Source organism: Eucalyptus grandis, chromosome 8, assembly GCF_016545825.1.
Source record: "Eucalyptus grandis isolate ANBG69807.140 chromosome 8, ASM1654582v1, whole genome shotgun sequence".
NCBI lineage: Eukaryota > Viridiplantae > Streptophyta > Magnoliopsida > Myrtales > Myrtaceae > Eucalyptus > Eucalyptus grandis.
In genome coordinates, this window is record NC_052619.1 from 2,861,269 (window position 1) to 3,000,804 (window position 139,536).

At 39.6% G+C, this 139,536-nt stretch overlaps 16 protein-coding genes and 1 non-coding gene across 27 annotated transcripts in view; 10 read left to right on the plus strand and 7 right to left on the minus strand.

The window, feature by feature from the left end:
* The first annotated feature begins 14,227 nt into the window (after positions 1-14,227).
* LOC120286555 (probable serine/threonine-protein kinase PBL7) lies at positions 14,228-15,382 on the plus strand. The gene is made up of 3 exons (XM_039298834.1): positions 14,228-14,737; positions 14,840-14,962; positions 15,155-15,382. The coding sequence occupies exons 1-3, from the start codon at positions 14,228-14,230 to the stop codon at positions 15,380-15,382; spliced, it is 861 nt and encodes a 286-aa protein (XP_039154768.1).
* Positions 15,383-19,360: 3,978 nt separating this feature from the next.
* On the plus strand, positions 19,361-23,825 carry LOC104456238 (disease resistance protein RUN1). The gene is made up of 4 exons (XM_010070987.3): positions 19,361-19,991; positions 20,803-21,891; positions 22,184-22,678; positions 22,760-23,825. The coding sequence occupies exons 1-2, from the start codon at positions 19,459-19,461 to the stop codon at positions 21,869-21,871; spliced, it is 1,602 nt and encodes a 533-aa protein (XP_010069289.3). The 5' UTR covers positions 19,361-19,458; the 3' UTR covers positions 21,872-21,891; positions 22,184-22,678; positions 22,760-23,825.
* On the plus strand, positions 22,217-23,668 carry LOC120286556 (serine/threonine-protein kinase-like protein CCR4). The gene is made up of 3 exons (XM_039298835.1): positions 22,217-22,678; positions 22,760-23,027; positions 23,085-23,668. The coding sequence occupies exons 1-3, from the start codon at positions 22,217-22,219 to the stop codon at positions 23,666-23,668; spliced, it is 1,314 nt and encodes a 437-aa protein (XP_039154769.1).
* Positions 23,826-25,560: 1,735 nt separating the features above from the next.
* On the plus strand, positions 25,561-28,315 carry LOC104456239 (B-box zinc finger protein 24-like). Its single transcript, XM_039300994.1, has 3 exons — positions 25,561-25,969; positions 26,954-27,256; positions 27,818-28,315. Exons 1-3 carry the CDS (start codon positions 25,787-25,789, stop codon positions 28,046-28,048), a joined length of 717 nt encoding a protein of 238 aa, XP_039156928.1. The 5' UTR covers positions 25,561-25,786; the 3' UTR covers positions 28,049-28,315.
* A 1,278-nt stretch (positions 28,316-29,593) lies between these two features.
* On the minus strand, positions 29,594-34,144 carry LOC104456240 (protein YIF1B). Its single transcript, XM_010070989.3, has 5 exons — positions 34,020-34,144; positions 32,300-32,475; positions 31,242-31,340; positions 30,998-31,149; positions 29,594-30,207 (listed from the first exon to the last, which is right to left on the minus strand). Exons 2-5 carry the CDS (start codon positions 32,471-32,473, stop codon positions 29,820-29,822), a joined length of 813 nt encoding a protein of 270 aa, XP_010069291.2. The 5' UTR covers positions 32,474-32,475; positions 34,020-34,144; the 3' UTR covers positions 29,594-29,819.
* A 5,510-nt stretch (positions 34,145-39,654) lies between these two features.
* LOC104456241 lies at positions 39,655-44,049 on the plus strand. The gene is given in 9 exon segments (XM_010070991.3): positions 39,655-39,856; positions 39,999-40,108; positions 40,671-40,820; positions 40,947-41,114; positions 41,117-41,184; positions 41,554-41,664; positions 42,750-42,797; positions 43,594-43,761; positions 43,854-44,049. Coding segments are annotated over 9 exon segments (936 nt in total). The 5' UTR covers positions 39,655-39,747; the 3' UTR covers positions 43,858-44,049.
* Positions 44,050-46,663: 2,614 nt separating this feature from the next.
* Positions 46,664-48,153, minus strand: LOC104456242 (calmodulin-like protein 3). The gene has a single exon (XM_010070992.3). The coding sequence runs from the start codon at positions 47,978-47,980 to the stop codon at positions 47,336-47,338; it is 645 nt and encodes a 214-aa protein (XP_010069294.2). The 5' UTR covers positions 47,981-48,153; the 3' UTR covers positions 46,664-47,335.
* Positions 48,154-56,229: 8,076 nt separating this feature from the next.
* TRNAT-UGU lies at positions 56,230-56,301 on the minus strand. Its single transcript has one exon. It is a non-coding gene; the product is annotated as a tRNA-Thr (tRNA).
* Positions 56,302-58,717: 2,416 nt separating this feature from the next.
* Positions 58,718-60,150, plus strand: LOC104416166 (tetrapyrrole-binding protein, chloroplastic). Its single transcript, XM_039300937.1, has one exon. The coding sequence runs from the start codon at positions 58,890-58,892 to the stop codon at positions 59,757-59,759; it is 870 nt and encodes a 289-aa protein (XP_039156871.1). The 5' UTR covers positions 58,718-58,889; the 3' UTR covers positions 59,760-60,150.
* Positions 60,151-60,825: 675 nt separating this feature from the next.
* On the minus strand, positions 60,826-67,345 carry LOC104456244. Of its 2 annotated transcripts, none has more exons than XM_010070994.3 (12): positions 67,221-67,345; positions 65,651-65,727; positions 65,354-65,429; positions 65,191-65,263; positions 65,036-65,087; positions 64,296-64,357; positions 63,458-63,521; positions 63,285-63,342; positions 63,114-63,200; positions 62,259-62,352; positions 61,780-61,884; positions 60,826-61,093 (listed from the first exon to the last, which is right to left on the minus strand). In XM_010070994.3, the coding sequence occupies exons 1-11, from the start codon at positions 67,301-67,303 to the stop codon at positions 61,792-61,794; spliced, it is 819 nt and encodes a 272-aa protein (XP_010069296.2). In that variant the 5' UTR covers positions 67,304-67,345; the 3' UTR covers positions 60,826-61,093; positions 61,780-61,791. The 2 variants fall into 2 exon arrangements, with proteins under 2 accessions (XP_010069296.2, XP_010069295.2); XM_010070993.3 differs by having other exon boundaries at positions 60,826-61,153.
* Positions 67,346-68,598: 1,253 nt separating this feature from the next.
* LOC104456245 lies at positions 68,599-70,004 on the plus strand. Its single transcript, XM_010070995.3, has one exon. The coding sequence runs from the start codon at positions 68,708-68,710 to the stop codon at positions 69,113-69,115; it is 408 nt and encodes a 135-aa protein (XP_010069297.1). The 5' UTR covers positions 68,599-68,707; the 3' UTR covers positions 69,116-70,004.
* A 142-nt stretch (positions 70,005-70,146) lies between these two features.
* On the plus strand, positions 70,147-74,495 carry LOC104416167 (two-component response regulator ARR2-like). Its single transcript, XM_039300399.1, has 6 exons — positions 70,147-72,010; positions 72,563-72,718; positions 72,812-73,183; positions 73,270-73,361; positions 73,501-74,208; positions 74,326-74,495. Exons 1-6 carry the CDS (start codon positions 71,863-71,865, stop codon positions 74,401-74,403), a joined length of 1,554 nt encoding a protein of 517 aa, XP_039156333.1. The 5' UTR covers positions 70,147-71,862; the 3' UTR covers positions 74,404-74,495.
* Positions 74,496-78,535: 4,040 nt separating this feature from the next.
* Positions 78,536-90,294, plus strand: LOC104456246 (protein SEMI-ROLLED LEAF 2). Of its 3 annotated transcripts, none has more exons than XM_010070999.3 (21): positions 78,536-78,638; positions 78,844-78,899; positions 79,111-79,271; positions 79,551-79,625; positions 79,944-80,059; positions 80,260-80,374; positions 80,727-80,855; positions 81,461-81,508; positions 81,697-81,896; positions 81,988-82,184; positions 82,279-82,574; positions 83,714-83,863; positions 83,949-84,278; positions 84,397-84,546; positions 84,930-85,005; positions 85,840-85,967; positions 86,108-86,308; positions 87,677-87,817; positions 87,897-88,025; positions 89,253-89,465; positions 89,803-90,294. In XM_010070999.3, the coding sequence occupies exons 3-21, from the start codon at positions 79,137-79,139 to the stop codon at positions 89,959-89,961; spliced, it is 2,988 nt and encodes a 995-aa protein (XP_010069301.2). In that variant the 5' UTR covers positions 78,536-78,638; positions 78,844-78,899; positions 79,111-79,136; the 3' UTR covers positions 89,962-90,294. The 3 variants fall into 3 exon arrangements, with proteins under 3 accessions (XP_010069301.2, XP_039155306.1, XP_039155307.1); XM_039299372.1 differs by having other exon boundaries at positions 78,541-78,638; positions 83,714-83,872; XM_039299373.1 differs by having other exon boundaries at positions 78,622-78,899; positions 83,714-83,872.
* Positions 90,295-91,490: 1,196 nt separating this feature from the next.
* Positions 91,491-103,495, minus strand: LOC104456247 (hypothetical protein). Of its 6 annotated transcripts, XR_001981028.2 has the most exons (12): positions 103,016-103,495; positions 102,014-102,192; positions 101,097-101,610; positions 99,115-99,289; positions 98,228-98,338; positions 97,403-97,661; positions 94,661-94,909; positions 94,259-94,328; positions 93,383-93,558; positions 93,151-93,216; positions 92,744-92,810; positions 91,888-91,963 (listed from the first exon to the last, which is right to left on the minus strand). XR_001981028.2 is itself a non-coding variant. In XM_018861745.2 (11 exons), exons 2-11 carry the CDS (start codon positions 102,149-102,151, stop codon positions 91,818-91,820), a joined length of 1,905 nt encoding a protein of 634 aa, XP_018717290.2. In that variant the 5' UTR covers positions 102,152-102,192; positions 103,016-103,494; the 3' UTR covers positions 91,491-91,817. The 6 variants fall into 6 exon arrangements, 4 of the variants coding, with proteins under 4 accessions (XP_018717290.2, XP_018717292.2, XP_018717291.2 ...); XM_018861745.2 differs by lacking the exon at positions 93,151-93,216 and having other exon boundaries at positions 91,491-91,963; positions 103,016-103,494; XM_018861747.2 differs by lacking the exons at positions 93,151-93,216; positions 103,016-103,495 and adding an exon at positions 102,440-102,506 and having other exon boundaries at positions 91,491-91,963.
* Positions 103,496-105,232: 1,737 nt separating this feature from the next.
* Positions 105,233-112,747, plus strand: LOC104456249 (endonuclease III homolog 1, chloroplastic). 3 transcript variants are annotated; one of them, XM_010071006.3, is made up of 11 exons: positions 105,233-105,430; positions 105,573-105,697; positions 106,405-106,471; positions 107,404-107,472; positions 108,178-108,296; positions 109,684-109,750; positions 110,256-110,347; positions 110,551-110,688; positions 110,768-110,872; positions 111,611-111,691; positions 112,342-112,747. In XM_010071006.3, the coding sequence occupies exons 1-11, from the start codon at positions 105,271-105,273 to the stop codon at positions 112,453-112,455; spliced, it is 1,137 nt and encodes a 378-aa protein (XP_010069308.1). In that variant the 5' UTR covers positions 105,233-105,270; the 3' UTR covers positions 112,456-112,747. The 3 variants fall into 3 exon arrangements, with proteins under 3 accessions (XP_010069308.1, XP_010069309.1, XP_039156893.1); XM_010071007.3 differs by having other exon boundaries at positions 106,408-106,471; XM_039300959.1 differs by lacking the exons at positions 105,233-105,430; positions 105,573-105,697 and adding an exon at positions 105,723-106,251.
* Positions 112,748-134,592: 21,845 nt separating this feature from the next.
* Positions 134,593-136,194, minus strand: LOC104416168 (putative UPF0481 protein At3g02645). The gene has a single exon (XM_010027600.2). It carries the CDS (start codon positions 136,192-136,194, stop codon positions 134,593-134,595), a length of 1,602 nt encoding a protein of 533 aa, XP_010025902.2.
* A 1,425-nt stretch (positions 136,195-137,619) lies between these two features.
* Positions 137,620-139,536, minus strand: part of LOC104416170 (putative UPF0481 protein At3g02645) — a 13,139-nt gene continuing 11,222 nt past the window's right edge. Inside the window, exon 2 of the mRNA XM_010027601.2 lies at positions 137,620-137,853. Coding sequence (XP_010025903.2) covers positions 137,620-137,853 — 234 coding nt within the window. The remainder of the gene's footprint in view (positions 137,854-139,536) is intronic.

Consider the following 139,536-nt stretch of genomic DNA (forward strand, 5'->3'; position numbering starts at 1 on the left):
TTGCTATTTCAACTATGTGTTTGGAGATGGCCAAAGATAATGTTACATTTTAAGGTTACTTTCCCCTTATCGAGACTATCAAATCTTAGTCACTTGACAAAATCATTTTTATTTAGAAAGAAATTAGGTTTGAATTATCAATAAACAAATATTTTATTGATCTCTACGTTATGACACATCGAACCGCAGTAAAGCGAAAAAAGAGAGTATAAAATTGAGAGACAAGGGTAGATTTCAACAAACAGTTCAAAGAGAGTTAACAAGCATAGGAAGACAAGACAAACAATGTTGCAACTGGTTCTCTCACTCTCAACTTCAATTGTCGCGCTTCCAGAAAGCAAGCACTGTCAAGGGTTTGCTGTGTCATCATGCCGAATCCCTGAGCACCCAGGATAGCTACTAGCATCGCTGTCTTCAGGAAGAGAAAGAAGACATGCTCATGGTCGTGGCGGAGAAAGCTGAATGTCTCTTGAACTCGGAGTGACGTGCTATTGCGAGAGGCATGCTGCACAGGCAAGCTCAATATGCCGAAAGGCTGAAAAAGAGAGGCTTTCCGTTTTTCTTCTGATCCAACAAATTACAAGAGAGCTAAGAAAACATCAATGGTGAGAGGACACCTCTAGCCAGAAACGATGTTGTAAGTTCACAGTGGCGTCATCTTGGAAAACAATCAATCCACAAGAATCAATGCGATCATTGTGAAATTGTTGCAAGGAATTCAATGCCAAGAAATGTATAAAGATAGAATTTTACTATCAGACGGGATTATGTAGCGAAATTATTTCAATATCCCATCAAAGTGGAATTCAAAGCCCATGCACAATATCCCTATCATCATCTAGCAGCTCGCTCAAAGAGGAATCAGGCGCTTCTTACTTGTACACAATCTGCTAGGCATAGTTTATAACCTAAGCTCTGAGGGCAAAAAGATTGCAACTATGTGGCGCTTAGAAAGCCTAAATGCAAAATTAAAACTCACATGATCAGAAACTTAAGCAAGGGATATCAAAGTTGTCACGATCTGAGCCACACGCCGCCTTCATAGACCTCATCCTCCTCAGTGCTCACAGTCCATTCTCGGCACCAATAAAGTTAACAGTAAAACTAGTTCTCGATCACCAACCTTAATTGTTAACTATGGGTATCGCAAAACTGACTCTGAAGGAGGGAAACTAGCAACCACTGGTTGTGAAAAAGCTTTAGTAAACCAAGCGCTGTATGTGTTATCCATAGGATGAGATAAGGCTATATCAGAAGGCATCTTAACTCAATAAAAAAAATCAAGGAACTCCTAAAATCCTAATTCATATACACCAGGCTGTTGCTAATGCAGAGATAAATTAGCGCACTTCATGTAAATGAAAACGACGGCATGTACCAATTGAAGGACAAGCACATTTCCCCTCCGTCTGATGATTAAGGAAAATGCAAGCTGGTCACTACGAGTGTCGAGGACATATATTGGGAGAGCAGGTAAATATGTTTTTGATATTTTCTCTGACCAATCCGATGAGGCAGCCATTCTGTACAAGACCAAAAAACAGTATTATGGGAAGAGAGACCCAGAAACAAAAGAATGAAGTATGGACTAACTAAAAATAGATGAATTTATCCACGAAAGGAGAAACTCATACATGTAACTTTGACAAAACAAATTTTCCGTGCAAAAGATCATCCATCACAAACAATGAGATATTTCAAAAGTTGCTATCGGGGAGATACTGTGAGAAGATTGACGGTTTTTTGCCATCGGCAGGGACAAGTTATGAGGATATATCATTAATCCATCCTTATGGAACTCAAAACCCATGCGCAATATATCCCAATCATCATCTGGCGGTGTGCTGAAAGAGAGAACCGCTTTTGTTGTTTCTTCTGAATTATCTAGTTAAGTACACTGTACTGACTCAAAATTATCACTGAATAGCAAAACAAAGCCCAAGCAACAACAAATTAAGGACACGATCCATAAAATTTGAGCAACAAGTGTCCAACTTCGAATAGGTTTCACCCAAAAAACTTGGGTTGTCCTTGTGATTCTATTTCATTTGACAATACATTCTCAAGCAGCATTAGCAGCATTGAATCAATATAGCTAGAGGCAACTAAGAGAATGAACTAGAAATGAGTTCAATGCCGCACAAATTTGAATGAGCACACCAAACATCCCATTTCTACAGACCAAGTACAAGCCCCTACGCAGAACTTCAAGTATTTCCTACTTCAGTACTGTCATTCACGAATTTTCCAGGGTATATTAAGTCAACAAATGGAACAAGACATCATCCCCGTGAAACCGTTCACAGCAGAAAGAAGACAGAAATACAAAAGACGGATCAATATATTCAAGAAAATGTCCATCAACCTCTTTGAAATCCTCTGAATGCAAAGAATAAGACATCAAAAGGATTGACTGCATACAAAGATGGATGATTTCGTGTTGCACGGATATGAGCTCCTCAGGCTTCAATCAAATCGCCTGGGAAGCCTTCGATATGTGCGTTTCCCCTTCAACTAGCGAGATCACAAGAATTCACCACCATCAGCATCAGAAAGACCACACAAGGCTCGTGAACTTCAACTAGCGAGGTCACAAGAAGCAGAACGAGAGAACCCATCGCAGGAATGGGAAAGAGACCACCTACATTTGATTGACACTTTGCTCATCTCTCCACTCACCCAATGCAAACAAGGTCGAAATCTGTTATTACTAAACTAAAGGCATTTTCCCTTTTATAAAAATTTTGTTCTCGAAATTTAAACCATTACAAATCTTTAAGCAAAAAGGTGGGGGTACAGTCGTCTCATCAACTCCTCAGTTTCTTCTCAGGTGGCTCCTTTTGTGCCATGGTGTTGCCAGACCACTTTGACCGACGAGATGGTCTTGGTGCGCAGAACCTGTTCTTTGCGATCCACAATCTGAACCGGGCTTTCAACGTACGACACTCTATCGTCCACATCCAATTCCTCAAAATTGAGCACGTGGGTCAGGTCAGGCTTATACCTCCTCAACATCGACACGTGAAAGACGTCATGCATTTGCGCCAACCTCGGTGGTAATGCAAGATGATACACTAGGGTCCCGATTCTTTCAAGAATCTCAAATGGACCTACGTACCTCGGACTCATCTTTCCTTTCTTGCCAAAGCGCGAAGTACCTCTCATTGGTGACACCTTCAGAAAAACATGATCACCAACTTGAAATTCTAATGGTCTTCGGCGCTTATCTGCATGACTTTTCTGGCGGCTCTGAGCAGTCTTTAATCTGTTCCTAATGACGGCAACTGCATTCACTGACTGCTGGACTAACTCTGGGCCTATGATTTTCCGTTCTCCAACTTCATCCCAACACACTGGTGTTCTGCACATTCTGCCATTCAACGCTTCAAAAGGAGTCATCTGAATGCTCTGTTGGTACCTGTTGTTGTAGGCAAACTCAACAAGTTGAAACCATTCCACCCAGCTTCCCTTGAAATCCAATACACAAGCTCGCAGCATGTCTTCAAGGGTTTGAATCGTCCTCTCAGACTGGCCATCTATCTGAGGATCATAGGCTGTACTATATTGCAGCTTCGTTCCTAAAGCACTTTGCAAGTTTTTCCAGAATGCAGCTGTAAACCTCGGGTCTCGGTCTGATGTAATCGTCACCGGCACTCCATGCAGACGAACTATTTGACGCACATACAACTTTGCGTGCCTATCTAAATCAAGGTCCTTTCGGACTGCTATGAAGTGAGCCGACTTTGTCAGTCTGTCAACCACTACCCAAATAGAATTATTACCTCTCTGACTACTCGGTAAACTCGTCACGAAGTCCATCGTGATATGTTCCCATTTCCACTTGGGAATCTCGAGGTTGTAGAAATCGTCCTGGCTTACAGTGTTGTGTCTTCACTTGCTGACATATCAGACACTTGGTGACATGCTTGGCGATGTCCGCCTTCATATCGGACCACCAATAGTGTTGACGTAGATTCTGATACATTTTTTTACTGCCAGGATGAATGCTGTAACTGCTATGATGAGCTTTTGATAAAATCTCCTCCTTAAGTGCTGCATCGTCAGGTACACACAATCGTCCTTGAAACCTCAATGTTCCATCATTAGAAATCTGAAAGTTAGCATTTCTCTTCTTGGTATCCTCTTGCATAATCTTCTGAATCTCTGGATATATCGGTTGAAGCGTCTTGATTTTGATATGCACTTCTAGCTCAATTCTAAGGGTGGCCTGTAAGATTTGAAAGGTGGCCTACCTTAAACTTGAAAACCGAATCTCGAGCTCTCTTGAGTAAATTCCACCCCTTGACCATCATCTATGCAACTGAAGACTTACGACTCAAAGCGTCCGCAAGCTTATTCGCCTTTCTAGGGTGATATAAAATGTCACAATCATAGTCCTTCAGGAGTTTCATCCAGCGACGCTGTCTCATATTTAACTCCTTCTGAGAGAATAAATACTGGAGCCTTTGATGGTCAATGAAGATCTGAAATCTTTCTCCGCACAAATAATGTCTCCAAATATTCAAAGCGAAAATAATTGCTGCGAGTTCTAAGTCATGCATCAAGTAATTCAGTTCATGAGGTCTCAACTAACGAAATGCGTATGCAACAACCCTACCATGTTGCATCAGCACGCAACCCAGTCGTCTAAACGACACATCTTTATATATATCGTATCCTCTAGGACCAGATGGTATGGTCAGCACAGTTGTAGTAGTCAGCTTCTACTTAAGCTCTTGGAAACTACACTCGCACTTGTGTCACAGACCGATCGATTAACTCTCGATTCCTAGTCGAATTCTCAAGTCTATTGCATTTAGATTTCTTAATTGCTTCCCCAGATAGTCCAGTTATCTCGTGAGTGATCAGCTTAGAGAATTGCACTATTGGCGCGTCAATGAAAGACCTGATTTATTTAATCGAAAACAAATTTTGAAAATTCAGGTTGTCACAAGCAGCGTACTCTGTTTCCACTTCTCGTTTTAATAGCCTTGAGTTTAGATTTATTTTCTCTTTGCTCGAAATAAAGAGATAAGTTCATAGTCCATCCTATATGATCAAACGAATGATGGATGCTACGCTATCGATCCTCAACAATGGTTGAGTAAGGATTGTACTGGTGAATCAGGCATAATATAATTAACTCACCAAAACCGAAGCATCTCTTACAGCTCTTGTCGCTAATGACATGTTTGGCTATCCCAAATTTTCAATAGTCCGGCCATTACTTAGGCTGCGTTTGACAATCAAGATAAAATTCGAGATAAGATATGATTTATCATATCCTATGTTTGGTGCTTACTCAGAATATGATAAAGTAAAATATAAGGGGAATATAGGCCAAATAAAATTATCACATGGGGAGGTGTAATAAAGATGGATAAGATTTCTAATATTCATAATAGGAAAGTTATTTTTCTTGAATAACAAACTTATTAAATTAACAAAATTAAATTATATTTCAATATAAATAATATTTGAATTATAATTTTAAGAAATTAAAAATTATTTTTAAATTTAATATTATTTTAATTTATATATTCAACTTTAATTCTATCTTATAATAAATATTCAATCTATAAATTATATATTTATATTTATTAGATATATTTTAGGTATTTTTGTATTTTAGGTATGTTGGTACAGTTTACTATTTGATAAAATTTTATTAAAGAATGATGAAAGGCGAAAAAAGAAATAATGAAGAAAATAATTTTAAAAAGAGGAAAATAAAAATAAAAATAAATTAAGGAATAGTGTCACGAGTTCACTATCTCTCGTTTATAAATTTTTAGGTTTATTTACAATGATATGCCATTTATATTTAAAAAATGTAGATGATATGATATGAATATATTCGACTTTAATGATGCGATTCATCAAACAGTGGATAAGATATAGAAAAATCCAAGAATTTCATATTTTATTATATCCAGTCATATTCTGATTAGAAATTCGAACGACCAAAGAGAGTTGTCCCGGACTATTTCCAAAATAGCAAAACTCTCGCTCATGTGCATGAGAGAGAATTGAAACGATTTTTTGTCAATGACTCAGTCAGGGTTCGAGATACCATCGTAAACAAAACAAATCTTTACCTAAGAAAAAGAATAATTTTCTTACATTAGCGTGTTTTTGGTGATTAACCAAATGGGTTAGCGAGAGTCATGAGATGGAGGCCGATACGATAATGACAGTGTTGAAACCTAAATTTTGATGACCCGTTTATTCATTTATCACATTAAAAAATTAGGGATTAATTTTTAACCCCTAAACAAATATATTAGAACTTAGTTGCATAGCATATAGTTTTAGGAGCATTTATCATCATTGCATTGGACTGGCGACGGATAGACTCAAGTGAATGATCTCAAACTTAATGGAGCCCACAAAAGCACAAGCACAAAATTCAATCAAGCCCATCAAGTCTGCATAGCTGAAAATTAGTGATCTAAATTGGAAAGAATTTTGAAATCAAGAGAGCATATTCTTTATAATTCTAGGCCTTAAGAGGAAGGGTGCAGCAAATATAGGCTGAATATATGATGGGTTTACGCAAAATCCAAGCTTTGGACCAATATCTTTGCTTGAAAAATTGAGCATATATGCTCTTCATATGTAACCGTGGCATTATATGTGCAAGTATGGGCAAATAAAACAAGAAAAATACAATCGTGCGGACAAAGCAAGTGAAAAGGGAGGAAAGAAGATTTTGACGTTCTTCACATATGAGATTTCTTTCCTCGAACAATTCATCCACCGCTTGGGAAAGAGTTCTTTTGCTGATATCAACGCACACAATAGAATAAAATATTCGCATGGAATCAGCCAACCGGGGAAAGATTAAGGACAAGAATATATAAGGAGGTCAGCAATATAAATAAGACCATCGCACAGCACTATAGAAGGGGGGCCACACAATTCCATACACGGCCACATTGAGAACGCATTGAGAGACACACGTGAGAGGGGAAGAGAGAGTTCCTTTGCTTTTTCATTGCAGGCCAACACTGAGCTGCCGTGCCCCGCGTTTGTTCTTGCAATTATCAATGCCCGACCATCGTCGGCAATTTTAGGGAGAACACATTGAAAGAAACGTCCCTACTGCACCGCAAGCCCTTGGTGATTCGCTGCTACCTTCTTGCACGATTGCCAAGCTTTCGGACGACCGATTGCTGCTGGACCTGCCACCGAGAGCTGCTCAGCCAAGATGACCAGCGAATCCAGCAAACCTTAAAGGAGTCCCGGCGCACTCCTGCATCTCCGATGTGTCTGTTCTAGACGATCCCATCAAGAGGCCGACACCTTTCCGAGAGCTATTCTTCAATTTCTAGCGATCCCACGATCACCTTTCAGTCCTTCCCATTGGGATTTGATTTAGTTTTGCAAGTTTGTTAAGGATCTCTCTTACGGCCAGCAAGCTCTCTATCTTCTCTGGTGAACATCAAAGCATCCATCCCACACAGTGGCATCATCAAATGGTCGAGAGTTGGTAGAAGAGAAGAAGACAAAAGTCAAGTGGTGGATTGAAGATTAAAATAAAGAAGTCCAAGAGCATTCCATCGCCAGTAGATAAGCTAAAGTTCTCGGATAGAATTCCAAAGTGCTCGGTCTAGGGGAACACGTCCGACGATTACCGAGCGACCGTGCATGCTACGGATCGTCGGTCTTTCTCACCGTGATTCCGTGACCCATCATCCATCCGAATTTGGAAATGTCACCCGCATGACATTGTGAATTAGGTAAGACTCTCGATTAATATGATTCTCATACATGACACTGCCTAATTCGCAATATTGCAATCTTTCTTTGAATGTTTGATCGATATAGCCACATCCAAGAGATCTCTTGAGTAGCCTTATAAATTGGGAAATCTTCCTAATTTCGCAACATATATATGATTGACGGCCTGATTTCATACTCGAAATACGACCCGCAATCATACGAAAAAATCACTAATCCGATCTCACGCTCGAGATACGATTCGTGATTTTATTTTAAAATTAGTCAATCCGATCTCATGCGCGAGATACAATTCATCAATTTATTTCCCAAAATTAAATGGACATGGATGATATCTTGCTTGATTAGGTGCTGTGCTTTCTTGATGCCTCTATTTGATTGCTCCCGTAAAAGAAAAACCCAAAAATATATATTTGAGTTAGATTAGGTTCATGTTAGAATATTATTTGTTTTAGGGTTATTTTGCATGTTTGGCATAGGAAATTTATTTATTTCGAATTCCTTAAATAAAAATCCCAAAAAAAAAAAAAATGCGTTCAGTTAGGATGTTAATTTTTAAAGATTTGAATTGCACATTTAATTATTTGGCATTTTTAATTTCGAATTTCATAAAAGAAAAAAAAATAGAATTAAGGCATTCTTTGCACGTCATTGCGTATTATGATAGATTGCATGCTTATTAGGAAAATAAAAATCACGTGCACGTCATATAGAATTAGGTTCATGAAATGCACGTCATTAGTGATCATTGTTAAGTTCATTTAATTAGAAATTACCATCATTAGAATTAAGTCATTAGATTAATTTGGATTGCACATTTAGTTATTGCATTTCTTTTACCCACGTCATATAGCTTAGGCTATACTACCATGTCATATCATTCCATGTTAGATTAGAAGCATTGCATTGCATATGGATTTGATTCTCATTAATTAAGTGAAAATGAAAAAAAAATTGCGTGTTAATTAGAAATCATATCTAAGATTATTGATGTGAATTCTTATTTAACATTGCAGATACTTTCGTTGTTATGAGGTAAGTTTTGCAATTTATTTATTTGCTTTCTTGAGTGCTAAATTGATGATTTGCGTACCCATATGATCACCTCACATATTATGGAGATAAATTAAAATCAATTCAAGCTGCTTGCCAAATATTTTTTTCAAAATAAAAGAGAAAGGTACCGAAATAGCATTAGAGAAATCTAGCGTAATCAAGTCCCCGAACTCACAATCTCTGGTTCATAGGAGTAAAGTAAATCTCTCATTATTTTACTTGGGTTTCTAATCAACCCACCAAAATTAATTAGTGGCGACTCCTAATTGAAAATCAATTGCATGTTAAAAACTTGAACCTAAATCGCGATATAGGTTTGGGAGAGCCCGAGTTAAGTCTAGACTTAACAATCCATTAGCCAAACCCTAATTGGTTCACCTGAAAATTTGGTCGCGACAGACAGCAAATAGGAATGATGTTCCCTCGTCGCATAACCATTTAATAACATCCGATTCTAACAATCGTCTCTGCCATAAAATGCTCCAAGGAATGCTTCACTTAAGAAGTAAATAGCAATGCTTCGTAGTTGATAGTCTAATTTTCTTTGGGAAAATTTCAATTAAGGGCCTAAAGTGGAATTGTTTTCTCAAAAAAGAACCTAAAATGGACATTGTCTCAAAGAGGAACCTAAAGTGACCAACTTAGTTTCAAATAAGAGCCTCAACTTAAAAGCCAACTAAATCTTATTTGCATCTAGGGGTATTTTTGTCTAAATACTTTTTTTCCTTCTTTTTTTAATTTATTTTCTCCTTCTCTTTCTTTTATTCATCATCATCATGCCTTCGCCTTTTTCACTCTTTAGATCACATTCTCCAAAGTCCATCTTTATCTTCCTTGCCGAATTAGCTATCAACACCCTCAACCTCATTCGTCATTGCCCTCAACAGCAATTCCAGTACCTTTGTTGACAGATGAAGGTCAATCCAAGCCCTAGATTGAGCACGAGTGGACCAAGATGTGACACTTAGCTCGATTCGATCCCCACATCTTGTGGTCATGGTTAAGCACGAAGCATGATGAGGTGTAAGCCATTAGCTTGCTGCCCTCGTTGTCGTTGATGCTTGAATTCAAATCGGTGCTCACGCAAGCTATGATCGATCTTAGCAAGGAGAAGCCAGATTGAAGTGCCTAAGCAAAATTTATTAGAGGTTTTTTGAGGATTCTCTGTGATACTCATGTGCATTGATTTGTTCGGTGAAATACGTGGTTTTGGGAATTTCTAAGCGATTTTGCACCTTTTCATCTCATTATTCTCTCTCAAATTTGTGTAGATAATATTTCGGAGTTAGAGAGACAAATTTGTTTGAACATGTGTAGACCAAAGTCATTCATTTTTTAGATTGAGTGCTGTCTAATTCGAATCGCCACCAAATGCGAGTATCTTCAATCATAGGTCAGAATGATTCAGCAGCCTTTGAAAATAATCAACATGCACGACACAATTGGACCCTCTTAAGAAGCCACATATTCCACCTCAATGCAATTTGCATCTATGAATGTTATGAATAATCCAACCCGGACCCAATAAAACATTCCAAGAAGCTATGAGTGAAAGTTATCGTGGCAATTTCATTGGCGGGGGAGCATGAAATTGTTACTTTAATTGCCATAATAAGTTTTTACAAGCAAATTGAATAAAAACAAAACTCACCGATGGATATTTCTTGATTCTCAAGTTCATTATCATTATCGGAGAAGGTGAGCGATGACGAATAACTTAAAAACCAGCTTATGCCGAAATCGATGAGTTCTTGGGTGAGGATGCAAAATTGCATAATATAGAGAATGCGCTTTGAAGTTTGCTGATGGGGAGGCTGCAGAACTGAAGTATGCAATTTGCAGTTTTGCAAAACTGCATAACTTCTCGAATATCTTTTCGTTTTCTCCTTTTCCTAAATTGTTCAAATTGTTTTGCACCTGTGCAAGCTCGTGCGTGAGGAGTCTGATGCATTTGTCAAGAAGGAGGTGAGCAAGATGAAAAAAGAAAGAAAACAAAAACAAAAAGGAAAGAAAAAAAGTCTTTAGACGAAAATACCTCTAGTTACAAATAAGATTTGACTGGCTTTCAAGTTGAAACCCTCATTCGAGACTTAATCAATCACTTCGGGCCATTATTTGATACAATGTCCACTTTACGCCATTTTTTGATAAAACGGTTCCACTTCAGGCCCTTAATTGAAATTTTCTCATTTTCTTTTGAAGGATATGTGGTTTAGTTCATGATGTGCTTTTCCAAGTTAGCCAAACCTGGACTAGGGACCCCCTATTTTGTTGTCATATATGTGGATATAATTAACCAAATGTAGTTATTTCCAATTGAAAGCACTCGTCAATTCAGCTTTCCGATCATATTTCCTTTCGTGCAATGATTGCGATTAGTTTCGTTACACGTTGAAAAATAAGTCGGTTCTCCTTTCCATCCATATTACATGCTCCAAAACCATAACAAGAAAAGGGAGACTGAGTTGATTCTCATTTGCCAATCATTTTATGCGACTGGGTTCTACCCGGACCAGAGGGCGCACGTTTTCTGTTTGTGTTGGTGGCGTAGCAAGCCAGCCCAACCGATTTGTCTGCGACCTCGGCTGCAACACTGTCCGAGCATGGGTCGACGGCGAGGGGAATCCTTGCATGGACTTCTTCATCGACCCCACGAATCGCGTTCGGTCGAACGTATTCCGAGCAAGGGATCGTCTCCGCGTCTCCATTGAGACTCGTTCCCGCGCCTCCCTTGACTTTGCGCGTCTCGCATGAGAAAGAGGGCCGATGGCTCTCTCTCCGATGGACTTCCAAGGCGACTGCATCCTCCTCCTCCTCATCTGTTTCTTCTTCCTCGTCTTGTGCCGCCATCCTTCGATGGGACTACGACGTCTTCATCAGCTTTTGAGGCTAGGACACTCGCGCAAATTGGCTGGATTCTCTTGATTGTTGTTTGTCTGGTAAAGAATTTATGGGGAGAATTACCAAAAAAATTTTAAATCTTTAAACCTATTGCAATTATGCTAATTCAGTCCTAAACTTTTTTTTGGCTAATTTAGTCATAAACCTTTTTATAATTATGTCAATTCAATCCATCCAGCCAAAGTTAGCCAGCTGGCACTGACGTGGACGCTGGCAGGGATAGCCGATCGGCGAACGCTGATGTGGCAATTTTTAATTTTTTCAATTTTTTAAATATTTTAAAATTCTTTTTTTTCTCGCTTTCTCCTTCCTCTAGCCGGCCGGCCAAAGGCGAGGGCCGGCAAGGCTCACCCCGCCGGCCGGAGGCGAGGGCCAACGAGGTCAACCTCACTAGCCACCGACGAGGGCGAGGCCCCACCGGATTTGGCAAGGTCAGCCTTGCCGCCTAGCCGGGAGGGCCTCGCCCAACCAAGGCAAGGGTCAATCTTGCCAAGGATGTCGGGCTTCTCTGGCAAGTGATAGCAACAACGGTGGAGATCGGAACAGAGAAGCAGACATTGCTGATGAGCTTGATGAGGTTCTAGGCGACAGCTCCGCTCCTACATCCGGGATCTTTCATTGGGGGGCTCGCTTTCTTGCCTTTTTGCGGCGGGCGGTCGAGACCCGAAGCGCACGAGTGAAAGAGCCGAAATGGGAGCGAAAAGATGAGAACGTGGAGATTGGTTTTCCACTTGCAGTCAAGCTCGAGTTGCAGAAATGGAGATGGAGACGAGGATGTCGGGTTTCTCTGGCGAGGAGCCTTGCCAGCCACTAGCGAGGTCAACCCTCACCTTGGTTGGGTGAGGCCTTGCTGGATCTGGCGAGGCTTGGCCTCGCCTAGCTTTGGCGAGGACCGAGCTCGCCAAATCTAGCGAGGCCTCGCCCTCTCCGGGCCGGCAAGGAGGCCTTGCCAGATTCGGCGAGCTCGCCCCCTCACCTCCGGCCTGCGGGGCGAGCCTCGCCGAGTGGTCGGTGAGGCCGACCTCGTCGGCCCTCACCTTCGGCCAGCACCGGTCAGCCAAAGGAAGGAGAAGGTGAGAAAAAAAGAATTAAAAAAATTTAAAAATTTAAAATATATTAAAAAATTGCTACATCAACGTTCGCCGGCCGGCTATCTCCCGCTAGCGTCCACATTAGCGTTGGCCGGCCAATTTTGGCCGGATGGACTGAATTGGCACAATTATAAAAGGTTTAGGACTAAATTGGCCCCAAAAAAAAAGTTTAGGACTAAATTGGCATAATTGCAATAGGTTTAGGACTTTTTTGGTAATTCTCCCAGAATTTCTGCTAGATCAAATCAGATTAGAACTGGCTAGAATTGGTAAAGATGAAGCTTGTTGCATAAATTTAGCAGAATTGTTTGAGAAATGGAGTTTCGATTGAGCCTGCGTCGAAGGAGGAAGCAGAAATATGTGTTTAGAACTGGCATTCTCACTTTCATAGTCTGCTGGATCCGATACATTACATGGATGCATTGAGAGACATTTGAGCAACTTATGCTCCTAAAATTGCTGACATTTGTTGATCCGAAGGTTAATGTGTTGAATTCTCAGTCCCTTTCTGGTTTTTTTATGACCAAGATTACTAGTCTCTTATTTGCTCAACTAGCTTCCAATCATGCATACCTTACCTTAGTGCACCGTGTACATCTCTGTGCTCAAGCACTTTAATAACTGACAACATGAAACTTATCATCACTCTTTTTATTTCATAGTCAAACTCAAGGGGTAGAGTCTAACCACTTCTTGCCGCTTGATCGATTCATCTGTTCTCCGTTCAGGAACAAGGTTTTGTTTCTGATAATCCTCCTCATCAGCTTATTATTAGCAAAGGATGTGCATACCTGTGCTAGATATGGGTAGCTAGAGTAAATAGTTTAACCTCTGGAGAACCTAATGCTGTTGTACATACATCATTTGGATATGTGGTACCCCCTAAAAGATCTCTAACAAGTAAATATCAACTTTCTTTGTTTAGCTTGGTTTAGCGGGCTGTCACATTTTTTTATTAGTGATTGCAATTCGCAGTCTTGAATCTGAACTCATCCAGAAAATTATCGAAGAAGTGTCAAGCAAACTTCATCGCTCATACTTGTATGTTGCAAAGCATCCTATTGCTCTTGACAAACATGTACAGGCTTTAAGAACATTATTGCACATAAAGGATGATGGTGTTCGCGTGGTGGGTTTCTGTGGGATTGGCGGAATAGGCAAGACAACCATCGCTAAAGCATTATACAATATGATCGCTGATCAATTTGAAGGTAGCAGCTTTCTAGCAAATGTCAGAGAAATTTCTCGGCAATATGGCCTATATAAACTGCAAGAAGCTCTTCTTCATGACATTTCGGGGCATAATACCATAAAGGTGGGCTACATTCAGACAGGAATAAATTTGTTATGATGTATCTAACTTGTTTTCATGCACATAAGGGTGTGCACCCAGACAGAGAATTTTGTCTTTTTGAGCGTGATTTACTCCTGATCGCATGTTCGCTTTGGATTTGAAGGGAACAAACTCTGTTGAAGGTATTAAATTAGACATGCTTGAACCTGAAGAGGTGTTTATAGGTACGAAAGCCATCAAGCAGATGAAAAGGCTAAGACTGATTATGGTTCGTAACATACGTGTATCCGGATGCCCCAAGTATCTTTCGAATGAGATAAGGTGGCTCAATGTGCATGGAAACAACTTGCCAACCACTGTAAAGAGCAATGGTCTTGCACAACCTAGAAATCATGATTCCAGCCCCACCAAACTTGCTAAGAATGAGAAACATCGTGGTCAGATCAGAACAATCTTGTTCAAATTTAGATGCAAAGGTGCGGCATCAAGAAATCGTAGAATTAATTGTGGAGTTGCTCTGTCAGACTTTAAATGTATCATGGCTTCCGCATATAAGCTTGCCCTGTTTTTATGCTCCAGAAGACGCGAGGGATATAGTTATAACAATGGCGGACCAGATTCTAACAGTGATGTGCTGTTGGAAGAGTATTCGGTATATTTTTGTCGTTTCAATGGCTTTATTTCTCATTACTTTATTTTACTGAATTGCTTGCGGATAGATTTTGCTTATCAAATATTCAAAAAAATTTCTAAGGCAGAGCTGGTTCATGCAACTAATAACTTCTTTGATGATAATAAGATTGGAGTAGGCAGCACCAGTTCAGTGTACTGCGGGATATTGGATGATGGGCGGGAAATGGCCACCAAGTGGATAAATGTAAAAAGAATAGGCTTCACAGAATCGATCAACGAGATCAAAAATCTCCGTCTTGTTAATCATAGGAATATTGTTAGGATGTTGGGATTTCACGCAAGACGTAGCAAGCGTGCCCTAGTCTATGAGTACATGAACAATAGCTCGTTATTCTACCACGTTCACACTAACGGAAGCTCAACTTTGATGTCCTAGAATGCACGGCTCAAGGTGGCACTGGATGTCGCTAGGGGAATCAAGTACTTGCATGAATTTGCTGGTCCTCGAATAGTACACCGAGACCTCAAGTCATCAAACATATTGCTAGATAAAAACTGGAGTGCTAAAGCTACCAATTTTGGACTTTCCAGACTTCTTCCTGAGGATGAAGAATCAGACTTTTCGAATCCTGTTGCCGGCACTTATATAGCTCCAGAATACTAGTCGAGCAATATACTAATGGCAATATAGTAATGGCTAAGAGTGATGTGTATGGCTATGGCATTGTGTTGCTTGAACTGTTATCTGGGCGCAAAGCGTTCCAAGGGGATGAAGATGGCCCGTTAAGTCATATCACGGAGGTAATGGTTCCATGCATAAGTGAGGGCAAAATTTGCCAGGCTTTGGACCCGAACATGCCAATTCTTAGTGTTTTTCTTTTTCTTTTAATTTGATTGAACTTTTTAGTTAATGTGCTTCGCCCTCTTGATTCCATTACGTGTCTTTGGAATAAATTGAAATTATTCGATGCATATGTTTGAGGTGATAATGTTATTGTTAAGGAAATTGAGGTTCGATTCCAGCAGTGCCAGAAATGCCACCTCTACTTTGAAGTCCACGGGAGGCTGTATTATGTTGTTTGTCACACGTCCGACCATGGCAAGAATCCTTGATTGATTAAGGAGACTCCACATGTTAATCACGATGTTGGTCCTCAAAATCATCAATTCAAATTGCTTATACCTTGCTGCCGTGATTGCCGCTGTGCCACGCTCTCCTCATATCGCCAGGGCCCAACCACCCTTGTCGTTGGTGCCCGGATGGCGGCAGCCACTTTCGCTCCCACTTCTCTCTCCATACAAGGGATTGAGCTCGCCTTTTCTTCTTCCCATTTTTTTTAGTATTTCGATTTTTGCCAACGCCATGGGCCAGAATAGTGCGGATGTGACGATCCAAATGGATATCCTCGTTTGCATATCGGACCAAAAGATAAAAACATTTAAAAAATCTCGAGATCACAATATCAAATGAATCGCTAAATTTCTAAAAGTCATTGATACAATTTTCCTCCGTAAAGTTCAGGAACCTCACAAATTACACAAAAAGGGTAATTCATCAAAAGTCAAAAGTATCAAAATCGCCCAAAAAAAAAGTCAATTGATTAGAAATCTAACGAAACGACTCGTGTGCGGTTCACATCCTCCCCCAACAATCTCCCACATACCCTACACTACACAACAACCTCCTTTGATGTGAAACTCCATGCGTGTATCTTCGCAAGAAAACGATGAAAGATCGAACGGAAGAAGAAATCAAAACCCAATTTGGACGTCACCGTCGCCTCCATGAATGGCAGAAATGGACGAGCCAGCCAGCCCCTCGATTTAAGATATCGAATTGACTGAGATCGATCGTGAGTGATGGTAAAATTGGGGAAAATGACACAACCCCATTAAATTATTATTACTCCTCTTTTTATATATATTTTTTTCATATTAAGGCAACATAAAATGAATAAATAAAAGGAAAAATTGGTGGCCACAATTTTCGCGCGGCTGCTAATGACTGGTGGCAACTCGTGGGTTTGGACCCTGCCGTCGCACGGTTGGATCCACCATATTTCTTGCTTTTGATTTGGAAACACCATTTTTTCCAATAAGAAATAAAATAGTCACATCATGAGATGACATTAAAAACTACAGAATTATCAATTCACATAAAATCTTGACATCACGTATGAACACAATATCGTTATAAGATACAATATCGTCATTAGATGCAACTTTTTGGCATATGTCATATCTTGCTACAATTGTAATACTTCACACATCTCATTAGCCTTGATTTAGACCTACCTCTTGACTTTCCCTAATTATTGTTATTATGAAACTTTTTTGATTGACTTATCGCTCTATTTTCTATTACAAGAACATCCAATTTAGAAACATAATTCAAGCATTTTCTTTTTTCTTGTTTCTTCCTTGAACAAGCTTTCTTGAAAGAGTTCAACTGTTTAACACAACAACCAATGTGCCTCAACTATTGGGAAGAGTACCAAGCAATAAACATGATTGCAATTCATCATTAAGGTCAATATAAAGATTTGTCAATTGATTTACAATATCTTGAAATTCATTGGAGTGTTCTGACATGCTACTCCCCTCTTTGTATTTTAAATTCATAAATCATTTAGTTAGAAGAACTTTATTTTGTGGAGTTTTCCTCTCATAAAGAGTGTCACCTTCGTTTTTTAAAACATGATAAAACTCATTATAATCAATCTATTGCCAGATAAACCCAATTGTCTTCTGATTCATTCTCTCTCATTATCATTTTCTTTATCTTCTTTAACTTTTTCACCCTCAACGAGATCAAACAAGTCTTTGCAATATAACATGTTTCCTATCTGACGTTTTTAAATAAAATAATTCAAGACATTTAACTTAACACATTGTGTCGCTAGTTTCCATCATTAATAACTAGAATCTTAACTCTAACTCTTAGGCTCCGTTCATTTCGCGGAAAATAACTTCCAGGAAAATATTTTCCATATTTTCCGGTATTCGGATGGGCGGAAAATCACGGTCAAGGAAAACATTTTCCGTTGACCGGAAAATTTACATGCAAAGCTAAGGAAAATGTTTTCCACTTCGAAAAGTGGAAAACATTTTCCACAACTTCCCTGCCTTTTTTTTTTTTTTTTTTTTTCTTTCTTTAGCTTGGACGGTGGCCGGCCCCGATGCCGGCGGCGGGCGACCGGCGACCGGCCGCGGTCGCGAGCGCCGAGCTCGCCCTCAGGCCGGCGAGGCCCGCCTAGCCCGATCGTTGGAAGCCCCTCGCCCGAGCTCGGCGAGCTCGAGCCTCACCCCGATTGGGCGAGGCGGAGCCTCACCGGCTTGGGGCGGAGCTCGGGCCTCACCAGATCCCGGTGAGCGGGCGGGGCTCAGCCTCGCCCGAGCTCGCTAGAGGTCTAGCGAGCCGCGAGCTCGCCGGATCGGTGGCGGAGCTCGGGCTCCCGATCAAGGCGAGCTCGAGCTCCGCCGCCAGATCCGGCGAGCTCGCGGCTCCCTGACCTGGGCGAGCTCGGGCGAGGCCCGAGCCCGCCCGGCTCGCCGGATCTAGCGCCGGACCTTGGTCGACCGGATCGCGACCGGATCTTGGTCGGCTCGCCTTCTTCGGGCGTGCTGCAGCGGAGGAACGAGGAACGAGGAACGAGGAGGAAGAAGGAGGAGCGGCGGCGGAGGAAGGAGGAGGAAGAAGGAGGAGGAAGGAGAAGGCAAAGAAAAGGAAAAAATAAAAGAAAAAGAAAGAAATTAGTTAACGAACGATGGAAAATGTTTTCCATTCAAAATTTAAGAATTAGCCGAACACCGGAAAATATAGCTATTTTCCTGGAAAATAACTTCGGGAAAATATTTTCCGGAGATGGTCAATTTTCCGTGAAACGAACGCAGCCTTATACTACTTTGTTGGGGAGAATTGAGCAACAATTCACTCTGAACTAAACCCAATTCAAGATCAATTTCTTTCCAAAAGCTAAATCAAACAAAAATCAAATTAACCCAATCAATAACTAGCCATATATATCCCCATGATAGCCGAAATGATAAGTAAACAAACCCAACAACAACACCAAGATTTTGATGCGGAAACCCAATGCGGGAAAGTTCACAATCCTCTTAAAAACTTCTAGTAATTATTAAGAATAGTATAATATACAAAATAGTTTTTTTCTAGTCACATACTAAAGATTTTATATAAGCATTACAAACTCATTTCCTCACTATGAAGATGAATAAATATAAATGGAGTTAGAAAATTCTAATCACAATTAAAAAAATCTGGAGGAGATTCTCCACGAACGAGACTACTCATGATCTCACGAATAATATACTCGAATTTGAGTGAATTCTATCAAATATTTGGCGCCGCATAGTTTCAGCGAAAGTTTCAGCCCCATTTCTTTTTCTTCTTGGCTTCTCTCGGTGAGCTCTCGTCTCTCGCCCCTCACTCTTTTTCTCTCTCCTTGGGCTCTCCTTCTTCTTCTTTTTACCTTTTTTTTTTTTTTTTTGAACTTTCCCTCCTATTTCTATTCCTTCGTTTTGCGTTAGCTGGGCCCCACTTGAGGGTGGACCCAGCCAACACCATGAAGCCAGCCCGACCGTGGCAGCAATGTCTGAAATTGCTTCGGCGGCGCATGGATCGTCCCCGCATCTCTGACTCGTTCCCCCGCCGCCGTTGACTTTCGCGCGCCTCGCATAAAAGAGGGCCATGGCCGCCCTTCTCTCCGACGGTCTTCCATGGCGGCTGCATCGTCATCCTCATCATCTTCTTCTTCTTCTTCCTCGTCTTGCGACGCCGTCCCTCGATGGGACTACGACGTCTTCCTCAGCTTCCGAGGCGAGGACACTCGCGCTGGCTTCGTCAGCCACCTCCACAGCGCCCTCCGCCGCGGAGGAGCCCGCGTTTTCATTGACGACGAGCTCCGGCGGGGGGAGAGGATCTCCCTTTCGCTGGAGCGGGCCATTGAGAGCTCCAGGATCGCCATCGTCGTCTTCTCCCGCAACTTTGCTGCCTCCACCTGGTGCTTGCAGGAGCTGACCAAGATTCTCGAGATGCAGGACTCGAGAGGGCAACTGGTCCGGCCGGTGTTCTACCACGTTGACCCAAGCGATGTGCGGAAGCAGACCGGGGACTTCGCGGAGATCATGGCGAGGCATGAAGAGGTTTTTGGTGGTGGTGGTGGTGGTGGCGATGGTTCGGAGAGAGTGAAGAAGTGGAGAAACGCACTTCGCCAAGCGGCTAATTTGTCCGGATGGCATCTAGACAAGGGGTAACTGTCTAATTACTCTCGGCTAATTGACTGGATTCTCTTGATTGCTGTTTGTTTTCTAGAGAATTTCCGTTAGATTATGTCAGGTTAGAATTCGCTAGAACCGGTAAAGATTAAACTCGTTGCCTAAATTTAGCAGAGTTGTCTGAGAAATGGAGTTTTAATGAGTCTGCTTAGAAGCAAGCAGGAAGCAGAACTGTGTTTGGAACTGAAATTTTTACTTTCAGAGTGTTGATGTTCTGATAAATAACGCGGATGCATTGAGAGACATCGTTTCGCCTTATGCTCCTGACATTGCTAACATTTGTGGTTTCCAAAGTTGAATGTGTTGAATTATAAGTCTCATTTTATTTTTTGGATGGCCAAGAATTATTGGTCTCTTATTTGTTCAATTAGCTTCGAATCATGTATCCCTTCCCTTAGTGTTCACCGTGTATATCTCTATGGTTAAGCACTTTAATAACCGGCAAGATTATAGTTATCATCACAAGTCAAATTCGAGTACTGGAATCTAACCAGTTCTGCAGCTTAATTGGTTTCTATCCCCTCGGATCAGGAGGAAGGTGTTACCTCTGATAATCCTCCTCATCTGCTTATTTAGTTTAGTTTAGCAGGGGATGTGCCCGCTGTACTAGATTAAGGAAGCCAGACTAAATAGTTTAATCTTTGTAGAACCCAATGGCCATCGTATGATGCATCATTTGGAAATCCGCTACTTTTCAAAGAGCTCTTACAAGTAAATATCAACTTCTTTTGTTTAGTTTTTTGGCTTAGTGGGTTGTCACATATTTTTAATGATTGCAATTGGCAGTGTTGAATCTGAACTTATCCAGAAGATTGTTGAAGAAGTGTCAAGCAAGCTACACCGCCCATACTTGAATGTTGCGCAGCATCCAGTTGCTCTTGACAAACATATACAGGCTATTAGAATGTTGTTGCATCCAGAGGACAATGGCATTCGTGTAGTGGGTATCTGCGGGATTGGCGGAATAGGCAAGACAACCATTGCTAAAGCTGTACACAATATGATTGCTGACCAATTCGAAGGTAGTAGCTTTCTGACAAATGTCAGAGAAATTTCTTGGCAGTATGGCCTAGATAAATTGCAAGAAGCTCTTCTTCGTGACATTTTGGGGGATAAAACCATAAATGTTGGCTACATTCAGACAGGTGTAGATTTGATAAGGCAAAAGCTTTGCAATAAAAGGATTTTGTTAGTTCTTGATGATGTGGATAGTACAGACCAACTAAGGGGCTTATTGGGTGAAAGAGGTTGGTTTGGTCAGGGGAGTAGAATAATTTTAACAACAAGAGATGAACAAGTAGTAGTCACTCACGGTGCAGAAATCTATAAGGTCGGTGAACTAAATTATGATGATGCTCTTCAACTTTTTAGTTGGAATGCCTTTCAGGAACCATCTCCTACAAGAGATTACCAGCTTATCTCCTTTGGCTTTGTTCACTTTGCCAAACGTCTCCCTTTGGCTCTTATTGTATTGGGATCTTTCTTGAGTGGTAAGAGTATTCAAGAATGGAATTGTGCATTAGAAAGATTGAGAGTCATTCGTGATGGTGAGATTGATGAGATTCTAAAAATTAGTTTTGATGGATTGGAAATTCATGAACAAACTATCTTTCTTGACATCGCTTGTTTCTTCAAAGGTGAAGATAAAGATACTGTAACAAAGCTGCTAGATCGCTGTAACTTTTATCCAGACAAGGGGCTCCAAATTCTCTCTCAAAAATCACTTATATATATAGACTCAAACAAGATCTGGATGCATGACTTGCTTCAAGAAATGGGTCGAGAAATTGTGCGTCAAGAATCTCCTGAGAATCCTGGCGGCGCAGCAGACTCTGGTATCATGAGGATATTCTGAGAGTCTTCCGAGAAAATTTGGTAATTTTTCAATTCAATAAGATCTGCATTTTCTTGTTCTTGAAAGCTAATATTTCAAAAAATTACTAGATGGATGACACTACAATTACTTTAGGGTGCGGCACTTTGTCATTGACTTGACAATTTAAATGCATATACATAGGTTCTTGCATGAAGACCCACGAATGTTTAGGAATCTATTTATGATGCATCTAACTTGTTTCCATGTACACAAGGTTGCGCACACAGACACAGTATTAAGTCTTACCCAGTAAGATTAACTATTGATTGCATGTTTGCTTTGGATTTCAAGGGAACAAACTCTGTTGAAGGTATTAAATTAGACATGATTGAGCCTGAAGAGGTGTTTATGGGTACAAAAGTTCTCAAACAGATGAAAAGGCTTAGATTGATTTTGGTTCGAAACATCCATATGTCTGGATGCCCCGAGAATCTTTCGAATGAGATAAGGTGGCTCGATGTGCATGGAAACAACTTGCTAGCACCTGTAGAGAGCTCTGGTCCTGCACGACCAAGCATTCATGATTCCAGTCCCACCAAACCTGCTAAGAATGAGAAACATCATGGTCGGATCAGAACGATCTTGTTTAGATCAAGAAACTACAAAATTAATTGCAGAGATGCTCTGCCAGACTTTAAATGTATTATGGCTCCCTCGCATAAGCTTGCCCAATTTTTATGCTTCAAAGGACGCAAGGGTTGTACTCATAATCATCGCCAAGCAGATTCTGACCGCGGGGACTCTGACAGCGCGAGTGCAGATTCTGAGAGTGATATGCCCTTGCAGGTATATTGTTGTCATCTTGATGGCTTTGTTTCTCATCACTTCATTATACTGGATTCCTTGCTGATACAATTTGCTTCTCAGGTGTTCAGAAAATTTTCGAAGGCTGAGCTAATTCATGCAAGTAACAATTTCTCCGATCATAATAAGATTGGAGTAGGCAGCGCCGGTTCAGTGTATTACGGGATATTGGATGGGCGGGAAGTGGCCATCAAGTGGACATATGTAACCAGAAAAGGCTTTGAATATGGTGCTTTCATCGCCGAGATCCAGACTCTCTGTCATGTCAATCACAAGAATCTTGTTCGGATGTTGGGATTTCATGCAACATGCAGTGAGCACGCCCTAGTATGTGAGTACATGAACAATTGCTTGCTATTCTAACAACTTTACACTTTCAAAAGCTCAGCTCTGATTTCGTGGACGACACGGCTCAAGGTGGCACTAGATGTCGCGAGGGGAATGGAGTACTTGCATGAATTCACACGTCCTCAAATAGTGCACGGAGATGTGAAGTCAGCAAACATATTGCTGGACAAAAGCTGGACTGCCAAAATTGCAGATTTTGGATCCTCCGTCCATCTTCCTGAAGATGAAGAATCAGACCATCGGGAAGTTGTTAGCGGCACCATGGGTTATTTGGCTCCAGAATATATCTCGACCAATAGACTAACAACTAAGGCGGATGTGTATGGCTATGGCATCGTGTTGCTTGAACTATTATCTGGGCGCAAAGCACTCCAAAGGGATGAAGATGGCCCATTATGCCATATCACGGAGGTCGTAGTTCCAAACATAATCGAGGGTAAAATTTGCCAGTCTCTGGACCCAAGATTGCCAGTTCCGGCCCATTTCGAGATGATAGCAGTATCAGACATGGCGTACCTCGCGGTGGATTGCGTTCACATGCAAGCGGAAAACCGACCCCCTATGACTTATGTAGTGGACTCCCTCAGGAGTGCTTTAGCTAAATGCTTACCGGATTGTCTCTAATCACTCTGCGGATGAAACTAACCTGAAATCTACTGCATAGCAGATATGTTTAAATTCTGAGAGCTTACATCTGCTTAATGTTGAGTATAATCATTGTAAACATTACGTTTGAGTATAATCATTCTAGCCAAGCCAAAAATGCTGCTTCTACTCTGAAGTCCGCCGGAGGTCATTCTATGTTGTTTGTCGCAAGTCTAACGTAATCGTTGATTGATTAAAGGAGGCTCCACATGTTAACAACGATGCTGGTCCTCAAAATCATCAATTCAAATTGGTTATGCCTTGGTGCCGCAATTGTGGCCCTGCCTAGCTCTCCTCATATCACGAGAACTCGACCGCCCTTTTCGATGGTGCCTAGATGGCGGTGCCCACCTTATCTCCCTCTTCTCTCTCCATACAAGGGTTTGAGCTCTCCTCTTCTTCTTCCCACTTTTTTGTAATATTTCGACTTTTGCCGACGCTCTGAACCAAAGTAACTGACAATCCAAATGAATATTCTTATTCGCATACCAGACAAAAAGATAAAATTTCTTAAAAAAAATCTCAAGATCATAATATTAAACGAATTGTGAAATTTCATAAAACCATCGATCCCATTTTCTTCCTCAGAGTTCGGGAACCTCACAAATTACAGAAAAATGGGTAATTCATCGAAAGTTGAAGGTATCAAAGATGCCCTAAAAAAAAGCCACCGAGTTGATTAGAAATCTAACAAAAGCACTAGTGTGTGGTTCACATCCTCCCCGACAATCTACACACATAACCTTCACTACACAACGACCTCCTTTGACGTGAAACTCCATGCGTATCTCTTTGCAAGAAAACGACGAAAAATCGAATGGAAGAAGAAACCAGAACCCAAGTTGGACATCACCGTCGCCCCCATTAATGCCAGAAAAGGACGAGCCAGCCAACTCTATTTAAGATATCGAATTGACTGAGATCGATCCCGGGTCTTGGTCAAATTGGGGAAAATGACACAACCCCATTAATTATTATTACTATTATTATTACTCCTCTTTTTTATATATTTTTCTTATTAAAGGCAACATAAAATGAATAAATAAAAAGGAAAAGTTGGTGGCCACAATTTTCCCACGGCTGCAAATCAATGGTGGCCACTCGTGGGGTTTGGACCCCACCGTCGCACGGTTGGATCCACCAGATTTCTTGCTTTCGATTTGGGCAGATCCAAAATATTTATAAAAATAAAAAGAATTATAAAGAAAGACATGAAGGACATCTTATCTTCACGCCCTCAACTCTCCACCAATCACCTCCGCAATTCGCGGCCCCCTACCATGAAATTATTATTTTTTATTCTCGTTTTCCAGTTCCATACAAAAATAAAATATATATATAAAAGATAAATACACCCTTCCTTCCACAATCGTACATTTTAAGCTCAACTAATAATTCGGTGGTCTCCTCACGTGTTGATGACTCTTTATGTATCTGACCGATAAATTGCACAATGCATCGATCAATCAACTCAAGGAAGAAAAGGAGTTGAAAATTATAATTCTACAATTTTGAAGGGATGTAGGTTTTTTAAAAAAGGAACAAGATGCATTTTCGAATTATCTTCCACGAGTCTTGTTGGGAGTCTTGAGATCTTCTTTTTATTTAATTAATTAGCCAAATAAAGAAGGGCAAACACATAGGTCTATACATGGAAAAAAGGAGATCTAGGTAGAAGCTTTGATTTGAGCTATTCTAAGAGATGGGTGAAATTATTGAGACATGAAAGGCATTACTGTAGATGTAAACGCATGAGAGATTAACGAAATGATAATAATGATTTTGTCATTTTGTAATAAGATCTTATCTAATATTTAATAATTACTGTTAATTAAACAACATGCACGAGCTCTAATGAACTTTCTTGTTTATAGATACACAGCCAACTCATCTCTCTCTCTCCTCTCTCTCTCTTCTCTTTCCTCCTCCTCCTTCCTTCTGCTTCGATCACTCAGCACCGTCCCGCGATTGGTTCGTCGCTCCGGTAGCGACCTCTGAGCTTCTTCCTCGGTTTCTGCTTCTGGGTCCTCCTCGGCGGCGGGAAATCTTTCGGCTTTCTGGAGTTTTTCCGGGGGAAAAAAGAAGCAAGAACCGACGATGAAGATACAGTGCGACGTGTGCGAGAGGGCGCCGGCGACGATGATCTGCTGCGCCGACGAGGCCGCGCTCTGCGCCAAGTGCGACGTCGAGGTCCACGCCGCGAACAAGCTCGCCAGCAAGCACCAGAGGCTCCTCCTCCACTCCCTCTCCAGCAAGCTCCCTGTTTGCGACATCTGCCAAGTGAGTCAAGTGGCTTCGGTTCGGTTTCTCAGTTTCTTTATCAATTTCTTTTCTTTCTCTTCTTTATGTGGTTCTTGTTGGAGCATGCATGAGATCGAGCGACGTGGCGATGACGTTCTGCCTTCTAAACTTCTTCTTCTTCTTCTTCGCTCTCAAGCTGTGAGAGAAATTGTACTGGGGAATCGAGGGGATTTGTTTGGGGGATCTCTGTCACTGGTGGTTGTTGAGGAAAGAGGGTTCATAAACATGTCGGGTACCTGAATTATGTGTAGATTCAGCTGATTTGGGTTACCGAAAGCTTAAAAAGATTTTGATCATAATCGGCTTCAGCTGAGCAGAGTAGTGCACAGGGGTTGCGTTCTGATGGTCGGTTGGGTCAGATGAGTGTTGATTTTAAAGGGTGGTCAAAGTTTGAACCTTTTTTTCAGCCACAAAACTTGTAGGAAGGACAGAAACCAGAATTTGCCTCGAATAACGTTGAGATGCGATGTGGTTCCTCTGTTTTCCAGATCCAGGGTCATACTTTGACTAGGATTGATCTGGGGGGAAATAGCCACGCAAATCGTAAGCTCGAATCCATCTTTTGCCGGAATCAACTGCTTCCTGCTCTTTGAGAGTTGATATTTGTTTGATTGTGGCAATATTTTAGGACCTCGAGGCGACTGTTGGGAGCCTCTAGCAAAACCCTGGTCCTATCCAAAGTGGTCCGACCCTTCCCCGGACCCTGGACATCACTGGACTTGGTGCACCGTGGCACAGTTATGGAAAGATCTTAGGAAGAAATTGAACAGTACAATGATATGTTGAAGTAGTTTCTAGTTTGATGTGCTTTAGAATCAATGAAACGCGAAGATACGCTAAAATGGATGACAGCAAGCATCAAACAAGTGTATGATTAATTAAAACAAGATTGTAAAGCAAGTTGGTTCTAGTTGATGAGAAATTTTAGCTCTCTCTCTCTCTCATAACTACGTTGCTATACAGGAGAAGGCAGCTTTCATCTTTTGCGTGGAAGACAGAGCTCTCTTCTGCAAGGATTGTGATGAATCAATTCATCCCGCCGGAAGCCTGTCTGCAAATCACCAGAGGTTACTGGCAACTGGAATCAGAGTCGCTCTTAGCTCTAGCTGCACCAAAGAAGCTGAGAAGACTGAACCTGAGCCACCAAGCCGGAATAAACCTCATACCTCGGTGAAATCGCCCCAACAGGAAGCTCCCAGTTTCACATCTTCGTGGGGTGTCGATGATGAACTGCTACAGTTGCCAGACTTTGAATCCTCCGACAAGGTAAGGGATTACAATGTCAATGCTGGAACTCCATGTGCTTTTCCAGCTGTATTTCCCTAAAGAACCTATAATTGCTCAAATGGGAAGCCACAACCTGCCGTATGATGATCATGAACCCCCAAAAATCTTCAAAATGCTTCTTCATAATGTTATTCTCTTGACTCTACTTCATAGACTGCAAGAGTCATAAGGACAACCACTAATTGAAATTCAACAGAAAGCATTTAACACATGACTGCTTCAAATAGGTGATTTTCTTCGAGAGATATGAGGGTAGAAATTGCATGTGCTAGAGATGTAGAACAAGTTTATGTTTCTGTAGCAAGTACAGCAAAGTTTATTCAATTACAGGACCACATCCTTCTTATGTTGGAAATCATATGCTATATCACACACGTCTCGAATGAGTCTTTGGCTTATATTGCATGTGCAATCATTGAAATCAATGTTACCATGTTGCAAGTGGGATCATTGAAATTAATGTAATCTTCGAAAATGGCAAACATTTTCCTCCCACTCCGTTCTGTATTTAAAAACTAACGATTGCCTTTATTTTTGCAGAAGGAACAACTCGAGTTTGGTGAGCTAGAATGGCTCGCCGATATGGGTCTCTTTGCTGATCAGGTTCCTCAAGAAGCCCTAGCCGCAGCTGAAGTTCCTCAGCTCCCGTTGCCACCCTCAAGCAACTGCACTTCATACCGGACCTCGAAATCCCAGATGCCTCACAAGAAACCTAGGATTGAATACGTAGATGATGACGACGAGTTTTTCACCGTTCCTGATCTTGGCTGATAAGAAAGAGACACCGGTGGATCCTCTCTGCACTGACATATGTGTATGTATATCTACATATATGCGTAGGCATCTACTTCTATGTAATGAAGGAAACCTTAGATTAAGAATCGCCTCGTGATGTGAGGATATACTGCATCCTTTCATTTTTAATTTTTTTGGTCTTTTTGCAATATTCTTTTTGTAATCTTTTGGAACTACAAAGCAAATGTCCCATTTGTTTGGCTTTTGAAAGCTGCTCGGTGTAATCTCACCCCTTAAAAGTCATCCACTAGTAGTTCGATCGATCGATCGATATAATCCTTGCCTGTCGTTTGAACTTGTGGAAGACATCGTTACCGTTGCGAGATGATGCGGTCGCTTGGCTTGAGAATGATAATTGCATTCCTTGCTCTTTAACAAGCTAAACTGAATAGAATATTAGGGAAGAAGCGACTGCACCAACCAGGAAAGACTCCCACTTGCTTATTCATTTTTTATGTTCGGCTGTCAATCAACCAAACGTTTTTAGAGAAAGCTGCCCGGTGTGCTTTACCTGCTTCATCAGCTCGGGTAAAAGAGAATGATTGGCCAGTTGTTTTTGCCGTTTGACGTGTCCTGGAGAAACGAAAGATTATTTCGTGCGTACTTCACCCTCCGAGCCACTTCTGTGAGCCTGATTTTTGGATATATCAAGGACATCCTTTTGGCTCAAATGGTCTTCCCAGAGGGATGGAAGAGAGCCGTATGAAAATTGAACAGCCCCTCCCCCTAGTTAGATCATGCTCTACCGCCGAGCTCTCTAAAGGCAACCCGAGTCCCAACTTCGGTTTTTTAAGGGCGCGTTACATAACGATTTTGTTCCCAGGAATTGATTCTGAATAAAAAAAACGCGTTTGATAATTGTCCAAAATTTTTAATTTTAGAATAGAATTGCGTTTAATACCGTGTTCAGTGATTATTCCAAATCAATTTTTTAATTTTTAAATAATTTTTTCTTTTTTCCTTTTTTTTTTTTTTTTTTTTTTTTTTCTTTTTTTCCCTTTTCTTCTATTCTTCTTCTTCGTCGGGGCTAGGCGAGATTGGCCTGGCCACCAGTGGGGCTGGGCGAGGCCCGCCTGGCCACCGATGAGGCTCAGCCTCTCCCGATCTAGCAAGGTCGAGCCTCGCCTCGCCTCGGCTCGGAGGGGCTGGGCAAGCCTCATCCAGCTGCCAGCAAGCTCGCCGGACCGGCGGACAATGGACGGCGGTAGACGGAGGCGGCGGGTGGCAGACGAGACGGCGGCGGCGGTGGGACGGCAGTTGCAAGATGACGGAAGGGAAGGAGACTTTCATTGTTTTGATTCTTTTTTTGATCCTCAAATAGAGAATCACTTTTTTTATTTTTTTATTCTCAATTCTTGTCCAAATCTGTTTCCGGGAACAAAAATTTTACCAAACGCAATTCTCGTCCCAAATTGATTCTGAGAACAAAAAATCAAAATCAGACATTGTTTAAATGATTACCAAACAGTGCCTAAGACTACATCGCTATCGCCTCTGTCTCCTCTTTCACTAACCAAGAAGTTGAAGAAATTTTCTACAGCCATTGAATCTGCAGCTTCAGTTCAATCAGGTGGTACAACTACTAAACCAATGCAAATCATACTCGCAGCAACAACAGAAACAAGAAGATTCAGTAACCAAATGAATGGAAGCAACGGCTAGATTGCAAGCCTGTATAACTTTTGGTAATCTGCTAGAGACGTTTTCTACATTGCTTCTCAGAATGTGACACTACAAGATTCATCAATCAGAAAAGCCAATTGACACTGATATTGCCAAGCCACATGAAGAGCGGAAACTGAGCAAGGGCAATAAAGATCAACAGATAGTGGTGCCTGCTTGAATCATAACTCCTCACCTCCGCAAACAGAACTCGCTTCATGGTCTTCACCAGAAAGATTCCCATGCACAAGCAGGTCCACGGCATCAGCACGAAGTACGTGTATCTCAACACAATCTTCCCAAGAATTGCCAAGCACAATCCTGTGAAAGTATAACCAGCGTATGCCACGATGTCCAGCAACGGTGCCTCACCACTACCCAATGACAGTAATGTTACTTTTAGCAGTCCTACTTGCATACACCAGCCAAGCGATCCTTTGACAAACAGCCAGTTTAAGGCTTCAGGGCTGAACCTGCAAATGAGTGATTCATGAAAAAAGTGAGGGAAAAAATCCCAAGGTTCAGCAGCAAAATGGGAGACCCTTGGAAGATATTAAATTAAGATTTAGAAAAGAATCTTGAAACTAATTCGTTCCATTATCACAGCATTCAAAATGGCCAACAGGCACAAAAGTAGAAGAGCAGGAAACACCAATTTAAATATGCTTTAGCTACCTACTTTGCCCTTTGCCTCAAGCAAAGAGCAATAAGTTTCAATTAACTCAGAATATAAACCCAGTGAGTCGAAGCCCAATAAAACAAAAGTGAAAAAAGAAATGGGAGTGTCATGAACCAAGAAGAAATTATGCCTAACATTTTCAAATATCACAAGCGAAAAATGCTGGCTCCTTTCCATCAAAAGGATAACCATTCTTGTAACAAAAAATGCCTGCACCTTCTCTGTAATCATGGCAACCTCTTTCCATGTTTTTCAAGGAACCCCTTCTGGAAAGATTGTCACTGCAAAAATTGCCTTCTGAGGTATAGATTACTTTCCATTTTCATCTGAAATATGGCTTTCCAATATAAGCCATGGTGTGGAAAAAACTTCAATGTTGAAATATATAAACTTGTCTACGAAGGTCTATTCATAGCTTAGCATAAGAAACCTCTTCATAAAAAATTTTCCTAGAATGACACTGCGGTATCAAGAGGTTGACAAAACTGGGAGCAAAAGTAGGACTAAGACCAGTAATTTGTTGAGAATAACTCTAGCAAACAAGAGATCTATTCAGTGCAAGATACAAACTCCTTATCACTTACTTCCCCTGAAGACCCAACAGCACGCCTGCAAGAACAACATAAGTACCAAATGCCATAAGCGGAATGTACAAATCTGGAGCATTAATGTCATATATCGGGGGCTTATATGACAGCCTGCCTCCCACTGGCTCAGTAATTCGTGTCCAGTGCCCCTGTGGAAATGGTACATGGTTGAAAAATTGTGAGTGGTCTGAAAATTGAGTACAGGTGCAGTAATAAAGTTTGATGCGATGTTAGGACTCACCCTATGGAGGAATGGAAACATAACCACCTTCAACTTGTTCCTCACATATTGGTCATTCACTTGAAAATAGTACTGAGGATCAGAAAAATACCTGCTAATCTGTCGTCAAGAAAGCATTGATCATACTGTTTCAGTAAAACAAGAAAAAGAAAGAAAGATACAGTGATCGACTATTAAAAACTATGTCTGCAGGTCTCCCACTCATGTAAATAAAACTCAACTGCAAAAGTGATGCATCAGTAGGGAAAAGCACAAAATGCAATATACATGGTTTAACCAATATTCAAAGCATTCAAAGAATAGTTTATCCACTTTCCAAAGAAGTTAAGTGCCAAGTGGTACATTATTGTAAATGAAGAATGCAATCAAGGAACTTCATTATCTTCATAAGAAAATTATTCCTTTTGATGTTAGTGATGGAGTCTCTTTGCATTTATGATTTAAAGCATCAAAGTACCAGTGTAACAAAGCAATTCAGTATATTGAGTGCTGCAAAATTCACATATTTAAAAACTAAAGTGCAAAGGCAATCATGTAAACCACAGACAGCTGAATGATCAGGCTCCTAAAGGAAGCCTGTTCAAGCCATGTCATAAGTTCTGAAGGGCAAACAGAGCGAGTTCAACTTCTACGGACAACATGGTCAAGAAAAAGGACTTCTGTATAGTATAGGTTACTGCCCAAGAAGCAGCGAATCCTCACACATCAAACACCTTGCAAGAAGCAACCAGGTTTGCCGCCCGCTCTCTTCTAGTTTTGTTTTACTTCTTTGTTTGCCTCTTTGTCACGTGGTGTGTAGGGAAGAGTGTAGTTTACCTCTTGCCCTTAACTATGTGCTCAATTTGGCAAATTTTCTTTTCATCAAAAGACAAATATATACAACCGCCAGGATGCTATATTGATGATGAAATTTCAAACAGCATAACCTGTCCTTCTTCATGAAGGTATTCAATAGCAATGCACAACGTAATATGAACAAGCTAACTAGCGTCATTCAGCTTGTCAGTCACAGAATCATCAAAATACAATTGAATGTATAGCTGAAGCCTCATACTTACATTACTTTGCACATACTCAGAGCTAGATCCTAAAATTTTTTCTCCATAAGCACCAAGCCCACCACGGATAAGTCCTGAACCAGCACCATAAAAAGTATTCCCAAAGGGGGTGGGCTGAGGATTTGTTGGAGGTATGGGCACCCCACCAGGCTGTGTGGCCGGATTGTTATACATTCCTGCAAATTGACATACAATCAAGAGAATTAGAAAGAAGAACAGTCAGAACAAAATGGGCAGACTAAGTAGAAGCCAAAGTGATGATAGATAGATGCAATCATGTCCTTCACCGCTCTTGTATTGCTAGCTCATCCCACTAACCTTAAAAAATTTAAAGAACTCGCACATTAACATTAACAGGTTATGTTGAAATAGACCTTCTAGACACTTCTACAAATTATCGAACTACCAAAAAAAGACAATGATGCAGTGCTTAATTATTCGTATCATATGTGATAATTGACAATCATCAGGTGATCTTTCAAGAGGACTACAACTATGGTAAATCTAAAAATCAACAGGAGTATTCTATCTCCAGCTCTCAGAAACTGATACAGCCATTAAAGAAGTCAAATCCATCCTCCGTACCTCTCTAACCCAACTCTAACCCAACCCAATGTATTTGTATAGCAGTTGAAATTGAGCAAAAGCACTCAATATAATACAACTCCATGATAATAACAATTATTTGGGCCACAGGTTTGTTGAAGCAAAATGTCTGTTAAGATGACAACTTACTTATTGGCATTCTTTAAAGTAAAATGACTAAACACCTCCCCATGATTTTCTTCATAGTTATCAAGCATATTCAACATCATCTACTAGGTCTTGAGGTCCTCTTACACACAACAGGAGAAGATATGAGAGGACCAAAATCCTTTTACAAACTTAATTTCATTCAGAACATCATCAACCTCTCACACCTTAAAAGTGACTTCTCCAATTTATTAGCCAGTTATACCCGCCAAACACAATTTCCAGCCAGCTTCACTAACACAACCTTCATCAGCAATCCTCAATAGAAGTCCTAGGAAACATCTCCACATAATCTACTTTCTTCACTTGAGCCCGCCATCTCCACATTGCTGAGGAACACCTACCACGCCACAACACGCAACCCTCAAGCCCCATAACCCAACTTCTCAACCCTCATTGGAGTAAGTCCAACAGCAAAAGCCCACTAAATCTTCCATTACCCTCCCTCCTTATCCCCCTAAAAAAAAAAAAAAAAAAAAAGGCCTCGCATAGCCAGCAACATCAACCATCATCTTTCCCCGCAGGCAAAATCTAAAGCATATTGCCGAATGCCCATCAGGGGAATCCCCAAAATCTCTTCCCCTCAATCCCATCCCACCCACAGAGCAGCCCTTCAGTCCCGAAAAAGAACCAAGCACTCTCGAGCTCGACCCGGCAGAACTCCCGCAGCCTCAACACACTCCCAACCTCCACAGTTCCTCAACCCTATCACCTAGAATCACGCCATCTCACACAGCCTCGAGCACTCGCGATGCCCCAAGCACCAAAATTTCGCCTGCCAATCGAACTCGCTCGCAGCGAACCAGAGCCTAGAAACTGCGATCGAGGAAAGGGAAGCGCAACGCAGGACGACCCGATCCATGCGCGCGGGCACGCATTGGCAGAATCCGGCACGAACGGAAACGAACTCGAAGAATCGAATCGATAGGAAAAGAATGAAGAAGGGGGAAGGAAGGAGAAATCGGACCTCGATCTCGGATTCGAGATTTGCAGAGAGAGTTCGCGCGCGGAGCAGATCCGATCTCGAAACTCTGCCAGAGTCGAGTCCTGCAGAAACGTCGGGCAGAGAAAGGGGGGCCAGTAGGTTGAAGGCGAAAACATAAAACACAAAAAAAAAAAAAAAAAAAGCACAGTGACACGTGTAAAAAGATTTTTCGCAAGGAGGGTCCTTTTTTCTTTTTCTTTTTTTCTTTTCGGTATTTCCATATTCAACGTATACGTATTAGTGTTGCGTTAATTTTTTGAAAAAATATAGTACACAAAAGAACCCATGATTGAAAATCTCTAACTGTAAGACACAAAATAGAAGCTTGAAATGGAAATGAATAGAGAGAGAGGGAGAGAATTAAAAATGAAAAGGCATGAAAAGAAAAATACTATTAATATTGTATTGAGAAAGTTCTCGTATTTCCTTGCTCTCCTCTCATACATTTATTTTCCTATCGGTAGGAAGAAATTAGATATCCAGCAATCACATTACATTTATCAAAATGTTGTAACCAACATAAATCAAATGAATTGCTTACGAATTAATATTGAAAACATGCATCTGAAGAATATAAAATCGCCATGAATTTAATCACATCCAACCATGAAATATTCCATGAAAACTAACAAGTCGGTACTATAATAAACGCAGCCCAAAACTCGATAATCAAATATAACTATAAATATCCCCCTTCTTCTTTGCCTCTTCAAGATCCTATAACACCAAATTCTATGTACTCCGTCTTCCTATGTACACCTCAGATTTTTGCGCATGACTTCGGATTCCAATTCAGTCATCGTGTTGGAGTTTACGGTGCGTTTGGTAATATTTTTATTCAAAAAATATTCCATAAAACAGAAATAGAAAAAACTATTTCTATTCCGAGAAATAATTTTTAAGCAGAAGAATGCATTTGGTAAACATGTATAATTTATGTTCCGGAATTAAAAAGAATGAAACACGTTTGGTAAAAACTTATATAATTTTTTTATTTTAAAAATTTTTAAAAAAATCTTTTTTTCTTTTTTCTTCCTTTTGGCCGGTCGCCGGCCTCGACCATGGCCGATGACCGGCCGACGAGGGCTAGTGGCCTCACCTAGCCACAGCGAGCTCGGCCTCGTAATAGGCTAACGACGCTCTAGCAAGGTCGCCTGCCCTTGATAGCCGGTCGCCGGTCATGGCCGAGGCTGGCGATCGACCAAAAAAACAAAGAAGAAGAAAAGAAAGAGAAGGAAAAAAAATAGAAGAGAGAAAAATTGTTTCTCGGAAGTATTCCCATGAACAAAATATAAGTTTTTCTTGTTTATTATTTTTATTCCCGAAAACAAAAGTGTAAACAAACGCGTTTCTTTTTTTTTTTGTTCCCTAGAACAAAAGAACATAAATTGTGTTCCGAAAAATAAAAATAAAAAGAACACAAATAAACAGGCCCTTAGTCACTCTACGGTGCTTTTTAAAGAGTTGAAATCGTTAAGAAGAAAAAAAACAAATCGCATTCCAACTGTGTCTCTGCCTATCCCTCGCGTCATCTTTCGACCAGCAAGAGTACTTGGCATGGGAAAATTTGAGGTGCCGGTAGTAGTGGACAAGATTCATGAGAGGAGTGATATCCGTAGGTTCGTAACAAGGGGCAAAAGTGAAAATGTTGAGCTTAACATAATGGGCTCTGATAACGTAATAGGTTTGTAACTATTTTATTTTTTACCATAATTATTTTTCTGTTCTTATGAATAGATTTGGGATAAAAATCAATTTGGTAATACAATTTTATTTTTATTTCTGAAATAAATTTTTAGTTCAGAAATAAATTTATAATAAAAATGAAATGCAAAAACTTTGTACCTTCCTATTTTAGGATACAAAAAAGTAATAAACTCTTCTTATTACTTGTCATCACTACTAGGCAGCCATCCACTTGTTGCCACCACACTTCAATGTCTGTTGTTGCCAGCCATCCACCAATCATCGTTCGCCACCCAAGAGGGATAAATTAGGTATCATTATCAAACACATATTTTTACTTAAAAATTCGTCTGAAGAATAAAATTAGAAAAATATATTTCTAGAACCAAAATAAATTTTTGAACAAAATGATTATCTTTCACGCTGTTATTGGCCGCAAAGATTCTGCTCAGTAAAGCTTCTGTGATAATGTCTCCATAGCTCTTTTGGCAGTCCTCCCGCTGGCGCCTTGAAAGGCAAAACACCCATCTACGGTAGCGAAAGCCCAAGAGAGAAAACGCATTCCTTATCTTTTCTTTTCCTAAAGACTATTATTTTTTTTTTTCTTCCTTTCATTAGAAGCAGGCATGGAAAGGGCAAAATCCCAATGTTCCTTCTCTCTTTTGGACAGTCTACACTCCAAGAGACTTTTTGAGCTGTGCATCGTGTCATCATCACGCATGTAGGTTCCCAATGGTGCATGGCCGGTTAATTAATTGCCTCCAGGAGAGGTGGATTGTCTTCGTCATCACCATGTGTTTTTTTTTTTGATGATTTTTGGTGTTAAGCCGAGGAACTGAGAGCAACATGAGAAAACCACCACCCCATACCATAAATTAAATAACTCCCAAGCCTGTCGCAGCGAGGGATTTGAACTCCTTACATCTCCGGCAAAATATCACGTGAAGCCACAGGGTGGTGGTTTTCGTCATGTGTTTTTATCATCACATTTTTCCCTCATTTAAAAATCGTAGAATCCTACTATGTGAATAAATAGGTCCATCCAGTCAAGAGAATAATTATAAGAACAATTATGCCACTTGAAAGTTTGTAATTGTATCTCCGAATGTTGAGACTCGTATAGTTCCAGCCACACTAAAATGTCTTGAGATCCAAACTAGGACCCGAATTAGAGACTTAAAACGCTCTTGGTTCGTCTTGCATTCATTGACTTCACTTAAAAGAGAAGTTCAAGAGTAATGGATAACATGGCAGATAAAACGGCCTAAGTGTCCTATTGCAATATCTTTGAAATCTAAAAAGAGGAGATATTGTTCTCTATTCTTTAAAGTTCGTGGCTCTCTCACAAGTACTACTTGACATTCTAAAGAAAGAAAAGTGGAAAGAAGTCTTTGGTATGTTCAACTACCATAAACCGCTTAAAAATCGTGTCATGTAATTCTTTTTTTTTTTTTAAAAATATGGCATGTCTTTACTTGAGAATTATGTCATGCAATTCTTTTCTTGGGGGATGGTTATAAAAGTGCCAGGCCTAAAATGTTTTGCTTATTTTGAGTTCTTTTCCAATTCTTATTCTAATTAACGTCACTCAATCATATGGGTCTAGCGTCGTCCTATATCGGCCGGAAAGTAGATGATTTTGTCTGATGTAATTTTGCACAGAAGCATGTAAGCAAATGATAACAAAAGGAGAACCTAGATTTTAACAATAAGACGGGCTCTTGCACCAGTTGTAGAATATATATGGTCTGCTCAATGATCGTCTCTTTTGAGATTCTTTAGTTTGCAGATATTCTGAGTTCAAATCCATTACTCATTCAAAAGGAAGAGAAGGAAACAACAAATATGAAATAAAACCATAAAACTAAAGACAATACCCATCATTTATTTAGGGGGAAGAAAAGGAAATGACAAGCATGAAATAAGACTTCAAATAGCAAAAGAGACTATTGGCGAGAACAATCTTAACTCGAACATGCTTTAAAGTATAGACTTGAGTATGTTCTAAAACTGTTTCGTCTAAATTCTAGAACGTAAAATTCGAGGGTATTCTTAGGGATAAGAAAAGAGAAAATATCTCTCCATTTAGATAAATAAGACGGGTATCGATATATTAAAATAAGGAATGCATCTAGGTTGGATGCTAAGTTACTGGTTTAAGTGTTCTTGCATATTGATTAAAAGTGAAAAAGATAAGAAAAAAGAAGGGAAAAAACATACGGGCAAAGCACTACTATATCCTTCCACGAGTAAGAATCCGCCGACCTCTGGACTCTCCCTCATTCCCTCGACCTCCACATCCATCATTTCTCTTAGAGGACTGCCCCCACGAACCATCACCTTATTAAGCCCATCAGACGGCGAATATTCTGAAGTAAAAGCTATAGGAACTTCGGTTTCTTACGGCGAATGCACCGCGACATTCATTTGGCGGACGACTCTTTGTGCTCGTCGAGATAAGCTTGCTCAGCAGCCATATAGGCTTTGCCCGCACCAGACATTGCTCTGATGGACGCACAAGAGCAAAAATAATTTAAATAAAAAAATAAAGTAAACGAAAATCAGATCAAATAAAAATAACATTGCCAATTGAAATTTGGAATCGGACCAGTAAGAGCCGTTCCCACCAGACCCGAGTGGGTCAAGGAACTGACAGGAATGCTGTGAACAACAATGAAACCAACAAGAAGCTGAATGAATTCAACAAGAAATTGGCAATTTGGAAATTTAGTTTACTTCGAACGCTAATGACGTAGCTAGAGAACATTTGAGTGCATCTAACAATTTAGTAAACTAACTTCTTTGCGACAATTATTATTGAAAATTAGTAATGTGTTGTGGCTAGGTTGTTAAAAAAATTAATACTATATAGCATTGCCATATCAATATGAATGTAAAACTATGCATCAAAAGTACATTAACTTTTAGAAATTTAGATTGATCCCTGAAATTTATGACCATATTTTCAACTCTACAAAATAGCAACATTCTCTTATTTTCTCCTACGACAGCATGTTAACTTTTCCCTCTTCAAAATCAATTCATATTAAAAGAAGGCAATTTTTCCACTTAATTTTCAGCTTTTGACACTTCTATCACTTTAAATAGACTACACTATCTCTTATTAATCTCACTCTTGATTTAAAATTATATTTATCTTTTTGTTCTTCTTCTTCTTATCAACAGCTAATTATTCTGGGCAATCAAGCAAAAATAATATTCCACGTAATAATATTTTGGGGACCATTTTCTTTTGAATTTGCATAATGATAATGAATGTTTAGAATTTTTAATGTAACTTAACTCCGTCATATTTTTTTTTAATTTTTTGATGATATCTTTTAGAAAATCATGCAATGATGGCATGAAAATTAAAAGAAAATTGGCCTATTAGATATACCGAATATAATGAAAGTTGAGTAGTCAAAATAGATGGATTATAATGTAATGACAATGTAAAGTTATAATTAAACAAAATTGTAGATGATTCTTTTTTCTCATAAATACAATAATTGGTTGGCTATTTGTCAAATAAATTTATTTTTTTAGGAAAAGTGGGACGCCAATTTCATCCCAAAAGGAAAGAAAGCGGAAGGGAAAAAATTGTTAGAATTAATTTTAAATCAAGAGTGGGCATCAGATTTGACCTCGGTACTTATCCTACGAGATTGGTATAGGTAGTTTTATCTTTTAGTAAAATTGAAACCAAGCAAAAAATAGAAAAAAGAAAAGCCGGAATAACATTTAATAAAAAATGAGACCCAGAATGGATAATAATGTGGTTAATGATTTATGATAATAAAGAAATATTATTCATGGAAATTATATACGATCCTACGTCTCGACATAAAAAAATAATTGTGTAAATATCATCCGTAAAAATTATACATGATTATACATGTTAATGGAAAATAAAAATAGAACAGTCCTAATTTTGCCCAGCAAATTTCTGCATCGTCTCTTTCCGATCGCCCCGAGCTCTGGCGCTCACTCTGCATACGAGATCGAAGCAGAGAGTGCGATCATGGAGGCCCCGGAGTTCGACGAAGCTCCAGCTCTGGCGTTGTTGGAATCCGCTCTTTCCCACGTCCAGTGGCGCCTCAAGTCCTCCTCCAAGCGTCGTCTCCAAATAGGTTCTCCTCCTTCATCTCTCTCTGTCGCCGGCCCTGTCGCATGTGTTTGATTCTTCCCGTTGATCTGGCTGTTCATAGCTTTTTCATCTCGGAGGATGGTGATTCTGATGTGGGTCGATCTCCTTTTTGGGTTTTATGGCAGATGCGATGGCCTTGTGCGCGGGGATGAGGCCGGTGGTCATGGTGGACTATGGAGGGAAGCTGCCTGAACTGCAGCAACATCTGTGCGCTCTGTTAAGATTCTGTCACCAGGTTTGACCCTCTGTGCACAATGTTTTCAGCTGCCCGAAAGTTTGCGCATTTGCCTGATAGCCTGTGGATGGGCTTGGAAACTCAGTTTCATTTTGCTTATTCGTTGAATGCGTGACGTATTAGCGTTTCATTTCCTTGTTCTGCTGTGTCAGAGGTAGGCTGAGTTTGTTGATCGTCGGTCCCCTTTACGCCTGTATTGAAAGCCAGTGAGGTCAGTCTCATTTAGAAGGGCAATTCTTGAATGTCTTCTATGAATTTTAGATGGTCCATTGGCTTGATTGCTTGCCTTACTAAACGCATCAGATGACCTTATATCAAGCTGAAATTTGAACTCAGCTTACTGTTGGTGAGTCATGGGTGTTTTTATCTTAAGTTGTTGCGTTCATTTGTCATGCCTTAATCTATCTGCGCACCGATGTCATACAAGTTTTCATGAAATGTTGCTCTTTGGCCTTGCATGTATTTCTTATTTGCGTTCCTTTTCATGATTCTATTATTTTCGGCTTCAGATTGGTGTTTCCCTGACTTGTTTTTGTTTTTGGTTTAACAATTATGGATCCAGGAATCACGCATATTTGAGCATTTAAGGGTAATGCTTATAGAGGATATGATTTATTTAGTACATAGGAGAGGACTTGCCGAACACGTGAGATCTAGCTTGAACTCAGAAGCACAACTGTTCTTCGTGGACCTTGAACAGGATCCTCCTCAGGTTGATTCCTTGCTTGTGCTTGTTTCGTTGACACTTCTTGGTATAATTTTATAGACACGTATCCATATTGGCTTTCTTTTTGTGTGGTTCCATGAGGTTAAAAGCTCTTTTCCATTTCATCCTCAGATGATAAGAGAAAGGGAAGACAATGTTGCAGCAATTCAGCTTGTTTCAGTCCAGAAGATCTTCTCTCTGCATTTTCCCATTATAGAACAGAACAATGAAAGCTTACCATGCAATAATACAAGCATAGTAAGCACTGCTACATCTTCGGTTGATGATTCTACTGCTCTGGGGATCCTGACTGTATTGATTTGAGTAGCTGTCTGAAAGATACAAAGATTAGCATCCCAACATTGAATGGGTAAGTTGTTGCATTTATGATCGCTTCTTCTTACGATGTCAATGCAAATTCTCCATCGTCATTCTACCCTTGTCCTTTCGTGTTGTTTGAAGCAATCTGTCTTACCCAGTCCAAAAACCACATGGCTGAAGCCTCTAAAAAGAGTATTCAAAGCCGGCATTTGTTTGTCCATCTCTATGTTATAATGCAGTACTGACTGCTTTAAGCAATTTGAGACTTGGCTTTCAGAGACTACTACATAGTTGTTAACATCCTTTCCTCGGGACACTAACTAGCATGTCACAGTTGCCAAACACTTGCCAGCAATTTATTTTCTCATATCCAGTTAATTGATATAGCGTTGACAAGTGATTATTGGGTTTACTGCAGATGGCTTCTTGGTTATCCAGTCGTGTATTTGTTCAGCACAGAGCACATTGAAGAGGCGATCTATAATCTTTCTACCAAGTCACTTCGTATCTTCAAAATTTTAATCTCTAGGTTCTTTCTCTGTTTCATCTTTTATGCTATTAGAAGAGAAGAGTGAGTTCAATTAGACCAATGCATGGCAGCTTCACCTGTGCAAACAAATACTTTCACATGTTTTTTAACTTTGATTTTATACTTTAATGTTTTCTTTTACCTTGATTGGGAAAAAAATGATTTGGAGAATCATATGAGCTCGTCGGATGGAAGAAGAGAAGCAGACTTTGCAAAAAAGATCTGATGCAGTAAATTCATGATTTAGCCACTTTATGTAGGCCAGTTATAGGATTTTTATTTTATTTTTTTTATTTTATTTTTAATTTTTGTCTTTACTGCTACTTGAATTTACTGGAAGCTTTTAATCTGTGGTTACTCTTAACTCCTTTTTCCTCCCTCTCTGTTTAGAAATAATAAGCGAGTCTTCCCACTGGCCTATTATTCTTTCAAAGCCCTGAGATTGTTGGTGCTTTCTCAGGGCATAGCCATACCTATGTGATCCTTGAACTAAAGTGAGTCATTATGTAAATTGGACAAATATAGCTGGAACATCCTTGATTCGAGTTAACTATGTGGCAATTGGGTAAGTTGCTGACATGTTACGCATTGAGTATTGGCATACTCTTCAACCTTGGTTTGGTGAATCTCACTGTTATCTTCATCTCATTTTGAATGATTGAAATTTAATTCTCTCCATTTCCCATTGGATCATTTCTTCTCTGTGTATCCTTCAAACCTTTGTCATCTCCCTTTACACTCTTCTTGCAAGCACTAGCTTTATTAATTGATATATCATTCATCACTTTCATCAATGTCTTTTCTCTCAATTTCTTGACGGTTTCCCCTTTCTTTTTCTATTTGGTTGAATGCTTTGGTGCATCCAAACAAGCATTCTACATTAAGAAGCCAATTCTAGATAGAGTTGAGTTCGCATTGGTGTATACTTGTTGGGATAGCATAATTGATATGAACAAACACATTTTCTTGGATTTGAATGATATTCATGAACTGGTAGTGGTGACCACAATTTGACTAGTATTAGATGCATTATTTGCAACAACAATCCAATCACTGCCTTATTGATCCCTTTCTTGATCATGCAGGAAAAAGACCCGTGGAAAAGTTACTGAACCAGAAGAAGAATTAATGAGGTATCACTTTCTTGCTGCATACTGGTCAATATGAAATTACATTGCCTTTGAAGCAAAGAAACAAATCATGAACCCTAGACTCTTATACTTTAAAGTCCTAATCCAAGGAGAGTTCTTGCTCAATGTTTCTTCCTGGGACAATGTTTTACCAAATGAAGTGTTGCTTGATGCTAGATGGATTATACACCCAGTTTCTCGTTGTGAAGGGATGCTGATAGGAAGAAGCTTAAATGCTGTAGGCTTCTCAAGCCGACAGCATATCAATGAACACGATTATAAGGAAATTAGATGATTTGGAAGCTCCAAAAACCACAAAATCAAGCATTTGGCCCAGAAGGTGTCGAACTTTCTTAGGTTGAGAAGTTTTTTTTTTTGGTAAATTTCTTAGGTTGAGAAGTTCTTCCTTTAAAATAGTGTTATGCCCTAAACTTGTGCTCTAAACTTTCCAAAGTACTAATAGTCACAATGAACACAATTATAAGAAAATGAGATGATTTGGAATCTTCAAAAACCACAAGATCAAGCATTTGACCCAAATGTGATGGTTAGGTTGACCATGATGATGTTTTAGATTGACTCATACCTCAACCGTATGCAGGTAGTTTGCTGAAATTCTGTGAGCTTAGTCCAGAAAGGCATCTTATCCCTTGATTTAGCATTAGGCATTTGGATGTTCAGGTCTTTATATTGTTAAAGTTCAGTGGACTGATGCATGAGACTTTGGAGTTGCAAACATGTGGAACATTTTGTAATCACTATCCTCTAGTTGGCTTAGAGGTTGAAATTCACGTGGCAGCTTTTCGGTGCCTTATGATCTGAGCATGGGGGGAGTCGTGAGCCGTGGGCCGAAGCATTCTTGTCCGATATGCACGAAAGGTGGGGAAGATGCAAGCCTGCTTGGGGTGCGTTGCGTATGGAGGTCACCGAATGCTATCCACAAGCCATTGTGCTGTAGTATGATTGGGTAAGTAAACATCGAGAAATTTTTGAATACCCAATGTAAAAAATTAGTGTACGATATCAAACTACTGTACCAATAGTCAATTTTCCATGCAAATGATTTATATCTTGTTCATTCGCAACAAACTGTTCTCTATGCACCAAATATGCTCGGAGCTCGAGCAATGCAGCAACCAGTGACCCACTATTCTTGCATCGCCAAATGAACACAGATGCAGTCAGGCATATGTTATAATGGGCAGATACTGTAAAACGGAAGAAGAAATCACTGACTTGAAACATGTCTGCAATTTTATATCTCTCTCTCTCCCCTCTTGGTAAGTTTCGACATTAGAATAGATCTCAAGAAGTGCGATCACGAGTTCAATCATTAGCGGAAAGCAATTTTTCTGGAGGTCCTTTCAGGGGCTACTGGCCTCGTTAGTTTACGTGGATAGTGGAGGACAGGAGGACTGTTGTGACCCAAGAAGATAAATTAGGTGCTCGCTCGGATGCTTAGGGCCTATTTGGTAAAATCTGTTTCTGTTTCTGGGAAATGAAAAAAAAAGAATAAAAGTCTGTTTGGTAAAACTTTTGTTCTTAGGAATAGATTTGAAACAGAAACAATAAGTAAAAAAAAATAGCTTTTTGTTTTCGAAAATAATTTTTAGAATCTATTTTTCTTTTCTCTTATTTTTTTGGCCGGTCTGGAATGGCCTTATTGGCCAGGGCCGACAACCTTGTCGGAGCGTCGCTAGCCCCGCCGAGATGCTTGGGCTCGCACGGCCACGGCGAGCCTTGTCGTGGCTGAGGTCGAGCCTAGATCTAGCGGGCTCCGGCGAGCTCGTTGGATGTCACCCATAGGAGGTTCGGATGTCATAGGCGTGGTGGTGATTGGCCAAAGAGAAAAAAAGAAAAAAAGAAAAAAAATAATAAAAGAATAAAAAAAAAAAAAAACTAAGAATCTTACCAAATATATTTTATCCCGGAAAATAGAAATTTTGGGAAGTTACATAAATATAAAATCATTCTTTTATAAAAATTATTTCAAGAATAGAAATAGAAAGTCATTTCTCATAAAAAAAATTATTCTTTTTTCATTTTAATCGTGCTAAAGAACCTTTAGTCTGTAAAAGGAATGAAAATAGATAAGTGCATTCAAACTTCTAAAGATTGTCACAAATATGTTTCTAAACTTATTTTATTATGTAATCAAATACTTCAATTAGTTCTATTAAATTTGAGTAATGAACAATGTCGGTGTGACTTGTTTTATTAATCTCTCTTTACTATGTTGCCATTATGTTAATAAAGAGTGCAATGATGGCCAAAGTAATGCTGCTTACTAGATTAAAATGTAAAGGCGCTTCGCCGAGGACGGCTACTATTAAAAAAGAAAAAGAAAAAGGAAAGGAAAGGAAAACATGCTCTATCAGAGGATGCATCTCCATCCCCTACTCCGCCGGCTGAGAACCTCCTTTTCATTTTATTTCACAATATTGGACATCTTTTTCCCTCAGATACATGGCAGTTACATGCTGAACATAGAGGGACATTGAAAGTTTTGCCTGCTGTAATTAAAGATATTTCATGCATAAAGAGTGGAAGAAAATTGTCTTGAACTAATCTATAAGTTCATGCAGGATGAGAAATTTAAAAGAATCTAAGAACTGTCGCTTGAATTGTACAATGGAAGGCGAAAATGCAGAAGGCACTGAGCTGCATATGAGAAACATTGAACGTGATTTTGAAAGATTTGCAGAATCACACTGAGCACCTAACAATAGAAAAGTCGATGATGTAATTCAGAGAATCAGAGAAATTGAGGAGGATCAGTCAGAGAACTCGGAGAGCAAAGGATTTTGACTCATGGAGTGCAAGATTTCCCTTGTTTGAACTTTCGGCAGTTCTCTGCTTTCCTAGCTACTATCAGAATCCGGTTCACAACTGCTATATCATGTTCAATTTGGGAGAAGATATTTCAAGGTGAACTGAGAAAGAAGGCCTTACTAGAAATCTGGAATATCTCAGTTCAAGGTGCCTACATCGGTGAGTTGTGGCCTGGCCACTTGCATAATCTCTCCGTGTGCTCATTAAAAAATGTGAGAAATGGTGGGAGTGAAATCTGTCCATGTTCTTCTTATTCCACATCGTGCCAATACATTGGAGTCCGCTGGATTTAAAAGGACTGTTATAGTATCTTTCCCAATTCCAGTTCTTTTCTTTGGCTTGTTGCAAGCATTTCACAGGAAACCAGCAGGATTTTCTTGACAAATTGACCTTCAGATGCAACTTCAGCTCTTTTCTTGGCTTGTTGCAAGCATTTCACAGTAAACCAGCAGGATTTTCTTGACAAATTGACCTTCAGATGCGACTTCAGCTCTTTTCTTGGCTTGTTGCAAGCATTTAACTGGAAACCAGCAGGATTTCTTTGACACACTAACCTTCGGATGTTTATCGTTTGCCTGTGAGACCATTGTGGTGACCGCTTCTGGGAACTTGACAAGCTGCAGTCGTTCATGCTTTCATCCTTTCATCTCTATATTAGGTTGGGATTCCCCTAAGGCAGAATGCATGGATATTTCGCCTATCAAGAAGAATTCATGTGTATTTGTAGAGCAAATTCTTTCATTTTTCAGTCGGCTGGGCACTCTTCTTGGTTAGATAGTTCTATATATGGCAATTTTGAATACCGTCTTTTTGTCCCGCCCGATTACAATGCAACTATAGAATTTATTTTGACCATATACAGATAAAGACTTTGGTTTTCCCCTTAGGTAGGGAAATTGTCACTGTCTCAGGTCGCATTGATGGTGTCATATCTAGGTATTGTATAATGGTAATGTTCATAGTAAGAGTAAATCCAAGTCAAAATACAAGAGTGAAAGGACAAGAAGTTGAAGGGGTCAAAGAGAGTAAGCAGACGATTTTGGAATGATGCAGTCAATTGTTTCTGTCGAATATTTCAGAAGTCGTTGCACATAAGCGAGCTTATGTAAAACATGAACCACATTTTCCCTTCGTTCGTCCAATCTTTTCTGTCCTTTTTTGGTGGAAGTAGTGATGCAAATTTGCTGGTCTCCTTCCATCAGATTTCTTTTCCCAAAGGAAATAAAAGAAGGAAGTTTCCATCTTGACAATCAATGACAATGGGGCTATCAAAATGCTACCAAACAAGAGAACCACAAACTACAAACGCACGAGAATCTTGATCCTTTTCTTCCATGTGCTCAACTTCGCCGCGCCCCCACCATTCGCCACTCGATTAGATCTCCGTTCACTCGGATCCGTTCGTATCAACCACATGAGAGATCTACCGTGCATTGCACCTCGAATTACTCGATCCATGTGGTTAGTGGCGGCAATGGAGACTCCGGAACGCCTTCCTCTCGCACGTGCTCGAGCTCTTCGGCGCGCGAACCATGAAAACAAATGACACAAAGGAACCCCAAATCCTTCCAATCTCTCCCTCCTTTTCTTTCCCCTCCCCTCACGCATCCACCCACCATGGAGAAAAATACTATGTACAACTTCATGAAAATTTGAAAGAAGAGAAGAGAGAAGGATAAAAAGAAGGAAAAAGAAAAACATAATGTGGGTCAACTCAAAGCGCTGAAGCCGCCACCTTTCATCATCTGCTTGAACTCCTTGAAGTCGACCATCCCATCACCATCCACATCCACCTTCATGATCATCCTCTTGCAATCCTCCAACGTCCTCCCTTGCTTCAGCCCCAGGGAGGCCAGCACCGACCTCAGCTCATCCACCGTGATGAACCCGTCCCCGTTCTGGTCGAACACGTTGAAGGCCTCCCTCATGTCCTCCTCCTCGTCGCGCTCCTCCATGATGGACCGGTACAGCGCGCCGAACTCGTCGATGTCCACGCAGCCGTCGCCGTTCACGTCGATCTTCTCGATCATCTCCGCGAGCTCCTTGTCGGGGATGTAGATCCCGAGGTTCTCGAGCGAGTCGCTGAGCTCCTTCTTGGTGATCCGCCCGTCCCCATTGCGGTCGAACATCTGGAAGACGCGCTTGAGCTCCGCGGCGTCCATCGGGGCCTTGACCAGAGAGAGGGAGCGGAGCAACGACGACGGAGCCGGCGGCGGTGGCGGCGGCGTCGGGTCGAGGCGGAGAGGGGACCAAGAAGGAGGGAGGTAGACTCTCAGCTTCTTGGGGACCAAATAGTGGAACCAAGTGTGGAGGAGGTGGTAAAGGAGGAAAATCCTTGTGATTATGGCTGGCATTGCTATGCTTTGGCTCCTTTGTTGGTGGGTTGGTTGGCGTTTGATGAATTGTGTGGTGAGCGTTTGGGGAGCGATGAGAAATTCTCGGGGAGACACAAGGCAGAACTTCTGTGAGAGGGAGTTCTTCAAATAGAAAGTTGGGGGAGGAGGTGGGAGTGTTTATAGCAAAGGGACCATATCATATATATATGATGATCATGTCATTAATGTATGGTGAGTTAGGTCAAGGGGGATTCACGCGTTTTTGGGTATCATTTTTTTTTTATTATTGTTATAATAATGATTATTATTATTATTATTATTATTTGTTGCTGACATTGTTTAATTGTTATTTTTTTTATGGGGTATCGAATTTCAAAGACGCGTTGTTATAATTGCTGTTGTTGGGTGATGGTGAGACCTTGTTGGCGGCCACCTTGTGAGTTATTATATTCTCCATTGTCAAATTTAAAAAAAAAAAAAAAGTTAATTTGCGATGAAGAGTGCCTGTTTGTTGCTTTTGTTGTACCCTTTTCTTTCTGTGTGGTGGGACGTGAGAATGGGACCGCTGATAACGGATCTGAAATCTAAGGCTCTTTTTCTTTTCCTTTTTCAAGTTACGGTAACGGGTACGCAAGGCAATTTGAGTACTCGAGTAGCTCTCATTGAGCGTGGTAGTTCCTCTCTTGGCAAGCGCAAAGTAATTGTTAAGAGTATGCCAGCTCGAGTGCTTAAAAGGAGGTCGCGTTATTATTTAGAAATGTGGCGATTCATGCTCGGATTTAGAGCCAAAGGCGAGGAACATGCTTGTGATTTGAATAACATAAGAGAGTCGAACTGAATTTGTAGGCTTTTTTATTTCAATACAAGGGAATAGAGAGTAGGAAAATGTGATAAATAACTAGTGAAAATATGCAGCTCGGCCAAACTGAAGGGCAAGATGTGCTTGTCTAAGTACATAAGCTCTTTCATGAGCTCAGTTAACTCACCTTGCTTTACTCAAGCCCATATAGGTTGCCCTCATATGGAAAAAAAAAATGATTTTCTTTATCATTACAAGAATTTTTATGGCAAATAATAAAGTTAATACTTGGATCGGTTAATAATTCGGATCTAAACAAATCTTCTGATTTTGGAGAAATACAAAATCAAAACATGTCTTAGTTCTTACCTAATGATCAATTGCATGCTTTTATGTTTATTGTCCACGCACTGTAAAAACCCTACGTTGAAAAGAGCAAGTTAGTCATTTTTCAAACTCATTTCAATATTTTACCTAAGGTTTGGATGGTTTAAGCTGCCGTTAATATTTATAATTATGGATGGCGGGGGATGTATGATTTAAAATAGGCAATTTTGAGAGAAAATATGATATTTTCATGAATGACATATAATTTCAAAAATTAAAACTCAGATATACATTCAAATGTAGAAATATGTAAACGGTCGTGGGATTAAAGAGAGAGCCGTTGTCTAATTTCTATTACGCCCTTTTTGAAGGTTTCTTCTTTTGGCTAGAGCCGTTGAGGAACATGACGCAGACGCGCTATAGTAGTTGGAGCAGGCCGGACGATAGGGACCGTCGGATTGGATCTTCCCCCAACGGCTATTGCCGCGTGACTGGTGGGTTGGCGACGCGTGGCGTGTGTTAGGGAAGACCATCGATCGTTCTTTTTTTCATTTTTTCCTTTTGGTCCGTACCGTCGATCGTTCTTTCTTGCCGGCACTTTTCTGGTTGGCCTGCCCCTCGCTATGATGGTGACTCGTTGAGCGGTGACGGTGAAGCCATTCAGGGTTGAGGTGTGCTCAGATCTTGGTGGAACGAGTTGAGACGTAGCTCTCTCCTACACCTACACGGATTGAGATTTCTCGTGGAAAATTGCCATAAAATGAGGCTTGAACTTATTGTACCGTAATCAACTCAATCATGAAATTTCTAATTCAATCAATTTAGTTTTACATCTTTTAAAATTTAATGCAGTCCATTCATTCAATTTATGACTCGAATATTGCCGACACAGTAGTTTAATCGCCCCTGATGACTGATAGAGGAAAAATATGAATAGCTGAATAAAAAAACAAAAAAAAAATTAGAATAATTTTAAAAAATTACAAAGCTAGTTCACGTAAACCATCTTCAACATAAATTTATCAGCTATACTATTTAAAATTTATTAAAAATTTAGAATTACATTGACTAAATTGAAAATTTTATGATTAAGTTGATCTCCTTATAATTGATTTAAGACTTTTTTAATAATTTTTTTGGGATTGCTCTTTAGGCTAGTAGAGGTCACACTCCTCTTCTTAGCTAAGGTGCTATTTGATAACGCTTTAGGAAACACTTGTTTCTCTTCTTTTCCTAGAAACAATTTATTCTCAAGAATAGATTTAGAATAGAAATAAGAAATAATTGTTTGTTGTTCTTGGAAATAACTCAAGAAACAAGAAATAATTTTTTTTTTTTTTTTACTTCTCTTTTCTTCCTTTTCTTTTCTTTCTTTCTTTCTCTTCCTCTCTTCTTCCCCTAGCCGGTTGCTGGCCCCAGTGACCAACCAGCCGAGGCTCAGTGACCTCGTCGGAGCCTCGCCAACCCCCAGCGAGGCTCACCTGAGCCTCATGGTGGTTTGGAGAGGCTTAACCTTGCTAGATCTGGTCGCCTTGCCCAGTCACAGCGAGGCTCCCCCAAGACCAATGACCTTGCGGGCCAGCCATGACCTAGTGACTAGGGGTGATCGGTTCGGTTTGGTCGGTTCCACCTTGGAAGGGAACCGGGCCGGGAGCACCGGTTCCCAAAATTGCCGAACCGTGGACCGGACCGTTTGGTCCCTAGGACCGGAACAGGACCGGACCATCGGTTCCATCATTCCGGCCCGGTCCAGTCCGGTCCAAAAAAATCAACTATACTTTTTGCACTAAAGAACTAAAGAGTGACCACGCTCTTGATCGATCAATTCAATTCGATTCTAAGGCAATTCAACAAAACTAATCACACGTGTTCCACGTGCAAAATATTCAAACTTCACTTGTGTGATTCACGGGATCTCTTGAAGTCTTAGTCCACGTCGAAACTATCAAGGAGATTTTTTCTATAAATAAAAGAGTAATAAAAAGGATTTTAATGGTCTCTTGGCCACATAAGAGGTTGCTACCTCAAATTGCAATTTTGGTTTGCAATAAGTTATCATGTTTATATGTTTTATTAATTCTATGTATATAAATTATATATAAAAAAGTTTGGTTCGGTCCGGTCGGTCGGTTCGGTCCAGTTCCCACCTTGAAACGGGAACGGACCGATCGGCCACCGGTTCCAAGATTAGGAACCAGGGGACCGGACCGCCGACCGTGGGAACCGCCCAAAACCGACCGGTTCGGTCGGTCCCCGGTTCCCGGTTGGCGGTTCCCGTTGCACACACCCTACTAGTGACCGGCTAGAAGAAGGAGAAAAAAAAGAAAAAAAAAGTGTAATAAAATTATTAATAAACTAAAATAAATCCTAAGTCACAAAAATATATGGGGTGGTACCAAATGCATTTCTCTTACGGGAGCAAAAATTTTGTTTTATTAGCAAATGCTTTCAAATACTCAAAAACTATTCCCGAAAATAGAAATAGAAAAAAGTATTTCTCAAAAGAAATCGTTCTCAAGAATAAAAATGTTATCATATGCATTTTAAATCATCGAAATTTGAGTCAAGTCACTCCCAATTACATACCTCTAAATTGCAGCATAAAAGTTTCAAGCCCTTGTGATCAAAACTCACATAAGATCAACATCTAGGTTTGCTCTACCGATGATTTATATGATATGACACAACAGTGACACAGTGATCACAAGCCTCACAAATCAAGTGGACCGCAGTTGTAGCATCTCCTCTAATTAGGAGCTCGTCCAATCTTGTAGCTTCAAGTCAAAATGTTGTGCGTTTGAATGTACAAATCTCTAGGCAAGCAACAACACGAGTCATACCTTGGTTTTCTAAGCCGCGTCCATGAGTCTTGGGATAGAAGCAAAACACCGATGACCAGGTAGAGCATTAGGTAGAGCATTAGGTATTTCATCCCAGAAGCCATCGCGGGCTTTAACATCTGAAGCCACAGTGTTATCTAAGTAAGAACACGTCTACTCGTGCTTGCACATGGGACTCGGTCCAATCAAAAGGGCTCAAATGAAAATTTGAGCAATTTCTAAATGTACACAGATCCCCATTTCAACAATGCATTTGCCGACACTTCTTTTTACACTACCAAGTACCAATGGATAGAATGACTAAATTATGCGATGCTTTCGGATCATACTATATACAAACTCAAGCTCACTGTTACTTCATCTCCCGCCATTTAACAAATATGCCGACCCAAGAACAGTAAACGAAACCCTAGAAATTCTTCAGTCCTCATTGAGATCCAAAACCCTTTTCATCATGTTGTCCCTTTGCTGATGCCGTCAAGCCAGGAATTAACAAAAGGGATTAGCTGAATCTGTTGACTTGGCCCGGCTGGACAGGAACCAAAAACTGACTCTGCGAGTGCTCGACTGGGTCTGGTTTTGTCTGGACACAGCTTGGTCAATGCTTTAATGCAGGTGTCCAGCATCTTGGAGCGCTGCTTAGCGCGTATCATCATGTGCAAGCACGGATCCAGACAAGACACACTCGGTCCTTTTTATAAATTTAACGTGGGGGAGATGTCGATGATTTGTGGCGCAATACCGTTTATTATATAAGGCGAATGAAGGGATCGGTGAACAGTGGTAGGGTTGACCGGAAAGAGTGATGTTCCACTCGCGAGAGACAAGGCCAGGGGGTTGAGTCCAGCCAGTGCTCATTGGGTTCTGCGACACACCTGTCTCCATCTCTGCATGAGCTGTGTTTCTCTCTCTGGGGTGTTAAACGCCTCCTCCAATTGCGCCCCCAACTAAAGCTCCAAAGAGAAACCCTAGGAGTTAGGACCACGTTTCATCGTTCTAATTTATAATCATGATAAAATTTGATAAGATATGATATGATATGAAATCAATATGATTTTACTATATCATATCCATTATTTATTAATTGTATTAATAAAATTAGATATATCACATCATATTACATGTATTTTTTGATATAAATGTCTATATGAATCACAAATTTTACAAACGAAGATAGTAAAAATCTCTAACAACACTCTTCTTTACTTTATTTTTATTTTATTTTCCTCTCTTTTTTGATTAATTTATTTTTATTTCTTTTTTTTTCCATTCCATCGTTCTCTAATAAAATCTTATTAATTTGAAAATTGTACTAATATATCTAAAATAGTAAAACACCTAAGATATGTAATAAATATATATATTTATATATTGAACTTATATTATAAGATAGAATTAAATTCGAATATATAAATGAAGATAAGATTAAATTAAAAATAAATTTTTATTTTTTGTTATTTTGAATTACTTTTATTAGAATTCAAATCTTTTTTTATAATTTTACTTTATTTATTTAAGAAATTTGTTATTTAAAAAAATTATATTATGAATATTAGAAACCACATCTATCTTTATTCTACCTCTCCTACGTGATAATTTTATCCGATTTATATACCATTTATATCCGACTTTATTTTATCTTAAGTAACCTATCTGAATTTTATTTTGACCGTAGCCTAGAGAGTTTTTCAACGTTTAGGAGGATAATCAGCTTTCCAAGTTCTGAATGGATCTTGTATTGGGACGAGGGTTTAGCTCTGAGATCTGTGGGATACTCTACTCTCTACTCCATCTATTTTATAAGAAGTGCGACATATGCCAAGTTAGGTTGTTTGTGTTATGGCAAATCACCCCGTTAAATTTTGATTTTTACAATTTGCCTCTAGGATTCTCTAAATTGGTCACGATGTGCTCCTAACATTGGCTCCAACCTAATTCTTGGAGCTCCAATCACATGACGACATGTAACAAAATGTGCAAGAATAAATCGGTCATATAAGTATATACATATAAGGATAGAAAGACGACTTGGAAATATGTTACACTTAAAATGATAGAAAGACGACTCAGAAATATGTTACACTTAAAAAGCTTGTGCACCAAAGCCTTCATGAAAGTTTGACTGGAATCAATGGTTGAGACACATTGAAAACATATTTTTGAGATCTCTCTCTCTTCTTAGAACTGCTGAACCTTCCTTAGCCAAACTAGCGAGACCTTGGCCCGAAACTCATACGAAGGAAGGACTAGCCCTTTTCCAGATGAAGATGTTGGAAGCAGAGTGGGAGCTAGTCAATTAGCAATAAGAGAGCTCTTGAGGAGCAATCTCCGAGCTAGACTTAGATATTTCCATTCCAAGTATGAGAGTAGGGTAGGACACAGATCGAAAAGGTAGATCATAAATGGCGTATTCAAGGGCCGGATTTATTGATTGAGTGGATCTCGAGAATGAAAGTAACGCAACTCTCTCTCTCTCTCTCTTTCTCTCTCACACACACACTACAATGCTCTTCTTATGCCAATAAGGCTGCGTTTGGTTCAGCATTTGTAATGGACTTTGAGTCCAATGCAAATGCTGAAAGCCCAAAGCTATTTGGGGAAAATGCAATTGTGTTTGGTAAAAAAAATTTTCAAATGGACTTTGAGTTGAACGTGCGTTTGGTAAAAAAAACTTTCATAAGGGGCTTTGATGGGTATTGTATATATAATTTTTCTTTTTTCTTTTTTTTTTTCTTTTTTTTTGAAAACTCGGCTTAAACCCTTCGCCGGAGGTGGAGGTCTGCCCGGCGAGCCGGATCAGCGCCGGCGGGCCGTCGGGCGAGTCGCCGAGGTCGGGCGACCTCTAGCAGGAGTCGCGCGACCCTCGGCGAGGTCGCGCGACCCTCGGCGAGGGAATCACGCGACCCGGTAGAGGCCGTCGAAGGTCGGGCGACCTCGGGCGACCTCGTAGACGACCGCCGCGGCGCAGAATCTGGCTCGCCGGTGGCCGTCGCCCGGCCGTCGGCGAAGGGCTACTCCTTTTTCATTTAAAAAAATAAATAAATGCGGGGGCAACGGTGGGTTTTCAAGAAAGTTTTGAGGGTAGAATAGGAAACTTCAATATTTTCATTAAAGCCTTCAACATTCCAAGGCTAAATTTTCACTTGAAAGCGCAGGAATCTTCTGCAACCCTTATTTGGGGTGAAATTTGGGCTTGGATGGGCTTTAAATGCCCATCCAAACGCACCCTAAGTGCATCCAACCCTCTTAAAGTATCTTGTTAATTCAATCAGACAACATGACAATTTTCCACATCCCACTTTATTACCAAAGGTGACACATATAAAGTTATCTCTTATGAATTCAAATTGAAGACCATTCTTCTCAATGTGCAATCTCAATTAAGCCTTAAAATAACTCAAATGACTCATTGGAAGTCGATAATCTAACTTCTTGGATCGGGTAATGATTTCTGTATGAAAACCGGAAGGATTACATTTTCCTTCATCTATAATTAGAGAATGCCCCTAATTGATAGCAAATTATAAATTACGGACACCATCCATGTACAAACTTAATTAGATGACACTGCTGGTGATGGTCATGTTTGTTCCACCAATAAGAGTGGTTGAAGGAAAGCTACGGATGAAAACTTGGTCCAGGAAAGGAAAGAAATGGGTAATTATAATGAGGCGAGCTGTAATCTAACTCAAGCAGCTGGCAAGCATATTGCAACAGTACTAGTACTATGGCTATGTTACTTGATTGATGGTCTTGCATCTGGTTGCTGGGGCCGGATTGACTGGGCTATAATTGAGATCATTTAAGCCCATTGGCTCACAAGAGATTGACCTCCCAAGCCCAATGGGCCAAAAACATGACTCATCCTTGGTAGACGGCCTTTAGTAGCTGACATCGATAGAGGTTTTTCTTCTTTTTCCTATTCCAAAACGGAATCGCTCTTCAGCTTTTCATGTTGGAGCTAAGCATTGTCTGAAAGATTATTATTCTCGTCTACTGACCGTCTCGAGGTAAGTGCGTTCGTCGTCTTCAAGACTTTCATGTGAGATATGAAATATGGCTAAGATTATCGGCTGTTTGTTCCAAAAAACCTTGAAAATATTATTACCAGAAATAAAAGAAAATTCGGTGGAAAGCATATAAATAGGATTACTTTATATGTGAGATATAAATATAATTTCAGCTTTTAATGCTTCCCAAATGCTGGAAAATATTTGATATGTGACTTTCATGGTTCATGAAATATTGAAAAAAACAAAATAAAAATAAAAATAAGTGAGCAAAGAGTAGGAAGTATCGAGTGCCCCCACGCAGGATCGAACTACGGACCTTCAGTTTACAAGACTGACGCTCTACCACTGAGCTATAGGGGCATCTCATGCTTGCTGAGAAAATATTTTATTATATAAACATTATTTAGTGTTTGTACTTATTCCTCTTCATCTACCCACCCCTCTGGTTAAAAGAAAAATAATAAAAAAAAAACGCAAACCCAAATATTAGCTCTTAGGATTTCAAGCGAAATTACTTGTTTTGACTTGAAAAGATCATATGATACTCAATTATGTGTGATTAGTTTCGGGGTGGGATGGTTCTCCGCTTAAAACTTTAATGAACTGAGTTCCCTTCTCTATTCATGAATCGGTCTATTTTATGTTTTCGGTAAAGAAAATCAAATTTTTATAATAAAATATAAGAAATTGTAACTAATTCACCGTAAAATATATGGTGGTCTAGTGGTTCCATTGTTGACTCTTCGTATTGAAAAGACCATGGTTCAATTCTAGATTGATGCAAAAGATGTTTCCTCTTTTCTTTTATTTTTTAAAATTCTTAAAAGGTTTCAAAGTCAACAAAGTAATCGGTCTGGTTGAACCGGATTCGGTGCTCACCTTTACTTTGTTATGGTCATTGACGAAAAGAACAAAGGCATCTGACTTGTTCTAAACTAAAAATCCTTGTTTATTTGGCTCACAGGAGTTAAAGATCATGCTTAACTATTCTATTGGAGTGCTAGCAAAATAATCTTTACCACGTGAAAGCAAAATAATTTGTCGCTTTGTTACATATGTTGTTTTTATTCGAAGCATTGACAATCCAATCCCTAGAAAAAAACAATAATGTGGACATAAATCTAAATCTTCAATTTTCTTGGCCAATAGGAAGACACGAGTGTGTGTGTCCGTATAGACAAAAGGACAGGGGACACGACGTGAGGGGTAAACGGTGAGCCAATCGTACCGCAAAACATAAAAAGGAAGTGGCGGCTTTTGTACCACAAATTTTCTCGAGCAAATTGCTTATCTTTTTTCTGTTTTTGGTCGGTAAATTACTTAACTTTTTTTTTGTACCAAAGGAACCTCCGTGCGCCGGCGGAATAAACCCTGGAAAAGCATAAGAGTCATCACCACCATTTTTACCTCGGGCAAGTCATGGATTCATTTCCAACAAGATAGACGACGTAAGGATTCGAACTCTAGATCTCTCCTGAAAAGGACTGAAGCTCAACCACTACGCCGTCACCACGGGTGATGTAAATTGCTTAACTTGTTAAGCCGGTTTGCTTAGAAAAATTAGAATTGGAAACTTTCATTTGGTGAGATTTATGAAATTTTTGACCTTCTCAATCTTGTATTTCACTAAATGATTAAGCATATGGAAAGCAGGAAAACTCCTTAAATATGAAGAAAGAAGAAACAACATAAAAGAAAAATACACTATCAGTTTGGATTTGCTTGTGGGCAAGCAAAATACACCGAGGGGGAATTAAGTAAGGATGAAAAAGAGTGGCAAATCATAATTACCTATCCGTGTCATTTCATGTCATGATCAAAATATTCCAATACAATGACTAATGGTTTTTAACCAAAAATTTATAAAAGGTTGCCGGTTCATGTCAATTTCAAATTGGCTACTTTGTATTATGTCGTGTTCAATTTAAATTTGGAATTTTCAATTTAATTCATACAATATTTGGAACTTTTTTTTTTTTTTGGTATTGGAAATTGCAAGCTCTAGTGTGAAACAATTTACCCTCATTTATTCCATACATCGCATTGTAATTTAATATTTCTTCTCTATTTAGTATTAAATCCAAATCAAGAGAGAAAAATAAATTTCCTTTTTCAGAAAAGGATGCTAACTTGGGTTTTAGTTTGCAAATAAAAGAGTTTATATCCAATGTCTCTTAGTGAATAAAAAAAAAAAAAAAAAAAAAAAAATTTAATGTCTAGTTTATCTACATCGTTTGCACATTGGAGATTTGATATTATTTATTTATGAATCCTTAAGCACCATATGATTTATTTTGGAACAATACTCCTCCATAGTCCATGGATTTCCTTTTCATGAATAATGCCATCGAAGTTGTTTCTTTAAATATTGCACGCGCGCAAAAATAACAAGGGAATAACTTTTATTTTGGTGAAAGTAAACACTATAGAATTCAGCAAGGTAATGATTTTTTCAGGACAAAAACTATCATAGAAACAAAACTATAAATCGACGATGATTTGCCACAATACCTTCATAATTAGATTGCAAGAGTAACTATAGACATACAAAAACCTAATGCTACTTACTCTAATTTCTGAATGACATTTTGCTTGATTTAGACATTCAATATCTATTAATGTTTTCCAGTCTCTCTTTTTTTTTTTTTGGTAGAATTTTCCAGCCATAAATTTGCATGAGGAAGACAAAAACAATTTCCCCCTCTCCAAAATAGCACTAGAAAAAGTATATTAGGGAGAGAGAGAGAGAGAGATCTAGCCTCACCCTCGTGTAGCCAATCAAAATCCTCCCTGAAATTGCTCCTGATGAGATCCTTTTTCACTTCCCACTTCCCCTCTTCTCCTCCCTCCTTATCTTTCCCCCACACCATCATCATCATTCCATACTCATCTCCCTCCCTCGTCACACCAGACCACCCCACAAACTCCTCTCTCCCTCTCTCCATCGAATGGCGACGAATTCTCTAAACCCCCTCCGCCACCATCACAGCCGCCACCACGGCGGCCGCCACCACCACCTCAGACGCCGCCACTCCCTAGACTCCCCGTCCTCTCTCTTCCTCAAACCCACCACCACCACCACCATCACCACCGCACAGTCTCTCTCCACCTCCACCACCACCACCTTTTCTCTCTCCCCCGCCACCTCCTCCTCCTCCTCCACCGCCGCCGACGCCGCCACCGCCACCACCCCCTCCCCCTCCCCCTCCTCCACCTCCCTCGACCTCCTCGAGCGCCACCTCGCCGCCAAGAACTTCCGGCAGGCCGACGAGGAGACCCGCCGCCTCCTCATCGCTCTTGCTGGCGACGCCGCCCTCAAGCGCGGCTACGTCTTCTTCTCCGAGGTCCAGTTCATCGCCGCGGCCGACCTCAAGGCCATCGACGGCCTGTGGCGTCGCCACAGCGGCGGCCGCTTCGGGTACAGCGTCCAGAAGAGGCTGTGGGACAAGTCCAAGCGGGACTTCACGAGGTTCTTCATCAGGCTCGGGTGGATGAAGAAGCTGGACACGGAGGTGGAGCAGTACAACTACAAGGCGTTCCCGACCGAGTTCATGTGGGAGCTGAAGGAGGACACTCCCGAGGGCCACTTGCCGCTCACCAATGCCCTGCGAGGGACTCGGCTGCTCAGCAACATCCTCACTCACCCGGCTTTCGCCGACGCGGAAGCCGAAGGAGGAGGAGGAGAAGAAGGAGAGGCGCAAGAACGAGGTGATCCAGCAATCAAGAAAGGCGGGTTGTTGAAGGGCTTGAAGGGCGAGAACGCCTCCTCCTCAAAGCCGCAATCCGAAAGGGTGTTCAAACCAGACTACAGCTTCTGATCTTGCTTCAGGAATTACTGTTACTGATTCATCAATCTTGATGAAATCAGCACACCCATAATCGGTACATTGTTGATTGGTCTTTCTTTATCTTTTGGTTTCTGCATATTCTGCTCTCTTTTCTTTTTCCTTTTTTGGGTTTCCATCATCGTTTAACACATAGTCATCGGCATTGCCATGTTGCAATGTGACCGATTCTGTGTGTGCCAAGTGCGGAAATGAAATGGTTTATAGAAAGAGCATGGGGACAAGTCAAATAGTAATATGTAATTTAAGTGCTTTTTTCTATGGGACAGTGGGGACAAAGGCAGGGGCCAGACATTTTGTTCATTTATATGTCTTCTTTATAAGGTCAATACTAAATATTAACACACGTAGAATTTGTTTTTTCTTTTTATCTTTCACTGGCGATACTGAGGAAACCACTTGGAGAAATCTGATTGGCTTTTATTTTTTATTTTTCTGGTCATAAAATCTGATTGGCTTTCGCATCCATGGAAACATCACATTCCCCCCGTCCCATTCCGTGATGGCGTTCATCACCAGGCCATTGAATTCACGCCTCCCTTTGTTAATTCCCATAAAGAAACGCCCGTTCTGGCGAAACAAGGGCTAATCAAGAGCAGCACATTAGAGTTATTGTTCTCCCTTTGTCATTCGTCCTCAACGACTGGGTCAATCACTCCCCCACCATATTCCTTGATTTACTTCATATGGTCATCAAAATAAGCAATTTTTAAGTAAGCAGTAGCTCCAAAAGGGAATATGCTCTCTAGAGGTCTAAATTTAGACATCAGCAAATACAGAAAATATCGTCTTGATCATACTCTCAGTTTTTATTGGGGTGATCATTATTCCCTTTTCTGGTCAAGCATATTTTTAAAATCTCCATTTGTTGTTCGATTTGCATCAGTTTTGTCGTACTGATGTCGAGGAACTGAAGGAAACCTGATGATTATTCTTTTCTTTTTTGTTTTCGTCGTGCAGAATTCGTTTTTTTTTTTGGCTCCCGTAATGAAGTGAACAAGATGTTTGCGCAATCCTTTCGTAGAGGGAGAGATTTCAATTCTACGAAGCAGGCGAATGCTATAAAATATGCATGCAAAACAAAACACAGATATCCTACGCTCATCTTTCTTCTTAACAGTGTTCCAATGTGGAGAACATCCAAAAATACTAAAATTGAAGATCTAAATTATAACTGCACGAACATGTGCTACCCCATTGAATCTCGATTCTTGACTGACTCTAAGTATTTTAACTCGAGGTGTCAGCCGGCCGAAAAATCAGTACTCTAGGCATCGGGCTCAGCCCTTCAAAAATAAGGCCTGTTGCTGCAAGGAAGATTGACACCGTGCACGGCACGGATGAAACTCCAAAATTCATCACATTTCCTGAATGAAATTCAAAATATGAGACAACGACTATCTTTGAACCAATGCACAGACAATCAATGATGGTTGAAAATCATGCCATCACACAGATTTTTTTCAAGCCACGTTCCCATAATTTATTTTGGAGAACTTGCACGAGGGATAGTCCATTTGGAACTATTGTACAAATGAAAACACATGCATGCGTTTGTCTTCATGAAGAACAGGATGCTGTCACAGCATGATTATCATTTGTGGTTGCTACAATCTTTCTGTAGTATGAGCAGACAGAGTGGGATCACCACATGCATATGCAGACAGGTCTTCAGTCACTTTTAAGGCTTGACTCTACCATTGTATAAACCACATGGGAACGAGATACAAAGACAATAAAAAATCGTTGTGTACCATTCAAAAATACATGAGAAGTGTTCAATTGTTTGCGAGCATGTTAGAAACTCAAATCCTCATTAAGACACCACAACTGCATAAAGATTGGACCACGAGAGATTTATGAACCACTTCCGACATGCAAAAGACAAGCTTAAGGTTTAATTAATCATTCATGCCCTTCCACAGGCAGCACATGCTAGAAAACTTGTACACATAAAAGTTTCATGGCAGAAGATGATGATGTCAGAACTTACCAAAAAATTGTATTAAGCACACGGGCAGAGTCTCCTAGTATGCCGATGTGAACCCTCACATGAAAGTACTGATTGTCTTTGGGTATACAAACAAGCTCCTGGATTCTGCAACTCATAGAAAATACTTCAGTATGCTTGCAATGTTTGTCAGCACAATTCTGTCTATCTAAAAGCACACATCTATGCGTACTAATTTCGTATTCAGAGCATTACCAAATCCTGTAGCAACACATGGTCCCTAGCCTAAATTCCCCTAGACGATGCCAAAGAAAATATATCCAAGTGATTACTCAGGTGTCCAATCTCTTCTTATGTATCACTAAACCACGTCCTTCCTAGCAGGACTTGGAGCATTACATATCCACCATATTGTCAAGGCTGTCCTCAACACACAGGCTAATTCAATGCATGCATGACCATATAGACATGAGTTTCTGGAAGCTAAAAGCCCATTGCACTCGCTGCATCAAAAATCATACCAGATGTCTAGGCGCATCATCAACAACTTCAGCAGGTTGATCTGGTCCAATGCTGGCCAAACAAGCTCCTTTACAGCTCAGATATTTCTGCATACTGTCGAAAGAAATTGGCAATAAGAAACCGAAAGAAAAATATAAATCATCTACTGATAAACAATCACCGCCAAGTTCTTTAGAGAAGAAAACTTGCAAATTTTCTAAAAGCCCCCCTCCTCTCTCTTCTAAAAATTCAGTCCATGCCAAGGATTTCAAAATCATCTAATGAACTAAACCAGGGTAACATATTTTTCCTGAAAAACCGCTCAGAAGGTCCATCCACGTAGTATGTCCATTTATGGAATCATATTTAGGTGAAAATAAGGTCCATTACAGATGTACGGAGTAAGGATAAAGGAAAAACTCCAGTTTCTCTTTCAAAGCCCAAAAAGAGAAGGATAAGCAGCCATTGTCTAGCATATCTTGTTAAGACTTTGAAACCCATCGCCTATCTTGTTAATATAATCAAAACATATGAAATGGTGATGAATCAATTAGAATTGAATCACGATTAAGCAGATGATAAAAGGGAAGCACATAAAACTCCAATCACCCAGAAATTAGCAACCTTTTGCCACAAACAAAGAAAAGAAATGAAGACCATAGCAAAAGAGATCAACAAAAACATAAAAGTAAAGGAACATTGAAATAAGATCCAAAAATGAATAATGTTCCTGATTTGATGAAAAGATTTAACTATTTTTACCATCCAATGCAAAAGAAGAACACCAGGAAGGGAAAAGAAATCAGTTATGAACGAAGAATCAAGCAAGCATCATTACAAATAGAAACGACAAGGGATAACTGAAGTGGACTTACATTTCACATTGGTTCAGAAGTGCAAGCTTATTTGGTACACACGACTGCCCAATTGACCTGCAAACTGAATCGCAGGACTCGCCTTGCCTAAAGGATGGAATAAGAAATCAAAAGGAATAGGCCCCTCCACATATAACTTGGATAAGTAGAAGGACTACTAACACTGCTTACCTTCCCACAATGACATTAATACCAGTCAGTCCTGCTTCTAAACTCTTGCTGCTAGCCCCTATTGCAGTTTCAATTGTAAAGCAGTGTTAATATTGTAAATAATAGCATCTATGCATGCAAAATCCTCTGATGCTTTTACAAGATAGATTTTTGCCTGGGTATTTTCAACTTACCTGAAGAATTTGCAGGCAGGGAGAAACAATGATGGAATTCGCTGAGATAAGCATTTTCATGAACCTGGAATAATGAGATCATTCAGATGTCACATTAATTATTTACAGAACTTAAATTCAGGTATTCTACAGCAATTACAAAGGAATCAGAGATATAAGCAAGTATATACTACGCAGAAAACATGAAAGAGAGGTGCAATGCACTCATCTTAATAATCTACGTATTACTTGTCCCTCAAAACTTAGTAAGCTAATATTTGCACTGAAACTCTATGTTACCTTAATCCTCTAGAATGCATAGCCACATTATCGCCACCAAGCAATCCATTAACAACGTATAATAGCTAGCATCACCCATAGTCCCACATCACAATGTTACAGATGAGAAAAGTAGACAGTGGCTAATAGGACTTTGAAAGATTTAAGGCTCGAAAAGAAGCATAAACAAACAAACACATTTACAAGCAAATATGGGGTGCTATGGAGCACATAAAACATGGATAGTGCAAACAAATCACAATACTCAGAACTACATACATGTCCAACAATGAGGGCAGGCATACTTCCAGTGGTCACATCATCAGAAAATATAATGGGCCACATGAGGTACTTCTCAATGTTTATACTGCAGTTCTTTTGTCGCAACGCACTCCTAATAAGCAGTCATAAAACTAAACATTTAACGTGAAGATCAACTTTATGACCTCATAGAGGGAAAGCAACCCAATCATAAACTTGAATATGGAAGGAAAAGACAGGTTTCTACTCCAAAATATCAAACAACAACAATATCTTTTAAAAGGAGAATCATTAACTCCCGTCAAAATGATTTGCTTACCACACTTTCGGAATTGTGACGGCATCTCCCAGTGCAGAAATCAAATACGCTACTGTAAGTACCTGTCACATGTAAAGTTGGCTTAATATCATCCACGCAAGACTTAAAGGAGGCTGTCTCATTTTAGAAGGAAAACTGCATTTCAGCACTACTTTCAAATTAGAACCGATTGCTATCCATCCAGCTGCCAAATAAAGGGAGTTAAATGCACATGTCGACCCTCATTTGAAGGTGCTCCATGATATGTGCCACAGAATTTTTTTTCATATAACTGAAATCATCCATACTTTGAGATGTTACAGATAATAAAGTGAAATATGCTAAAAGCATCTTGTGAGAAGCACATGCACTAGATGAAATCAGATGATGCAGGCAAAGCATACTTGACAAAACAAATCAATAAAAAAACCACCACCGTGTAGAACTTCAACTTTTTCTTGAAAAAGAAAAAAACCAATAAATTCGTCAAAATTGATGTGAGCTCAATATTATATACCACTATTTGTTTACCAGTTACATTCGATCAATATATACTCAAGATTGCAGATAATAAGGCCATAAAAAAAAAAAAAAAAAGAATACAAACATAAGGTGGAGCATAGTAGAAATGAATAATTTGCTAACAAGTTAAATTACTTTAAATAGTATTGTACATCTAATGAACTTTAGATACAGACTATTACAAAGATGCAGAAGAAGACTTAGCAATAAGTTCTCCATATTGATTAAGTAAAATGTACCTGCTGTAGCAGGCTTGGCTATTTTTACTTTGAGCACTTCATCCTTCTGAGTCTGCAAATCAATTAATAATGAAGCTATAGACTTCTGAACAACTCCAAGATAGAAAGTAAATCCAAAAGATAACTAAATACAAGAGAAGCATGGATGAACATACCCTACTTGGGTTCAGGCAGCATGACACACAATATTCATATGAGTTGCAACATTGTGAAAAGAGATTGCACCCACTACGTAAGCGAAAACAAGAAATTTCATTAGAATTCATGTATAAGTGTATGCAGTCAAAACCAAAAGTCTAATCAGCCTCAACAACTCACTAACAAGAGAATTTCTCTCCATTTTCTGGACAGCAGCGAGTCTGTGGATCTAGGGAAAAAGCATCACAAACATGACCTGCAATTCACATAATTTTTTCGAATGTTGAAACTATTAAAACAAAGAAAAACGTAAATTCTCACTGCATGCACAAAATTATGGCTGCTATGACATGTTGTTGGCTTCAATCAAGTATATTAAGGCAAATTAGTAGCAAAAGAGATTCAGGGCAATGAGATAACTACACGTTCATGGAAATAATACAGTGGTGAAGAAGATCAGAAATGACAAAGGCTCACCATTATCATCGGAAAGCATTAGTCTCCCTTGGACTGTGTTTCTACATATCTGCCTCTCAAGGAAGCTTGTATCTTTCCTGCAATGCAAAATTTTGCACTAAGATAGGATATCACGGATACATGTGATATTACCATGTGGTAAAATTCCCCAAAATAACATATGGAGCAGATGGCTGTCATTTAATCATCTCAAAATTTCTAATTGTTAGTACAAGCAAAGAGAAGCCAGAATTCATCAGCTGAACGTGTCATTATCCCCCAGCAGAATAAAACTCAGAGACCATTCAGGAAAGTGTTATGTATTGATAGCATCTAACAAGCACTATCATACCATAACCTTTATCCTAATGAGCGTATCTGAATGAGGAACTTCATTTTTCTATCACCCTAAAGATGTTCCCCTCTAACTTAACCTTGTGCACAAAACTTCTTTCCTGTTATAGTGTCCTCCATCATTACCATACAAATATGCACATGTCTACAAGATTTTAGCTGTTAAGAGCTCAAAACATACTGTGCCTCATCGTTCTATACTCATGTCTAGGCTGAGGAAATAACTCCTTGCACAAGATCAGACTGCAGTAAACTGATAAATAACTGAGTCCAGAAAATCCACTACCATATTAAAGACCATTGAAGACTGCTATGGGAAAGTAAAAATACTCGAAAGTAATCAGATAAATACAAGATTCCAAATGACAGTAGAAACTTATCCACTGGAATGACAAGGAAAACCGCCATAGAAGCTCAAAAGCCAGACAAACCATTAAGTTCTTTGGTGCGTGGATATATACTCATCTATCTCCGTCACTAAAAATCGGGAGCATGTTCAAATAACCAACCACCACTGGTATAAAACCTCATCAGTTAAGGGAAAGAGTACTTAAGCACAGTCTAGGCACCCGATTTAGTCACATTATCCGAATTACATAATTCACAGGAGAAAACGAGGATTGCAATAATGGGGGGTGGCTCTTGCAAATTTACACTGAGTGCTAATGCGGGGCTTATTTAGGATGAGTAATGCTAGCGATACAACTAAAGAAGCGGCCCACAAAATTGGTTTACAAAAGGGATGCTTGCGACAACCCATCAAGCAGATGATAAGCGAGCACTCAACAAGAGTCCCTCATGTGACTGTATCATTTTACAAACCAATCGGTCCACCCTCTTTGTCCCTCTACCATCAATGATGTAGGAAAACATTTTCCCATGAATACACCGTGAAGTTCCAAGACACAGTAAGTACCCTTTCTTGTTTCTGCACATTTACGTCATAAAATATGGTGATTTCAAAGAGAGATGCACAGCCGCCTCAAACTTCAGTCGAATGCAACGATTCTTCACAGGACAAAACCGAACTCTCCCCAAATCTTGAAAGCTCCCCCCCCCCCCAAAAAAAAAAAGTGAACTTTCATTTTCCTTAGACACGAGACAGGGGAGGCGATTAGCCACGCATGGAAAAATCCCCCCTTTTTTCTAGTTTTTTCCTTCGATTCTTGAATCCCCAATGACGGGAGACGCAATGCTATCGACGTGGTCGAGAAAGAAAGGGATTGAAAATTTGTACCTGATCGCCAGAATTCTCGACGAAAAGTGAAAGACGAGCAGATGCGAGATCGCCCATAACAAATTCCACCGAGATCTCCTCATCCTCGTACCCGGGAATTCAGGAAGTCATCGCCATCTCCCTCCCCTCCCTCCCTGTTCTCCCTTTGAAGTCTGTGTCGGCATCTGCAACGATCACGAGTATGGGTTTGGGCCTGGTCCTGGGCCTGTTCCTGGGCCTGGTCCTGGGCCTGGCCTGTCAAGCACAGGCTAAGCTCTCATTTTACAGCTTTTTGGTGGAGTTTTTGTTAGGTACACTGTACACACAACATTGTTTAAAAGTCAGGTAGATTTGATTTATGATAACTAAATTTCCGTGAGCTTTTACGATTAAGTTTATTGACTTTCGATTTTAATTGTCACATGCAGGAAAAAAATCATTTTCTCCTTCAAAATTGGTAAACTTAAAGTCCCTAAAATGAAAAACTTAAAAAAGAAAAGATAAAATGGAATATAGTGATGGCTGCCCAAAGGATAATAAAGTCCCTAATTTTTCTTTAATATTAGGTATAATCCCTCAATTTTCTTATTGTTCATTTTATCTTGAATTTGGAAAATTTACTTAACGTAATTCTTCTTTAAAATGTAACATCATCAATTGACGTGACAAGAACACCGCTAATATCATTATAATTTTCTTTGACTAAGAGTTAGATTTGCCATACTAACTTCCACGCGTAGCTTCCACATTATATAGCCTATAGACATCCCTTAATTATTATTTGAGCCTAGAATGAAAAGGAAAAAGAGAACGAGAGCAAAAAGGATTTATTGACTTGAGAAAATAATCAATATCATTATTTTGACTCAATAAATGCTAATATAACAGTGTGATAAAAATACATGTGATTTGACATTCCACCTTATAGATAAGAAAATTGTAAAAAAAAAAAAATTATTTTACTTTAATCAATTTTTTTATATACTTTAATCAATTTAGTCATAACATTTTAAATTGTGTCGATTGGATATTAAATATGTTCACGTTTTATCAATTAATTATATTGATTAAATTTTAGTTGAAAATTGTTACGTGAATGTTACTGTCTTACATGGACATAACTAGTAGCCTAGTACTAATATAAAATATAATTTTTAATTCTATTTTTGAATTATTTTATTTTATTTGAACTTTTTTTTGTTTTCTTTTCCCTTCTTTATGATATTCCTCTATAGAGTGTGCTCTTTTCCTGATTAAAAGTGCGGATACAACATTCAAGACAAGATGACAGAAAATACACGAATTTGAACAAAATAAAAGAGATAAATCGAAATCGGCCATCTTTTTTTCTAATTAAAACAAGCACAAAATCATCAAACATTAATTTTTGTGTTTTTCCTTTTTTCTGCTTATCTAAGAAGAACTCCAACATATATTTCGTCGAACAGCGGCAGAGCAGCGTGCGGGTCTTTCTGTCCTGTCTCTCTCTTCTCTGTTCCATCCGCGAAATGTCCGCAACCGGAAACCACCTGCTCCGCCTGGTGCTGTCGTGCCGCAAGATCACCGCCCAGGTCACCGACTCCGCCACCTCCTCCATCGTCGCCATGGCCTCCTCCTCCGAGCACGAGTTCCTCGCCCACAGCCGCGCCAAGCTCGACCGCTTCCCCCGCACCCGCCACGGCCTCTGGGACGCCCGCGTCGCCTCCCGCGTCGGCGAGAAGCTCGGCTTCCGCCTCGTCGGGATCGGCGTCGGCAGCGTCCAGATCGACCTCGACGAGGAGCTCGCCCGCCCGATCCGGCACCGCCGGATGGTGCTGCCCCTCTTCGACTCGGTGCGCCGCGCCGGGGTCAGCGTCGGCGGGGCCGAGAAATTGGGAGGGATTGGGCTCGCGACGCGCGAGTCGGGCGTCGCGTGAGTGTATAGAAAAGAGGGCTTCGGTCGAGAGCCGGCCGCCTGCTTGTTGCGGGTGAGTTGTAAGTGTAACCGGCGAACGAGTTTTGATTATGTGTTGCCGAAATTGGCCATCATTTGTAATTCCTTTTTGGCGATGGAAGAATAATGAAGACGATAGATTCTGAAAGTTCCATGTTTCATGCTTGGCATTTGAGTTTTACTTGCCGAGTTCTGTAGCACGAGTAGGTTGCAGTTAAAGCCTCAAGGTGTCTTTTTTTTCTTGGAGTGATTGGATGGTTTCAGTTCAGCAGCTAGATAAGTATAACAGCAAATTATAACTAGAAAGAAATTAGAAAGGGGTGATGCTGGGCAGGCCAGTGAACGTGACGCATGACCATTACACTGAATTTGGTGGAAGGGAAAAGGAGGAGGATAGAGAATGGCAAAGATAGTCAGCACTCTTGAACTTGCATGCAATCACACTGAAGAAGCACTGGCTCTCAAGCATTCCTGTTACAGAGGGTTGTTTAGCAGGATTTTTTTTTTTTTTTTGGATTGTTTTGATGTGCTGGAAAAATGTGGCGGCTGTCCATTTTGAAGCCACAGTTTATCCAAGGGGAACTTGGTCTGCATCTCTTTCTTCTTGAGATATGCTTGATTGAAACCGGAGTTAGTGAGGCGCGTGAGCTTGGAAGATTCGATTCTTGCTCTCTTGTTCATAAAAGTCTCCACCTCCTAATGGCCGTGTCTAGGTGTTTTAAGACTCTTCTCTGGTAGTGGATGTCCTTTAAGTTGATGCTGAGCAAATACTTTGTCAATTGTTCATAGACGAGGGGTATCTCACTTCTCGTCCACTTCATGTATGCTTTTAATAATGCTAGTGCCCCGATGATAATAATGTTCTTTGTATACATGTACAGTAGATTTTGTGTCCTGTGTCTCTATTTGCTTGGATGGTTCTCAGTGGTTTTGATACCATGAAGGGTTGGTTATAAGAATACAACAACTGGGATTTTCTCATGATTGTTTGGGTATGGCTGACTTGAAGTCAATACATTGAATTGCCGCTCTTTCTTTATCATTATTTTTGTGGGAATTTCTTCACAAGTTCTAACAAGCAACGTTTGATGGATTCATTTGCTTGAAAGCTGGATAAAGTGTTAGTCACTGAAGACTGGATTCTTTTCCTTTTGCCCAGACGTGGCGATACTATCACCTGCCTTACTTTCTGATCAGTGCCCTAGTCTTGTAGATTTTCTCCTGATCTTGCTAAGTCAAAAGAAGCCTTTCATATTTATAATCATTGGATGGGATGAATCTTTGTGATTTTCCAGATCTGGTCGTTGTTGGGGTTCCCAATACATTGACTCTACTTCAAGCCTAGGAGATTGAAGGAAAGGGGGCCTTCAATTAAGATGTTCATTTTGGTAGGTCAGCCTGTTTCTGCTTTACTTATGATTTATGTTGCTCTGGGTTAGTCGCAGTCCAGCTCGGTTGCTCAGTCTGCAAGAAAAGACGAACATACACAAACCCACAAGAGGGAAATGAAAAACAAAGATGGTGTTATAGCCATATGCCCTTCTTCGAGTCTCAAAGATTTCTTTGTTACGGTGAACGTACCAAAGAGCAGGCCCTTCAAAAGAGTTGAGAAAATCTAAACAAATAACTGACCTTGTTCGTCAGTTGTCATGGATGCGCACAGTTTCACTGATGTCAATCCTGCGAAAGATTAACGCCATCATCCAGATGAGATCGGCGCATCACTTAGTGAATCTCTGGCATGAAAAAACCAAGATCCTTTGAAAGAACTATGAAAATCTGAACAAACACTGAGCCCTTCAGCAATTCACAATGCTGCTTCACCAGGGATTCACTAGTGATAAATTCTGTATCAGGTACATTTTTCCCATCTCCCATCTCTACATTGGGTTGTCACTGGGATGCGACCAATGCTTCTTCCAATGAGGAAAAATTTGAAAAAATAACAGGCGAACTTCTCCTTTTATGACACTTTTAGGGCTATCCGTGTTGAAAATTCTTACCATGAAGCGCTTCTTGAGGGCAGTAAGATCCAACCATACTATTTCACAGGTCTCATATGTTTTTGTGTGATGACCAGAGCGAGAGGATTAGATAAACGATTGAGGCAGTTAAACATGTATATATGCATAGCAAGGATACAAGAAATGAACCTCTTACCATACGATCCTATAGATGCAGCCAAACATGTATGTATGTATGTTCAAGCAATGAAAATGAGTACATCAGCGGCTGCTCGATCACAGAAGCCGATGGAAGGCCTAATCACTCGCAATCTAAATCAGCACTGAGATCTCATCGCATTAGCTTGGAGCAGGTTTCAAACGCTTCTTCACATTCTGTCTAGCACTTTTGCCAAATGCAAACACGGTCCTCAATCAAACGGGAAAAGGAAAGTATAAAAAAGGAAATAGCAACGAGTGATTGAGAATCTCGTGAACCACAGAACTGTTGGAACAAAAAACCTATCAAACGTTCACTTATAAATTCAGGACACGCTGCCTGGTTATTTCCTGTTTCGAAACACCATTCTCTACCGCACGTGCCCAAGAAAAGAACGCCTTAATCAGGAAATAAACCGGCTTGACCTGATCCTTCCTGTGCTCCAGGCTTGCCCTGGTCTATAAATGTCGTTAGTGTCAAGTCCTGTCACCAGTGTCCTGAGTCCCTTTCACCACCGCAAAGTAGAAGAGTCACCAGAGAGAGAGAGAGAGCGACGTGTGAGAAGCGATGGAAAGGGTGACCCACAACGAGAAGAGTAATGTTTTGAGCGAGTACGGTGATCAGTTCCCAAAGGGTGTAAGGGTTCTCGTGGTTGACGACGACGTGACCTGTCTCCTCATTCTGGAGAAGATGCTTCAAGATTGTTCGTACCAAGGTAAACTTCACTGCACTGCTTCGTGTTTTCTCTTTTCTTACTTTGACTTCGCGTCCGCAATAATGTGCACGGTCATGTGGTTTTCTGTATCGAGTATTACTGGCTGTTAGGTATAATTGATTACCGTGACTGAACTGCATAGGAGAGAATTCTCACTTTCTTAGTCGAAGTAGCTGATTGCAACCAGATTTTTAAATCCAACATACGTACAGGCGAAGTCAACTTCCTATCTAACACTACAGACAATAATCTCAGATACCGAGTCTTGTTTCCCCTGATGCACTCTTCTTTTATAAATAGAAAGAGACAGAGATGACGAATGTAAGATTAGAAGATACTTTAATACGTTAATCTTAGGCAAGAACCATGATCAATCTCTGAACATCATCCAGTGTTGTTTCAGATGGGAAGTTGCAATTGGATTCCTTGTGCTTGTTCCTGAAGGTTGACGGTTTGAATGATATCGAGAGAAGTTTGATACTGGAATGCAGTCTTATGCACATAGTTTAGTCAAGTATCTGCATATATGACATGTATAATGTGTTTTTACAGTGACCAAGTGCCAGAGAGGAGAGGAGGCACTATCGATGATTCGAGAGAATAAGGGCGGGTTTGATATTGTCTTGACAGATGTTCACATGCCTGGCATGGATGGACTTCAGCTTCTTGCCGAGATTGCTAACATAGGGGTAACCTTGCCTGTAGTCAGTAAGTTCCCATATGTCAATCAATTCGAGTCAAACTCTTCAATTTATGGAATTGCTGTGATATAATCATTTTTTTTTGGTTTAAATTTGCTAGTGTTTTCAAGCGATTCCGAAAAGGACACTGTCTTGAAAGGAGTGAATAGCAGGGCTTGCGACTTTCTAGTGAAGCCGATTCAAATTAACACCCTCAAGATTCTTTGGCGACACATGCTTCGAAGCAATCGATCACCAAGCAAGAATTCTACTAAAGAATTGGAAACGCTGCACAATCCGACCACATCTTCATCTAACAATACCCGTACTCGGGCAGAGAATGAGGAAGAGAACTCTAAAAGCTCGAAAAGGAGCAGTGAAGAGGAAGCCGATCATGGCCAGAGCAAAAGCAGGGCGAAGAAACCTCGCTTGGTATGGACACCTGAGCTCAACCAGATGTTTATCACGGCCGTCAATAGTCTTGGAAAGGATGGTACGTGATATGCATGGGCCTGTTTCCTTTCTGAGTGAGATAACGGTTGACCTGACTGATGCGTTTATATATGACACGTGATGCAGATGTCAAACCCAATAAGATACTGCAAATTATGAGGAAAATGACGGGTGTTCCTCCTCATCTCACCAGGCAGAATGTCTCCAGCCATCTTCAGGTAAGACTCCCTAATTCAACCTCATTCAGAAAAGATTAATAGCAAATTGGAGAAAAACATGTCGGAGCTTTAACAACTGTATTTATTTCTTGAACTTCTGTGAGGAATGCTTGTTAAATCAAGCTTGTTAATTGTGCAGAAATACTGCATGAACTCCAAGAAGACAGGTGAAGCCTCAAAGCATCAAAGTACACATTCTTCTCTCATTAACAGCCCTGGCTTCGCCAATCTGACTCATTCCACTCCGCCATCGTTGTCATTAATCAGTTCCGGTGGTATCCAAAACTGCACCACTTCAGCTCAATATCCATCACGAGCTATGGCTATCGCCCCTGGACGGCAGTGCACATGTTGTAGCATGAGGATGCCCAAGTTGGTTGAGTTCCCAGATCATAACGCGTCCCCAATGTACCAAACAGGGCTCCAACCACAACCGCTTGTGCCGTTGCAGCAACCGAACCCACTTCTCCAGAACCACAGTTGCCAACAGCAAGCGAATGAATCAGCTCAATGCCCCTCGTATGCTCCCACGCCATCCGTGGGGTTCACCTCACCAATGAATGCCGCCGCAGGACACTATCTTTCCGCCACTACTAACCCACATCCATTGCACAGCCAGATTCCAACACATGACATTCAAAGCCTTAATTCAAGTGCTCCCCATCTTGCCTCTGAGCGGGGCCTGCCTGTCGCCCTCAGTACCATTGGAGCCAAAGCAAATAAATCCTGCGGCACCAATATCCTCGCTGCCGAAGGAGAGTTTTATTGCGGGAACGACCATAATCAAGTTGCTGAGGATTGCCAAGTATATACTGAGGAGGCTATGTTTGCAGATATTCTTGATCTGGTCAGTTGATTGGGTGGCTACAGCTCTTCTCCAGATTTGGATGATCAATTTAATTTTGATATAGCGATTGGCCATGATGACTCATTCTGATGAGTATTGTTTTCGTCTTTGATGCAGGATATCTTTGAGGATCTTGGGTTTGGGGAAGGCATTCCTTTTCTCGACAGCTACATCCAGGACAACGGTACAATGTAGGAGAAGAGAGAGTAATCTTCCTGCATTATAGGCATAGTTCTGTTAATAATAGCATAGATGAATTTGACTCTGGTTATTCTGGTTTGTATTGAAACAACAGCTATAAATGTAAATATTTCATTGAAATCATTGACATTCTCTCTCTCTATCGTGCACGCACGCATGGGCATGCCTACAGGAATGCGTTTGTGCTTGTCTTTGCGCACGCACGTTTAAATGGTGGCACAGATGTATCTATATATCTAGATTGTCGTCATACGTAACTATCGAATATATAACGTCACAATAGGAGCACCCGTCTATATCTTGCCCCTAAACTAGCATACCCAAAAGAAAACCAAAAGTTGTTTGATGGTAGATGAATCTTGAACGATGAATATTACCAATATCTTACTGTTGACGAAATTGTGGATGTCATTGGTGATTTGCAAGATAATTGGTGAACTCCGATTGTCAGTAAAAAAATTAAACTAAGCAGATAAAGTAACCTCTTGAATAAATCAATTAGGTAGAGCGTAGTTAAAAATGTTGCTAAACATGGTTTAATGACTTTTAAGTGTCTCAAAATTACGATTTTCCGATGTGGTTGTCAAAGTCACCTCAAATGTAGCTTACGCGTTTACACATGAGCGTAATGTGCAATACATATGACGTACATTCCCACCCTACGGTGACTTTCATTATAATAATTAGTGTCACTCAATTTGGACAAAAATTTTGGTGCCAAGTAGACTTGATTATGGGCTTGGCAACCCATGAACTCACCCAAGCCTAGTCTGTGCCCGATGGCCTATAGTTATAGCAACCTAGAAAATAAAAAATAAAAATATATGTAGATACAATCGAAAAAGAATAAAGAAATCACATTGCACAAGACAATCAAAACATCTGAGTAATAAACAAATCCAATGAGAACAATGTATACATTTTTCAGATTTAAGACACATCCCGGTTAGGTTCGAGCTAGACTTGCATGGATGTTTATGGGGATGGACGGGCTTGAGCCTCATTTTAGGCCCAATTCGAAGGTCCAGCTATGCCTAGGTTTGCCTATCGATCCCTCCAGTGTCGAATAACTTTTTTCCTACTAAACATTAAAAAATTTCAAGCATTTGGTATTTCAGTTCTATGAGTGCCTTGGATCGTTCTGCGGAGCGCTTGGTTGTGATGGTTTTTGAATCTTTGGTACATGGGACATAGAAGCATGAAACCTTCCCCTTGAATCTTCCTTGGACATTGATGTAAGAAAAGAACACCAGCCCAAAGGCTCGGCTCTTTACTGGCCAAGTCAGGGGCCTCAGCACCTCAGCTGTTGAGGGGCTTGTCGGCCACCTTCAGAAAGCAAGTCATCAGCCGGCGTTCAAAGAACCATCCTCTCGCGACGTCTATTCGGCCTCTGGATCTCCCATGGGTTCCGGCCTCCGGATGATCGAACTTCGTCGATCAATAGCAGCATCAGCATCAACTAACGGCCAAAACCCATCTGAGCTTCGGCTTATCGGAGAGAAGCGATCAAAACTCGTAACAAAAAAATACATCCCAATCATTCCGGCGATGTGAACACTGCCGAAGAATATTCCTGACCATATGCAATGCATCCAAAGACCAAACCATAAGGCAATTGGACTCTCTCAAGTCTTTTCTAACCTTCTGATTAAACTAATACCTACCCCTTTTTAAAATATGTTTAGGACCGTTTGGATCTTCTTGACCTATTCTTCCAACTCATCACGACAAATTCGGGCACGCCTCCAATGTAAACAGCAATGATAAAAATAATGTCTAGAATGCAACGGACCAAAAAGGCGATGAAGAATAGATAGAGGAAAGAGAGAGACGGCGATTGCTTTTAATGGATCATAAAGAGGCGGCCTAGCCTTCCATCGGTGGATGGCCAACTTTTGCGTGCGATGGTAGGGTCGCATCTAGTGTGCTCGAGTTTCTTTAATGGCAACAAAGTCCTTGTTGGTCCATCTTTTCAGCAATTAATTTCATCATTTCGAATGAAAGAGGGAATCTGCTATGATGGCCTCCTCTTGTTACTCTTAATTTATTCATTTATTTATTATATTTCTCTTGTCGAGGCAAAGGCGATTACTCATTCGAAAGGATCCAAAGAGTGGCCATGCTAAGCATCGAACGCAATCAAAGGGAATCTTAGCATAAATGCAGTTAACTCAACGACTTTAGTCTTTTATTTTTTACTTTTTTTATGATGGTCAAATTTTGTTAATGAGTAATCTAGATAATTTTAAAATCATGGGCATATACCAAGACACCGCGCCTTTGCATCTAGGTTTTGTACAATTCACTTGTTTATAAAGAAGAATAACAAACACCTTTTGGGGAATGAATGGACACGAGCCCTTTTGATTTAGTTAGTTTAATTTGCCCACTTAGATCGATAATGCATTGCTCAAGAAATAAAATGAGTCATTAAAATGCATTTTTTAGATGATGTGTTACGATTTTATTACATACAACTGTATCATAATCGAGAGAGCGTTCCCTTTCCATGCCATTCGTTTGATGCTTCTCTTTGCCTCTATGATCGTTAAGTGACATGACATGTGATATAAATTTTGCTAGGTGGCCCAAATTCGACTAATTATTTTCTAGTTTCATCATTTTTCATTTGCTAGTTAAATCTCTCATTGTCTTGAAATCTCAAAAAGCATATAACAACAAAGTATGCACAATTGTTTATCTTATGATCGAGTTCAAACTTATACAAATATAAATTATAGGGTTTTTTTTATAAATAAACTAATTATTGAAAGCACGTTCATGAAGTCCCTATATGATTGAGGTAGCTATCTAATTCTTCGACGAACACTTTCCCAAGTTTTAATTTTTTCTTTTGTAAGGACATATTCTTTGCTGGCTCGTGCAAGTTTAGAGGAAGGAATCTTCATAATAATCCAATAAGTGATCAATTATAAAATTAAATCGCTCAAAAAGGATGGAGAAGAAATATATATATAAAAGTGCATGTGAGACAAAATAAACAAAAACAAAAACAAAAAAAAAAAGACAAAAAAGTGCATCAAGCCGCAATTCTCGGGACCGTTGCAACTTTTGTCGTCTTTTCGAGGTCCCCCGCCAACAACTCAATTCTTAATTACATGGTTACTCTTAATTAATCCTATCATCACTACGAGGGACCCTAATTGACATGTTTCGGGAAACGAAATTATCTCTTTCCTTTTCATCCGAATAATAATAAAATAAAAGAAGCATTCTTTTGAATCCAAATGTTAAATAATATGAAACGGGTTTCAAACTTAAAATCCGGCTTTGATTGCGTTAAAATTAACGTGTAAGATACAATGCCATCAAGATGTGCGTGATCATCACAGCGGTCAATCTCACAAATTATGTGCAACATGTTAAATACAATAGTTGAATAATTACATGTATATGTATGTCTATTTATCTAGGGAATGGGTTCCGATATGATATTTTATATTTTATGATAATACTATGACAATTTCTACAGTCTAGTATTTGCATAATATAATTTTTTCTTTTTTTTTGGCATTGGAGGAACCGTTTTGGCCGACAACCTGCTGCGTAAACTCCCAGGTGCCATTAGCGGGAAAACCACCACCCTGGTATCACGCGTCAATCACCTAATAGCCCGCCGGCCTCCTTGCAACGTTGCAAGGGTTTCGAACTCTTGACATTCTCTTAAAGAACTGAAGCTTATCGAGCGGAGCCACCACGGCTGGTGGTTAATATAAAAAATGTTAATCAAGCATATATGCCGAAATTGGTGGGGGAAAGGAAGAAGAGAAGACTGTTCACTTGTTACCTTAAATATATTTCCACCGAAATAAAAGGGAAAAAAGGGAACTGACTCAACAATATCTTGTACGACCAAAACAAGATCTCCTGACGTCATCTTGAGCTCTCTCCCGGTCTTTTCCTCTTTCATTTCGTTTTTATTTTTCATTTTCCTCAATTCAATTTCTTAAAAAAGAAGAAGAAGAACAAGAGCAAACCGTGATTTATTTTTTCTAAAAGGAAATAAAGATATTTAACCAAAAAAGGAAATAAAAATAAAAAGAAATTTTCCGCTCATGGAGGGAATATCAAAGAGAGAGAGCAGATAGGGAGAGAGAGAGAGAGGTGGAGGAGGAGGAGGAGGAGGAGGAGGAAGAGCAGACCGCCGGAGGAGATTTTTCCGCCGCCGCCACCGCCACCGCCACCGCCACCGCCAGCTCCGTCCCGAGGTCGGTTCGCCGCGCGGTCGTCCTGTCGAGTCGAGTCGAATTCTCCGTTCCGATTGCCGGGATCCTCTTCCGGCGATCCGGCGTCCGATGATCGGCTCGATCGGTGCCGCCGCGCGATGAATTTTTTATGATAAGTCAGTCTTCGCGCCGGTTCTCCTAAGTGTTTCTTGACGAAGCTCACCGCGTTGAATCTTCGTTTCGCCAGGCAGTATCGGATCGCGATCTCCCCAATTGGATTGCGGTTTTCTCCTGTATAGCGAGGTGCGTGCGGGTGAATTGTGATTCTTGCAATTCTGGTCAATTGAATTTTTTGCTGTTAATCTGCTGTTTTCGCGCTGTTTCGTCGGAGTTATCTGTTCGAGTTTCAACCGGATTGTGAAAATGTTCGAACTTGCCGACGCTGGCTTGGATTGTGTTGGGGGTTGATGGTTGCGCGTGAATTGTTTCGGTTTTTTTCTTTTTTTTTGGCCAGGGGGTGGAGTTGGATTGGATTAGAGAATGGGGGTCGTGTCGAGGCGGGTCGTGCCCGTCTGCGGGAACCTCTGTTTCATGTGCCCGTCCATGCGTGCGAGGTCTAGGCAGCCGGTCAAACGGTACAAGAAGTTGCTCGCCAACATCTTCCCCAAAAATCAGGTGATCTTTTCCATTTGGGTTGCGGAACTAAAATTTGGATGAATATCATCAAAGATTCTGTCGCTTCATTCTGAATTCAAAACTTTGACTGCTCTGCTTCCGTTGAATTTTGGAATATAATTCCTTCGAGTGAAAGCTAAAACTTGTCTTGATGCTTATTGATTTCTTCCATTTAGGCCTTTGCAGTCTACTTAATGACTGTCCAGAAAGTAATATTTTAGTTTGGAGTCTTAGCTTTCTTCCCATGTAATTTTTTTTTTTTTTGTGTGTTTCTGGCAGGAAGCTGAACCTAATGACAGAAAAATTGGGAAGCTGTGTGAGTATGCTTTGAAGAATCCGTTAAGAATTCCTAAGGTAAGTGTACCAAGTTTCACTCCAAAAGAGTAACTATCTTTTGGTCACAAGGCCATCCATCATTTCGGTAGTTCAAGTTTACACGGGAGAAACAGGCTTCATTTTTCACTCTCGAGATTAAACAAGCCCACATGTTTAGTGTCTGAAGTGATTATATGTTCCATATTACTAATTCCAGTTCAGTTATGCTTGCATACCTGTACGTTGTGCACTTCCACTAGCATGCAATGGTGGAGTGGAGTCAAAATGTTCCTTTCCCAAGTCTTACGTAGTGACTGGAGTATTAAACATGTGCTTTCCTATAATTTTTCTGCACAGATCACCAATTACTTAGAGGAACGGTGTTACAAGGATCTTCGGAATGAGAATTATGGATCTGTTAAAGTCGTCTTGTGCATTTACAGAAAACTGCTGTCATCATGTAAGGAGCAAATGTAAGTTTCACATACTTCAGTGCTGCATTTGATTACTAAATGATTGAAGGCAGCATTTTAAATTGTGGTCATGCTGCATATGAGTGGTTCTTCTTTCAATTATGCCTTGAGAAAGTGGAGAAACTGGTCTGACAGATTATGCGCATGAGTAATTACAGGCCCATAGGCAGAATTTAACAAATTGTTATAATGTTTTGCAGGTCATTGTTTGCTGGTAGCTTACTAGGAATTGTTCGAACATTGCTGGAACAAACGCAGCAGGACGAACTGCGGATTTTGGGTTGCATGACTCTTGTTGAATTTATGAACAACCAAGTAAGCAGTTACATTGTCATGGTAGATTATAGTGGCGTCACAGTTATGACACTTTTCATTTGGAGTTGTGTGTCCTGAAGATGATCCTATTTCGTCATCAATGAATATTTTGTCTACTAGGAGTAGAAGGTATGACAAAAGGGGAAATTAATAATTGAAAATAGAGAGGGAAAAAAAATTAGAAATATGTAGAGGTCTTGGCCCCAGTTTTCCTCATCTCATGTGTCAAGTTACTTACAAGATGCTTTTGAGTCTTCTATAGATGTTTTTCCTTCTTAAGCTGTTATTCTTTTCAACTTGTCGGTATATTTAACTCCATGCTAAAGTCTTATTGGTGTCAAAATTTATATAGGTTGATGGTACGTACATGTTCAACTTAGAGGGACTTATCCCAAAGCTTTGTCAAATGGCTGAAGAAGTAGGGGACGATGAAAGAATTCTCCCTTTACGCTCTTCTGGGATGCAGGCTTTGGCATGCATGGTAATAATTCCATGCCTACCTGATTTCCTTTTCTATATGAAAATAATAAAAGCATGATGCCTGAGTATGTTATATCATGTTTGCATTTAATCCATTACAACCTTTGAAAAGCACATAGTTAGCATGTTTTTTACCTTCTCTACCATGTTTATTTTGACATTATCTAGTTTGTAGCCAGGAACTTAAGTCGTCAATAAAAAAATTAGCGAAATACAAAATGACTCCTAACCTGACAAATTTTAATAGCAATATGAAAACTTGTGAAAACTAGTAACTGCCTCTTCTCCTTGGAGAGCATGGTCTAGTCCAGCAACAGCTAGATTTCTCTTTTCCAAGTGCTGTCTCTACCATGCCAATGATTATGATTTGATATTGCTTCTAGATGTTGAGATTGTAAATCATTGTTCATCTTTTCTCTGCCGTGCATGCTGTCATCTAGATGATGAAATTTTATCTCGTTTATGTGCATGGATCTAATGACAATGTTGTTGAGCTTGTGTAGAATGTTACATCTCCTGGTTCTATCTTGTACTTGCTTTGTCGCTTTGGATTGGTTGCTTGGCTTTTAAGACTGATGTCTCAATCTTGTCTTGATCTCATCCTAGGTGTTGTTCATGGGAAAACATTCCCATATCTCTATGGACTTTGACAAGGTAAGTCATCCTTGTAAGATGCACACTAGAATACATAGTCAAACAATTCAAGCTGTATGCATGTTTGGAGGTCTGATGTTCACCTTGAATGAAAAAGGCAGACATTTTAGCAAATCTGATGACTGACTGGCTCAGTCCAAGTCAGTAATTTCAATCTCCTTAAGGGTGATGTATTTATTATGCAACAGATTATGTCAGTGATGCTGGAAAACTATGCATATCTACAAATGAACTTGGAGTATGCCAAGGAAAAGCCAGATTCTCTACCTCAGCAACAATGGCTTCAAGAAGAGCTTAAAGCAGATCGGGGCTCGTCAATTCAAGATATAAGTGACAAGGTTATTTCCTTACCAATCTGCTTGACCAATCATGACATGGACAAGACAATGTAAGGCACCCTCTTCATTCTGTTGTTGATTCTAATATAGGTTTTTGTATTATCCAGGCGATTAATGATTCTTTTGCTGCTTTACTTGTAGAGATACCTCCAAGAGCCCATCTTACTGGTCAAGGGTTTGCTTACAGAATATAGCCAGCTTGACAAAAGAGACTGCGACTGTGCGACGTGTTCTTGAGCCCCTTTTTCATATTTTTGATGCTGAAAATCTTTGGTCCATGGATAAAGGAGTTGCCTGTTCTGTATTGATGTATTTACAGGCGCTTCTGCAAGAGAAAGGTTGAGAATTTAATAATTTCTCCTCTTTAAGATGTACTTTTTTCTGAATACTGTCATAGTTGGTAAATTAGTAACATTTTCTGTTCTTCTGCAGGAGGCAATACTAATGTACTTTTATCTATTTTGGTCAAGCACTTGGATCATAAAAATGTTGCTGGGAAACCCTTACTGCAGATAAACATTGTTCGTGTGACCACGCAGCTAGCACATAATGCTAAAGGGGGGCAAGCTACAGTTACTATAATTGGGGCGATTACTGATTTAATTAAGCAACTAAAGAAGTGCTTGCAGAACTTATCCGAAGGATTGACCCCCAGAGATGGTTTAGATAAGAGGAACACCGATCTTCAGTCTGCCCTGGAGAGTTGCATCTCTGAGCTTTCTAAAAAGGCATGTACAACTATTAACTTTTGCTTCACATCTTTATGAAGGTGAAGGTGAAGTTAATTATATAGCATGGTTTTAACATAGCTGCTTAGAGCAAACAAACATAATAAAGTCATCACTGACTTTCTTTCTTAAATTTACCTCATCTTTGTAGTTCCAATTGTCATAGCTATCCTGACCTTCGTTACAGAAACAAAGATAGAACTCGTCTTGTCATATTTATCAATTGCAAAAATTATGGTTACAGTACTGGCAGTTCTTCTCACCTGTTCATGCCAAGATTTTTTTAAATCCTGGACTCCTCGTTGTCGGAATGGTTGGAGAAACACAAATACAGCTTCTACTTACACTACTAGTTATTCTAAAAGCTTCCAGCATCTACAGGTCTTGTTCATTACTTGAGTTGATAGTTTAAGATCTTAATGACAATTCTGCTAAGGCACTGTACTTAAGCTGATGGAATATTAAAAGTAACTGATGGTCTCTTTTTCATCTCTTTTTTCCTGTCAAACTATGCTTGTCATTTAACTGCAAAGTATAGAGTTTTTGCACAGTCTTGCACTGTGAGCTTAACTTTCTCTTCAATCTCCTTGTGTTTCAATTCGGTCAATGCTTGAGATGGCCACGAAAGGAGATTTCAGTCTGCTATTTTATGTTCTTAGCGAGCCATAACTTGATAATATATTTCTGATGTTACTCAGTTGCCGTTGCTATCATCTTGTTGTAGTTGCTCTGTTGAATGTGTGGACACTCAGGAAAATATATTATTATGTACGAGAACATTTGAAAAAAAGTTGGCATGGTGTCAGTTGATGATAAAAGATGGTTTGTATATGTGAAAATATGGACCTAGAGGCCAGAATGAGAATAATTGATGTCATGATGGAGATGGCATGGTCAAGGGGCAGGGGAAGGCTGGAAATACATGGGTACATTGTGGTTACTGGGATGTTACAAATGCTATAATACAAGGAGAGTGATGTCGTAAGAAATCCATGTAATCAACTATACTTAGTGGGAAAAGGCTTGGTTGTTGATGGTTTTGTTGAAGTGAAGGACTTTCAAAGTTTGGTTTCTTGTGCAAATGTCTTATTGCTATGCTTTTTCTTTCTTATCATAAAAATGAAGCTGGCTATTGGCAGGTTGGTGACATAGGACCCATTCTGGATATGATGGCTGTGGTGTTAGAGAGTCTCCCATCGACTACGCTTGTGGCCAGATCAACCATTTATGCTGTTTACCGCACTGCACGGATCATCTCTTCAATCCCCAGCGTGTCTAATGATAAGAAGGCAAGTATGGTAATCACCATATGCTGCTTCATAGTGCTTATGCAAATGCTTTCTTATGCTGACTTTGCATGTTTGAACCTTCCAGGCTTTCCCTGATTGTCTGTTTCATCAGTTGCTGGTCGCAATGGTCCACCCGGACCATGAAGCAAGAATTGGAGCACACTCTATCCTCTCTACTGTGCTTATGCCGTCACTAGTTTGCCCTCTATCAGACCAGAGGAAGCATACGCAGGCCTTAACGGCACAGAAAAGAAGTTTTGGTGATCAGGTTGAAGGGAAGGACTCAGAGTTGCCATCACCTGTCTTGAAGGAGGAAGTCAAACAGATATTGGATGGGGATGCTAAACAATCATCCTTTTCTGGAACTCTTTGCCAATCTAATAGTTTGAAGCTTGCATTAACAGATGGAAAAGCAGTATGAAACTTTCAGGCTTTTAGCTTTTCATTTACTTGCTGCATCTGCAAATAAATATTCAAAATAATTGCCTGTACTTACTAAAATATATGTTATTTTTTTTCCCAATTTTGGATAGGATGTTACTTCCCTTCGATTGAGCAGTCACCAAGTCAGCCTTTTGCTTTCATCAATCTGGGTTCAGGCAACATCTGCAGAGAACTCACCGGCAAATTTTGAAGCAATGGCACATACTTATAACATAGCTTTATTGTTTACACGTTCCAAGGTGAGCTCTGGGATGTGCTGCATCTGCTCTGTCCTTTGCATCCTTTCAACATCTTCCAAGAGCAGTGTGAAAACCCTCAACTATTTTTGGTCCTTTGATGAATTAAATTACTTGATGAAGTAGTATTTTTCTGTGGGGACATCCTTTCTTGATGCCTTGTATGATCTTTTGAAGAAATGGTGATCAAGATGTATAATATTCAAATTAGCCATGTATGCTAAGGAAAAAGCTTCTTAAAAGGCCGCATATGTGAGGGCATATATTTTTGTGTTTGGTACATGAGTAAATATGGAATATTTGTTAGGGTGTGCACATTTGGGAAGATAGATGTAAAGGCTGTTTATTGGAAGTACTGTCTAACTTTCTATTTATTGTCTTGACAGTCTTCCAGTCACATGGCTCTAGTGAGATGCTTCCAGCTGGCATTGTCCCTTAGAACCATTTCTCTTGACCAAGAAGGTTAGTGACTTTTCTATGTTTTCTTCTTTTTTCAATCTTTATGTTTTTTTTATTCTTTTGCAAAATATATGCACATATTGCTATGTGATTGAATAGAAATTTCAGAGGTCATGGGAGATGCTTGATGAGTGTAATTTATTTATTCGTACATTATAATTCCAATAAAATTAACATCTCTTCAATTAGTGCAATATGCAAAAGAAAAACCAAAGAATTTACAGGATGTCATGAACGATGTCTTAATAATAATGCATCCTTCTTCCGATCACTCTGTGATGTTGTATCTGAAATTACGGGTAGTTTACTTTTATTTCTTTGGTCATGAATTGCTGGGTGAATTTTCTAATATTCCTGGAAAAAGTAGCAGAATTTTGAGGTAGCAAGACTCATAGCAAATGGATTAAGTGTGGTGTCAGCATTCCAACGTGTGATTTAAAGAAGCGTGAAGAAAAATTTAGTGACCTGTCTAAAAGCTTAATAATTTCAACGATCAGATTCCTTAAATATTAAAGTAATTTTTTGACTATGTCATTTTCCCTAATTGCTACTAGAATTTGCATCTTTATCTTAGAAAGAATTCTTGCTATTGTAAGGCATACTCTTTATTATCAGAACGTTTTCTCAATGTCTTTGTTCTGGTTGATACAGTAATCAGGCAGGTTTGTATCAAGCTTGATAAAGTCTGTTTGAACTGCTTCTGTTTCTTCCATGAGATCCTTTATTATTGTTATTCAGATCGAGTGCATTTGGCACTGCAGTTTGTGAAATTTCGAAAACAGGAGGACGAACGTTGAGTATTAAATATTTTAATTAATGGTGGTTATTTCCTTGAAGGAGGTTTGCAACCGTCTCGAAGAAGATCTCTTTTTACCTTGGCATCCTACATGCTTATATTCTCAGCCAGGGCTGGCAATTTTCCGGACGTTATCCCTCATGTGAAAGCATCATTAACAGATAGAACAGTTAGTCCACTTACCTCTCTATCTCTTTCTCAGATACATTCACTTACATATTTAGATGAACCATGCTTAATATTGCTTTGTACCTATTATTATATAATATCATTGTCATAAGAAAAGTTGCAATTGTTTCTATTGGGCAGATTGATCCATACCTTGAGTTAATCGAAGATATCAGGCTACAGGCTGTATGTATAGAATCTAACTTGGAGAAGAAATCATATGGGTCAGAAGAAGATGAAGCTGCTGCGCTGAAGTCGCTGTCGGAGATAAGCTCAGATGATCAGCAGTTAAAAGAAATTATTCTTTCACATTTGATTACTAAATGTGGGGATTTGTCCGAGGTAATAATTGTGTCTTAGTAGTTTAGTATTGGCCCACATAACCTAATGCCTAGGGAAAAAAATTAGCATTTAAGCAAAAAGATCACGTGGGAGAGCACACCTTCAAAGAAAAAGTGAGGAAGAATGCTATGCCATTAAATGACAATGCTTAATAGAATGTCCAGGAAGCATCAAGTGGCACTCGAAAAGCAACTAAGCAATTTCAGACTGTGGATTAGCAACACATATATTCGTAATCTACTGTATATTGGTACACTACTGTAGAGAGTGCAATCAACGAGAATAATATTGCGTTCCTCCTCTGGAACTGAAAACATGTGTCCTCTTGTGCTCTTGCATTTGATATGATGCATGCTCCATATGACCACTATATTTGAGGTCTTTCTCCACAGTTGGGAACCATGTCCTTTTATGCCTCTCAATATTTCTAATCATGTCCCCCTGTAAACATACATCTTCTCACAGGGGCATGCATTAGAGAACTTGATCAAAGATGCATCTGCTGTGTACCAGCTGTTGCCCTCATTTATGCTGTGTATGCCTGCATGCCTGCATATATGCATGCATGCTTTACCTGTATACCCTACAGAGCTAGACAATGCTCCTCCATATGGTGTCGGTAACATCTAGCTTTTGACCTCATTGCATAGATTTCTGCTCTGTAGTTGTGTGTCACCAATTTTAGAGGAGAAAAAATGGTTAAATGAGATGAGATCGCATTTGGGAATCATGGTGCACAGCAATGCTGATCTGTCTTGCTCTTTCTGTATTAATTTTATTTGTTGACTCATATTGTAAATGGATCCGGACTTCGCCTTGAATTAAATTACTTAGGTTGAATTTGAAGTTGATCCCTTGGTTGTTTATCCTGCAAAAAGTTAATTCTGTTGATTTTGTGTTTATTTTTCCCGTCTGATTCAAGCATTACTTTCTTTTAACATTGGTTGCACTCTCCTAGTCGATACGTGAACCCACATGTGCAACTTGACAGTCTCTGCTGCTCATTGTCATGTTAATGATACTGGATGCCGTCATTCTGTGCTATATTTTTAGACGGCTCATTCTACCTCAGCTTCTTAAGGATTCTCTTTGGCAATATATGTTCTGTCAAGTTATTATATTATCAAATGCAGAAATATGATGTGGCTTGCTGCTTAATAGATATGTTAGACATTAGTTGTTTTTAGATGGGATTAGGATGAGACTTGAACCCTGGGGAAATGATGAGGGCACTGGTAGTCTGGAAGTGGTTAAATTTTCAACTCAAAAACTCCCTGGGTATGTGAAGAAATGAATGAGTCAGTAGTTGTAGTGGTCTCTTTTTTCCTATTCAAGATTTGTCCCCAAACCTATGCTTTCTTCATGCAGGAAGAATTATCAGACTTGAAAAGGCAATTTCTACAAGCATTTTCACCTGACGAAGCTTATCCTTTAGGAGCTCCACTATTTATGGAGACACCCAGGCCTTGTTCTCCTCTTGCCCAATTGGTTTCTCAAGCTTTTGATGAAGTAAGGAATGTGGTGATTAAAATTATTTTTTGGTGCCATTATTAATATGGGATCTGTATCTGGTTTTAATCCTATTCAGGCCATGCCTTTAGTCGACATGACAGACGATGATGCCTTCCTTGAACCAAGTGGGAGTCAGTCGGATCGCAAGACATCACTCTCTAGCAGTGCAGTTGACATTATAAATGTCAATCAGCTCTTGGCATCTGTAAGAATTAATCCTGTACATCTGGACCTTTTTATGTGCTTGAATGTATATGCAATTGCCTCTTGAGGACTGGCAAGCTAGCTGTACCTTTAGCCTTCAGGTTCATTTAACCCATTTTTGACTAGTTTGATACATCTCCAGTTATCTCCATTGCTTATTATTTTGTTTGTATCTGTAAGCACTAATGGTGCCTAATACCCTAGCTAAGTTACTTGTGGGAGGACTATCTCGTATCTGTACTTGTTGTGTTGTTGAGCACTGTAGACATTTCCTTCTACTAGCCATAGATGCCAAATTCTTATATTCTTTGGAGAGTATGATGCAGCAGAAGGGAGGTTTTTTGAAAGTTTGTACAGACTAAACGAAGACTCAAGGAAACTTAACTTCCATGTGCTGTGGATACGGACAATCTCCCTTTTAATTACCTTAAAATTGACTGTTTTAAGGCGTATCTTTACGAGTGGTTAATGGAGGATCTGTTTGTGACATTGTGTGTTGTGCCTCTTAAGACTTGACCTCTTCCGTCCTTTCTAAAGGCTGAATTGATTAGTAAATCTAGTAAACAATCTGCAGAATGCTTAGCTGAGGAACCCTGAGTTTGATCAGTTTTGATGAGTGGTAGAAATTAGATCGCATATATGGTAAACAGCCTACAGAGGCACAATGGGATGGATAAAATTAATGAAAGCTAATAGATGAACTTCATGCACAGATTGGATGGCATAACAGTGAATAAGCTTTTAACCTTATTATAGTCCATGATACAACCTGTCAGACTTGTTAATATTGAAGTATGTGAAACTGAACTGGGTTTCGACCAAAAAAAAAAAAACTGAACTGGGTGGCTGAACTGGCCAAAATTGAATTTCATTGAAGAATGGTTTTTGATGCAATATGGAACATATATGTGAGTGAATGGAGAAGATATGTAAGCTGTTTCGAGAAAACTGTCAAGTTCATGAATTAAGCTATCCTGTTAATGATGGTTAACTTGTTATTTAGTTAGGATAGATAGCGGTGGTGGAGATTGTAGAGCTTAATGTTATCAACTCTTATTGGGACACCCTTCTTAAGACATTTAAATTTATGACTTCTTGATGCACTCATTGTTTCCTACGTCATTTTTTGTTGTTTTAATAAAATAATCAGTTTTAAGTTTCTATTCTGTAAATCGCTCATGAAGGAATTAAATGGGCTTACTTCTCATGGTTCTAAAATTGTTGACAGGTTCTGGAAACAGCTAGACAGGTCGCAAGCTTGCCGGTTTCCTCGGTACCCATACCGTATGACCAAATGAAGAATCAATGTGAAGCTCTCGTGACAGGCAAACAGCAGAAGATGTCGGTTTTACATAGTTTCAAGAATCAGCAGGAAGCGAAGGCTATAGTTGTGTCGGGTGAAAATGAAAACAACGCCCCTCATTTCCCAATTCCAAGTTTGGTAAGTACATTTACTTTGTAAGGAGGATACCATTATCATTTAGTATCCATCTGGTGGGTTATATAAATGAAACCCTCTATTGACCTTGCAAAGGTCTCTGTTATGCTTACATCATAAATGAACCTATTGGGACTAATGATATGTTGCCATTGTATGTGTGGCTTCTGTCTGCTTGGATCTAATTAAGTCAAGAAGCATCTGTTTGTTTCCATTATGTAAAATTACTTGGGCTGCTTTGGTGTAGATGATTAGGTGAATTTTACAGGGAAGGATTCAACTTTCTCTCTTCCAGAGAAACCGTTGCTAACATTATATACATGCTCGGCTTTTCTTACAGAATATGGAGCTTTTGGAAGGGAATGGAAAGTTGCATGAGAGTGACCAATTGCGACGCCAGGATCAGCGCCAGCTCTGTCCATGTGATTATGGACCACATTCTTTTAGATTACCGCCATCAAGCCCGTATGACAAATTCTTGAAAGCTGCTGGATGCTGAATAGTTTAGGCATGCTTTTACACGTATATACCTTTGCTTCTCAAGTCTAATTCTCGCCAACGGGCCCATATTCTTTTCATTCTTTCAAGTCTTCCGCCAACTCACCTGTATATTATTTTTTTTCTCTTCTTGTTTGATGCTGTTGTCTAGCCACCGTGTCCACATGGCTGGAAAGACAGAGAATCGGATCGTAATAGTAAATAGCTGAGAGTAATGTGTCAACAATCGTTCTCTGTAGTATAAGTCATTTGAATGTATGAATAATGGTCATTTAGTTTTTATTTGCCTCTTATAAGTTATTACTGCAGTAGCGTGGAAGCTGCGGTTTTTCAATTACCTATGAATTTTTGTATAATGATTGGCTTAATAAAATGAAATTCTGGTAAATGTAAGTTACCAACGGCAGGGCCTGTTTGATAAAATTTATTTATTTCCCGGAATAAAAATTTATGTTTTTTTGTTTAAAGAACGAAAAAATAATAAAATTGTGTTTGGTAAAATTTTGTTCCCGGAACAAAAATTTATTTTCTTATTCTAAGGAATAGATTTGGAAGAGAAACAAGAAATAGAAGAAAAAAATTTCTTATTTTTAGGAACAATTTCTAGAACTAATTTCTCTGTTCTTTTTTCTTTTCTTCCTAGCTGACGATCAGCTAGAGGAGGGCCGGCGACCTTGTTGGATCATCCTCGGCCCCGGACTAGAGCATCCCGGCCCCCGGAGATGTAGCTTCACCTGTGGCTGCGTGAGGCTTGGCCTCCCAACGCGAGGCCGGGCTGGTAGCGGCCAAAGAGAAAAATAAAAAAGGAAAACGAAAAAATTAAAAGAAAAATTAAAAAAATTAAAAAAATATTCCTATCCCGATAATATAAATTTTTATAAGTTACCGAATACGTTCTTTTGCCTAGAAATTGTTTCGAGAATAAAATAGAAAAAAATTATTTCTCATAAAAAATTATTCTGGCAAAGCATAATGATTACTAATCGCGCCCTAACATACCATCTCGGAGATCCAACAGTAAATTTTTTTCCTGTGGACGTGTTATATCATTTGTGGATATATGATTGATAATTACCAAGTAGTTACAGAAGTATATTTTTTTTTCTAATGGCAGAGTTCTCACGTGCACAAGTGACGTAACTTCAACTTTAGACCTTGAGACAAATCGAGGTATCCATTGGAGTTCCCGGCCAAACCAAAATCCCGATCTGACTTCCAAATAGAAACTGAAAATGCAAGAGATGGAAGAGCGTGAATACTAGAAAACAAGGGAATATGTTGCTTCAGTCGTCAAAGACAGACCATTTAATAACAACTGAAGTAGGCTTTGTCGGTTCATGTTATTTCCACTCCATGAAAAGATCGAGCCACAGGGTTGAGGAACGCAAGCCAATTTTACAAACGACCCTGCTTACTTCATTTTTAAGTTGTATAACCATGACTGGAACTGTCTTCCTAGATCCTTCCTCGCCAAAATGCCAAATGGGAAAATGACAAGCGAGAGCAAACATCATTTACGAACAACTCAAGTCTTCAAAATTACCTCGCTGTGTACAGAGAGGAAAAGGCAAAAGAGTTGTAATATCACTCCGGTTCCATTAATATATACCAGGACCATGGAGTCTTAAGACTAAAATATGCTAACATGACACCCGCAAGGTTAGAGCCTTTGTTCCCTATCATGCAGAGGTTTTAAAATTCTTCACAAGCAAGACCCTATCGTCATCAGCCAAAAGACTTACCAACCCACAGGACGGATTACAAAAGTCGCATGCCCCGAATTCCACAGGACCATCATATATACATGTTGAAGGCAAAACGCAGAATTCAGATGAGTGGCTGAGTATGATGCAGCTTCTACCCCTGGTTAGCAGTGCTTTTCAATATGACCAGCGTGTTGGCTGCAGCCGATTCTCTGGCTCCTTGAGGAGTGGAGTGAGGGTCTCCGTCAGTCGAACACTCGAGATCCGCACCTTTGACAGTCACTTTAGCGACAAACCCACCTTTTAGACGAAGTGCAGATCAACATTAGCCAGCTGCTTGGTGCATCACGAATCAACATGCATAATATACATCGACTGAATTTCTACCAACAAAACCTCATCTCAACAGAGTAGGTAGGAGTCTCATAAACGAGATCTAGATTTCACACGACCTCAGTGGAGGATCATGTTTTCTAGACATGCCGCAAAGACAAATGAGACAGCATAACACCTCATCAGATTTTAATCAAGTTTTGCAACCATTCACTTTTCATCACTTCAGCAGTTCATGACATTCCATCACATGTTAAAGATGTGAAAGCAAAATGATAATATAGCTGCAATCCTCCTATGGCCATCTCTATAGGATAAGCATACCAGCCAAACAAGTACCCAAGCTACTAACAAGAATTTGTTTTCACCAAACAAACTTCAGATAAGCAGGGAGAAATTCCCTAGTTTCAACGTATTAGGAGCAAACCACGGTGTCTTTGAAGAAATGACCAAAGCAGGAAAGGACAGTCAATTTGCAGGACATTTCTAAAGTAAGTCAGATAATTGTATTTGCAAGTCACGACCATCTCTGGAGTTCATAACCATCCCAGTCTGTTCTGACATCATGGACAAGCAAACCTATGTATACTAGAAAAACAGTACACACTTTCAAGTTGCACATTCAGAATTCTGGGCATCGCAGAAATTACCACCGTACACGAGAAAATTCCATTTATAGTGTCAATGATGCCATCAAGAGTGAATTTCTCGCATTCTATAAAAGGCACTATATTCCATATATCTTACCATCAGTGACACAAATATGATAAGTTGGTAAAATCCAAGTGTTCGCATCACATATTTCATCCAACTCCTGCAGAAAAGATGTGAAAAGCATATGTCGGCAGAGAAGAGAAAGCATTAATTTCTAATTGCAGTTCCAGAGAGTCCTTAAAAACAGCGTTCATGTTGAATTTTTCTTCACAAATGAAATGCGTATGCAAGAAACAGGAAACAAAACTAGTTTACTGCCATTTTCTATGAAAATGGAAACATAATGACATTAAATAGCATTTCAATCTTTAGTTATGAAAGTGAAAACAATTTTCCTTGTCTTCACTTGAAAACTGTTTTCAAAATGCGACAGGACCTAATCGGTTTTGACGTGTTTCCATTTTCAGTGGAAAGTGAGAAAATGGAAAGTTTTCACACACCAAACAGGGCCTATCCTTCCAGTCATTTGCATCTGAGCATTATCTCTTGCAATGTATGCTGTCCCTCTGTGTTAATAGAATGGTAATATCAGAAAAATTGATTTTGTTGACCTCATCTATAAAGGTTATACCATCTTATTAGAGGTCCAATAAGAATAAAATAGGAAAAGATACTGAAAAAAGAACAATAAAGGAAAAGGAAAAAGTGCAACTTTTCATGGTGGGAACTTACTTGACATGGACTTTGTCTGTAGATAACAGCCTCAGACAACTTTACATCAGTACAATGGGGTAAAGGTTGGCCTTCAAGATGGGTATTTGGCCTTTCATGAGCAGTAGTTTCCAGGCACGAATAATTACAACCATCAATTATGGAGTCTATCTTCAGCGCTAAAGCATCAGCTCCACCTATGACAAGACGAAAAAGATGGAGCTATCCTAAAGAACTATCCATCAGTCACAAACTGCAAAATAATAGGTCTCCAGACAATCCCTAATTTGCATTTACTAATAACCAACTTCCCATTACAAATAGTAATCACACAAATAATGACTTTTATCCTTCTGAGGGATGAAACGCATCAGAGAATGACGACGATGATAGAATGAACAGAAACACATAGAAATCAAGAAAAAGCAATTAGTCAACCCATATGTGTAACAGATACAGAACATTCGATGAACATCCATCCTTTTCACTAGAAAGCAGAAGTCTCCAAAACATTCAACTGCCTTGACAAGCAAACGAAAACTCCTTACTACTGCATAACATAGCCAGCAGTAGTGTAGCCAGCAATCTTTCAATCTAGAGCTTCATTTCTCTACAAAGTACAGATACAAAATCATTAGAAAGACATCAAGAAAATGCCTCTCCTAAATCAAAAAGAGCTTAAGTGAATTTTATCTTTCCGTTAAGGCTAACTAATGACAGGCTGACGGCTCAATCCAGATGCATTGAGAATTATTTAGAATCACATAGCAGAGTTCATGTCGTGACACAAGCTTATCCTCAATGTCTACCATCAAAGCTCAACAAGATAAATATCAACATAAACAAGCTCAATAATGGAAAATTGGCTTCTTAAAGCAAATCCACTAACAGTCATACCATTCAATATCGTATGGATACACTTGTCACACTCCGCAATCTCATCTTCTATATTTCGCAGCTGAAGGGACTGCAAGAAAGCATAATGTTGAACAGAACATGAGTATTCCCAGTCACAAGGAATTGTTGTTACTGTCAGTTACATAAGAAAGACTAATACAAAGCCAACCGGCAATGTCCAAAAAGTTGCAAAGGGATCATTCACCTTCTGGATCATTTGCTTATATAAAAGGCAACGAGATAACTTCCTAATCAGAAAATTTAAAAAGGACTTATTATGACAGCACTAAACTGATAAGCTTCAAAAACTGCTGAGCTGCTGCATCAGGCTACCACTAAAACATCAGCAGTTTGAAACATTAAAAAACGCTGTGGAACATATTAACAGGAAAAGAAAATTACCAGTTTAGCCCTTTTCTGGAGAACAACTCTTAAAGCAGTTTGTGACAGTGTGTGTTCTTTAGAAGCCAACACAGAATATATTTTCTCAAGATCTTCAGAGGGGGACTGGGAAGTAACTAAAGCATGGTCACTACCAAGGATTGGCTCCTTATCCAATATAGTATTGTTGTTCATGTTGTTTCCAGCAGTACTCTTATTGCCTTGGCATTCAGGTATGCCAGTCTGGCAATTGTTTTCAACCGTCATGTCCTGGAAATTCAAGTAAATATTTAGAAAAGTACATAACTCTGAATCGATGCCCAATAATAGGGGAGGGGGGAAAAACAATTTAAAAACAAAGGACAGTCTATCTATGCATATATAGGACATACATTATAGAATTTCTCAAAAGGTGTATCCAGCAACTTTGGAATCCCAAATCTAAAACATGAATGATTCTTCAAGAGTTTCCAGTCAGAATGTCCATTAGTAATTTAGTCCAAGAGATATGAGTCGTTATTGAAACGACAGACAAACTATCAGAAGAAATAAACATGCAAATGTTAATCCATTCAGATAAAAGACAATTGGGTTGCAAATCCTGCTAAATGTGAGCCCCAATTTATGGACTGGCAGTAAGATAACTCCATGATTGTGACCACTGATTGAAATTAAGTGCTTATAAGAATTAAAAAAAGACTATCAGTGAAAAGCACATGACATTTGCATTGAAGATATCGAATGGTAACTAAAATAACTGCTTTGTACAAATATTACTACTTCAGCACCACCTATTAACTTCTCAACTAATCATGCTATTTACGCCAGCTAAACTAGGTTGAGCATCAACTCCTCCAAGCATGCTGAAAGTATAATTTTCCTCCAAAAATTTCTCAATTTTTTTTATCCCATTATTTCAACATCCTTTTCATTTCCCCACTCTCCTTCCTCCAATTTCTAACTCTTGCATTAAATCTGTCCTTGCTCATTATGTTACCTAAACTAATCTAATAAAACATGTATAAAAGAGGATAAGAACCACAAGTCATTGAGCCATGTAAAGTTTTGGGTTGTTCCACCATGTGGCTGCTTCTTCCATCTACCACCCAGCTGTAGTCTCTCCTATCTTGATCATGAGGATAATGATAGCATGAAAAGATTTGAGGAAGTGGTGCATGAGGAATTATAAATTCTTTTCCCTTTCCTTCCATTTATTTTATATAAAAGCCATAGCTCATAATGTTAACATAATTACGAAACCTACCTAGACAATTACATAAAGATTCTCTTGGAAAATATTGTGCATCAAATCTTATTGGTCATTAAATTCAGTTTAATTCCCCATTGTCTTCTTTTTTTCATCAATGAGTGATCAATTAACATTAAGTTATGTATCAAGGAAGATTACATAACTATGGTGGTGTGAGTCTTTTATATCGTCCATCCAATTAATTTGAAGTTTGTTTTGTCCTGACAATTTCTATATTGTTCAAAAAGCCAACCACAAATTCAGTAGGGAAATAACACTTTATACTTTAATAGTGAATATAACATACACTTACAATTATAAGCCAAAGATGAAAGATTATTCAACCAAGACTATCCAGAATATAGGGAAACACAAAACAGTTTTACATTATTCATATAGAGAAGATAGATACAATGAATAATGAGTAAAGTTGGCCCACATAATGAACATAAAGGGGCATGAGAACAGTTGGCCCATCTAATATTGGAAATTCTATCAACATTTTCTTACTTCAATCAGCAAGTAAATTTCCTGTGGCAACTGATGGTAGAAGCCCATAATATCTGAGGTGCACAATGTCCTATATCTTTAGTAACTTCCCAATTGTATAGGTAGCTATCATCCAAAGTACTCTTTTAATGGCTTAATAAATCTCCACATAAGTGCTGAGTAATCACAGAATCTATCATCAGTAAGTAACTTTCTAGTAATATTTCATATTTTTTAGCATCTATCATCAGTTAGTAACTTTTTCAAAGTACTATCACACGAAAGTTGAGGTTGGTAAATGTCCAGGTGCTCTAGTAATTTTTCATAGATATTTGCGACATTTGACATCAATTAATAACTATTTCAACAGAGTAGTTTCTATTTATTGTGCTAACCCTAAGTACAAGCCACCAAAATTTTAGATAAATAATATAGCATTCTTGAAACCATCTGTGCATTTCAATAACTAATATTCTATCAATTATTAATGACTTTTCATCTGGCAAAGAAAACAAATCATCCGGAACTTCTGTAGAAGGTCGATTACATTCCTAGCAGAGTAACAAGCCTCCCACTTTTGTACTTGCAATATAGTGATTCATCAATCTATGTTGGTAATTAAGCAATCTATACTTGCATTAGTAGTGATGCTCAGCGCATTCACACTTATGCTTTTACAGGTGGGTAACTTTTCAATGAGGTTAGGATTTTTCATTGACTACCAGTCTAAGGGGTTGTTCTTATCTTTGATGAACCAACAAGCTTGATGGCTCACAATGACATAAGCAAGTTTCTTTCTTAGTGAGCAGGAATTTTCACTATCCAATTATCCAAAGAATTATCTTTCAAATACACACAACCTATAGCATTGATAAATCTAGCCTAAGCCAGAAATTTAAGCTTCAAGGACACGGCCATTGGAATCACCCACAAAACTCTTATAAAACTCAAAAGCATCTAATGAAATAGCCGAAATGGAAATGTTTTAATAGGTAAGAAACCTCAGGGGATGGTGAAGGTCTAACCTCATTGGTGACATCTTGCAGGTTGTTCAGCTTTCTCTTGGTGTAAGATGTCTTTGGTTCACAACTAGGAATATTATTATATTTCTCTTCAGTTGAAACAGAGTTCAGCTTTCTCTTGGTGTAAGATGCCTTTGGTTTGCAACTAGGAATATTATTATATTTCTGTTCAGTTGAAATGGAGACCTCATCTTCGTCCATCTTTACTTGTGCAGTTACAGAGTCAACTTTCAAACTTTCCAGATGATTTGGAGATGCATCCCTGTGGTGACAGAAAAAAAGACAATTTTGATAATGAGGACTCAATGAGCTCATAATAACCGGTTGTAAACAAGGAAAATTAGCTAGATCAATTCAACAGCTGCTGCAGTTCTAAAATAGAAAAGTTATTAGGTACTCTCGGTTGTAGGCCAGCGCACATGATCTAATGGCTCATGTGAAGTGGACTAACAGAGACCAGGAGTACCCAAAAAAGGCCCTAAAATAGAATAGAGACTATGTAACAATGGAATTGGAGTTTGCAAATGCTTTAGGAGGAAATAATGTGTCTTATCAAGCTTCATCAAGTACAAGGATGGAAATGGGTCCTCAATTCCTTGTGGAATGAGAGTAGATGCCAAAGGACCCTACTGATGCTTTTTACTCTACAATTGCAAGGAGAATCCAGTGGACTGCGTCCTTTGTTTAAATGGCTTGAGATTGGGAGCTGGAATATCTTTAATCGCTCCTTTGAGATTGAAGTTTTAGCTTGTGTGGGTTAGGTGTTAAGCATTGATGACAAAATTATGAAAACATTACTCATTTGAAGATCATCTAATAATGACATACCTGGAAAACCAGTCCGACAAAATCCCAGCATAGGGTAGCACATGGAAATATTCAACGACTGGGGTTATTGTCCATCTGTGTGACACCTTCCTGATCAAAGGTCCCTGCAAGCTAAAGAAGAATAATGTCATTTTCCTCGTCAAAGAAAGCGCAGAAAATAACTCTAACTCTCTCTCCCTCCCTCACTCCCAATTGCCACATTCCCGTAGCATGTATTGGGTTTCTCAGTTATGGCGGAAGTTCAATGGGCAATAGCCAATTCTGCTGAGGACAAGCTCAAGCTTGGTGACATCATATAAGAACCAGGCAGAGATCCTCCAGCAATTATTGGGGGTGAAAATAACTCCCTCACTCCTACCTCCCTCTTTTTATAAAAAAGAAGAACCAGCAGAGATCCTCCAGCAATTATCAATCTACTCAGATGGAAAGGCACAGGAAAGTGTTGAGGGGAAACATAGTAGCGTTTGTTGATATTATGGAGCTTGTTCCTGAATGCTTGTTTTGGTTCTAATTACTATATTTGATTTCCTATAATTATGGAATCTGTTACTTAAAAACTATTTTGTAAATGCAGTGGCAGCCCTCAGTGCCACTTACATGGATGCATAATAACTTTTTCTGACTAGAAAAATAAATAAAAAAAGGAAAAAGAAAGAAGAGCCAATTGATAGGCGATCTACCCAATCGTTCTATGCATAAAGTGTTCAGTAAAACCAGCCAAAAAGGCATATTTTAGAATCTTATAATAAGAGAAGCAAGAAGTCTGTATAACGCAGCAATGACATGGAGAATAAAGTTCAGCAATATTTTCACAGACGCTCTGAGCAAAGTATCCAAGTAACATGCTTAGCAAATGACACCAAACACAAAGTTTGGCATACACCAACCTGTCGATGGCATCTTTTATAGGGACCCGAATGGCATCTTTTATAGGGACCTGAACAGCATCTTCACTAGTAGGTTGGGTCCATTGCATTATGTAGAAGCGAGATGTTGATTTCTCTTTACCCAGAGAATATACAGTGTGGCTTTCTAGTATAGAAAGATGGGCCTGACTAATGGCTGTTCAGCAATGATAAACCATATTCAAATGTCAATCCTTTTGGCAGGCCAAACAAAACAGAAATAGATAGTAGGTACTAAAACACTGACGACTTCAAGGAATTAAAATTACAGTATGTGCAATTCTAGTCAAAAGACAAATTAGAATACTTGAATACTTGAAAGAGCTAAAGTAAAATTGAACTCTAACGTTGTAAGCTCAACAATAGACCCATCTACAGTAAAAATTGGATGTAATGTAAGTGCTGTGAATGTGGTCTCTTTAAAATTCAGTCATATATCCAAATGCCAGTCTCTTTGAAGGTCATCCACAACGGAAACCCACTTACTGAAGGGGTCTGATACTCATAGGTTCTAAGACCAATCACATTTCCTACATTTTATCATGGGTCCTTCGAAGCAGAATATCTCACGTTCTCCAAAACTTACCCTACTGCGAAGACTGCTTCAACAGAGAGTATTATATCTTAACATTTAACACACTAGCCTCCCACAAAAAACAATTCTTTCGTCAGTAAGTAGATGTATTGCAGTCTTTCATCTTCTTACCACCCTAAAAGCGTTAGATAGTGCCAAAGTTGCTGATAACCTAATCTTCCAACTCCATAAGAACCACAAAATCAGGATAGACTCAAGTTGGCAAAAAAATTTAAGTACTAGATAAGCACTTCAAATTCACTTGAAACCTGACTCTCAAACCTATCCTTATAGAAAAAGGATCAGATAATCCCATTTACAAGCCGCTGCTAAGTATCTTCATGTCCAAGATCTGTATTACTTCTCTTCTAAAATGTAGAAACAAGAAGGCGACCGCATCAGACCACAGAGGATCCAATTCAAGCTTCTAGAACTTAAAGCCAAAACCCCATAACACTTGATCGTGCACTCTGTCCATGTCCATTTTAACCTCTTCCCTCTTTATATTCTTATCACGAGTCAAAATTGCATTAGCAATATACAGCCAGGTCTGGCCTCCTTATGACTGCATTGTTAAAAGGATAAATATTTACACAAACGATTCTTATGTGCAGACTAATAGCATTGCACAAATGTCATGCACGCCTCTCTTTTTTGATAAGATGGGTTTCCGAACCTTCAGCTTCACTAATCTCCACTAATTAATGTGTATCGCTCCATCCAATTAACTAATTGGACATAATCTTTTTTATCACCTACCACAACTTTCACTATAAATAAAATGACACAGGTTTTGCTTATAATTTTGAGCAAATTCTTTTTATCCAGTGAAGTCCACCAAAAAATTTTAATGATCTGAACTAGAGCTTTCCCAACTCTCCTTTGGGAAAGCTGTGGAGAGCTGAGCATGAGGCTGTGGTTGTTATTTTGTTTTGCAGTCTCTTGCCCATGAATGGACCTTGATCATTACACCTGTCAAATTCCAAGGTCAAGGTAAAATCTTCCCATGACCATTTCCACATGAAGGCAAATGGCTAGTGACTATGCTTTCATCTTCCGTGGAAATAACTCCAGCCATCATGGTTTGGCTCTATCATCATGTGAAATTGCTAACTTGGTAATTCAAACTAGGCTTGAACTTGAATAACGCAAATTCTTCATCAAGAGATACCTATCCTTATTTCCCAGCAAAAGCCCTTTGCAGATTTCTGTAGCATCAAAATCCACAATGTCCTATAAATCCTCAAATTTCCATCATCTTTGTTGTATGAATTAAAATCAGGAGAGTGGACAAAATTAGATATTGGCTAAGAATATACAGATTGCCAATTTTAACTAAACCAAAAATTTGCAGTTTTATCCATGCATAACACCAAAACCTAATTCATACCTGTGGCTTCCTTGACTGATGAAAATGCAAGCTGCTGCATAGCATCTTCATTAATGCTCGGATCATCTCTCAAGGGCTTTTTGGTCATCCTCTTCTTTTTATACTGTTTCAAATCCGGCATGGCTTCTGAACTCTGATTGGAGATATCCACATCCTTTTCAAACAATGACCAAACCCCCTTGCTGAATAGCAACAAGCAATTCTCTTTCCTAGAGTCAACCAAGAAAACAGCAACTTCAGAAATTGACCATCCTTCTATATCTGGAATATCCTTTGACGCATTCAACCCCATACACAGATCACATGCATTCATGATAGTCTTCTCCATCAAGGAAAGCTGCTTTTCGGGGTCAACTAATTCAGCATCATCATTTCTTTGCAAGAATTTCATGTATGCCAGTAAAGGAGGTTTCAAAACCACAATTAATTTGCAGAATGACTCAAAACCCAGAAATTCTAGTTGTCTGTGTTGTCTCCGATGGTAGTAGTTGTACAATATGACAACTCCATGCACCTGCCAAAAAAAATTGTTCAATAAATAATCGTCCGTTGCTCAGACCTAAACAGTTAAACTATCCAAGAAAAGACGAAGCATAGAAAAGGTGATGCAGAAACAGAAGCCAGAAAACAGCCAAACCCTAGAGCATTAAAGCTTATCAAAAAGCAACAACAATCCCTTCTCTTCAATTTCTGTCTAGCCAAAGATTCACATGATGCGAATGAGAACAAATCTCCAGATTTTTTTTTCTTCAACTTCGAATTCCCGTGCTACTTCGAACAACTAGCATTCAAAACAGAGGTACATATAAAAGATGATCATGAAGCTACGTAGATAAGAAGAATTTAATTAATGCAATGGAAATCACATCAAAGCAAAAAAATAGTAATTGTCAAGAGGATATCTTCTCAAAAATGACCTGCTTTGCGACCGATTGTTGCTGAGAAGGTGATGGAGAGTCTCGTACAGAAGATGTAGCTGAAATCAGAGGATCAACCAAGTATTCTAGAAATGCCCTGACAGCATCCTCAGTTGGGGATACACTTGATAAAGCCATGGTTGCCTCCTATGCTTTGTGCAGGGGTCCCCTTCCTTGATCTAATGTGAGCATAAAATAGAATAGTAAATTTGCAAAGAAATTTAACAAGGCTACCCAGTTGCCAACTACCAAAAACAATGGATAAGGAAAGAGAATGATGACAGATAAGATGAGAACTAGTTGCGCACTTAGTGCTTCAGCATGAGTTTCCTATATCCATCTTCATAGGTAAAATGAAAAGCAGGAAGTATCCAACAAGCTATCCACCAGTATAAATTATACAAGAAGGGTTTTGTAAGTGAGTGCCTTGGAACAGTTGTTAAACACTCGATTGAGGGAAGTTTGTGCTTTCCAAGGCACCGTCTCTCTCGCGCTGGCACGTGTAACCAATGCATTGAAAATCAAGACATTTCCTCGGTATACTTAAGTAGTGCCCCTTGACAAGACCCAGAAGAATACATATTCGTAATGATCAGAGAGTCAAACAGAAAAATGCAGATTTCTCTAACGAGGGAAAATAAAAAAAAAGGACAAAAAAAAATTAAAGCTTGATCGTTTTCCTCTCCTTCGTGACAAACAAAACTCCATCAAAAGACACGATTTTGCTCGCTAAACAATAAAAAACACCCCAGAGACGCACGTGCTTTCCTTCAACTCTCACCAAATCCCGCTCGCTAAACACAAAAACCCTCGCCAGAACACTAAAAAACTCAAAATGCCGATAGTAATACAGCAAACAGATTTTCAGGCGATTCCACACGAATCTTCAGGCGATCAAAAAGAACGAAGGAGCACTGGTGCAGCGAGAAGAGAACGCGCGCGCGGCGGCGGGCGCTTGCTTCTCACGCGCGAGTGCAGTCGACTGCCATGGACAAGGCTCACCTGCGAGCGCGCTCCGGTTCACAGACACTCCAAACGCACAGGAAACTCACAGAGAGAGAGAGAGAGAGAACGAGAGAGAGGTGGACACGGCGGGACGATGGCTACTCCGGCGAGGAGGCTTAGGGTTCCGCCCATGCAAGCGCGCAGGTCGTCGTCGCCGTCGTCGTCCGGTCCATCGGAGCCGCCCGCGCTCGGAATGTAGTCCGTCCGATGCCCGTTTCCACTTCCTTGTCCCTTCTGCTCAGCGGCTTCGAGGCGCGTGAAAGGCGCCGCGATTGTACCGGCACCGGCAGCTAGAGAGAGAGAGAGAGAGAGAGAGAGAGAGCTGTTACGCCATTGTTGATCACGCAAGAGTGGATGCTCCCAACCAACACTGGTTTAGAGAGAGAAAGAGAGAGCAGAGAGAGAACAGGTAGAGATTGCGTATCTCTGCAGACAGAGAGAGAGAGAGAGAGAGAGGGAGAGAGCATTAAAGTGTAACTGCCACGGGTGCAAAAGTTGCAGGAGGCAGTCAGTCAGGCCTGGATAATGGCGCCAATTTAAGTCCTCCGTCATTTTTTTATTAAGTTTTTTACTTTAAAATTCTCAAGCTATTTGATTCTTCATGGTGGGTTGTTTCCTTTAGTATAATATATCTATGAGGCTACCTGGTAAAAAAGGATAGGGCTTAAATAAAAAATAAAAAATAGCTAAAGTGAGAACGGGATGCGTGATTTGATGATATTTTGTTGTTGAGGGTAATAGGGCATTTAGATTGTGAAAAATCGATGAAAGGTGATGAAAATAAATTCAAATTTCATTGATTAGTTTGATACAAAATATTATAGAGTAAAAGAAAAAAAGATATTTTAATTTGTCAATTGCCAACAAAAAAAAAAAAAGCTATCTTTCTTGTAAAGGATAATGACACGAATAATTTTTTATATACATAAGTTAGCAATTTCGTCCGTGAATTTTTAAATTATTTAATATGATCTCCAAATTTTTAGTACATGATCAATTTAATATTATCTATAAATTTAAATTTATAAAAGACAATATTAAATACCTTCATATTACCTAACACAATATTGAACATTTTTACGTTATCCGATAATCAAATTAAATATATACCAATCATTCATGAATCATAATGAACAAATTAAAAATTTATAGACCGTATTATACGTTAGCATAAAGTTCATGGAGTAATCACACTGCATTAGGTTATAACAAAGTGGAAATGGACCTACTAGCATGACTGTCTTCCGTGAAATGACGAAATGATGGTCAAACTTCAACCACAACACCTTTTTTGGGAAACCAAAAACTCTTCGACTGATTTCATTTTTTAATTCTAATTTTTTTTTCTTGTTCTTTATTGTTATGTTTCCTTATTGCAAGCTCAAATTGAGAGACAAAATCATAAATTTTCTTGAACACAAATAAAGAAAAGATCTCTTAGATATTGAAATACAAATAATTACAAGTAGAAGATATTATCATTTACCAAAAAAATCATTAACGTTATTATCTAGTAAATTTTAAATATGAAAAAAACATCGAAAACATTAGCTTTGCAACAAATAACAAAATAACTGTGTGATGAGTTGGCTTCTTAGTCCTTTTGCTCAAATTAGATTGCTTTAAAATGGCTCTTAAATGATCTAAAATTAAGACCAGTGTCAAACGAATGAGTAAAGAAAAAAAAATAATTAAAAATAATGAATCGAAAGAGGAAAAAAAATCACCTCATTGATCCAAATTTCATAAATGAAGATCTGTTGCTCATCGTGTGGCACTTTGATTTGCTTTTTGAAATGTCAACCGATTTCAATTTGTTTCTTATCATTTTATCTCTTAACTTGAGCTTGTAATAAATAATCAGATAAATCTAAACAAGAGTCAAATTTTGAAATTAGCTGAGAAAGTTCATTGATTTTCTCCATAAAGTCTTGTGGCCCATATTTTACTATCACTTGGTCATGTTAGGGAAGAAGATCATCTCGATTTTTTGAGATAGACTTTGTGTCATCCCTTTGTAAAAGAAAAGAAATAATCGAGCGACAATTATTAATGAGGATGAGAGCATATTCTGAACCATAAAAAATTAACTATGAATAATTATAAATTATCGTAAACTTCACCCTTTCAAAAATTTATGCACAACAATAAGCGGTTATTATTCTAGCAAAGCTGGTACGAAAACGTGAAAATCACCTTTCCTGTTTCCCGACAAAAGAGAAAAAAGAAAAAAAAAAAATAGAACGAACGAAATGTTTCGCGTCGTCGCTGCATCTTCCACTTCTCCGGCGTCGACTGCGTTCGCCTGCCAGTTCCCGCGATTCCATCCCGCCAGAATGCGGCGAACGGCGCGCCTCTCCTCCGGGCGCCGCCCGGAAGCCCCCGCCTCCTCTTCTTCAGCGCCCGAACCAGGTCGGCTCCTTTGCCTTGGTCCTCCCATGTGGTTCGAAATCGAAAGGGGGCGTTCTACTAATGATCTCCACCGTCGTTGCTCGCCTTCGCTTTTTGTTTTTGTTTTTGTTTTTTTTGTTTTTGGCTCTCCGATGGCTCGCAGGTGAAGCTCCGGGTGGGCCTTCTACGCCCGCGGTCCGGGTTTTCGCGAGGAAGAAGAAGCGGTCCGGGGAGGCGGTTCGGGCCGAGCAGAAGCAGCCTAAAGTCGAACCCCTTGTTAGCCGCAAGGTGAACTGAATCGCCCTTCTAAGTATGCCGCATTCAGATTATCATCCCGGGGTAGCTGTACCTGTGGTGGGAACGTCGTTTTACGGGGGAAAGTTGCTTCCTTTCGCATCAAGTAGCTCCCTCTGGACGGTCCCCACTCGGGCTTTGTTTCCGTTTCTGTTCTTAGAGAATTTCAGTAATAACGTCGGATTGTGTCTACTAGGAATTGCATCTTGGGTATGTTTGGTCTGGCTCTGTAAGGTTTGATCGGAGTACCCTGTAAGATTTAGTTAGAGAGTTTATGCGAATGTGTCCAGTTCGGAAGAGGCTGTCGAATGCTGGAAGAGAGCCACTCTTGTCTTCAGATATTTTAACGAAGAGTGCCTCGAGTTGACTGCATGCCAGTTTATCAGATAAGTGGCTTGGTCTGCTTTTCAGATTCGATATGAGTAAAACATCCGAAGTAATTGGACAAGGCATGTTCACCTGGATATGTGGTTGAGATCATGCAGACGTAGAGCTTACCTGGAGGTTAGAGCACAATGGTGCAAGAGGAGGGTCCGTGTCTAGCCCTGGTTAGTGTGATAAGGCTTGTCTGTAGATGTAGTAGGACACATACGGTCTGATAGATAATGTATCATAGTTGACTCATGTCTCATTGTCTTGGTATTTCTGTTTGAAGGGTGACTCAATGAGTGATCGTTTTAATTTTATGACAACTTGTTTAGCAGCCAAGTGAATTACCTGACATCGAAGAATTTGCGTACAAGAATCCTAATGGATCTGCCTTCCCAGGTAAGCCTTGTCCAAGGAACTGATTTTCTTCATGGAAATGGAGTGCAGTTTGACTTTGCGTATGCACTACCTAGCTGGACAATGTTCGCTAATGCTGATGTTATGTCCCCTTTATCGAGCTAAATGTGCATCATCAGTTTAGTCCAATGGTTATCCCATTTGCACGTACCATTTTCTGTTTAGTGGGACTTTTCCTTTTTCATTTGCTTCCAATATAGATCTACCTGTCCATAATAATTGTTGGCGTACAAATGTGGTTTCAATTCTTTCAGTGATGCCAGGAAGATCTAAAGTTTTGATAGTTCATCAGTCTTTCATTCAAATTCTTCACCAGGAAAAGAAATATAGAGAAATTGCTCTGCCACCTTTTATCACTATTTACCAGAGGGTTATGTATACGATTGAGTTAGGCATGCATGGACCTATAACTTGGGATATTATCCGATGTCTCTCTAAGCAGCCTTTTCTTGGAAAAGTTCAAGGCGACAAGTTTTGAAGCTATGTCTTTCATACACATCGGTCTAGCAACTTATCACCTTATTTTCACAGGAGTATCCTCAATTTGCACGTGAAATGAGGTAAACGGAAATATAGCAATTGTAGTCGAATTCATTTTACTTTGGTACCAACAAGGAAAGATATTTCTATTACTCAAAGGGGAAAAAGAAAAAAAAATCAAGACTTTTTGGGGATTGAGCTACTGTCGAAACATTTTCCACCAAAAGTAATTTACTTGAAACAAACGTACCCTTAGTTTCTTCATATTTTCTATTTGGACCATGTTGGTTCTCAGGAGGATCCAAACTTATGATATGTTTGGCTGTAAGTATATCTTTGGTTTGTCACCCAATTTGTTTTAGGAAAAATTCCCTTTGCCCACTGTTGTTCTGGATTCATGAGACGTTCTTTTGTCCTTTAATGGGATTTTGCAGGACATTCAAAACAAAACTCAAATGTCATTGTGCAGGTGAATGGAGTTGCTTCCCAAGTGAGGCCAAAAGGTAAAAGAGGAATATAAATGTGTGAAATGGCTTTTATCTTTTGGCTCTTTGTGATGATAGGCATGAAAAAAGCTTTGGTATATTGTACCTGTTGTTGTTATGTTGGTTATAGCAGAAAGTTATGCATAGTATTTCTAATCATTCTGTATTAAATCTGCTGGCCTTTCATTGACATTTAGATGACTGATCCATTTGTTTGTCTAAAATCTTTAGGTGGTTTTTTATTTGTCATGAATATGCTCAGATCATGCATCATTTCAATTAAGGCATTAGTTGCTATTCTATTTTTCTGTTTTGTAACTTCCTTTCTGCTGGTTTGTGATGAACCAAAGATGAGCTTCATCAAATGCTAATCTAGCAGTTAAGCATGATGGTATCAGGATGATCAGATGGACTGAAGGGAACTTTGATAGAGGACACTTTTCTGATATTGGAAACTTATCTTCCTCCTTATTTTGATAAATAATGAAACCTTGTTGAAAATAAAACATGGTAAAGTCAAAGTACACCAGAGCTGTACATATTAATGTAGCTCAGGTTCAACCATGAAACAAAACAGAGGGAAGAAGAAATTGGAAGAAGAAGACTCTTCAAGACAGTCCTGCCTGAAACAAACTTATGACATTTTCTTAAAAACAAAAAACGTGAAGCTCTTTTGTCTTACCTTCCGTGTTATAATTTGGAGAGATTGATGCAAATTGACAGGTGCACCACCTTCAAACTGGGAAAAAGTTCTTGAAGGAATTCGCATGATGAGATCCTCTGAAGATGCTCCAGTGGACAGCATGGGATGTGAGAAAGCTGGAAGTTCTCTTCCTCCTAAGGTATGATAGAAATAGCTGGGAAACTATGATGATAAGCACAAACCTCTGACACTGACGTGTTAGAGTGGACTGTGCATTAATTTTTAGCTGATAATGCAATTTTGTGACAAGAATATTTGTTTCTACAATGGTTTCTGTTGCTGCATGCAAATACTGTCAAGTTTTTTATCATTGAGCAACCCGGATTTTAACACATACAGTGCAATGGCAATCTTGTTAAAATGACATAATGTTTCATATTTTTGAGAGGATGATGGAAAGGGCTTTTAACTGCCTCAAAGTATCTCAGTGACCCACCCTCACTCACCCCAGGTGCGAGAGGCTACTATACCTGCCTACTTGATGGTAACCAGAACAGAAGTCCTGACATGGTGTCTACCTTCACCACCGTGAGGTCCCTTAATTCCATGTCTATCTTTGTCTTCCCGACAGAGAGGGAGTACGGGGGTGACATCGCGGGTTCTCTTACCCAAGGCGGTTCTCCTGCCTGTTTCTTCCCCGTGAGCCTTTTAAGGACTTGCCCAGGTCCGAATTGAGCTACATAATATGCACGGACCTCCTCTAGCTTTTGTGCACTGCCATGTGAAAGCACCTTCTGCCATGACATAAATTTTATGGCTTTTCAAATCTCAATAAGGAATCATTGTCGTCGTGGAAATGATTGTTGGAAAGATGCTACTATTGAATTTGCGAACGAAATAGGTTGCTTAAAGCTGATTTATGTGCATCTAGTCCTATGACTGTTGCGGTGTATTGTTGCAATTTCTGGTCTTTAACAGACTGAAATTACAATGGACAGAGTGTTCTGCATGGCATGTTTGTTTATTAACAGTTCTCTTGTACAGTAACTACAGTTCATGTAGAGTGGTGTGCTTGAATAGGTGACATGTATCAACTCATGATTAGGCTTTTGCTTTTCCATCTGAATCTTAGCTACTGATGTGGCTGTTGCATTGTGTGAATTTTTCCAATAGGAGATATAGGTTGATTTGTTCTCCTTTCAATATTTAATTTGTTAGAAAATCCAGGGCAAAACCTTGAACTATAAGGTTGAAGAAGACTACATATATGTGAAACTATTACAAGCAGTGCACATGAAAAATGTGGGATATCTTAACAGAATCAACGTACTCTGAAATCTTTTTAATAGCACATGGAGAAGTAATTTCCTCAAATAATTTATAAACTCTATTTAAAAATAGTTAAGAAGGTAAACTATGGCGGATGCAACTGTTGCTTCCTATCAGGCCACTTTCTTGGTACACTGATAATGTTAGATGTGGGTAGACATGTTGCTGAATTTCTAATGCCTAATGATGCCTTCGTTTCATTTCAATACTGATTATTTGTGGAGATCAACAAAAGTTTTTACTTCTTTTCCTGATAGGAAAGGAGGTTCGCTGTCTTGGTTTCATCACTCCTGTCGAGCCAAACGAAGGATCATGTTACACATGGAAAGTACACTGTTTGCATTATGAACATCATCTTAAGATATTGATTTGTTCTTATTCCCATCATGTCATGAAATTTGTGCTCTTCGGGCTGTATCTGGCATAGCAATATTTTCACTTCTGCATTATAAATTTCTTGTGCCTTTCCATGGTTTCAAGTTCTTGTGTTCTGGTGTCTTACTTTGTAAACATCATGGTGGGTCCTGATTTGTGTGAGAAAGGAGGAAGAAGCATTAATGACGTGGATTTTTGAAGGATTTAAGACTTAAATGAGACCTTAAGGAACCTCCAGACCATTTCACTCTGTTTAAACAGCGACTCTGTGCGTCTGGAGTATAAGGATTTTTTTGTACAACAGTGTTAAGACTGTTGTTTCTGAGTTTAAATACTCTTCTATTTTTTGGGGTCTCCTTTTTTGCTTGTATTCTATTCGTCTCTGTCTCTGTCTCTGTCTCTCTCGTGCATGATTTATTTGGTCTTTCACTGATTGCAATACTTCGGAAAGCAGGTGCAGTACAGAGACTCCTTCAAAATGATGTGCTTACAGCTGATGCCATTGACAAAGCTGATGAGGAATCTATTAGGAGCTTAATCTATCCTGTATGTTTCACATAATCAACTTGCGACTGATGATTTTGTTTCCCATGTTGTTGTAACCATTTTCGCTGAAGTATGGCATGTACCATGCTGTCAAAATTGGGATAGAGCTTCACTGATGAGTCTCATATCTTCTATGTGGCTGCAAGTATGCTCATGCTTTGTCATATTAAACCTACCCTCTTAACTTCCTATGCTTTCCTTAGGTTGGGTTCTACACGAGAAAGGCTAGTAATTTGAAAAAAATAGCCACAATCTGTCTAGCTAAGTATGATGGAGACATTCCAAGCTCACTGGAGGAGCTGCTACAGCTTCCAGGAATAGGCCCTAAAATGGCTCACCTGGTAAGATTGTTCGCATTACTTAAGCTAAACCATGATTTTTCTCCTGTCGCTTAGGACTTTTTGTTTACTGTTGCTTCAGGTTATGAACATTGCGTGGGACAATGTCCACGGTATATGTGTAGATACTCATGTGCACCGCATATGTAATCGGCTTGGTTGGGTTTCCAGACCAGGCAGAAAGAAGGTAAGTCGTTGCTTGTCCTTAACATGTCTAATCAGTCATCATGAAACTAAAGTCAAAGTTCTGGGTATGAAAGATCAAGTATCTCTTGCTTTTCCCTGTGATTTCTGGAAAGAATAATGTCAAGAACAATCCTGCGTAATTTAGTCTCCGCTTCTTCTACAGGTTGTGACTTCTTGAAATCTCGTATTAACACTATATAGCAGTGAACTGAGAATTCATTTTCCTCAAACTTTCTTGTTCTTTTTTATTTTTTTTTTTATTTTAAATATTACTATTCTCAGCCGATCAATGAAAAATTATTCCAAATGAGATGATATTGAATCACAAAATTCTAGACTAAAATGCAAGGTGGAATTTGGTAACTTGTTAATCAACATTCAGAGTTATAACAAGGGGAGATTGTCAACTTAGACCTTATTATGTGGCTTGTATGTTCTTTTGCTAACTCCCATTATCAAATTATTGCTATCACATCATGAGGTGACTCATAAGAATGGATGTCTTAAATTGTTCTTGCACTAAAAATTGTTCCACAATTGTCTGAATAATAAATTAAAAAAGTCACCTCAGTTGGTCGCTACCTCGTTTGCATTTAGAACATTCTGGTTTCCTGATCCTGTTTCATATTTTTATTCCTTCTTGAGCCGGAAGAAGCCTGAACTAAAAAAGGTCTAGTATACTTTACAGCAATTGAATCTTAACTTCGACATGTCTTTTCATTTTGGCTCTTACTTGAAGACATCAACTCCTGAAGAAACTAGAGAGGCATTGCAGCTTTGGCTGCCAAAGGAAGAATGGGTCCCTATTAACCCTCTTTTGGTAAGTACAACTCATTTACACATGCATGTGCCAGAGTCTACACGATAAGTATATTCCTGTCTTGAAGCAGCATTTGGCTTAATATTCCTTGGATTCATGGCCCATCACATAGAAAATTCACTACTATGTATCATGAAGCACAAGTAAACAGCAATATTTTCTCCATTAAAATTAAGAAGGGCGATTGTATTTATTTTATTATTGTCATGAGTTTTTTTTTCCTTTTCTTTTGCTTATCGCTCATTCCTCATTTGGTATGAAAGTGCTTTACCTTTCATGCCTCTAAAGATAAATTAGTGTTTTGATTAGGCAGAGGTGGTGATTTTAGTCTCTAGTGAGACTTAGGTAGGTAAATGATGAAGTCCGTTAGTGTTTGTTTATTGTAAGAAGTTAGGAACTCCAGTTCCTACAGAAGTAATGTGTAGTTCTTTACCAAAAGGCGAGAGTAGAAATACTAGGAGGCCTATAGCACACTGAATACGAGATTATTTGATCTGGATAGGCATAATAGTTTTAAAAAATTCCATTTTAGTGTGCACACATGTTGAAAGACATGTCTTTGACTTTCATTTTTGCAGCAAAATGACCATGCACAAGATCTTATGGCAATTCTGCTGAAAAGTAGCTATTTCATTGCATGAACTATGCAGGTGGGATTTGGACAGACAATATGCACTCCACTCAGGCCTCGTTGCGATAAGTGCGGTGTAAATGAACTTTGCCCATCTGCTTTTAAGGAGACAATGCTTAAGAAGAAGTCTTGAGCATGCGGTTTTGACTTTTTTGTAATCCTTCTGGGATTGATTTGTTGATTGATGGTCATTGCGATGGCATTATCGTTCTGATTCTGAAAGAGCCAGAGATTGGTCAAGTTCTATAGGTCCCTCAATCTCAATTCCATTTTTTTTGTTGTTGTGCAGAGGCTGTTTGTGCAGTATGGAAAGGTTGTCTGCCTCTGATACGGGGAACCTAAACATTGTGTATTCTGTTTTTGTATATTCTTGTAGATGTTCCTTCTCTGGGTTTCTTAAAATCTTGTACTACCAAGCGTTTTTATTGTTTTGGGTATTTATATTGCATGTCATGTGCTATATCATCCGCCTTCGTCCACAACATAAATTTAAGTTTGCCTAATTCACTTCCGACCCCCCACCGCATCCTATTCGCTGTGATGTTCCTACTTGTTTGGGGAGTGCGAGGTTTAAGACCGCTGAAAGCGGATGCCAAACAGAGGCACAACATAACCTTTCTTCATTTATGCGTTTGAAGTTGGAATTTTCTCTGTTGGTATTTTCTAGATTGTTTGAGGATTCTATCATATCTATTGAAGATAGTATCTAACCCAAGGGGTGGTAGGGCCAAAGCCTAAAGCTGCTTGGTAATATCCTCTCCATTCTACAGTTGCAAGGATTCGATAAAGTTTTGCACTGACAAGATCCTGAAAATCAGGGTTGTAGGACCAAGTGAATCTACATCCTTTTACACCAATATCTGGTGAGCCCCAATCACCTATTAATGCATTCACTCTGCTTCAAGTAACACCCTTATGTCCATCTTTTTCCCACGGATACACGACCTCATCAAGATCACCGGATAGAGACCCATGGTCGATGACCGACTTGGTTTTATTTGATCCCAATAGATACTTTGCTCAAGGGTAGTAGAAGGTGCACAAACAAAAGTAATTATGATTGTATTAGTAATTTGCTGCCCTTTGGATTGTACCATTCGAGTTCCAAAAGAGAGCTAGACCATCTGAAAGACCTAATGGTCCCTTTGTTGCGGCATTTTCAAAGGCAACCTACCTAGATCGGTCGCTGCTTTGTTTATGTCAAAAAGATAACACTTGAGCTTTTGTCACGGGCCGGGAGTTTTCTTGGCCTCAGAGAGACTCGTGGGCGCTTGGCGAGCGGAATTCGCCAGGCCAGCCTTTCTTTTAAAGTTGTTCCACAAACAATACGGTGAATGATTCTTCGTATGAGATCCTACCACGCCTAGCGTCGCTCGGACGTCTAGTCTATCGAGTGAGACAGTAGATCCATTTAGATTCAACAATTGGTTTGGGCTTGCCATGCCCTCGTTAGAAGAGCAGCATCAGCTCCCGACCAGTTTGTGCACGAGAGGCCTATCCTGTCTTCAGAGCTCCTTAGTGATATAATCATTCTATCCTAAAACTCCTAGCACCAACCATCTTGGCGCTATTCTCACAGACCAGTTATGTTCGTCCTCTCTACCTCCTCACTCTTCACTCGATAACCCCAAGCACCACTCGCAAGGTCACGACTACGAGAAGATTCACGGACCGTGACATTCTCCTCCATTCAATTTCGCAACGCTCTCGTTGCGGGCTATTCTGTCACTTCCCTGCATTTCCTTAACCATCAAGGCCACTCCTTAGGACTTACATAGATGGCAACGCTTGCCCAACAGAATAGTCTCACCACTCCATTACTTTGTTCCCTCGATCAAAGTCGTTCACGAATCTCCAGTCACTTGTGTTTCCCGACAAGTGTGACACCCTTGGCCAACTGCACCTAGCAGCACCTTCTTCTGCCTACTAAGCTCCTCCTGATCTCAACAAGCCAACAGAGGGTCCTCTTGGTGGAAACGTGATCACAGACCTCTTCTTACGATTCACCCATTGATCCAGGAACGTTATCCCCATTCAACGAGCAATTCGGTTCCTTCCTATGCCCCCATTGCCATCTCAGAAGCTAGACGAGAGCCACACGTTGTCCGAGCCCCCTGGCCCCGGCGATCACTCTCCGCCCTCATAGGATCGGGAAGACCATAGGCTTTTCCCTGAATCACCCACCTACTGAAGGGATCCCTGCTTTGATATCACTTGTCACGGGCCGAGAGTTTTCTTGGCCTCGGAAAGACCCGTGGGTGCCTAGCGAAAGGAATTTGCTAGGCCAGCCTTTCTTCTTAAGATTCACCTATTGATCCAGGAACGTTATCCCCATTCAACGAGCAATTCGATTCCTTCCTATGCCCCAATTGCCATCCTAGAAGCTAGACGAGAGCTGCACGTTGTCCAAGCCCCCTGGTCCCGTCGATCACTCTCTGCCCTCATAGGACCGGGAAGACCATAGGCTTTTCCCCAAATCACCCACCTACTGAATGGATCCCTGCTCTGATACCACTTGTCACGGGCTGAGAGTTTCCTTAGCCTCGGAAAGACCCGTGGGCGCCTGGCGAGCGGAATTTGCTAGGCCAGCCTTTCTTCTAAAGCTGTTCCGCGAACAATATGGTGAATGATTCTTCGTACGAGATCCTACAACGTCTAGTGTCGCTCGGGCGTCTAGTCCATTGAGTGAGACAATAGATTCATTTAGGTTGAACAACTGGTTTCGACTTGCTATGGCCTCGTTAGGAGAGCGGCATCAGCTCCCGATTAGTTTGTGCACGGGAGGCCTACCTCGTCTTCGAAGCTCTTTAGTGATATAATCCTTCTATCCTAGAACTCTTAGCACCAACCATCCTGACGCTACTCCCACAGACCAATTGTGTTCGTTCCCTCTGCCTCCTCACTCTTCACTCGATAACCCCAAGTACCACTTGCAAGATCACGAGTACGGGAGGATTTACGGACCGTGACATTCTCCCCCACTCAATTTCACAACGCTCTCGTTGCGGGCTATTCTGTCACTTCCCTGCATTTTCTTAACCATCAAGGCCACTTCCTAGGACTTACATAGATGGCAACGCTCGCCCAACAGAATAGTCTCACCACTCCATTACTTGGTTCCCTCGATCAAAGCCGTTCACGAATCTCCAATCACTTGTGCTTCCCAACAAGTGTGACACCCCTGGCCAACTGCACCTAGCAGCACCTTCTTCCGCCTACTAAGCTCCTCCTAATCTCAACAAGCCAACGGAGGGTCCCTTTGGTGGAAACGTGATCACAGACCTCTTCTTACGATTCACCCATTGATCTAGGAACGTTATCCCCATTCAACGAGCAATTTGGTTCCTTCCCATGCCCCCATTGCCATCTTAGAAGCTAGACGAGAGCCGCACATTGTCCGAGCCCCCTGGCCTCGGCGATTGCTCTCCGCCCTCATAGGACCGGGAAGACCACAGGCTTTTCCTTGAATCACCCACCTACTGAAGGGATCCCTGCTTTGATACCACTTGTCACGGGCCGAGAGTTTCCTTGGCCTCGGAAAGACTCGTGGGCGCCTAGCAAGCGAAATTTTCTAGGCCAACCTTTCTTCTTAAGATTCACCCATTGATCCAAGAACGTTATCCTCATTCAACGATCAATTTGGTTCCTTCCTATGCCCTAATTGCCATCCCAAAAGCTAGACGAGAGCTGCACGTTGTCCAAGCCTCCTGGCCCCGGCGATCACTCTCTACCCTCATAGGACCGGGAAGACCACAGGCTTTTCCCCGAATCACCCACCTACTGAAGGGATCCCTGCTCTGATACCACTTGTCACGAGCTGAGAGTTTCCTTGGCCTCGGAAAGACCCGTGGGCGCCTGACAAGCGGAATTTACCAGGCCAGCCTTTCTTCTAAAGCTGTTCCACGAACAATACGGTAAATGATTTTTCATACGAGATCCTACCACGCCTAGCATCGCTTGGGTGTCTAGTCCATCGAGTGAGACAATAGATCCATTTAGGTTCAACAACTGGTTTCGGCCTGCCATGGCCTCGTCAGGAGAGCGGCATCAGCTTCCGACTAGTTTGTGCACGGGAGGCCTACCTCGTCTTCAAAGCTTCTTAGTGATATAATCCTTATATCCTAAAACTTCTAACACCAATCATCCTGACGCCACTCCCACAGACCAATTGTGTTCGTCCCCTCTGCCTCCTCACTCTTCACTCGATAACCCCAAGCACCACTCACAAGGTCACGAGTACGGGAGGATTCACGGATCGTGACATTCTCCCCCACTCAATTCCGCAACGCTGTTGTTGTGGGCTATTCTATCGCTTCCTTGCATTTCCCTAACTATCAATGCCACTCCCTAGGACTTACATAGATGGCAACGCTTGCCCAACAGAATAGTCTCACCACTCCATTACTTGCTTCCCCCGATCAAAGCCGTTCACGAATCTCTAGTCACTTGTGCTTCCCGACAAGTGTGACATTCCTGGCCAACTGCACCTAGCAGCACCTTCTTCCATCTACTAAGCTCCTCCTGATCTCAACAAGCCAACGGAGGGTCCCCTTGGTGGAAACGTGATCACAGACCACTTCTTACGATTCATTCATTGATCCAGGAACTTTATCCTCATTCAACGAGCAATTCGGTTCTTTCCTATGCCCCCATTGCCATCTCAGAAGCTAGACGAGAGCCACATGTTGTCCGAGCCCCCGGCCCCAGCGATCACTCTCCGCCCTCATAGGATCGAGAAGACCACATGATTTTTCCCGAATCACCCACCTATTGAAGGGATCCCTGCTTTGATACCACTTGTCATGGGCCGAGAGCTTCCTTGACCTCAGAAAGACCCATGGGCGCTTGGCGAGCGGAATTCACCAGGCCAGCCTTTCTTCTTAAGATTCACCTATTGATCTAGAAACATTATCCCCATTCAATAAGCAATTCGGTTCCTTTCTATTCCCCTATTGCCATCTCAAAAGCTAGAGGAGAGCCGCACGTTGTCCGAGCCCCCTGGTCTCGGCGATCACTCTCCATCCTCATAGGACCGGGAAGACCACATGCTTTTCCCCGAATCATCCACCTACTGAAGGGATCCCTGCTCTGATACTACTTATCACGGGTTGAGAGTTTCCTTGGCCTCGGAAAAACCCATGGGCGCCTAGTGAGTGGAATTCGCCAAGCCATCCTTTTTTCTAAAGTTGTTCCATGAACAATACGGTGAATGATTCTTCGTATGAGATCCTATCACGCCTAGTGTCGCTTGGGCGTCTAGTCCATCGAGTGAGACAACAGATCCATTTAGGTTCAACAATTGGTTTCGGCCTGCCATGGCCTCGTCAGGAGAGTGGCATCGGCTCCTGACCAGTTTGTGCACGGGAGGCCTATCTCGTCTTCAGAGCTCCTTAGTGATATAATCCTTCTATTCTAGAACTCCTAGCACCAACCATCCTGACGCCACTCCCACATGTTGGAGAAAACTTCCTTAAGTATTTTGAAGTTGACAAAACGTTTCCATCAGTCTAGTTTGAAGACTTACAGACTCTTTCATCAAAGTCTGAAGACCTTTGGACTGCCAGACTCAAGACCTAAAGTCTATCCTCATTAACAGTTTCTAGACTGTCGAAGAAAATTTATCCAGAACTGAATGTTTTGTTAAGGATTTGATTCTATCGACTAGAGAAGATTTCTTGGCTGGATACAGCATGTCGGAATCCATTATTCAAATTGAGATTGATTCAGGGATTTTGGATCCGTTGATTGGCGAAGTATATTTGGAAGGTTTTACTTATGGAAACTTAGATCATGATTGTATGGGCGAGCATGATTGATGTGCTATCGTCATATTCCTTAAATAGCTCAAAATCTTCCTAATTGATTCTATCTAACATGTAGATTGGAAGAATTCATTTGGTAAGTGTCAACGGGTATGATGACATGAAGGAGTATATAAGGAAGATGTTTCAGTTGTTCGAGTGTGTGCGCAATAGAAGAACTATTCCAAAGTTTGAATCTCTTTATTCTTAGTCAATTAAATTGTTGAGCAAAATCTTGTACTCAAAAGAGAGTCTATATCTTTGTGAGACCTTGACGAAGTGTAGCAGAGTCTCTATACTGTGGAATCAAGGAAGAGCTTTACTGTAACAACTCTTTTGATTCATAATGAAATCCAGCTAGTGGGCTATCAGTGCGGAAGAGTGGACGTAGGCTTGGATCAAGCCGAACCACTATAAACTCTGTGTTCTTATTCTCTTCTCTACACTCTTTTACTTTGATTATAATTCATTTAGTCTGCAAGAGTCTAACTTCCTTTTCATCATCTATTACGATTAGTAACATTTATCTCGAAAAATTATTTTTACACCTATTCACCCCCCTCTAGGTGCTTGTACTAGCTTTTATAATTGGTATTAAAGCCTGTGTACTCACTTAAATTTAGGTGTTTTACTTCAGAGTTAAAGATCCATGGCCAGTATGTTGGCTCATGGACTGGTTGAAGGGCAAAGTAATACCATACCGCCTTATTTTGATGGAAAGGAATACAACATATGGAAAAACAAGATGAAGGCATTCCTAAGATCAAAGGATTCTTTGGAATGGGATGTGGTAGACAAATGAATCATTCCTAAAGCTGCACCAGTCTCAGAAAGAGGAAAAGAAGCTGTTAAATCTAGTGAAATGACTCAAGAAGAGATAACCAAGAGACAAGCTCTTGATGCAAAAGCAATTTATTCTTTATATTGTGCATTATCTCCTACTGAATATAACATAATATCTTATTGTGAAACAACTAAAGAAGTTTGTGATAGATTACACATCACCTATGAAAGAACTGATCGAGTGAAAAAAACCAGAATCAACATTCTGCTTGGTCAATATGAAGCATTCAAAATGAAATCAGAAGAATCTATCATTGACATGTTTAGTCATTTTACAGAAATCGTGAATGGTCTTGAATATCAAGGTCAACCAATTTTGGGACCCATGAAGGTAAACAAGTTACTGCGTGGACTGTCTAAGGATTGGAATCACATAAAGACCTCAATAAGGAAGACACAAAGAATCATGCCACTTTTGGTTGATGAATTGGTTGGGACTCTTCAGTTTTATGAAGTGGAGCAAATCAACGAAGATGAATATCCTAAAGGTAAGAAATCTATTGCATTAAAATCTAATGATGATTATGATGTCACAAATTCTGAAGATGATATGGATGATGAAGAGCTTGCTCTCATGATAAGAATATTCAGAAAACTAAAAAGAAAGGGGAGAAGATTCAATAAAAAAAAAACAAAGTTTTCAAAAGCAACAAACTAAGTCAGTTGAGGATGATGAATCCAATAAAGATGTAGTCTGTTTTGAATGCAAGAAAAAAAAAAGACACATCAGACCCAACTGTCCCCTTCTGAAGAAAAAGAAAGGAAAATCTGAGAAATATCGAAAGACACTTAATGCAGAAACTTGGAGCGATACAAAATGTGAAGAAAGTGATGATGATTATGCAAATATTTGTCTCATGACACAATCAGACTCAGATTTAGACTCCGAGACAGACTCAGACAGTGAAATCAAGGTAAGTAATTTGAAAATTCCTGCTAAAGTTTCTAGATACATTGATAAATTGTGTTTTAGTTTCAAAACCTCTTTCAAAAGGATTTCCGAACTTAAAAGAGAAAATTCTGCACTGAAACAACAGGAAAATGTTTGGAAAGAAAATGTCAAAAGTTTAGACAAAAGTATTACTACTTTGAAAGAAAATGCAGACATTCTTTCAAAAGAAAATGCATTCTTGAAAAATAATATCTCAAGTATTTCTAAAAATTTTTCTATAGGATCTGAAAAACTTGAAAAAATTCTTTCAACACAAAAACCTTACTTCAACAAATCAGGTTTAGGAATGATTGCTAAAACCATTTCTCTAGTTGATTTTCCTAAAGTAAAGGAAAGAATTAAGCAAAGACCTACAAGAGATTCTTACAAAAATTATTTCCAAAAAGTTTTTGTAAAACCAGTAGGTTGTAGTACTCTTAAATGTCCTAAGTGCAATAACTCAAATCATTTTCAGAAAGAATGTCCTATGGTTTGGAAACTTGTTAAGAAGGTATGGGCAAAGACCGTATATCACATTAACATCAATGGACCCAAGAAAATATGGGTACCAAAGAAAGCTTGAGTTTCTTTTCCAAATGCAAGTCATTATCAAGAAAAATGTTAAATGGTACCTAGATAGTGGATGCTCAAGACATATGATAGGAGACTCAAATTGCTTCATAAAACTTGTACAATTTAGTGGTGGAAAAGTTTCTTTTGGAGGAAATAGCAAAGGAAGAATTGTGGGATACGGAACTGTAAAGATTGGAAGCCTCACGATCAGTAATATTTCCTTAGTGGAAGGACTCAACTACAACTTGCTGAGCATCAGTCAACTGTGCGACATTGGTTTCAAAATCAACTTTCAAGAAGGAATATGTTTAGGAACCAGTAAAGATTCCTCTCAGTCTTTCACAGGACGAAGATATGGGAATATCTACCTCTTGGATATCAAACTAGATGAAATCCAATATCTAATCTCAATTCAAGAGGAAGCAAGCTTATGGCATAGAAAACTTGGGCACATTAATATGAAGCAAATAGCCAAAATCATAGCAAAGAAGCTTGTTCGTGGACTACCTAAAATGACATATCAAAAGACTGATCTATGCACACCATGTGTCTTGGGAAAACAGGTAAGAAACTCATTCAAACCAATAAATCAAGTATCTACTAATCATGTACTGCAGCTCTTGTACATGGATCTCTTTGGACCAACCAGAACTCAGAGCATTGGAGGTAAGAAATACTACCTAGTAATTGTGGATGACTACTCACGATTCACTTGAGTATATTTCCTGGTAAGTAAGTCTGAAACATTTTTTTATTTTATAAAGTTTGCTAAAAAGGTCCAAAATGAGAAATGATATGTTATTTCAAGTATACAGACAGACCATGGAGGCGAATTTGAAAATCAAAACCTTACAAAATTTTGTGATGAATCCGGTTTTTAGCATGTGTTCTCTTCACCGTATACTCTAGAGCAAAATGAAGTTGTGGAAAGAAAGAATAGGTCGCTTCAGGAAATGGCTAGAACACTTTTAATTGAAAGTAACATCTCTTCTCGTTTTTTGGCTAAAGTAGTTTCTACAATGTGTTATATTATTAATAGAGTCTTTCTAAGGCCTATTATGGAGAAAACTCCCTATGAGTTATACAAAGATAAAAGGCCAATTGTTTCATATTTTCATGTATTTGTTTGTAAATGTTTATTTTGAAAAATGCAAATGATCGAGTTGGTAAGTTTGAAGAAAAATTAGATGAATGTATTTTCCTTAGATATTCTATTTCAAGCAAAGCTTACAGAGTTTACAACAAGAAGACTCAATCTGTGAAGGAATCAATGAACGTCAAATTTCAAGACTTTATGCAAAATGAATCGATTCAGACTCAACTTGAAGAATCTGAATCTGCTCAAGACTCTACAAAGTCTAAATCTCCAGAAGCAACTCAGACTTCAAAAGACCAGCAACAAATGATCATCGAAGATTTAAATGAGAAAAATGATCAACAATCTGACAAATCAACCAGCAACTGGAAGCATAAGTCCAGTCATTCCAAAGATCTCATTATTGGTGACATTAATGAAGGAATTCACACAAGATCCAAAAGGCGTGAAGAGTCTAGTGCTGTGGCTTTTATTTCTGAAATAGAACCTAAAAGTATAGAAGAAGCTCTATTTGATGAAAGTTGGATTGAAGCTATGCAAGAAGAACTTAGGAAATTCAGTATCAATGATGTCTGGGAATTGACTCCTAAACCAAAAGGAAAATCCATCGTTGGAGCCAAATGGGTTTTCAGGAACAAGATGAACGAGAAAGGAAAAGTTGTAAGAAACAAAGCAAGACTCGTGGTCAAGGGATATACACAAGAAGAAGGGATAGACTATGATGAGACTTACGCACCGGTAGCAAGGTTAGAAGCAATTAGATTATTACTTGCCTTTGCTTGTCATAAGAATTTCAGGTTATTCCAAATGGACGTCAAAAGTGCTTTCCTAAATGGATTTATCCAAGAGGAAGTCTATGTGGAACAACCACCCGGTTTTGAAGACCCAAGGAAACCAGACTTAGTATTCAGACTGAAAAAGACTCTATATGGTTTAAAGCAAGCACCTCGAGCTTGGTACGACAGACTAAGTAAGTTTTTAATTCAAAACGGCTTTGTCAAAGGTAAAGTAGATACTACATTGTTTATCAAAAGAGAAAGCAAAAGTTTTCTACTTATTCAAATTTATGTTGATGATATTATTTTTGGATATTCTAATGAAAATCTGTGCACGAAATTCTCTAAGTCTATGCATGATGAATTTGAAATGAGTATGATGAGTGAACTAACCTTCTTTCTCGGGCTTCAAGTGAAACAACTGAAGGAGGGAACCTTTATTCATCAAGAAAAATATGCTAAAGAACTTGTCAAAAAGTTTGGACTAAAGAATTGCAAAAAGACTGATATACCAATGTTAAGTTCTTCGAAGCTAGATAAAGATGAAGGAGTAAAGAAAGTTGACCAAAATTTATACAGGAGCATCATTGGTTCACTTTTTATCTTACTGCCTCTAAACCTGACATTTGTTTAGCGTTTGTATTTGTGCCAGATTTCAATCAGACCCTAAAGAATCTCATTTAAGTGCTGCAAAGTGTATTATCAAATACATTGCCTCAACTTCAAATCTGGGTCTTTGGTATCCTAAAGAATGAGACTTCACTCTTCTTGGATACTTAGACGCAGATCTATCAGAATGCAGAGTTGATAGAAAAAGCACCTCGGGCACCTGTTAACTACTTGGAAATAGGATAGTGTCTTGGTTTTCGAAGAAGCAAAGTACCGTAGCTCTTTCTATAGCAGAAGTAGAATATGTAGCTCTTGGAAGTTGTTGTTCACAAATTCTGTAGATAAAACAATAGCTAAAAAGACTTTAGAATTGGAGACTCATGCACTGAGATCAAATGTGACAACACCAGCGCAATCAATCTCACTAAGAATCCGATTATTCACTCAAGAGCAAAATATATAGAGATTCGACATCATTTCATTAGAGATCATGTTCAAAATGGAGAAGTTTTGATTTAGTTTATTGACTCAAAGAATCAACTGGTGGATATATTCACAAAGCCTTTGGAAAAAAATCAATTTGAAGTCATTTGTTCCAGACTCAATGTGACGTCCTAGAGCATCACGTACTAAGCGCAAGTGGAATTATAATTATTATTAACATCTTACCTAACTCGTAATCTCCTTTTGTGATAACCCACATTGTTTACCATTGAAGGTTAGCATGTATAACATGGATTATTTAAAATCTCAAGTTTATATTATGAGGTTATCCTGAAATCACTCTACCTTCATATTCAAAGTATTGGCCAAATCATTCATGCACATAAACAAGGTCACAAGAAGTTACATTTCTACTTATCATCATTAGGGCTTACAAAATTTATCAACCTGGACTCTTTCCATGTTCATCGCCTATATATATACAACATGTACATAACAAAAGTAAGGCGTAACACAAGCCAGGGATAAAGGGTGAGGGTATCTACTCCACGAGTTCCCACACTAGCTCGCATCTAACAAAAAAACAAAAGTTAGTCAGCCTCTACATGATCCAAGGTGTCTAGGCGCCATCCATCCCCGCTCCAGGTCCTCCTGCTCCAAAGGGTAAAGGTTCCAACATCTCCCCTTCATGGTTGATAAACCATGCAATGAACGTCATCGGTATCAACTCAGCCTTGTCGTCATCCATCCATAAATTCGCCTCATACTTGGAGAAAACCATGTCAATGTCGAGATCATGCACATCATGAAGAGAAACATCAAGACGCACTACCGCCCCGTATCGAGCTACTGGTGGTACATCCATGCTATCAATATGAAAATGTAAGGTATGAGCAAACAACCTTGCCCAATAAAGAATGATAAAACTCTAACTTAAACAATCCACAGCCATCAAGATTACAAGAGAATCATCAAACAATTTAGAATGCTAAAAGAAGTATATCTCAAGCATAAACAATACTATTACTTTATGTAAGAAATCACCTTATATGCATCCATTTCTATACTTACCCTTCACAAACTCAATCTTACATCAAAATATAATGCAACAATAATAGATGAACTCACTCGCCAAATAGAATTATATTTAGTGTGCATAAAATCCACCCTCGAATCAGTCACAACCGGGACTCTACCGGCCTGATTGAGTCACTTCCGGAAAGTACGTTATCCGGACTTCCATAATATTTCTATCATGGGCATCTTACTCCGAGGCATCCCGGCATCACTCAACCGAGGTCCTCCCAAGACCACATAGCAAGGGGCATCTCACTCCGAGGCATCTTAGTATCACACAACCGAGGCATCCTTGATCACACACAAGGACATCTCACTATGAGGCATCTCAGTATCTCTCTACCGAGGCATCCAAGACCACGCAGCAAGGGCATCCCAAACTTCCGAGGGCATCACCGGTATCTTGGTACCGATGGGTTCATTCATCTTAAGCACATGTTTCACACCACCACACCTTTGATTAATGCATTTATCGTATGCAAAAGAAAAAGACTCTAAAGTATCTATCTAACTCTCATGAACCTAGCACACGTGCGTGTCCAAATTATAAGATAAAACCCATTACGTTATGTCCCATTCCATAGCGAACAAATATTTATCCCATAATCAAGCACTATGCACTGCACTCATTGCACACACATGATACTATATGCACTTATATATCTCAAATAATATATGAGACTTACTCTTATATGACTAACATCTATTATGAGGTTTATTGGACTCTACGTGCATCACAAAAGCCTAATATAAAAGACACAACCTCTAATATATGCTCTCGGGTCCAGATAGTTTACTAACTAAATGTACAGTTTCGGTTTCGGACATAGAAGATATATTAATTCTTGTCGGAATATTACCAAATTTTAGTATGTTATATTTAAGACATATACTAACAATTCCCATATAGAAACTTAAGTCTAATTCTCATTGTATTAAGAGTAACAATTGCCATAATCTTTACTAGTACCCTGTATCGACATCCAGATTTCGTATCTACAAAGAAAATTGTTTCACTAGCCAAATCTTATCGATTTAATCTCAAATTGAGACGTCATTCCTTAAGATGCATTCTAAAATTTTCATTAAGGATTTGAAGTCCAAATCTAACTAGGTAAATACAGAAAATTCCTGTAATCAGTAAAGGTCAAACCGTTTCTCACAAAACAGTTTACTGGTTTTACTAAGTTCACTTCCATCTCTACGTTTTTATATATTCATTTGGTTATAGCTACGTGTATAACTTGATCTTATAGAAGTTCTATCATGTAGAATGGTTTCTTTCTTATTTCTATTAACATACATAAAGAAAATTAAACACAAACAGAAGACTCCATAACTATTTTCACTTAGAACAGAATAGATACACAATTTTTCTCACTTCTAACTCAACGAAACAACTTATCTATCCACAAATCTCTTCTAAAATACTCCAATGCTTACTCACAGCAACTCAAAGCAACTTCAGCATATCTTTCTCTAACAAATGATCAATTCCACAGCTCGGCTCGAAGTGTCGTTGCATCCGTAAGCCACTTATCACGATTTCTACCAAAACAACACACTCGGCATCTATTTCATCACTTCGCTCAACAAAACAGCATACTCACACAAGGATTTCGAGACCTGCAAGACTCAAGAGTGACATGCAATAGGTCCTACCTTCAATCTAACACTCACTAAGCTTAGATCAATCACAAAACAACAACTACAAACTATATCCATCATTGTTTGGTTAGATCCTCAAGCTCCCTTGATGAAACAATGGATAACTTTCAATTTAGAGTTAGATCTTTCCTTACCTTGTTCAGCAGTTAGACAGCACAAGGATGCTTCAAGATTAGCACCAAAATCTTGCATGCAAGAAGAAGAAATCACAGGTTTGCTTCTGGTTTGCTTCTAGTTCTACCGGTCAGCCGAGAGAAAAGAAAGAAGAAGATGAAGATGAGGGTTTCTCGGTTTAGAGGAGAGAGAGAGGATTTTCGGTTTTTATGTGGGGAAATAAGCTATGAGCTAGTCCTAGGTTAGTGTAATGATTAGATTTGGCTAATGATTATGCTTCCTTGGAGTTGCCATCTTTGGTTCTATGGATTTGAAAAGAAACCGTGGGTGTTGATGAGAAAAACGAGAGAGAGAAAGATGTCGTGGCTTTCATGCATGAAGATTTTCGCCATCTATCAATCGTCACTAATTAACAGTTAATCGATATCATTAGTTAGTTCGTTAGTTTCTAATATTTTCATCTAATTGCCTTTTGTTTCTACTTAATCCCAATTATACAAAGTCATAACATATAACATATCGACTAGTCAATGTCAGTCTATAAAGAATTCATCACAAAAAGAATGCTAAAGTTATAAGTAATTCACTAATCAATTCACCTTAACTATAATTTATAAAATAAAATAAAATCATTCGGGCCTAAATGTTCATCTCCGGCCCAATAAGCTTAATCTATAACAATCCCGACCCACTAAACTAAATCTACAAATCTAATAATTCTAAACCTTGGCCTGCTTCAAGCCAAGTCCAAGCCCATAATCTCTCATTAGATTTCTTAAGTCCAATTTGTGTGGCCCACTTATTTCTCAAGCCCACACGTTTCTCACGATCCATCGGGTTCACTTTTTGGCCCAATCTAATTAATCTAAGCTCCTAATGATCTAATTACACTAATGAAGGTCAATGAAATTTGGGATGTCACACTCAATACACTAAAGTCTGAGGAAGTTTAGACCCAGGATTAAAAGTCTAAAGACACTCAGACTCAAACAATCAAGATTTACGACTGTAAGTTACTTTTATTTTTAGAAAATTATCTCTCAGATTAAATCTAAAAAATGTACGATCATCTATTCGAAATTGATTGGTGTTATTTCCCGGTTTCCGTGATTATTGCAATCTTTCCTTTTCGAAAAAGAAGTCATTTTTGAAATGACAGTTATCTAATTTTTGAAAAGGAAGTTATTTTTTTTAAATGCATTTTTATATTTCTTTTTACGGTGTTCCGTATGCCTCGCTTTGACTGTCTTATATACTGTTGGTTCTTCTTCGTTCTATTCACAAAAACCCTAAGAGAGCACAGATCTTCCACTTCTGTCTTCTTCTCTTGTTTAAACCTTAAAAAGATTTCATCTTTCCTGCGAAACAAGCTTGGAATCTCTCAAAAATTGTGAAAAATGTCGTCCCAAAGAAAGTTTTCAAGGATTGCGAATAGGGGACCACAGCAAATGCGTGAGGGACCTACGCATTTTGATCTCACCGAGGAAGAAGAATCTCCTCAACAGTGGTAGAGCCCACAACATTCTCAGCAACGTCCATCGTCTTCTTCTAGACCTCAAAACATTGAACATCGAGAAGAGGAAGAAATCATCGAAGACATAGAACCTATAAGAACTCAAAAGCCCGCCTTTACTTGTAAACTTTACCGTGCTTTGAAGAGGGGTGGTACTCCTTTGAACTACATTGATGAATTTTTGAAAGACAAAGGGTATCGAAATGAAACATACTTTTTACGCACAATCGAATGATTGGGAATTGCCCCTGCGGGGTCAGCAGAAGAAGCATTTGCAAATATCCCAAGCGATCCACGTGTTGGAGGGCTTAGTCAACCTGATAGGAATGATGATGATAGGATGTACTCTCAATTTAAACCTAGAATGGGTGTTGCGGCAAAAATCGAAGCAAGAGGACATATCTATTTCGTTCGGAGGAACACAAGCAACTGTACTCTAAGTTGCTAAAGTGTGGTGTGATTAACCCTAGAAGCGTGGATTTTGATTTTTTTGATTTTCTGAATGTCAAGCTGAGAGAGAAATTCAATCTTCTTCAATTGGAACGGTTTTGTTCTGAATCGACAGAGGCTCATGCTGAACTACTGCTTAATTCTATTCGAATCTAAGTTTCCTAGATGCAAATAGATTTTCTTTCAGTGTTCAAGATCATGATTATGTGGTTGACATGAATACATTGCCTGATGTGATTGGGGTTGAAAGAGGGAGATATCAACCGATTAGTGTGTCTATTGGTTGAGCAATGATAGAGCTTGTTCAGGATAGAACAACGGAAGGAAAGATTTCATATTCAAGGATGAATGCATCAAACATCTTGCTTCACAAGATAGTGATCAACTGCCTCAGACCAAAATTAACTTCAAAGATCGACGTTTCAAACTCGGAGGCAAAGCTGATGTATGCCATCAATGCTGGCAAAAAGTTCTCTCTTCCACACACTATTATGTTCCACATGTACAGAACGATGGTAAAGGACAGGGGTCAACTTCTTTACTCAGCACTTGTGACTAAGTTATTCAGACATTTGAACATTCAGGCTCCCCGAATTCTTTGTGTTTGAACATGCGATCAAATGGTAGTGGGACTGAAGATGGTCTCTAAAATGCGTCTGAAGGAACTTAACAAGACTTTGGAGCAATTCAAGGTTAAAACCCCTGTCAAGACTCTCCTAGTCTCTTCGGTTGCAAAGCGAAAAGGGAAGGATCCCATGGTTGCTCCATCAAAGAAAAGAAGAGCACTCATCTTGGAAGATGAAGAGGATGAGGATGATATCACAATTTCTACACTTGCATTGAAGAACTTGAGTCGTTCTGTTCCAGAGACAAAGGAGAGATATGAACAAGACAAGGATGAGATTGAACAGAGGACTGGAGAGGGAGAAGAATTGGAGAAAGAAGCAGAAGAGGAAAGGATTGAGGAAGAGGAAGAAGAGGTCAGAGAAGAGCAAGAAGAAGCTAAGCATGAGGAGTATTTCTCACTGCCTGAAGGCATTGAAACAGGGGGAGATCCTGAGAAAAGAGGAACGTCCTCAATTGCTGCCACCAGCGAAGGAATAAGTCATTCTCCAGCAGATCCAGAGGACATCTATGCCTCTCAATTTCCTGAGGAAGGACATGATATTTCATCGTCCAATCTGCGTGAGCATGCTGATAGACCATTTGATCGAGCAGAAGCTAGTACTCAAACTGACAATTCAGCAGACTTTCGCAGAGTGCTTGATGTTCTCTTGGAGATGCGAGGCCAAACTTATGCTCTAGGATGCGAAGTACATCATTTGCAAAATTTAGGACAAGCCTCTTTAGTTTCTTTGCATGATCAACTTCATGCCCTTGCTATTCAAGTCTAAGCCAATGCCAAGGGTGAAAATGTGGCTTAGCTGAAAGAGGATCTGAAAAAGCTGGAAGGGATTGTCCAGTGAATGGGGGATTTCCAGCTTGTTCGTGTTCCCAAGCAATCATAATTCCATTCTCTTTTCATCTCTACTTTTTTAATACTGCCAAAAAGGAGGAGAGATGTGTGCAGATTTGAGATTTAAACTCTTGAACTCTTGACTTTTATTTTTGTGACTTTTGTGGTTGTTTGAGATTACTTTTGTTTGGCTATTTGGATTTGGACTGGATTTAGATTTAACTGTTTAAATGTTTGTTTATCTTAAGCACTATTGGTATTTCATGGCAAAGATAGTTGCACATTTACAAGATTAATCTACTTTCTGTGGATGCAGTAAATGTTATCGTTACTATGCCAATTATCTTTTATGAGATATTCATGTTTGCTTGAGTATTGTTTTGCAGGTCAAAGTTATCCAAATCTGAAGGAAAGTTGTCACCATAAAAAATGGGGAGATTGTTGGAGAAAACTTCCTTAAGTGTTTTGAATTTGACAAAACGTTTCCATCAGTCTAGTCTGAAGACTTGCAGACTCTTTCATCAAAGTCTGAAGACCTCCGGACTGCCAGACTCAAGACCCAAAGTCTATCCTCATTGACAGTTTCTAGATCGTCGAAGAAGACTTATCTAGAACTGAATGTTTCATTAAGGATTTGATTTTATCGACTGGATAAGATCTCTTGGTTGGATACAGCATGTCGAAATCCATTATTCAAATTGAGATTGATTCAGGGATTTTGGATCCATTGATTGGCGAAGTATACTTGGAAGGTTTTACTTATGAAAGCCTAGATCCTGATTGTATGGGCGAGCAAGATTGGTGGGCTATCGTCATATTCCTTAAATAGCTTAAAATCTTCTTAATTGATTCTGTCCAACGGGTAGATTGGAAGAATTCATTTGGTAAGTGCCAACGGGTGTGATGGCATGAAGGAGTATTTAAGGAAGACATTCCAGTTGTTCAAGTGTGTGCACGATAGAAGAATTCTAAAATCTGAATCTCTTTGTTCTTAGTCAATTAAATTGTTGAGCAAAATCTTGTACTCAAAAGAGAGTCTGTATCTTTGTGAGACCTTGAGGAAGTGTAGCAGAGTTTCTACACTGTGGAATCAAGGAAGAGCTTTACCATAACAACTCTTTTTGATTCATAATGAAATCCAGCCAGTGGGTTGTCAATGCGGAAGAGTGGACGTAGGCTTGGATCAAGTCGAACCACTTTAAACTCTATGTTCTTATTCTCTTCTCTACACTCTTTTACTTTGATCGTAATTCATTTAGTCTGCAAGAGTCTAACTTCCTTTTAATAATCTATTGTTGATTAGTGTTGCACACTTATCTCGGAAAATTATTTTTACACCTATTCACCCTCCTCTATGTACTCATACTAGCTTTTACACCACAGACCAATTGTGTTCATCCCCTCTGCCTTCTCATTCTTCACTCGATAACCCCAAGCACCACTCGCAAGGTCATGAGTACGGGAGGATTCATGAACCGTGACACTTTCATGGATCTTGAGTTAAAAATTTTTATGGGCTTTGTTTAATGGATTTTGTTGTGCAAGAAATTTTTTTATAGGTTTTGCACTTTCTTTTGAGCCACATGGCCAATCCACCCTCTAACCCTATGACCGATTTACACAGTGTTGATCCTCAATTTTTGGGACTGATGACCGACCCTATTGAGTTTGCGACTGAGGACCGGACCGACCCAATGAGTTCGGTCTGGTTCTAGGGTCAACTCAGGACTAACCAATAATTTTTTATTTCATTTTTTGTACTCCTGAAAAAAACAGACTGACCCAATGGGTTCGATACGATTTCAAGGTCAAGCCATGATCAATTAATAATTTTTTAATTCATTTTTTATACTCTTTGAAAGGGCAACCAATGACCGTATCGACCCAATGAGTTTGATGATAAGCGAGGTCAGCTAAGGAAGGCAAGCGGTGAGGGTCAAGTGAGTTGAGTGTCAAATATAATGAGCATCTAATGTCGAGCGGGGAGCAACAAGCCAAGTGAGCATTGAGTGGCGAGCGGCACGAGTAACCCAAAGCGAGTGAGGCGAGTGTTGAGTGGCAATCTTTCGATTTTGGCAAATTAAAGACTAAGAGGACAAATAAGACAAAAGAGAATGAATACTAGAGGGGGATGCCATAAGGTGCCTTTTTGGATGCCGTGAGGATTACTCACAAAAACATTTTCTTCTTTCGTAAATTATGGCTATTGACGCCGTAAAAGACATTAAAAACCTAAGTTATTAAAGAATAATGTAAAATTATTTGCACTCTTCACTAAAGAGCTGTTTAATATTGTTGACGTTGTTTATTTTAAGATTTTTTTATATAAAAAAATTATAAATAATATTTTATATATATATAGTCAAAGTTGGTCTAGGTTGAACCGACCCGAAACTTTCAGGGCCGAGGATTGACCCGCATAGTGTTGGTCCGGGAATTCTAGAACCAAAGACTGACCCGGTTTTCCTGAGAACCGAACTAGAACCAGCAGGGTTGGGCCGGTCCAGGTCGGTCGGGGTTGACCCTGGACCGATGCTCACCCTATTTCTTGATGCAAACCTTCCGTTGTTGTCCTTTTGTGGAAATTAGTTACCACCATTTATTTGGGAAGAAATAAATTATTTGAAAAAATTCATCAAATTATTACTTGTATTAGTTAAAACAATTAATAAAAAAATATATTATTGATAATAATTTATATTTAAATATTTTCATAGATGATGAAAATATTTTTCGTTTATTCATTTTTATAAGTGATACAAGCAATTATATTTAGAAAAATTTTTCAAATCGTTCATTTTTTGCACAACAATGCACCCAGTGGAGGAAAACATTGCCCTAATGGTTCCTCTTTTTTCCAAGTTAGTTGAAATAATTTAAGAGGAGTGTGGAGAGCATTGCCTTTTTCACTTTCCTACGAATCGAACAAGCACCTTAAAAGCTTGGGGAATCATGTCACAATCTTGACGGAATCTCATTCCATTTGATCTTTTTTTGCTTGTTGCTATGCCATTTCCCTGAGCATCCTATTCGGAGGTTAAAGTTCCATCCCAGAAATTGAGAATACGGTTCCAATATATTAGGGTCCATTTTGAACTCCAGTTTCTGAGTGAAACAAACATGAGGGGAAAACTGCAATACATACGCCTTTCCTTCGCATAAATTCCATGAAAAGTAGTATACCTCATTTGTGGTGATATGCTTTCGGTTCGGGTTTGTTGATTTATCATTCCATCTCGATATTTTTACTCCTACTTTCATTGTTTGCTTTCACATTTTCAGGTATGAAGTGCTTATATATTCTATGATTTGTAAGATGTTTTGACAATGATATGAATTGTATGAGTTAGAAGTTATGAAAGAGGTATCACACGGTATGATATTTATTAAAAAGACAAAAGTGGTGTTTAGAGCACATTAATTGTATAAAGTTGGATTGGCTTTCACTTCCTTTTGGTTATTTGAAATGACATAGTAAAGTATGTCTTATAATAGCTTGAGAGTTGATTAGTTGTGCAATGGTATATGACACATGTATTCTTCTTGATGGAAGGAATCAGGAAAAGTTATATATGTATTGATTTGTGAATTTGGCTTATGAATCTAATTCTAAAATGGTGTCGGGGCTGATTGAATGGTGGTGTTGATGATTTTATGCTCTTGTCGTTAATGATCGGTACTCATCTAAGGGCTGTGAGGATGCTCTATCTGATCACAGCCACTAGCCGATGCAGCTGACACCTATGTCAAAGAACTTTGTAGGACTTGAAGAAGATTATTCAACATTTCTTGGACTCTTTTCTTGGACTCCTCCTTTATCCTGCGTAACGAAGAGGGACTTTTTTGGGCCGTACAAAAAGAAGGGCTTATATAATCTTAATATATATTCGCATGTCCGGCCAGAAGGTTGTAGAGGAATAAAGAAAAGCATCATGGGTTTTGCTTTCTTATTTCCTTCCTTTCTAAGCCCCAAAAAAATCTTTAATTTTGGTCGGGCACGGTAGCGGCCGCACTATGAAGCACTTTTTCTTCCAGCCGTATGAAGGGATGCTCCGTCACCCTAAGTAAGTCATTAAAAAGCTTCCTTTAAAAGATAGTTCGGACCTTGAAAACCCTGGGATGTAAAGAAATTAGAGAGTAGAGCCAGTTATCAGATTAAAAAAAAATACTATATCAATAAGGAGAGATAAGGCGTGTGGATACCAACACATTAAAATAATAAATATGAATTTGCAGCCCACCACTTTGGTGGATCGGGGGAGATGCCCCATTGGTTGGAAATAACCTCTATCTAGGGAGGAACCTTGTAACCAACCTGAGGAACCAAGATAGACACCAGAAGGAGCGCTGGCAACTTGTGCAATGAATTTAACATTCAGCCGAGTTGTTTTATTTATAAATACTGTGAATTTAGATATAGTATAGGTACAACAAATACTTTAACATGTGAGCAACCGCAACTCTATGATTATTAGATTATTAATCTATTAATTGTTGCTGGCTCTCCCTATAGAGTGACTTCATTGTTCCCCTGTTATATCTCCGGTGACTTCACGCTGATTCATTACAAGATCTGTTCAGCGTTTCCGCATTAAATTATAACATTGTACTTACATTATAACTCGGCTCGGATCATTAATTTAACTTCGGTTTGGTTCCATGCAAGTGCCGCCGGTTTTCACCTTTTTTCTTGAATAGCAGGATCGAACAAAATCGAACCAAGAAATTGAGTAAATTCCTTTCACAGTCAGTACACAACAACCAATACACGAGCATATTTTCAGATCTGGCTCATCAAAATGGACGATCCCTGCCAATGTTACATGCTAGAAAATCAAGTGCACAACCAGAGACAAGATTAAAAGTAGAAAAGTAACATAGTGAAAACACACACTGAAAAGCACGCTAGGAAATTAAAATCACGAGGAAACCCGTGGAGACCAAGGCCAGATCGGGTTAAGTTTGTCAATAGCGGCCAGGCTCGAGTAACTGTAAGCCGAGCAGAAAGTCTGTAGCGCCGTGAGCAGAAGGAAGAGGAGGGTCGCCGCCGTTACCAGGACCTTCCAAGCGCCATACACGTACTGCTCTATCATTTTTAGGGCTTTGATGCTCGGCCTAGCGTTGTAGAACTGGTTAACTTTCTCGATCGTCTTGTTAAGTTGGCAATGGCCGTGCGCCTCCATAGAACGGCTCATGCCATTGAACAGATGGGCCACTTCGTCGTCCTTGAGATGGCCCGTGATGATGCCGTGCTTCCTGAGCAACTTCACGTCTTGCGGGGTGTCGAGCAGGCTGTCCATCATCTCCATGAAGCGTGCGAGCACCAAGGGACCGGAGATCGCCATCGCCTCGTATGCCACCAAGTTCCGTATCACGACTTCCGAGTTGATGCTGAGCTTGATCACAGGAAGTCGAAACGTGCGCGTTTTCTCATCGAATGATGTTTCTTCTATGTACTTCGTTTTGCCAAATCTTACGCCGGCTTTGGCGAGAGAGGATGCTGTTGGGATCAATCCTTTCTCTACAGCGGGAGCTTCTCCACGCCCGAACGAATCGAGGGTAGAGAGTTCAATTTTCTGAGGAAGGATTTTCATAATGTCTTGCAACAGTAAAGCATGGGGTCTAATTTTGTCCTTGAAAGACGGCAGTTTGAACCCGCTTTTAGTTAAGAACTCCATCCGAGCAGTACTGTCAATATCATTAGACGTCGGTACCATATCGCGGGGGTGATAAAGATCTTCTTCAACGTCGATGGTGTCGGCAGGTATATCAATCTTGAATTCATCCTCTTTCCTCACGACCATACTATAAAGAAGATCCAACAAATGCGCGTGCTTCAAACCTTTGGGGTCGGGCTCCTTGATCGTCTCTTCGAGTGGCGAGACAGCTTTGCAAAACCCAACCAGCATACCGGGGAAGTTCTCTTCGATCGTCTTCCTCTCGGCATCTTCTAGCGCCGCGGACCCGACCTTCACCATATTCTCCAAGAAGAACAGCGGGATTTGGTTCTCTAACATCATGACGTCCCTCAGTATGGCATCCTCGGCGAGCTTCTTGCCCACGCTGTTGGCTAGGCCCCACAAAGGTGATGATGGCTCGATCTTCTTGCCCATGGCATGCAGGCAGAGAAGATAGAACAAGAAGAGGGCGTCGAGGGTCATGATCCACGACAGCGCTTTGGCGTCGATGTCCAAGAACTTGTGGTAACACGCGCGGACATACAGGTCCAACTTAGAGAGCTTGCTTGTGAGCTCAGAGAAGCTCCAGCGGTCGGACTTCCGGTGGAGCCTCTTCACGACGCTGAGCTTGACTCGCTCCATCTCCCTGAGCTGAGGCTGGAGGTGGTGATAGGGTCCTAAGCCGATGAGTTGGGGGGTGTAAGCCTCAGGCTTGGCAGAGCTGAGTGATTTGGGGACTTTGAAAACGCACACATTGGGAGCAATGTCTTTCTCAAACTCTTCTTCGAAATATTTTTGGACACGATCCAGCCATTCTTTCGTTTCTGTGGATGATAGAGACATGGCTGATGATCAAAACAAGATCAGCTCTCTATCGTTCTTTCCTCTTTTCTTGTATAAACACTGACTTGGTGATGAGCATAATGTACCTTTTTATGAAGGTAAAGGATAGAGCCAAGAATCTATGTACTTTTTGTGAGGACCCAATCTAAAGAGGGCGGGGTGGTCACTGGGGTAAGAGAGCTTGGACAAAAAATGGCTCCTAGCAGGCTTCTAGAATGGTGATGCAAGCATGACTGAATCAAACCGTGCATCAAATAGGAGGAGACCAATTCTAAGATGTGTATGTATATATATATCTTACGGAACCCCTTTTGATGTGACGACAAGTTTTCTTTTGGAACTCCAAAGTTAAGCGAGCCTAGGCTTGAGCACTAGTGAGATGGGTGATGAGCCAAAGCGGACAATACATTAGTGAGTTAATCAAGAGATGTCACATTTTTAATGAAGAATCTTGGGAACAAATGCATGGAGTCATATATATATAATATTATATTTAATCAACTAATTCGGTTTAATTATAGTTTACTTTTGGCAAAAGAACGCGCGTGCAAGTGCCAAAACTTAACATGGGGAACACTTAAGTATAGGTATATTTAAGTGCTATTTAAAAAAAAAAAAAAAATTAGGATACTTGAATGCCAAGTTCGGCAAAGGTGACCGAAAATCCTACATGGTAATTTTTAATAATATAACCCACTTATGTGACACACCGGAGATATGATGAAACCAAAATGACGTCATTTTTTTTTTTTTTTTTAAAATATAAATATTAATTAAATTAAAAAAAAATATATATATTTTTAAAAAAGGATGAGGTAGCAGCGAGGGCTTGCATAGTCGTAGCCCAACGCTTGCAACTTCTTCTTCTTCTTTACATAATTTAGTTTGATTAATATTTATATTTATAAACAAACAAATACAAAATGACGTCGTTTTTTGCTTATTTAGCCACATCAGCATGTAAAATGACATCATTTTTGGCTTCTCTAACCACGTCGGTGTGTAAAATGATGTTATTTTACATTTGTCTCGCTAGAAAATCGCTACATCATATTTTGGTTGGATTTTCTCGCCATTAACATCTAACCGATCCATTTTGCTCCAATTTTGGCACTTAAGTATACATTTTCTAACTTTTGATACTTAAGTGTCTTTTCGTACTAAGTTTTGGTATTTCAAGGGTTTGGTGTCGCTTACTTTCATATAGGTGAAATAACCAATCACTAATAACCTTTTGATGACTTTCTTGCATGTATTGCATATTCACGTCGGTACGTAATTAAGTCATCTCACCAGCAACATAATATGTCTTTTGGTGGTCCACTTTGGTACTTCATTTGCATCTCGAGGACACCAAGACAAGGCCAGATCTAGAAATTTACTTGTCAGTGGCTGGCGGTCATTGATGAGATATCTAACTTGGCCTCAAGAGCATTGAACAGAGTTCGATTGCCCACGTGGAGAATTATCTTCTCCTCCTTTCGTTTGATCAACAACTCCAAAGGGGGTCTCCATTTCCATGGCTGAATTACAACGAAGCTTTCCAGAGCATCCATCAGCGTTCCTGGGCGGTGCAGCAAAATCTCCAGTTTGGCTTTCCTTCCTTCCAGATCTGCCTAAGCAACGCAGGTTTAACAATGCTAATCCATCCCGCAGCCTCTGCAGAGTCACAGCCTTTAATAACGCTAATCCATCCTCAAGAAAGTCTGTACCCCAGTTTTGCATGCCAGTTCTGTGTCTGCAAAGTCTTCTCTTTTTAAAACTCTAACGCAGAGTTTGTACGTTCAGTCAACCTCCAAACCTGTTTTGCAAGAAATGCCGGGTTGAATTTGTTAAGCTCTCGAAAGCCTAAGCCTCCATCATGCTTCTTTATCCAAGTGTATGGGGCCTACGGTGCAATAGAGTGACTCAAAATAATTCTGTTGACATAAGGAAAAATGTCCAGGTCCTCAATAAACGGAATGTGATTGATTTCTTTGTAACCGTTGTTAACTGTTGATAGTAGATATAAATGCTTGAATTGTAATTTGTAGAAAGGATCGTCCATCAAGCAAAAGAACATTAGTTTTTGATTTTATCGCTTTCTTTTTTTATTTTATTGTCCTATTCATTTTATACATAGCTGGAAATGATTGTCTCTGATCTCGGAACCTTTAGGTTTCTCATCGTTTTTGTTTCCCAATAAATTAAGGACCCTGCGATCTTTTGCCGGTTCAAATCTAATCTATATCTAAAAATGTTATTCGTTGACCTTTTCGGCGGATACAACGGCGGATACAAATTATTCGGGGCTTGCTCTTCTTTGCACCACTAGACATCTTCTCCTTCTTGGCAGCGAGATTCTATTTCTCTGTCGTCGCTGGATGGTTGCGATGCTAAAGAGAGGTGTTTTCATCTCCCCCATTGCAACAATTTTGGTGGCGAACGAATTCCCCAGCATTGTTCCTCCTGTTGCCGTAAGTGAGCAATTCTAGATTTGATTTCCACCAAAACGAACCAGGATGATTTAGTAGCTGAGTGAATCCTTCTCTAAGGACTGCTATCTGCTTACTAGAATTGGAGAACTTGCTTATCCTCCACTTCTGTAAAGCACTTGATCTGCGCCAAATTCGCTGGATAGGTTGCTGGACGTGTGGGCTCCTAAGTCCGCTTAATGTTCCTGGGCTTTCCATCAGAAGCAGCTATGATCTGATCCAAGGGATTGTAGGGCCGAAGCTTCAGCTGCTGGGTATGGGACATTCCATTCTACTGTTGCAAGGACTTCATCAAGTTTTTGACTCGCAACATCGTGAGGATCACGGTGGTTTTACCAAAGTGAAACCACGTCCTTTTACATCAGTATCCATCAAACCACAGCCAATCTATTACATCACAAACCTGTTCACTCTGCTCCAATCAAAACCCTCACGTCCATCTTTTTCCCACGGAAATAAGACCTCATTAGAATCACTAATATAAACCCATTGTAGATATTGACTCTATTTATTTGACACGATTGATTGTGAAATATACTTTGTTCAAGGGCTGTACGAAGTGCATAAACAAAAGCATTAGTAATTTGCAGACCTTGTCAAATGGTGTCGGCTCTGCCAATTAATTTGGACGGTATCGTTCCAATTCCAAAAGAGAGATAGGCCAATTGAAAGAGCTGATAGTTACCTGTGTCAGGACAATTTCGAAGTGCAGGCTACGCATCTCAGTCGCTGCTTTGTCTGTCAAAAAGATCGGGCTGGCCTGTCAGGGACCTTGAGGTCCAAGACCAATAGGAAGGCACGTAGCAATGTCTGACATCTCGTTTTCCTGCAGGTCCGATGTTCTTGGCAAATCTGCAGTTTTTTCTGC

What these genes read in the sequence shown, in the direction of transcription:
- LOC104456242 (XM_010070992.3), bottom strand. Translation starts at nt 47,980, where the DNA reads ATGCCAGCCATAATCACAAGGATTTTCCTCCTTTACCACCTCCTCCAC.
- LOC104456246 (XM_039299372.1), top strand. Translation starts at nt 79,137, where the DNA reads ATGGGGGTCGTGTCGAGGCGGGTCGTGCCCGTCTGCGGGAACCTCTGT. An exon ending in AATGTGGGGATTTGTCCGAG is followed by an intron (nt 86,309 to 87,676) that starts GTAATAATTGTG and finishes TTCTTCATGCAG; the next exon opens with GAAGAATTATCAGACTTGAA. An exon ending in ATTTCCCAATTCCAAGTTTG is followed by an intron (nt 89,466 to 89,802) that starts GTAAGTACATTT and finishes CTTTTCTTACAG; the next exon opens with AATATGGAGCTTTTGGAAGG.
- LOC104416166 (XM_039300937.1), top strand. Translation starts at nt 58,890, where the DNA reads ATGGCGACGAATTCTCTAAACCCCCTCCGCCACCATCACAGCCGCCAC.
- LOC104456239 (XM_039300994.1), top strand. Translation starts at nt 25,787, where the DNA reads ATGAAGATACAGTGCGACGTGTGCGAGAGGGCGCCGGCGACGATGATC. An exon ending in CTGTTTGCGACATCTGCCAA is followed by an intron (nt 25,970 to 26,953) that starts GTGAGTCAAGTG and finishes GTTGCTATACAG; the next exon opens with GAGAAGGCAGCTTTCATCTT. An exon ending in ACTTTGAATCCTCCGACAAG is followed by an intron (nt 27,257 to 27,817) that starts GTAAGGGATTAC and finishes TTATTTTTGCAG; the next exon opens with AAGGAACAACTCGAGTTTGG.
- LOC104416168 (XM_010027600.2), bottom strand. Translation starts at nt 136,194, where the DNA reads ATGTCTCTATCATCCACAGAAACGAAAGAATGGCTGGATCGTGTCCAA.
- LOC104456245 (XM_010070995.3), top strand. Translation starts at nt 68,708, where the DNA reads ATGTCCGCAACCGGAAACCACCTGCTCCGCCTGGTGCTGTCGTGCCGC.
- LOC104456240 (XM_010070989.3), bottom strand. Translation starts at nt 32,473, where the DNA reads ATGTATAACAATCCGGCCACACAGCCTGGTGGGGTGCCCATACCTCCA. An exon ending in CTGAGTATGTGCAAAGTAAT is followed by an intron (nt 31,341 to 32,299) that starts GTAAGTATGAGG and finishes TCTTGACGACAG; the next exon opens with ATTAGCAGGTATTTTTCTGA. An exon ending in TGTTTCCATTCCTCCATAGG is followed by an intron (nt 31,150 to 31,241) that starts GTGAGTCCTAAC and finishes CCATTTCCACAG; the next exon opens with GGGCACTGGACACGAATTAC.
- LOC120286556 (XM_039298835.1), top strand. Translation starts at nt 22,217, where the DNA reads ATGATTGAGCCTGAAGAGGTGTTTATGGGTACAAAAGTTCTCAAACAG. An exon ending in AGAGTGATATGCCCTTGCAG is followed by an intron (nt 22,679 to 22,759) that starts GTATATTGTTGT and finishes TTTGCTTCTCAG; the next exon opens with GTGTTCAGAAAATTTTCGAA. An exon ending in CAGTGAGCACGCCCTAGTAT is followed by an intron (nt 23,028 to 23,084) that starts GTGAGTACATGA and finishes TCAAAAGCTCAG; the next exon opens with CTCTGATTTCGTGGACGACA.
- LOC120286555 (XM_039298834.1), top strand. Translation starts at nt 14,228, where the DNA reads ATGTTCGCTTTGGATTTGAAGGGAACAAACTCTGTTGAAGGTATTAAA. An exon ending in TGCTGTTGGAAGAGTATTCG is followed by an intron (nt 14,738 to 14,839) that starts GTATATTTTTGT and finishes AAAATTTCTAAG; the next exon opens with GCAGAGCTGGTTCATGCAAC. An exon ending in TGGCCACCAAGTGGATAAAT is followed by an intron (nt 14,963 to 15,154) that starts GTAAAAAGAATA and finishes TTGATGTCCTAG; the next exon opens with AATGCACGGCTCAAGGTGGC.
- LOC104456244 (XM_010070994.3), bottom strand. Translation starts at nt 67,303, where the DNA reads ATGAGGAGATCTCGGTGGAATTTGTTATGGGCGATCTCGCATCTGCTC. An exon ending in AATGCTTTCCGATGATAATG is followed by an intron (nt 65,430 to 65,650) that starts GTGAGCCTTTGT and finishes TGTGAATTGCAG; the next exon opens with GTCATGTTTGTGATGCTTTT. An exon ending in GGAGAGAAATTCTCTTGTTA is followed by an intron (nt 65,264 to 65,353) that starts GTGAGTTGTTGA and finishes TCGCTTACGTAG; the next exon opens with TGGGTGCAATCTCTTTTCAC.
- LOC104456247 (XM_018861745.2), bottom strand. Translation starts at nt 102,151, where the DNA reads ATGGCTTTATCAAGTGTATCCCCAACTGAGGATGCTGTCAGGGCATTT. An exon ending in ATCAGTCAAGGAAGCCACAG is followed by an intron (nt 99,290 to 101,096) that starts GTATGAATTAGG and finishes ATTGCTGAACAG; the next exon opens with CCATTAGTCAGGCCCATCTT. An exon ending in TCATATTTGTGTCACTGATG is followed by an intron (nt 91,964 to 92,743) that starts GTAAGATATATG and finishes TTCGTCTAAAAG; the next exon opens with GTGGGTTTGTCGCTAAAGTG.
- LOC104416167 (XM_039300399.1), top strand. Translation starts at nt 71,863, where the DNA reads ATGGAAAGGGTGACCCACAACGAGAAGAGTAATGTTTTGAGCGAGTAC. An exon ending in TCAAGATTGTTCGTACCAAG is followed by an intron (nt 72,011 to 72,562) that starts GTAAACTTCACT and finishes GTGTTTTTACAG; the next exon opens with TGACCAAGTGCCAGAGAGGA. An exon ending in CAATAGTCTTGGAAAGGATG is followed by an intron (nt 73,184 to 73,269) that starts GTACGTGATATG and finishes CACGTGATGCAG; the next exon opens with ATGTCAAACCCAATAAGATA.
- LOC104456249 (XM_010071006.3), top strand. Translation starts at nt 105,271, where the DNA reads ATGTTTCGCGTCGTCGCTGCATCTTCCACTTCTCCGGCGTCGACTGCG. An exon ending in TTCCCAAGTGAGGCCAAAAG is followed by an intron (nt 107,473 to 108,177) that starts GTAAAAGAGGAA and finishes GCAAATTGACAG; the next exon opens with GTGCACCACCTTCAAACTGG. An exon ending in CCAGACCAGGCAGAAAGAAG is followed by an intron (nt 110,873 to 111,610) that starts GTAAGTCGTTGC and finishes TCTTACTTGAAG; the next exon opens with ACATCAACTCCTGAAGAAAC.
- LOC104456238 (XM_010070987.3), top strand. Translation starts at nt 19,459, where the DNA reads ATGGCGGCTGCATCGTCATCCTCATCATCTTCTTCTTCTTCTTCCTCG. An exon ending in GGATGGCATCTAGACAAGGG is followed by an intron (nt 19,992 to 20,802) that starts GTAACTGTCTAA and finishes TGCAATTGGCAG; the next exon opens with TGTTGAATCTGAACTTATCC.